The following is a 141,403-nucleotide window of genomic DNA, read 5'->3' on the forward strand; positions in this document are numbered from 1 at the left end:
AAAGCAACCTCCTGGACAGGGCAGCTTGTTTAAATCTCTGTCCCATGAAGATGCCAGGCTTGGTCTAGGACCCAAATTTGTGCTGGTGCTGATAGACCCCCTTGCTTTGGGGTGGTGTGGGGAAGGAACCAAAGGCTTTGTGGGAGGGATGTGTCCTGAGAGGCAGAGTCCAGGACAGGGTCATGAGAAAGCATCACGGTTAAAAAGCTGCCAAATATTTTAGGTGGCCTGCTGCACCAAATGGAGATAAAATTTAGATGGTTGGAGTGCAATATCAGGAAGGCAAAGATGTCCTGAAGGGCGAATCTCTATGCAGCTGTAACCAGGACACTGCGAGCAGCACCTTCACCAAAAAAAAAACCCCAAAACCAAAACAAAAAAGGAGAAAACCAGTCCCAATTTGCCACCCAGGCCTCGGTGTTTCCTTGCCCATTTTTCCATGCACACCAATCTGCCAAGCCAGATGTCCAAATGAGCTGTGTGGGCAAACAGGCGCTGGTGTGAGCAAACATTGCCTCGACGTGCATGCTCGGGTGGGCACGGAATCAGGCACTGCACTTGGCAGGAGCAGGAGCAGGGCTGGGGGGAGGCTGACCCCTCTCCTGGGACACAAGAGACCTTCCCTGACACCAGCAGGCCACGACAGCCAGGCTCAGCAAGGCTGGGGAAGGTTGGCACTGCTGCAGGAGCTCCTCCCAAGCCCTTTTCCCCAGCAGGCTGGGCTATTCCACCTTGCTGGCGTGGCTCTGGGCTTTGTCAGGCTTCCACCTGTGAAATACAAAGCTGTGTTTTGTGTCTGGCACAGAAATGCAATGTGTGTATTTGTGATTGCAATATGTGTGGACACTGACCATGGGACAGCTGTGAATTCTAATAATACCTGAGGAAAGTAAAGCATGGAAGAAGGCCTCTGAACCTAGCCTGTGTTTGCAATTAACCTGGATTGATTTAGGAGCATTTGAATCACAGCATTAAGGATGTTGCTCTTTGCTTGTAAGAGTGCTGCAATAATAACCTTTTAAAGTATAATTTTAAAATATTGTTTGTATCCTTGAAACTGTAGCTTTGGAATATATAGAAAGGAAATATGCTTATCTCACACCTTAACAAAACTGAGAAAAACAGCTTGAGAAAGGAAGATGGACATCATCTCAAGGATTTACAACTGCACCAAGGGGAGCTGGACATCACTGTTGTGAGATCTACAGTCATTGTAATAACAAGGGGGACCCACATCATGGGAGCTGGACTTCACCAGATGGGATTCGTCATTGTTCTTGAGGAAACTGGACCAACATCTCAGAGGCTGCCACCACCATCTGGGGATCCTCCTTTTTGGGATGCATCCTGAGAAAAACTAAATCACAATAGTGTATAGAATTGTGATGTAAACAAGTAGAAATAGAAACTGCTGAGAGAGCTCATGAGTACCCCTATAAATACCTGTAAGCCCAAATATCGGTGTGCAGTCGGAGGGAAAACTGCCTCCACTGTACCCAGCGCTGTTCTGCTCATACTTTACCATAATTAATTAATAAATTGATTGTTGCTAGAATATTGGCCTAGTCAAGCTTCTCATTTATAACACATGTCCCAGGGGATGTGATCACAGTCACAAGCACATCAAGGTTCCTGCCTGTCTCACCTGTGATTCCCTGCCTTCCCCAAGCTGAGGAAGGACCCCAGGGAAGAGCTGCACCACCCTAATGTGACACGGAGCATTGCTTATCTTCTACTATCTGTGAACAAGCCATTAAAAGCAGAAGCAATGCATTTGCCACACTTCCACAAGCTATTCAGGAGCATTACAACAAATGAGCAGGTAATTAGCCAGCGTCTCAACCCCAGCAATCACATCTTGTACAAAGACTCTGTAATATTGACTCCTCTTGGAAGGAAGCAGAATTAACATTATAGCCTGGATCCCTGCTCTGAAAGCAAATTCTCCCAGAAACAGCAGTGGGAAGGGAATGTTTTCCAGCTCAGTGCCCTTGGAGCACCCTGACAATCCTCGAGCATCATTCCTGGCAGCTCCAGCTGGGCGGCCCCCTTGGGCAGAGCAGGTCTGGGAGTGGGTGAGAAGGGTTTCCCCTGGAGAAAGCCTCAGCTGCAGGGTGGCCACGTGTGGCTGGCTTGGGATGAGCCCAAAGAACCACTTGTAGAAAAGCAGGGGTGGGAGAGGGAGCTCTCAAAGCACATCCATCCTTCCTCTGTGGGCTGGGGAGCCCTGGGCCTGTGTGATGGGGGATTTGGCAGTGCTGGGGACTCAGCGACCTCAGGGGTCTTTTCCCACCCTAAAAGGACCAGCTCTCAGTGGGAAGAGGACACCAGTTCTCAGTCAGGGTTGAAGATCTTCATTCTGAACCCCGAGAGCCAGGTGCCACCAGGGATTTCTCTTTGTGCCAGAGGCCAATTACCTCTGCCTCAGGGCCTGGCTCACTCTGACTTGGTGGAAAGCAAAAAAAGCCCAGAACACTCTAAAACACACCCCAGGACCTGGGTAGATTGTGCTGCAGGTTTCTCTGGGTTCAGCTGCCCCCAGAGCCCCTGGAAAGGCCCAGGGTGGCTGAATGCCACGGGTGACTCTGAGCAGAAGGAGCTGACACACGCAGCTCCCTCCTGCAGCTCCCAGCACACTCTGATGCAGAGGATGCCAATCTGGCATCGAATTCCTCCTTTAAAATATTCCTCTCTCAGCTCTTGAAACATCCCCCTCCCTCCCCAAAATAAACAAACAAGTGAGGAAGCTCACGAGCTGCAGGCAGGAAGCGCTGACGGAGCTGCAGCGTCCCACGGCGGGCGGGGGCACCTGAATCCTTCTGGCTCACCCTGCTCTGGTGCCTCAGGTTGGAGCTTTCGTGTTTTTCAGGTTCTGGGCTGCTTTAGTGTGTAGGTCTGGGCTTCACATGAGGGGATGGTGAGCTCTGTGCACAGAGCAGGGAGGCAAAACAATTCCTGCTCTAACTGGGGACCAGGGACAAATGATCCAAATCTCAGCCCAAGAGCACAAACACCGTGGGCTGGAGGGAGAAAAACAAGGATGGGACTGCAGGGGCTAAAGCTGGGATGGGACAATGAACTCCAGGATGCAAATGGAGCAGAACTGATCAAAGTGTCAGACCCTGTGACCTGTTGTGCATTTTGTGACCATTTTGGTCCATCCTGGGTGCAGCCCTGGCTGGGCTCTGGTGCTGCCCAAGGTGGATCCATGGAGGCCTTTTAATAAATCCCTGCTTTATTCTTCAGCTCTGTCCAACCTCTGCTCTGGCTCAGCCTTCTCAAGGCATCAATCCTGCTCAGATGGATTCCATTCCCTGTGCCTGCCTGTGCTTCACTCCGTGGGGAAGTGGTGTCTGGGCACAGCTGTGCTGCTCAGAAAGCTCCAAGATCTCTGCTCTGAGGAGCAGCAAAGCGTGCAGCTCTCATGGGATCCCTCTTGGTGGCTGATGCAAACTCTTCCTTTCATGGACTCCATTCCTCCTTGGTCGTGTGGAGAATCTCAGTCTGAAAGGCAGTGCCTGTTTTGTGCTGGGTTCCCCAAAATTCCCCCTGCCAGGAAGGATGGCTGGAAGATCGCTGTCTTGCTTCCTTTTTTGCACTGAATTCATGCATGAAAATTTTAGTCATCTCACCCTGTGCTGGTGCTCATCCAGCCCTGCCAAGGTGCTGCTTGTGGACCCCTGGGTGTTTCCTCTTGCTCACCCTGCTCATCATTCTCCAGAGTTCTTATCAACCATCTTTTGATGCTGCCCAAGGTGCAGCCATTGAGATCTCTCAATAAATCCCTGCTTTATTCTTTAGCTCTGTTCCAGGTCAGCCTTCTCAAGGCATCAGGTGCTTTCCACCCCCACAGCTCAGCTCCCTGGGGTGGTTGACAATGTCACATGTCACATGCAGTCCATGCAATGTCACAGCAGGTCCTGTCAGGGCACCAAGGCTTGGCTGGCCCTGGGTGACCTTCAGGAGAGCCAGGGAGAGGCTGTGGGGCTGGGGACGTGTCAGATGTGTGCTGTCAGCTCTGGACAGGAATGATGTACCCCCGTTCCACAGCACATCCAGCTGGGACAGGAACCCTGGCATGGTTTGGGTTGGAAAGGTCTTTGAAGATCAGTGAGGCCCCACCAAAATCGAGGCAGCCAGGAAAGGTCTGGATGATTTCAGCCTCCACCTCCCGTCAGCGAGGACAGGATGAAGGGATGCTGAGGCTGCTCCCATCTGTGCCAAGGGCTGAGGCAGCTGAATCATCTCTCCTCTCCCTACCTAAACCTCATCTGCCCTTTATAGGTCTCTGCCCCCTCCTTCCTCGACAGCAACAAAGCAAAGTGAAAAACAGAGGCTTTATTACAAACAGCACCTGTTTCCATAGAGACTTGCTAAGAAAATTACACGAGACAAAGATGGAAATGAGAGAGGAAAACACAAGGGCTCGTCCTTGTGCATCAAGTGATGCCTCAGCTACCTGCAGAGCCAGCAGGAGGGGGGTGATGCTGCTGACAGGACCCCCAGCCTGTCCTGACTGGCCACAGGAGCTGGTGTCCCCCAGCACAGCAGATCCCCCATGGAAATGTTCCCAGCCAGCCCCCTCCAGAGCTCAGCAGTAAACAGGAGCCCGACTGGGAAATGGCAATGAAAAAGGCAGGAACAACATCTCCTGAAGGGAGAGGATGGAAGGACAAGCTGGAAAACTCTGAGGGGTGCAGGCAGGGCAGGCTCAGAGTGCCACCCCACCACTGCAGGTGCTGGAAGGAGCAATCCTGCTGGTGCCACACATTTGGGAAAGCACACCAGGGGATGCAAACGGGGAATTCCATGGATAAGGCACTTTCAGAGCATGGTGTTTTCTTCAGGAAAGGCAAGCAAAGCCCAGGAGAGCAATACCAGGCAGGGCTTGGGGATGCTGGCACTCCATGACAGCCCTGGGCCACCTCTCTGTGACAGCCCTGGGCCACCTCTGTGTGACAGCCCTGGCCACCTCTCTGTGACATTCCTGGGCCACCTCTGTGACATTCCGGGCCATCTCTGTGACATTCCTGGGCCACCTCTGTGTGACACTCCTGGGTCACCTCTGTGACACTCCTGGGCCATCTCTCTGTGACATTCCTGGGCCACCTCTGTGACACTCCTGGGGCATCTCTCTGTGACACTCCTGGGCCACCTCTCTGTGACATCCCTGTGCCACGTCTGTGACATTCCCAGGGCACCTCTGTGACACTCTTGGGCCACCTCTGTGTGACACTCCTGGGCCATCTCTGTGTGACATTCCTGGGCCACCTCTGTGACACTCCTGGGCCATCTCTGTGACATTCCTGGACCATCTCTCTGTGACATTCCTGGGCCATCTCTGTGTGACATTCCTGGGCCATCTCTGTGACACTCCTGGGCCACCTCTCTGTGACACTCCTGGGTCACCTCTCTGTGACATTCCTGGGCCATCTCTGTGACACTCCTGGGCCACCTCTTTGTGACATTCCTTGGCCACCTCTCTGTGACAGCCCTTGTCCCTCTCTGTGACACTCCTGGGCCACCTCTTTGTGACATTCCTGAGCCACCTCTGTGTGACATTCCTGGGCCACCTCTGTGACATTCCTGAGCCATCTCTGTGACACTCCTGGGCCACCTCTGTGTGACAGCCCTGGCACGCAGCAGGCCCCGGGGCCAGCTGGAAGCTCAGCAGAGCAAGGGCAGCAGGAGGAGGAGGAGGAGCAGGTTTCCTTTGGAAAGCAGAGGTTGTGTTCACTGGAACGCTTCAGCTGCAGTGCCCAAAGGCAGCAGGAGCCCAGCTGGGTGAGCAGGCTCTCAGCAGCCTCTCTGACTCACCCACAGAGCTCCTGACTCAGCCCTGGAGGATCCACAGGGAGAGGCTCTTGGGACACACTGCTGTGCTTGTGGCTGCTGCTGGAGAGCTTCCAAAATGCCAGAACACCAAAATGCCAGAGCACCTTTGCACGGGGCATCCTTGCTCTGCTGCTCTGGGAAGCTCATCCAGCTGCTGGAGCCTGGTGGAGCACACCAAAGCAGCTTTTCCAGCCTCAGAGGCATTGCCATGCAGCCTCTTTTGTGGACAAACTTCCACCCTTCCCCTCATCTTCCAGCGCCCAGACCACTGTGACAGCCCAGATGTGACGGAGCCACCGAGCCCAGGCTGGCTGCTGGGTGCGCCTGGATTGTCTGGGAAGAGATTTTTCCATTCCATGACAATCCCTGCAGCCATGGGAAGTGTCTCCCTGGCCAGCACGAGGCCCCAGCAGCCAGGCAGGCGTGCAAAGTGATGCCTTGTGCAGGCTGAGCCAGAGCAGAGGCTGGACAGAGCTAAAGAATAAAGCAGGGATTTATTGAAATGCCTTCATGGATCCACCTTGGGCAGCACCAGAGCCCAGCCAGGGCTGCACCCGAGATGGACCAAAATGGTCACAAAATGCACAACAGGTCACAGGGTCTGACACTTTGATCAGTTCTGCTCCATTTGCATCTTGGAGTTCATTGTCCCATTCCAGCTTTAGCCCCTGCAGTCCCACCCTTGTTTTTCTCTCTCCAGCCCACGGGGTTTGTGCTCTTGGGCTGAGATTTGGATCATTTGTCCCTGGTCCCCAGCTGGAGCAGGAATTGTTTTGTCTCCCTGCTCTGTGCACAGAGCTCACCATCCCCTCATGTGCAGCCCAGACCCACACACTAAAGCAGCCCAGAACCTGAAAAACACAAAAGCTCCAACCTGAGGCGTCAGAAGAGCCCCATGGCAGGAGAGCTCAATGTGCACTGGGCAGGCAAGGCAGGAGCCACTGCCTGCATGGTGAGAGAGCTGCCTGCAACCATCCAAAAGCATGTTCTGCTGCCTGCACTGCTCAGAGCTCACATGAGCAGGGAACTCGTGCTCAGAGCCAAGGCTGGGATGCTCAGGACTCGCTATCACCTCCAGGACAGTCTCCTTCTCCCATCACTGGAGCTGCTTGTGCCTCCATCAAACAGGATTTGCTTCTCCCCCCTGAGCTGACACGTTTCAGGGAGCAAAGGCTGTCTCCTCCTGTGCATGCAGATGGCCTCGCCCCCAGGATCCCTGTCCCCACCGAGAGGCAGGCTGTCACTGCAGCACCAAGCACCAGCCAGCCTGGCCCTCCATCAGCCTCAGAGCAGCACCGAGAGAGCTCTTGGTGCAAAAGGGGCAGCACCTTGCAGATCCCTTGCATCCCATCCCTGCAAGGGCTCCAGGCCAGCTTGGACAAGGCAGCCTGGGCTGGTGGAGGGTGTCCCTGCTCCTGGCACAACATGAGCTGTAAGGTCCCTTCCAACCCAAAGCATTCTGTGATCTGTCACCGTGGCCACATGAGCACCACAGCTCTATTAATGAAAAGCTGTTGGCTTGCAGCTCCTCCCTTTCATCCTCATGCTCCCAGGGGCTGGTTTTGCTTAGGATGGGTCTTCATGGGTCACCACCAGCCCTGCTGCTCCCTCTCCCCTCCCTTTTGATTATGCCCTCCCTCCCTTCTTACCCCCATCACCCATTTGGTGGCACGGTGACATTTAATCCTGTGTCAGAGCCAATTCCACCAGACCAGCCAAGGTGAGGTTTGGACTCACAACCCAAAAATCCCCCCCCAGCTGGTTCACCCCCCAGTTCCCAAGCCACCCATCACTGCTGGGATAACACCAGGAGAGTTACTGAGTCTGGCAGCTGCCCAAATTGCCCCCAAAAAATACAGCAGCTCATGGCCATTTAGTGCTGAGCACACCACAGGACCCAGCCTTCTGCCAGAGCCCTGGAAATGCAAATTAAAACATGGCTGTTCCAAGAAGGGAGGTTTTGCTATTCCTGTGCATTTCACAGAGCCACATTTCCCGTCTGCCCTCACCCGCCGCGGCGTCAGGAGCGGACGGGAGACAAAACTCCAGCTGCATCCCCACAGAAATCCAAGTGCAGTTTCCCTGCTCGCCTCTCAGCTGTCCCCTCGCTCCTCCCTGCCTCATTTCTCCCTCTGCCAAGGGGGTGATGGGCACAGCCAGGGTGTGACCCTGCTCAGAGGAAACCCTTTCTCCGGGGGCACAGGAGAAAGTGGTGGGGGCTGAGCAGGAAGGGGATGCCCACGAGGGTCCCTGGCAAAAAGGAGCTCTCTCTCCTCTCTGCAGCACATCTTGGCACTGACACCGGGCTGGGACAGCATTATTACATGGATTTATGGCAGCTCCAGGTCCATCCAGCCCAGGTCCCTCAGGGAACACCTCTGCCATCCTCTGCACCCCATGGCTGGGCTCAGCCTCCTGCCCTGCAGGACCCAGCCTGGGGCTCTGCATTCCTGCGCAGGAGCTTTGCTCTGGCCTCCTGGAGGTCCCAGGGACCCACAGGAAACAGGAATTGCAAGCACCAAAGAAGCTCCCTCTGCCTCAGCCCCTGCTTTCTGTTCAAGCTGTCCTGACAGGCGTTTGTCAGGAACACAGGATGCAGTGTTCTCTGTCTGCAGCGTGTCTCCGTATGGCAGCGCTGCCAAAATCAACCATTTCTACTCAGGGCTGTGAAATTCAGCCTGGGAGGTCTGTCTAACCCTCCTGACCTCCCATTTCCCAGCTAAAATAAGTTTTTGTTGTTGGGAGAAGAGCCAGACTCCCTCCTGGCGCTGCTGGAGCCTCTCCCCAGGCTGTGGGACAGCATTCTCCCTTCTCCCCCACGCCTGCAGTGCTGCAGAGCCATCCCCCTCCACTGTGAGCCCAGAAATGGGGCAGAATACGGGGGGGAAAAGCCTATTTGACAGCCTGATTTCATCCAGGAGATGATTGTAGAACAGCACTTATCTGCTTTTCCTTCCCAGCCTGAAACCTGACCTGTCCTCATAGCCTGTAATAACATCTCTGAGTTAATTCACTGGAGCTGCAGTCACCTGTGTGCCAAAATAGGGCTGAAACTCTGTCCCTTGGTGCAGAGGGGCAGCAGCTCAGCCCCACCAAGAGCAGCCCTGAACTCCCACCAGCAGGGCAAACCCAGGATTTCTGCAGGGGGAAGCTCTGTGAAGCACAGCTCAAACGTTCAGGCAGCAAATCCACCAAATCTCCTTCTCCAGCAGTTTCCTGCAGCCCTCTTGCTTTGGCTGACCATTCCAGAGGATGGTTCTGAGGGAGCTGGGGGTGCTCAGCCTGGAGAAAAGGAGACTCTGGGCTGCCCTCATCACTGCACAGCTCCTGAAAGGTGCCTGTGCTCAGCTGGGCTGGGCTCTTTCTGCAGCAGCACTGACACAGCCAGAGCACACAGCCTGAGCTGCACCAAGGGAAATTCAGGCTGGATATCAGGAAAAAGTTTTTTACAGAAAGAGTGATAAAGTTCTAAACAACTTGTTACAAATACCAGGTGCAGCTTGTTTTGAATTCTTTCTCTCCAGCTCCCTAAAATTTCCCAGATTGATTTGTGGGGAAGCTTGTCTAGCTTTCTCTCTCTCTGACCAGACTATTGCATCCACAAAACTAGCCCTGGGAAAAGCAGGGATTTGCCAACATTCACCCTGTGAAAAACGCCAGTCATTTGTTGTTTAAAATTTTAAAAGTTTAATAGTAATAAAATGGTTATGAAAATAGTAATATAATTAGAGTAATAAAAATTTGGACAATTTGGATTAGGGCAATATGAGACAACAGAAACAAAGAGTTACAGACAGTCCAGGTACCTCTTTCTGGGAAAAATAAGCCCAAAAAAAGGACCCATGTTAACAGAGGATTAACCCTTAAAAGCAACAGCCTGTTGCATATTCATACACCTCAAACATGATGCATAAATTCCATTCAGACACAGGATTCTGGCTGGGCAGTGTCAGCTTCTCCCTCTGAATCCTGACAGCATCCTCAGGGCTGAGTGAGGCAGGAAGAAGTTCATTTCTTCTGATAATGGAGCAATAAATTCTCTTTCTCTGAAAGACTGAGGTGTCCTGTGGCTGCTATCTCACTGTGAGTGCCTCATTCCTTTCTTAAAAAAATATCTCACATACATAGTTTCTATTTTAACCTCATGTTATAACCTAAAACTATATTTAACACACTGCTTAAGAAAATGAATCCAGCATCACTTTCTAACATGACACATATAATATTCATTTGAATATTTGCAAAAAGCCAATGATAAAATACACATTTTTCACAATCCCAAAAACGCCCTCAAGCAGCAAAGAGCAGCGTGTGAGCTTTTCCTGCCTTTTTTTTTTTTGCACCTCTCCTGGTTCTCTGATCCAGTGGAGCATCTCCCACCGCTGAGGGATGCTGGGGATGAGGATGTCTGTCCTGGCAGAGGGGATGTCCATCCACCACAGGGACATGTGGGGACCTCAGAGCCCCTGTTCCCAGGGCTGTGGGTGGCACAGTGGCCGTGCTCTGTGTCCTGGGGAGTGTAAGAGCCTGAATGAGGGGTGCAGGACTCCAGGCAGCTCTCCAAAATGCAGTTTATTCCATCCAAGACCTTACAGCAGCCCAGGGTGGTGGGTGACAGAGCTGTGCCCACAGCTGTCAGCTCCAGCTGCAGGCAGGCCTGGAGACCCTTTGGTTTTGTTACAATGCATTATAGACTTTTCTTTGCTGAGCATCTTCATACAGTAGAACCAATCCATGCCTTAACTATTGTCTATAGCCCATCATAACTGCTCTCATTGCCATATTCATGTCACTGCTCCCCAATCACTAACAGTCAGTACATCACAGTTTAAGCCAGAAGTTGTTTTTCAGTTTTCTTGCAGTGGAAAATTCTGAGACCTTTTTTCTACTTGCCACAGTTGCTGACTTGTTTGCCTGTGCCATCTTCCTGCTTGGTAAAAACATCTTCTTGTTTGGGGTGGGTTTATCCTTTGCTCTAAGTCATAAAATCCCCTTCTAACTAACACACCCTTTGCCTCCTTGGTTATCCAGCAAGACTGGCTCAGCAATTCTTCTCTTCTATATCAAAACTTGCTTCCATCTCTATTCCTTCTTCAGGTTGTGAAAAATGTGTATTTTGTGACTGGCTTTTTGCAAATATTAAGATGAATATGATATGTGTCATGCTAGAAAGTGATGCTGTGTTCATTTTCTTAAGTAGTGTGTTAAATATAGTTTTAGGTTATAACAAAATGTTAAAATAGAAACTATGCTATGGAAGATTTTTTTTTTAAAGAGAGGACTCACAGTGAGATATCAGCCACAGGACACCTCAATCTTTCAGAGAAAGAGAATTTATTGCCCATTATCAGAAGAAATGAACTTCTTCCTGCCTCACTCAGCCCTGAGGATGCTGTCAGGATTCAGAGGAAGAAGCTGACACTGCCAGCCAGAATCCTGTGTGTGAATGGAATTGCTGCATCATGGATGAGGTGTATGAATATGCAACAGGCTGTTGCTTTTAAGGGTTAATGCTCTGTTCACGTGGGTCCTTTTTTTGGGTTTATTTTTCCCAGAAAGAGGTACCTGGCCTGTCTGTAACTCTTTGTTTCTACTGTCTCATATTGCCCTGATCCAAATCGCCCAAATTATTATTACTCTAATTATATTACTATTTTCATAACCATTTTATTACTACTAAACTTTTAAAATTTTAAACAACAATTGACTGGCGTTTTTCACAAGGCTCCACATCCAAAAATCTTTCTGCCAACCACCCATATCTGTGAGACCTTCTTGTCCAACTTCCATCCTTCCCAACGGGGGGGATGCAGGGATCCCTGCTCGGTGCCACTCTGGCTCCTGCTGCAGGACGCAGCTGCAGCTATTCCTGCAGGGAGGTGGCAGAGGAGCCTTCCCCAGGGCCAGGGGAGGCTCTGCTCCTTCACAGCTCCTTCAGCAGCTCACACTGGGTTCCTAACGAGCTCCTGGCTCTAAAGGAGGTGAGACTTGCTGATCCAGCACAATGTCACATGCTGGGGGAAGAGGGGATCGAGCTGGGACAAGTGCTAGAAAAACTATGGCTGTGGAAATGGGGGCCACCCTTCGATCAGTGAGGGGAAAAAAAAGCTAAAATAAAAATTACAAATGAAAACAAACGGGCAAAACTAAAAAAACCCAAATAAAACCACCTAAAACCTCCCACAAAAGAACTCTAAACCCACCCCCCCAAAATAAAAAAAACCACTTTTTTTATTTTTGCACTTTTTTATTTTGATTGCACTTCCCCACCTCGAAGTGAATTATTATAAAGGATATTTGCAGGCTCCTGTCAACACTTCAGAGGCCAAGGGAATGGGCAGGGACCCCAGGCTCTGTCTGATGGTGCTGCACCCTGCATCCCTCAGAGATGTACAAACCCCCCCTTATCTGCCCTGATACCACAGGATGAAACTTTACTGGGAAATATAACCTTGGATTTATTTTCTCCTCCGCTCTTCCTCTTTTGGAAAGGAAAAAAATACCAAAAATCCAACTCCTCACATCCTTCACGACGGCCATGATTCTGTAGATCTGTGAAAACCAATCTGAGGCTCACATCATCTGTGGTAGAGCGCTCCATAAATTCACTGAGTCCCTGGGGAGGGCGTGTGGGAGGCAGACAGAGTCTGGCCTAGGCCTGGCTTTAAAAAATAACCCATCCTTGTCCCTGGTCCCTCTGCCTCGAGCCCCAAGCATCGCTGGTACCTCTGCTGAGCTCTGGAGCCGCCCACTGCGGGTGTCACACCCGTGCCAGGGTCCCTGTGGCAGCTCATCCATGCACTGGGACGCTGCAGGGACAGCCAGCTCAGCCCTGCAGTGCCCCTGAGCTGAGCACAGAGCGTGGTTTGGGGTGATTTGGGCTGCAAAGCGCCCCTGCTGGGTTTGCACCCACTCAGCCAGCCCTCCCAGCATCCAGCCGCCCTGCTGTGGGGACAAGGAGGTGCCAGCTGGGGAACAGAGCAATTCATGCTTTTTGGCTTTCATTTAGAAGCCAGAATTGTGTTGGTTTGGGGTTATTTTTAATTATCTTGACAGAAATAGCAAAGTCAAATGAACGGTGGGCTCTTTCCTGCTCCAGCAGGAGATGGGATTGCAAGAGCAGGCAAGCTCAGCCCTGCCTCTCCCCTTGCTCCCTGCTGCCTAGAAAGCCAAAAGGTGACCCAAAAGAGCTCCCCAAAACCTCCTGGGAGTCAGCAAATGCCAGCTGGCTCTTCTGTGCTTGGGGAGGGGGCAGTTTGCAGGGAATTCCGTGGGATTTCACCTGCTCCCCGTGGTGCAGATGTGCAGAGCTGCACCCCTGAGCAAGGCAGATCAGTGCCAGGAGGCAGAAATAAACGAGAAGAACAAAAAATAGAGGTGCTGGGGCAGGCCAGGCTGTTCCAGCCCTTTGGGGAGGATGGGGAGCACAGGGAAAAAAGGTTGTGTGGGGTGGTTTGTCAGAGGTGGGGGGATGCTCACCCGTGGGGGTGAGAGGAATGAGGGATTTGTGTTTGCAAACAAACTCTGGGTCTGCTGGTAGATAAAACCAGCGCTGAGAGACAGAAGAAACAATGGGAAGGATTCCAGTGATTGGTGAACGGAACGAGGGAGATTTGTCTTTACAAACAAGCTGTGGGTCTGCTGATAGATGAAGTTAGGTGCAGAGGGGTGAAAGGGGCAATGGGCAGAACCATAAATTCCATGGGAATTCCACTGATAACCACAAGGAAAAGGGAAAGGGAAAGAGAAAGGGAAAGGGAAAGGGAAAGGGAAAGGGAAAGGGAAAGGGAAAGGGAAAGGGAAAGGAAAAGGAAAAGGAAAAGGAAAAGGAAAAGGAAAAGGAAAAGGAAAAGGGAAAGGGAAAGGGAAAGGGAAAGGGAAAGGGAAAGGGAAAGGAAAAGGAAAAGGAAAAGGAAAAGGAAAAGGAAAAGGAAAAGGAAAAGGAAAAGGAAAAGGAAAAGGAAAAGGAAAAGGAAAAGGAAAAGGAAAAGGAAAAGGAAAAGGAAAAGGAAAAGGAAAAGGAAAAGGAAAAGGAAAAGGAAAAGGGGGGGTAGGCATTAGAAGGAGGTCTTAGGCAGGTGGCATTTCGGGAAGTCTGTACCTCTCAAGTAGCTCAGCCAATGGGGAAAGGGAGAGGGAAATTAGGATAAAAAGGAGGCTGTGCTCTCTGAAAATTTGAGAGACTCCATGGGAAATGCCCATGACTTCTCCCTTTTTGTCCTATAGAGTTACAGGACTCCTCTGTCTCCTTTTTGGACATGAACCCCTGGCGTTAGCGGGGGGGTGCTCACCTGCGGGGGGATGCTCCTGCACGGGGGAAGGCTGTCCCAGGGAACTGCCGGTGCAGGCAGCCCACGAGCCGGCAGCTCCACGTGGCTGCCGCTGTGAGTAAGCACCAGCCCCTCTGCAGAGCCCACGCACATCCTCGGTGTGCTGGAAGTGCCACCAGAGGAAGGAAAGGAAAGGGAAGGGAAGGAGGCGGACGGGAGCCACCCCGATCCGCGATCCGAGCCATCAGCTGTGCCCCCAGCGGGAGCGAACCCTGCCCGCTCCTCCTTGAACCCGTGGATTTTAAACACCTCGCTAGGATGGGGAAAAGGAAGAGAAAAGGGTTCGTTCTTTCAAGTTCCTGCCCGCTCCTCTCGTCCTTTGCAGCCCCCGGGGGTTTGGGCTCGGCTGCAGCAGCCTCATGGCCGAGTTTCCCTTGTTTTGCGGGAGGAGGGAGGACCAAAGGACCAGAGCCAGGCTTCCCTTGCAGGGATGCACAGTTGCTGACATCCTGCCTGTAAAACAATCCGGGAAGCCTTTCGAGAAGTGCCCGTGCCCGCAGAGCTGCCGACACACCCCGCGCCGCGGGCTTTCATTCGGCTTCGCAGGAGGGAAACCGGGGCAGAGACAGAGAGAAAAAAAATCCAGCGTGATGAGGAATTCATCCTTCTCTTCCCAGCAAGGTCTTTTCCTTCCAGGAAGAAGACCCGGGGGTGATGACCTGCAGCTGTCCCAGTTCGTGTCCCCCAGGCCACGCACAGCAGTACCAGGGGCTGGGATGGCTCCCACGGGAGCCTGGGCTGCTCTGCCGGGACAGGGGCTTGGGAGGGTCCTGAAGCAGGCAGGACAGGCTGAAAGGAGCACTCACAGAGCAGGAGTTTGGGCTCTGGTGGCCCTGCCCCCCGTGGCTCCTCGAGGAGGAGCAGCCCCAGCACTTCTGGCAGCCGCATCTGTTTCTGGGGTACTTTTGTTCCCAATTTATCCCCTGTCTCCTGGAGCTATTATAAGCAGGTACAATCTGCATCGCCATTGTTATTCAGATGATGTACAGATAATTTTAACCTTTCTGTTCCATTTGTCAAGGGGCTTTTTTTAGCCTCTGTGCCTGCCAGGCAGAGCTCTGGCTCTCCGACAGCCAAGGCTCCCCCTTTTGCAGCACCAGTTTCTCTTGTGAGGGTGAAGCTCTGCCTCTGCATTGCCCTGGGTGTCTCCTCCATGGCCCCAGATATTTTGGGGGATTTGGAGAAATGTGCTAGAGGTGGTCATGGGATGTCCATCAGAGACCTGCACGCTCCAAAGGCTTTCAGAGCTTTTGGAGCAGCTCATCCTTAAAACAGTCACTTCAGGGAATGTTACTGCAGCACTTCAGGCCCACACAGGAGGACATCCTCTCCTCAAACTGCTTCCAACAGCGCTGCAAAGGCCTCAGAGCTGAAGGTGGCATCACCACCCTGCAGAGCTTCCCCACAGTCAGGACTGCAGATCACTTTTTTGGCTATAAAACGGGAACTCACTTCCCAGCCTGGAAAAAATGCTGGGCTGTCACTGCATTCATCGCCTCAGGAAGTGCTCTCAAAGCTGGGCCATCTCCTGGAACTCCACACTTCCCACTGAAAACTTCTTCTCACTTCATGAGCCAGGGAAGTGAAAAGCAGATCTGTCAGCATTTGGGAAATAAAGGGAAATTCGCCCAAAGTGAAGGGCAGGATAAAAGCAGTCCCTACTACAGGTCATGTGGGCTTAGTCCTTGGTGGTTGTGAAACACACAGAGTAAAGCTCAGCTCAGGGGGTCCAGAGAAGGCAACTGCCTTCATCCTCCCCTGAGGAAAGGAGGAGAGTGTTCCTGAAAAGCCACAAACCATCCCTGTCACCCCAGCTCAGCCTGGAGGCTGCCACAGGCTGCTGCCTCACCCCTGGCTGCCGGAGAACTTTTCATGCTTCAAACACGCCCGCAAAAAAAGGAAGATGTGACTTCAGCATCTTTGCTTGACAACTCCCCCACAAGCTTTGGACCAGGCAGCAGCATCTGCAGCCCCCTGACACCTCTGGAGCGCAGGCACGGAGGGGTGGCCAAGCTCCCTGGATGCCCCCAAGGCACGGATCCCGGCGGGGTTTCCAAGCCTCGAATTCCCGCAGTGTCACCGTGATGCTCTTGGCTTCCCCTGGCCAGTTTGCTGCAGTGTCACCATCAACAGCTCCTCAGGCTCCTGGCCCTGGCTCTCCCAGCTCCCCCCAGAGCCCAGGACCCCTCAGCCCCCGTGTCTGGAAGCAGCCAGGTCCAAGCCACGGCTAGTCCAGGATATCTCAAATTTCCTCCCTGCCCCTCTCCTCCACAGCCCCCGCCCTACCTGGGGTTGCAGAACACCCCATCCCATGTGTGCCTCCCCCTCCCTGCCATGGGGACATTTTCAGGGGTCCATGACAATACCCAGAGTCCCCAGAGCCCCCCCAGCACGGTGCCAACGAGACCAAGCCTGCAGAGGTTCTTTACAACAAGGTTTTATTTTTCTTTCCTTTTGACAAAAAACATTGAGGAGTTGTACATTGTCGGTGGTCAGCTCGGTTCCCCTTTTGGGTCCAAACGAGCAGCTTATGTTACAACATCCCACCCCAGAGCCTGGGGGATGAAGGCAGAGCATCTCCCACCCACCCTCCCCGGGACAGACACCCGCCCCACGCCTGGGGGGCTCTGCCATCCAAGGTCTCCTGGGGGGACAGGAGGATGGTGCTGGGACAGCCAGCCTGGAGGGGACAGCAGGGCTCTGTGTGCCAGGGCTGCCACACCTCCTCACACACCCACCACAGCCCCCCCAGGAGATGTGCAGGGCTTCCAATCCAGTCCCAGCACCCAACTGGGAACCAGTTGCGTGCCACTGGTGAACTCCTGCCTGCCCGGGGCATGTCCTATATGCAGGCAGAGGTTGGAATGCATCCCCCCCTGCCCATCCTGCCTCCCGTGGCCCAGCACGGCCAGCGGCAGCACAGTCCTGGCATCCGGGAGGCTGCGGAAATGTCCAGAATTCCACAGAGGACAGATTGCACAGCAGCAGAGCCGAGTCCAGCGCCTTGAAAAGCAAGGCACAGGCTGCAGGGGTGCCGCTTTGGCTCCCCCCTGGGCACAGTCCTTCCCGTGCTTCTCCCGGGGGGTGTTTTTGGTTTCAGAGACGCGCTGTGGAGGTGCCACCGTGTCCCCGCAGGTCCCTGCCTGTCCCCAGCGCTGCGGCGGCTTCGGGAGAGGCAGAAGCGGGGCGTTTTCGGACCCTTTCCGGGTGAAAAGGGGCTGTGTTTTGTCCCACACAGTTTCTGTATGTTAGTTAAACACAGGGCTGACATGCCAAAGAGCCCGGGCTGGCAGCGCGGGTGCGCCCCGGGGGCTGTGCCCCATCCTGTGCACCACCAACACCGCTCGCCGGCCCCATGCCCGGGGCTGGAGGAAAGAAAAGCGCCCAAAAAGCTCGAAATCCGCATGAAACGTGCCCCCGCTCGGAGAGCATCGCTGCCTCCCTCCCACCCGCCAGGCACAGACACAAAAAGCCGCCTCCTCCCCCCCTCCGCGGGCTCTTACTCAGAGCCCGGCGCATTGTCAGACACCTTTCCGCATTTAGAAGGAGACGATACCGACACCTATATTTAGAGCAGGTACGGCATCGCCTTCCCCTGCCCCCGGCAGCACCGCGTCCCCTGTCCCCGGTCCCACGCGATCCCGGCCAGACCCGGCTCTCCCAAATTCCAGAGCTCCGGAAGCTTCAGGGCGAAGCCACGGAGCGCTCCGGGACGGCCTGGAGGGAGCAGGCGACGCTCGTGTCCCCGGCCACCAGCAGGGACCTTCCCCACGGCTGTGCATGGAGACAGAGGGGGGGTATGCGGGATCTGAGCCAAAGTGCTGTGGAATTTTGGGAGCCCTGGGCCGGTGGAAGTGTCCGTTTGGGAAGCAGCAGGGACGGCAGAGGTGCCCCCCGCCATCAGGGACGGCTGGAGGCAGGAGGAGCTTTGGGCCCTGTGAGGGGGGCACAGGGGGCACTTTGGCCGCGGGGAGGAGGGGGTTTGGTCCATGCACCAGCCCTGGAGCAGGAAGCCTTCAGAGCCGCTGGGATTTGCTTCTCAGCTCACAAAGCGATGGGGACACGACCTGCACATGCGGGAGCAGGGCAGTTTGTGCATCTCTCCATCAGGAGAGGACGTGAGCCACCCAGGACCAAAGCAAAGCCCGGCCAGAGCTGCTGCTCAGCTGCACAGCAGCCCCAAAGCCGCAGACCACAACAACCTGCAGCAAAGCAAAGCCGTGGGCAGGAGGAAGGGCAGGGTGAGGGCTGCGCTGCCTTCACCTGCCCATCCCCACGTCCCATCTCCACTCAGGGCCACCACGCCCGGCCCAAACACACAGAGCATCCCCCAGCCCTCAGAGCAAACCCTTCCCCGAGGCTCCAAAGGCACAGCACCCTCCAGCTCCCCAGGACCCCGCCGAGGCTGACAGCAGGCACAGCTCGTAGCAGAAACACAGCACCGGTCACCAGGGTGAGCCACCCAGCACCACGGGCCACCAGCAGCACCTCCCTGGGCAGGGCACTGCACCCACTCTATGGATCCTTGAGAGCTGACAGCACGTAATTAGCAGATGAATTAATTGACTGGTGCTGGGAGGTGGCCCCGTTCTGCATTCTCAGCGTTTGCAGGAGGGCTGAGCCACCTTGCTCAGGACAGTGCTCCTTCCCCAAGTCTGCCCAGCTCCCCACACCGGGGCCGTGGGGTTTGCACAGCCAGCCCTTCTCCAAAGGGGAGAGGGCACAGGCCATGGCTGCAGGGGAAACTGAGGCAGGGCTGGTGCCAACCCAGATGCCTGTGCCCGGAGGAAAGATCTTAAGATACATCATGCACTCACAACATCGTCACTCCCCTGCAGACATGGATTTCTTCTTTTCCTGGGAAAACAAGCAAAGAGGCCTCTGAGAGGGAGGTTTGCCATCGCCCCCTTGGCACTGCCTTCTCCCTGGGACAGCTCTGTCCCCATCCCTTGGGCATCCCCCTCCTGCAGGCACCGAGCTGCCCAAGGAGCCCTTGCCACAGCCATCTCTAAGAGAGAAAATGCAATTCCCAGCGCTGGAAACACCTGGGAGAGGGAGCAAGGTGACATTCCCAATGCTCTGTACAGCAGCCCCCCGGGGAGGCTCAGTCCTGCCCCCACCAAAGCAGGGTGCAGGCAGCAGGAGCCCCAAAGGGCTGGCCAGCATTTTCAGGTGATTAAAACAAATCTATGCATGTGTATATCTTTATATATACAGCATATAAATATATATACACACACACACCCCGTATATACACACACAGGCACACCTAGAGTTCTCCGTATATAAATAAATATATGTCGGTGGGACACAGGGTACATTCGGCAGCACTGAGCCCCCCACCCCCAGTACAAACCAGTTCTGCCCCCTCTGCTGCTCTGGTCTGTCTGGGGGCATCCCAACCCCTCATCCCCTGCCCCCCACGGTCACATCCTGCCCCTTTTCCAGGCAGGATGAGACCCTCGGGGAGGGAAGTTCAAAGCCACAGCAGCACAAGCGACAGAGCAAAGGGGGTGGCTCCCTTGCATCCCTTTGCTGGGACTCTCCGGCCACGGGGAGCGGAAAATCCCTCGGGATGAGCTTTCCCGGGGATCCTTCTCGGGGCAGGGAGCGGGGCTGCGGCCGGGGGGGGCTCTCCCTTGTCCCCCCACACGCCAACCCGGCCGGGCCGCTCTGCTGCCCATCAAATGCTTCTCTGTGCAGAAAAAAAAAAGTGATAATAATAAATGAAAGTCGACAGATTTTAATTTTTTTTTTTTTTTTTGCACAAAGACTTTTTTTTTCCCCGTTCCTTTTCTTTTTCGTTGGTTGTTTTTTTTTTTTTGGGTTTTTTTTTTTTTTTCCTCTCCTTTTCCATTCTGGTCGGTTTGGGGTGGGGGCTTTTTTGTGTCGTTTGGTCGGTTCTTTTGTTTCGTTCCCTTTTCTTTTGTTTCCTTTTGTTTCGTTTCCCCCCCGCGTTTGGTTTTGTTTTGGTTTTTTTTTTTTTTTGAGTTTTCATTCCCAGGCGCGGCGAAGAGCATGCATCGGAGAAGGGCAGGGCGGGATGGATGGGCGGCAGCCGAGGCGGGGTCGGGGCGCGGGGAGGGGGCACATGGGGGCAGCTTCTAGCACTTGTCATCTTCCTCGGTGTCGCTGAGCACGTCGATGCTGGCCCCGCACATGACGCCCTGCGCCGCCCCTCGCCGCCGCCGCCGGTAGTGCCCGTTGGGCATCTGCCAGCCGTGCCGCAGCGGCGGCGCCGAGCCGATGGTGTTGGAGCGGCCCAGGCTGGTGGCCACGGCCGCCTCGAAGGTGAGCGTCTCCTCCTCACCGCAGTCTGAGGCGTGCGAGTCGTCGTGCAGCGCCAGGTAGGGCTCCGAGATGTAGCGCTGCGGCGTGGACTGCCGGCTCTGCTTGCCCGCCGGGGAGCTGGAAGACTCTGCCGGGCCGGCCGTGCCGGGATCCAGGCTGGAGGAGAGCAGCGGAGAGCCGCCCTCGCTCTCGTCGGCCGGAGGAGAGGTGTCCCCATGTCGCAGCATGGAGGCGTAGGACAGGAGGGGACGCGGCTTGGGGGGCACCGGCGGCAGCTGGCGGCGGCCTCGCCGGGGCGTGCTGGTGTCCGAGATGGAGGGGATGGAGCTTTCGCTCAGGGAGCCCATGCCCTGCAAGGCACCGGGACACGCTGGGCAATGCGGGCAGCACCGCGCACCGCACACCGCGCCCTCGCACGTCACCGACATACACCGCACACCACACCCTCGGCATGTCACCGACATACACCGCACACCGCACCCTCGCATGTCACCGACATACTTTATGAAAATATCTTTTCCTTAGCATCTTTTCTCCCGAGAAGCTGAGAGGCCTCAGGAAGGAAATGTAACCAATGATTCTCTGCTGCTGTGGAGCGCAACAGGTGGATCTGTGATTGGTCTCATGTTATTGTTTCTAATTAATTAATTAATGGCCAATCACAGTTTGACCCTCTCAGACTCTCCAGTCAGTCACAAGATTTTATCATCATTCCTTTCCTTTCTATTCCTTGCTAGCCTTCTGATGAAATCCTTTCTTCTATTCTTTTAGTATAGTTTTATTATATCATTTTCTTTTAATGTAATACATATCATAAAATAATAAATCAGCCTTCTGAAACATGGAGTCAAGATTCTCATCTCTTCCCTCCTCCTGAGACCCCTGAGAACACCACCACACTCTCCCCACATCCTGAGCTTCTTTTCCCTTTATTTTGTGAAAAATCCCTTCGCCAGGATTTCTTCTCCTGGCAAGGATGAGAAGCTGCAGCTTCTCCATGTTTTGCTGCTTTGGAATGTGATTGGGAGAATTGTTTACCCAGCATGTGAATTGTTTTAACTTAATGACCAGTCCCAGTCCAGCTGTGTTGGACTCTCTGGTCTGTCACAGGTTTTTATTATGCGTTCTTGTTTTAGCCTTCTGATGTATCGTTTCTCTTTATTTATTATAGTTTTAGCCTATAATTTATTTTGATATAATATAATATCATAATATAATAAATCAGCCCTCTAAGAATATGGAGTCAGACTCATCTCTCACCTCGTCCTGGGGACCTCAACACCACAACACCCATGGAAGCTGCCTCTGTCTCCAAAGGGCCCTTCTGCCCCATCCCTGCCCCACGAGCTCATCGTGGTCTGCAGCTTCCTCACAAAGAGAAGCACAGGGGCAGGCACTGATCTCCCTGGTGGCCAGTGACAGGACCCAAGGGGACAGCGTGACGCTCTGCCAGGGGAGGTTTAGGTTGGATATTTGGGAAAAAGTGCTTCACCCAGCCCTGGGTGGCCAGGCATTGGAAAAGGCTCCCCAAGGAAGTGGTCAGAGCACCAGGACTGACAGAGATTCTGAGTTGGACTCGATGACCCTTGTGCTCTCTTCCAGCTCAGGATACTCTATGATTCCATGCTCTTAGTGGTCAAAAGCAAGAAGCACTCCCAAACCTGCCCTAGGAAGAGCTGACGGGCGGGATCTCCGTGGGTGCCTTCAAGCTCACTCAAGCACTGGCACCTCCAGGCTGGGACACCTTGACCTCGGCAGGGAGTGGATGCCACAGCAGCAAGAGGATCAGCACGAGATCCACCCCTGTCCCCAAACACTCTGCAGGGTGCCCGAGCAGCCCCAGCCTGCTCAGCTCACGGGAGACACAGAAGATGCTACCACCGGGAGATGAAACGGCTCAGACCTCCCAGAATCGGGGCTTATCCTCCCGTTTTTCCTCTACCCTCAGGAAGGGATCCCTGCCACCCACCTGCCTGCTGGGTGTCTGTGACCTGCCCTCGCTGGGTGACCGGGACTCGCGCCGCCGCTCCGGCGACTCCTCCAGCGCCTGGGGACTCCTCTCCTCCGAGTTGCAGCGGGAGATGTCCGGGGACAGCAGGTGCTTGCGCTCTTTGGATCGGCCCCGCTCCCTGCCCGAGCGGTGCCCCTCGGACCGGTGGCCTGCAGGACACCCTCGTCAGCACCCTCGTGCAGCAGCTCAGCTCCGGAGGGTTTTTTTGGGGGGTTTTTTGGGCTCACCCGAGTCGGCGTTGAGGCGCCGGGCGGACAGCTGGAGCGAGGAGTGGTAGCTGCGCCGGCGGGACTTGTAGGTGTTGTCACTGCTGCGCTCCATGGAGAACTCATCCAGCCAGGAGCTGTTGGGCCGCTTGTCCCGGATGGTGGAGAACGATCTCCGCATGGAGCTGGTGTCTGTCACCACCTGCAAGCAACCCCGGCCAGCCGGGGCAGCGTTAGCGCCGGGCAGGGCTGGGGGTCGAGAGCGACCGCTTCACCCCCACCACGGGGGTGGCCACGCTGTGGGATGGGGAAATTTGGGGTGGGGGGCAGCCAGCCTGAGAACAGCCCCCCCAGATAACCTCTGCAGAAATCAGGGGTGGGAGGAAAGCGGGGTGTAGCCTCGGAGCTCGTGGGCTGCCCTTCCCCAGAGGGCTGGAGCTGTGCTCCACAGGCAGAGCCAAGCCCGGGGGCTGGGGGAGAGCAGCAGCACCTCCCACTGTGTGTGGGGACACGGAGGGCACCAGAGCATCGCCCCCCAGGCTGTCTCCCCAGCATCCCTCCCCACTGGGAGAGCAGGGTCAAGAGGAGCAATCCTTGAAAAGATTGTTGGCAGAGAGGGGTTCCCCAGCGCCCCTTGCTCTGTGTTCATTTTTCCAGCTGCCACCACTTTTCCGCACACCTCCCTACTCTTCCTTTATTCCCTCATCCCCAACCCTTTCCCCTGCACTCATTCTCTATCTCCTCGCTCATGCTGTTGTTTTATCTTCCCTTTCCTTCTCTCTCTCCCTCCCATGCTTCTTCTTCCTACCTTCTCCCCTCGTTACACCCTGTGTTTTCACATGTTATGGGGAAAACATCACCTCCTTCCATACTTCCTTTGCTTAGTTCTAGCAGCTCTCTGCCCCTGCAGCCTCAGGCTGCCCTCCATCTCCTCTCACCTTTCCTGCTCCCATCCCCTCCTTCTGGTCATCTCTTTTGCTGCTGAATGACCAAGAAAGCCCATGAGACAAAGCCTCCCTTTGTCCTCACACCCCCACAAAGTGCCACGCCAGGACTCGGTGCCTGCACCAAGGTGAGACAGCAGAGCCAGAGACTTCACAGGAAACACCAAACCCCAAAAGACATCTGTGTCTCGGGGGAGGCTGAGCACAGGACAGAACAACAGAGAAACCAGGCAGACAGATGAGGAGGTGAGACGTGGCCTGGGTTCCCCTGGACAGACAGAGCACGTGTGGGGACGATGGGAAAGGACGGAGAAGGCTTTTCATCACCTGTGGTCATCTGACAGCTGGGCTGGGGCTCCTCAAACCTCAGCCAGTGCCCAGGGCTGCAGGAAAGGAGGGGGAGAACATGATCCTGGACCTCCCCCACCAGCCTGGAGATGGATCCCCCAGGCTGCTCTCCGCTGCCAGCATCCCCTTTGGGAGGCAACAGCAGCTCTCCTGCTTGTGCAGCACCCAAAGAAGGGGAGAAGCTCTGGTACTGGGGTGCTGGGGATGCCATGGGGCTCAGCACAGAGAAGCCCCAGCGTTATCTGGCAGGCTTTGGTGACCTGTGGGGGCTTTGCTTGGTTTTACCTGGGGATCCACAGTGAGACGAGGCATGGAGGAGGCCCTCCCAGAGACAGCGTGGTCCTGAGTGTCCACGGGAAGGTAGCTGCCACGGTTAGAGGGCTGCACTCTTTGAAACTCCCTAACCTCTGGCTCCTGGAAATAAACACACAGCCAAGCTCTTGGGATGGGCTTGGAGCAGGGCAGCGCGCTGCTTTGGCCCTCTTGGCAGCGGACAGCCCTGCTTGCTCAGCCAGGGGCAGAGTTTAAGTTGGCCAAAAACAGGTGGTAAAACACTAGCACGGGTTGCCTGGAGAGGTGGTGGATTCTCCCTCCCTGGAAGTGTTCAAGGCCAGGTTGGATGGGGCTCTGAGCAACCTGCTCTGGTTGAAGATGTCCCTGCCCACGGCAGGAGGGTTGGAAATAGATGAGCTTTAAAAGGTCCCTTCCAACCCAAAGTATTTGATGATTCTATGAAAAAACAGAGTCTAAGCCAGTAGAATTCATCACATTACCACTGCAAAATACCCTCCAGTTCACAGTCTCCAGGTGAGCCCTGATGTGGTGCTTCAGGCCTGCCTGATGGCCAGCTGCCCTTGCACCTACAGTGACAGTGGAAACCCTGCCTGGGTCTGACTGCTCAGGATTTAACTCTGAGGGGACAAATGGATTTTCAAAAAATTCAAATCTTCCTGGCCACACCCCTGTAAAAAAAGCACATGCTGCCCACAGCACCTAAATGCTTTGGGTAATTCCCAGTTTTTAGGGGACTCTGTGGATGTTCACGTTCACTCACGGTGTCGAGGAGACGGGCACAGAGCGACCCTGGAGGTCACTGGAAGGTGACTTTATGGGGGCAGGGGGGGTCTGAGCTGCCCCCTCCCCACGTGGCCGAGGCAGGGGACGCCTGCCTGTGTCATACACAGGTGACACAGAGCTACAGACCCTGGGGACACAGGGCGGGGACGCACGGCGGTGCCACACTGCGCCGGGTGGTGCAGGAACGCAGACATATAGAGATGTGTGATATATATAAATATGTGATATATATAAATAGGTGAGATTATATATATATATATATACACACACAGACAGACAGGAGGCCAGGGAGGGCTGCTCCTGCTGGAGACAGCTTGACAGCTTGGCTGGGGACTGGGGACACCACCACTGACAACAAAATGGACACGAATCCGAAAACATCAGATACCATCACTCAGCACGGGGTAACCCACTGACATGAGTGCTCAGTGGAAAAAATAGCCTGTGGAGAGAAGGATATTTTACTGCAGGACATTGGTCATGGCTCTCACCCCAAAAGCACTCGTGCTGCCTGGCCCCACGGATCAGGGCAGGTCCAGGGATGGCTGTGTCCCCAGTGCCAGGACATCCAGGGATATTTGTCCCATTTTGGATCTGTGCACGACCCAGCAGCTGCCATCCCTGAGCTGTGCTCGCTCCCCACACCTCCCCGTGCCCGCCAGCATCCGTGCTGGGGCTGCAGAGGAGCACTGCATGACTTTACCAGAGACTGGTGCTCCTGGAACTGCTCCTGGGCCGGATCCATGCACGCCAGCTGGAAGATCTCCTGCGGCGAGAGCGGGCTCAGCGAGGGGAACCCACCTCGGCTGCTCCTGCAAACACAGCCCGGCTTCAGGGAGGCCACGAGTCTCTGGGATCACCTCTTCTGCAGTTCAGAGCTGAGGAGCCCCATGCCTGCTCCCCCAGGCTCTGAGACCCCATCTTTGAGCAAACACCAAGTTCCCTGGGGAGCTGAAGTGGTGCCCCAAGGCAGGAGAGGACACCCCAGGAGCAGTGACAGAAACCCTTATCACCTCATTCCCACCAGCCAGGGGGCTGGAATCCCCCAGTGACCCTGCACTTCTCAACAGCTCCTGGGGTCCAGCTTCACCCTGGGTGAACAGTGCCAGGATGATCCTGCAGGAAGAGCATCCACAGACCCCTGGCCATCCCCCTTTCCCACCTCGGCTGCTGCTGGCCATGCTGACACACACCAGCTACCTGGAATCCTGCAAAAGCTTTGTGCCGGGAGATTTCTCCCTGCTCCCAGCAGCAATTTAACCCTTTCTGCAGCCCAGTGCCAGCTCCAAGAAGGAAAGAAGGGCTGCAGGAAGAGGAAAGTGACAAGGCAGCACTCACAGGCCTGAGAGGGTGTCCTGCTGGAGGTATGGCAGAGCCTTGGCGTTGGAGATGATCTCCTGCGGCAGAGAGGACGGCTCCATGCGCTGGAACATGGGGGCATTTTTCTGCATTGGGGAAAGGAAAGAACTGAGCCTGTAGGAACGTGGATGAACATCCAGTGCTTCCCCAGCCAAGCTCCCACCACGCAGAGAAAGAGGACACCATGCTCACGCTCCCTGTCAGGGACTGAGGATGACCACAGTCTCCAAACCCTGGCCTGTGCTGTTGTTTTCATCCCAGCTGGCTGCATGTTTGGGCTGGAAGGTGGTGGGAAGCAGAGAGGGTGATCTGAACATCCCTGTCCTGCCCTGGCTGAGCCTCACCTGCTCCTCCAGCTGCTGCCGCTGCTTCTTCGCCTTGCTCTGCTTGTAGTAATCCATGATCATCATGGCTGCATATATTTTCCCAACAGTCAGGTCAGAGGCTGGGAGCACGGGAGGGAACAAAATGGGGTCACTTGTGTTGTAAGAGAAGGCACCAAGGTGGATCTTGGGAAGAGCCCTGCTCTGGGATACCCTGGTGACCCTCAAGCTCTTGTCACCACTCCAAAAGAGAGAGTGCTGAGCACCCAGACACTCCCCGTGGGGATAAAATAGATGGAGATGGCTGGAAATCATCGTCACCCTAAGCCACCAAGGCACACATCCTCATCCTCTCATCAGCTGTGCTCAGCCTCCCTCCCTGCTACGCTCCAGAGAGGATTCCCAGGAGACTGTGGCTGTGGCAGGAGTGGATCCCTGCACACTGGGTGCTTTTGCAGAGAGTTCCCAAGCAGCCAAGCAGAAAAAGGCAGAACAAACCCTTCCCCCCACTTCTCCTTGATCTGGGGATGGGTCCGGCCAGTCCCCACCTCCCTTTGGGAAGAAGTTGTTGTGGGGATGAGGGGAGTTTGAAAGCAATGCCAGCCCCCCCCAGAGACTCACTTTTTGGCATGGGTACCAACAGGTCAAGCATCTTCTGGGAGAGGTGAGGCCAAATGGTCAGGATCTCCTTTTGAAGCTCGGAGTCCAACTGCTGCCAATCTGCACCACCTTCAACAGCAGGGAGCAAAACCGGCCCAAACACATCAAACCTCGGCACCAGGGTCCAGCCAACCCCCCCTTTCCCATCCTGAAGTGAGGTTCCACCTCAGCATCCGTCTCTCTGGGCTGGGAGGGCCACCTTGCATCAGCCAGCCTGCTCTCCTGCTCCCCCAGTGAAACCTTCCTCCCATCCCTTCCATATGTGCCTCCACCTCCCCATCCCCTGCCCTCCCACTCAAAGCTGCCACCTTCAAGCTTGCCTTGGGTCCGTCTCTGCAGCTCCCATCCTACTCCAGCCCACACACACCTGCTGCTGCCCCACTTTTTTTTTTGCTGGTGAGCAGATCATGTGCTGGTGGGAGAGCAGCTCTGCTTGGTAAACCCTGAAATGCTCGGGGAGGCTGTGCACGGAGAGCAGAGCTCTCTGGCCAGGGCTTTGCTGAGCTTAGGGAGCCCCAGGACCATCAGAAGCTGTCAAGGTGCCCCAGCAGAGCCACCCAAGCACAGGGTGCAGCTGTAGGACAGCCAGGTTCAAATCTCTGCTTTGTCTGGAGGGGTTTGAACCCATCCTTGCTGCCTGAGCACTGGGCTTTGGATGACATCTTACCCCGGGCTGGGTTTTCTCCCAAGAGCTGAGCTGTTCCTGGGGGATGTTTTATTGAAAATGCCACGTTTCTGCAGGAAGTTTTTGATCTGATGAATCACAGCCTTTCCAGTAACAACAACAAAGGAGGTTTTCCTGCTCTTGAACATTTTATCTTCCCCGAGAGGCAGAGAGGTTTCTTTTCCCCACAGCCTGAGGAAGCCAGGCACGCCTTTTCCATCCTTGGTTTGGCTTTTTACATGGGCAGGAAGGGGAATTCTGCGTCTCCTCCATCACACAGTGGGCATGGAGCTGTTTCTTTTCTCTAGAAACATCCTTGGTTTGGCTTTTTACATGGGCAGGAAGGGGAATTCTGCCTCTCCTCCATTACACAGTGGACCCGGAGCTGTTTCTTTTCTCTAGAAACAGTTTCTGATGAAGAATTCTCTTCCCTAAAGAGATTTTTAATTTTTTTTTTTTAACAGCAAGTGGCAGAAATGTGCCTGTTCAATGTACCTGCTCCCATCTGTGTGCATCCAGGCTCTGGATCCCAAATTAACTGGGAGGTCCTCAGCCAGGCCAAAGAGAAAGGGACTTTTTTGCCAGGTTATAAGACAAGGAAGAAGGAAGCTGAGTGAGGGTAGATTGAGCTTGGATATTAGGAAGAAATTCAGAAGGTGGTCAGGCTCTGGAAGAGATTGCCCAGAGAAGCTGTGGCTGCCCCATCCCTGGAAGTGTCCAGGGCCAGGCTGGGTGGGTGGTGGGAGATGTCCACCTGGGGTGGGGGACACAGGATGATCTTTGAGGCTCTTTCCAACACAAACCCGTGCTGGGATTCTACAGAAGGACCCCGGGCAGCCTGCAGGTGGTTGCAGAGTGCCCCTCCACGGCACGGGCTTTACCTTTGGCAATTTTGATGTCCAAGGCCGTGCGGATCAGGGCCATGAGGGTGGAGGTGAAGTGGACTGTCATGTCCTCGGCCACGGGCATGTTCATCAGCACCAGTCTCTGCGCAAGAGAGAGAAGAAAACAGCGGACGGAAAACAATATCGAAAAACACATCGACCAGGCTGGAGGAAAAGAAATTAAACATTAAACGAAAGGGGGGTGGGGGAAAAAAAAAGAAAAAAGAATCGAAATTAAAAAAAAAAATAAAGAAATAAAGAAAAAAATAAAAAGCAACAAGGAGTGTCAAAACAGCACAGCCAAAAAAGAAGGGCGAGGATCACCCCACCGCCTCCCCCCCACCACCTCCCCGGCTCCTTCCACCCCAGGACACCGGCTCACTGCCTTCCAGGGCTCCTCCTGCGCCCCGGGAACGGCCCCTGAGCCCCCCTCCCCACGGCACCGGGGGCAGCCCCTGGCACTTTTGGGAAGACACACGCCATCCTTCAGGGATGCGCGGGATGTGCGGGAGGGGAGGCGGGCTCAGGTTTCCGTTCCGGGGGTTTGGCTTTCCAGCTCTCAACCCTTCCCAGCTGGGGCAGGGGAGAGGAGGGTCCCTAACCTTCAGGGACTTCGGATGGGCTGGGTTCCTCTAGCATGCTACATCCTGGCACTCCCTTTTTGCGTCTTTCAGAGATGAAGTTTGCCAGCACATGCAGGGGGTTCCAAATTATCCATGGGTGGGGAAGGGAAAGGAAGGGAAAGGGAGGGTGGCAAAAGTGCAGAAGGAAAGAGAAAAGGGCAACCAAGGCAGGTTAGACACGCCATGCTCCTTCCCCACCCTGGCAAGGCGGGGTGCAAACTGAAGTGACCAGATCCACTTTCCAGAGAGTATATTTTGCTTTGTGAATACCTTGGGTCAGCCCTTCCCTGCCCGTTCCTTTTCACCCAGCTTCTCACATCCCTTTCCTGCTTTCAAGCCTCCCTTTTTCCCCCTGGAAAAGTGTGATGGTGGATGTATGCTTCTGTGAACAGACACGTGAGAGCCTGAGAGGGTGGAAGCGTGTTTGGAAGCGTGCAGGAACCCCTTTGTGCTAACCCTGCTAAAAGGCCAAGAAAAACCCTGATTTCCTCCTCAACAGCAGATCCTCCTGCAGCTCTGGGTCTTGTCCTGGCAGCTGCTGCCCTCAGAAAGCTCCCACTGCACATCCTCCGTGGCTTCCCACGCCCCTGATCCGTGATCCTGATCCACAGCTGGGACCTGACTGACGGCCTTGCACAAGCCAGGGAAAGGGCTTGGACAGCCCCTGCTGATGGTCCTGGCTCCTCACGCACAGCAGCCTGCTCCTATGGGATTTGGGATTTGGGATTTGGGATTTGGGCTTTGTGCCCACCTGCTTCCCCTCTCCATGGGCTTCTGCACCGGCTGGGATGAGGACGGTTCTCAGCCCCTGGGTATGAGCTCCTGAGGACACCTCACTGCCCTAACTGCGCTACAGGGCTGTTCTCAGCTCAGCTCTCCTCCTGCAGCCCTCCCACCCGCACACCCCTGCTGATCCTGCCCCTCCTTTCCCCACGGCAGCGTCACACACCTGGGGACCAGCCGGCGTGGCCAGGGCTCCTGCGGGCACACCAGGCTCCCCAGGAGCGAGCCAAGCACGGGTTGGACACCCCGACAAGCCCCAGCTCCCCACCTCCCGCAGGTGGCCCGGCTCCTGCTGGGCTCTAACCCCCAGAGAAGGAAGGGTTGATCTACCTTATAGGCCACTTTGGAAGGACATCTCTTGCCGAGGCCTAGCGGTGGTGACATAAGAGTCAGCATTTCATACATCTCAGTGTAATGGATTCGGCCACTGCTCATGGAGGGGGAAGGGGAGGGAGGGAGATGCAGAGAGAGGAGGCATTCCCAGAGAGCGGAAAAAAAAAAAAACAGAAAAACAAACGTACGAACGGAAAATAGTACAGGAAAAAACAGGAGAGAAAAAAACAAAACAAACAAACAGAAAAAAAAAAAAAAAAGAAGAAACAAACGGACAAACAGGAAAAGAACAGGAAACCTGTTAATCAAGGCAAATCATACATGAGAGACTGTCCTGATGTGGATTTATAGCACTGCTCACACAGACCCAGGAATGCTGGCAGAAAGCGACTCACCCCTCTCCTCTCTGCTGCTGGCCTCAAGCGCCTGTCTCGCTACCAGCCTGGGACGACTCCTGTGCTCTGAGCCCCTCTCCTAAAGCCCTCCATGAGCCCCCACCTCGTCCCACAGGTTCCAGGGCTGTGTGCGAGTGGTATAAATCAGATACACGGCACTCGAGCCATGGGTTATTTCAGATCAGGGTGCTTTGCACCACGGCGCTCCGTGGCCTCCGGAGCCTCTTCCCTCCCGGGGGGGTGCCTGGCATTTGCTTGGCATGGCCACCTAACCCATAGCCAAAGGCTGTGTATCCCCAGCTGGTGGGGTCTATGCAATTGGGAGGCAGCATCTTGCATAGAAGGCAGTGGGCCAGGGTCACTTGTCAAAGGAAGATGCCCAGTTGCTTCCGTCTGGCTCTGCGGATGGAGCACTTTCCCACCATGCACCAGTGCAAAAAAAGGCATGCTGAATCGGCTGGAAAAAAAAAACAAAAAACAAAAAACAAAAAAAAACCAAAAAAAAACGGGAGGAAAAGTTGGGCATGCCATGCTCCCGCCCTGGCTCTCTCCCGCATGCGGCTGCAAGTTCCACCAGGTTGGAGTTTAAAGAGTCTCAGCAGAGGCAGCTGTTTGGGCCTTCCAACATTGGGGTTGGTTTGGGTTCCCCACGGGAGCAGTTAGGGTGGGACGCCCTCCCTCCTCCCTGCCTTGCACTCCTCTGCTCCGTAAGGACCTGCCTGGGATGGCTGAGCAAGGAATGCCACCGAAAATTGGCCAGCCCAGGCTGCCCTCTGCCAGGCTGGGGGAGCTGGGCTGTGCCTCCCTCTCCCTGCACATCCACATCTCCCAGGGGTCCTGGGCTGGGTCACCTCTTCTTCCCCAGCCTGGCACTGCGAGGTTTGGGATGGTGAAATCACCTCGTGGCACCAAAGGCATCGACCCTCACTGCCAGACAGGAGCCCCTCTCAGCTGGGGTGCCCTGTGAGAGAGGGCACTGCCAAAAAAATTAAGCATCCCCACGGGATCTTGGCTTCTTCCCTAGAATGTGCTGAGAGCGGTGTGGAAAGGAGAGATGAGGTCTCCTCTTCTCAGGGTTTGGAAGCAGCTCGAAAAGGTGGTCAAAAAGGCCCCTAGCAAGGTAAGTCCTGACATTTCAGGTGTGAACAGAACTGGTGACAGGAGCTGTTTGGGGTGCAGTCACACCCAAAAGATGGTTGATAAGAACTCTGGAGAATGATGAGCAGGGTGATCAAGAGGAAATACCCAGGAGTCCACAAGCAGCACCTTGGCAGGGCTGGATGAGCACCAGCACAGGGTGAGATGACTAAAATTTTCATGCATGAATTCAGTGCAAAAAAGGAAGCAAGACAGCGATCTTCCAGCCATCCTTCCTGGCAGGGGGAATTTTGGGGAACCCAGCACAAAACAGGCACTGCCTTTCAGACTGAGATTCTCCACACGACCAAGGAGGAATGGAGTCCATGAAAGGAAGAGTTTGCATCAGCCACCAAGAGGGATCCCCTGAGAGCTGCACGCTTTGCTGCTCCTCAGAGCAGAGATCTTGGAGCTTTCTGAGCAGCACAGCTGTGCCCAGACACCACTTCCCCACGGAGTGAAGCACAGGCAGGCACAGGGAATGGAATCCATCTGAGCAGGATTGATGCCTTGAGAAGGCTGAGCCAGAGCAGAGGCTGGGCAGAGCTAAAGAATAAAGCAGGGATTTATTAAAAGGCCTCCATGGATCCACCTTGGGCAGCACCAGAGCCCAGCCAGGGCTGCACCCAGGATGGACCAAAATGGTCACAAAATGCACAACCGGTCACAGGGTCTGACACTTTGATCAGTTCTGCTCCATTTGCATCTTGCAGTTCATTGTCCCATCCCAGCTTTAGCCCCTGCAGTCCCATCCTTGTTTTTCTCTCTCCAGCCCACGGGGTTTGTGCTCTTGGGCTGAGATTTGGATCATTTGTCCCTGGTGCCCAGCTGGAGCAGGAATTGTTTTGTCTCCCTGCTCTGTGCACAGAGCTCACCATCCCCTCATGTGAAGCCCAGACCCACACACTAAAGCAGCCCAGAACCTGAAAAACACAAAAGCTCCAACCTGAGGCACCAGGATGACTCCCAAGAGCTGGTCCAAGCACGGGCACACCCAGGATGGGGGATCTGACCCATCCATCCGTGTCTGGACAGAGATGTGACCCACAGCTACAGCACAAAGTGGCCACCAGGGATTAAATTATTCATTATTCTGTGATTCTGTATACCCTGTAAAACCACCAGGCATCAATGGCTGGGCCCTGAGAGGAGCCTGTGAGTGGCAGAGGAAGAAATGTGGGAGACAGCACATCTGTCCTCCTGTGGTTAGGAAATAACTGCTGTGCCACACAGGCTGTTAGGAAGGGAGCAGCAGGAGTGAGAGTAGATTCAGGAAGAGGTGAAGCCCACAGGGACATGATCTGTGGAGCATTCACCTGGCAGGCAGGGCAGGCTCACTGAACTGAAAGGTGTCTGCAAGCTGACTCGGCATTTTGGGATCTGGCAAGATGCAACATCCACATGGAATTTTTTCTTTTTTTTTTTCCCATCTTTTGGGAATTGTTCCAGGGCAATAGGAACTCCTGAAAAATCTCCTGTTCTTGAAATATCTCCTGCACAGGGAGGAGGCAACTGAGGTAACACAAGGTAGAGATGGGGATGGGGATGGGGATGGGGATGGGGATGGGGATGGGGATGGGGATGGGGATGGGGATGGGGATGGGGATGTCTCTCCCACATGACAACAGAAGCTGTTCTCAGCACTCTTTGCTTCTGCCTCTCCCTGAGTTTATCCACCTTCACTGCCCATCCAGCAGAAATCCAATTGCTCTGAGACTCCCTCTTCCAAGGAAGCGTTGCAGGTGCCCCTGTGAGCCCCAGGTGATCCAGCTGGGGAGAGCAGCATCTGAGAGTTATTGAGAGGGGCTCAGCACTCCTCCCAGAGGTGTCTCCTGCCTGCAGGGACCCGAGCAAGTGTCCTCAGCCAAGCTGCCATCTTCTGCCAGGGGTGCAGCAGCAGAGAAGAGTGGAAAGACTCCAAGAAGCCCTTCCTGGAACAGGTGACCCCATCTGAGATTCTTGCAAGAAATCTCCTGTTCCTGAATCCATCTTCCTAAATGAGGTGGCCAGTCTTCGGGGCCTCGTGTTCTTTGTGCTGCTTTGCCTCTGGCAAAACCATCCCCACGTCCAGCTGTGGAGGGTGACAGAGCTGTTCCAGGGGTGGCATCTGGAAGGAAAGCCTTTCTGGTGTTTCCAGAAGGATGTGGTGACTACACCACGCTGCAGCAAGGAACCCTCCTCCTCTGCAGAGGCAGGAGCAAGGGCTGGGGTTGTCTGAGCTCCCTCGTGCACCTCAGAAGCTGTGAGGGATGCAGAAGGAAGAGCAAGCTCTGTGATTCATCCTTGTGTGCCATAGGCACAGACAAAGGTGTCATGGCACTTCAGAGAATGCAGCAGATGCAGGATTTTGCTCAAAATAAAATTTTTTAAAAACCCCTTCGAGTCAGAGAGACACGAGGAGACCAAAAGGCTGCCCTGGACTCAGGGCCAGCAGCCAGGAGCTGAGCTCAAGGCAGAGGAGCTGCCCAGCTCCAGAGGTGTGCCCTGGTGTCACCATCTCCCAGGCAGATCCAGCGAGCTACGTGCAAGACTAGCAAGAGTCCTGCTCCTCAGAGACGTGACTGTTTGTCCTCCCACGCGCCACCCACCCTCCAGGACAGGGCTGTTGGGTACAGCACAGCATCCCCCAGGGACAGAGGCCACCCTGGCCTCCTTGTCCTCCCCCAACAGCAAAATCCCCAATGTCCTCCAGCCTTCCCAGCTGAGGAGCAAACCCTCCCAAAAACCTCGTTGTCCCCCGTGAGGTGCCTGGAGGAGCCGAGCAGGGACGGTGGCACTTGGCCCGGCGCCCCTCGGGGCTCTCTGCACCGCTGGAGCTGGGGCAGGGGGCTTGGCTGGGGGGCACAATTTGTCACAACCCACCCCAGGAGGCTCTGAGCCCCCTGGCCCCACTGATGCCTCCCCTGGAGGGGAACAGCTGCTGGCTCTGGGAGGCAGTGGACCTCTTTAAACTCGGAGGAAAGCAACGTCAGGGTTCCCTGGGGAGGCGCGGTGGCAGTGGAGCGGGGAGCAGGGGTGGATGGTGTGTCCCGTGGCCAGGCTGTGGCGGAGGACTGGGAGGCAAACCTTGCACGCCACCCTGTAGGGGCAGTTCTCTCCTAGGCCCAGAGGAGGCGAGATCACCCGTACTAATTTGTACATATCCTTATACGAGATCCTGCCGCTGCAAAGGAAGCACAGGTGGGTTAATAGGACACTGAGAGGGTGGAGGGGAGGGTGGAGAGCTTAACGGGGGGATGCTGGGGCCGTCTGTGGGGCAAGAGCCCCAGCAGAGCACAGCTCTTCTCCTGCTCTGTCAGAGCCAGAGAGGAGAAAAAGCTGTGAGCATCAGCTACTGCCTTTTCCACCATGAGAGCTGGCCCTTATCTCCTCACACTGTCCCATCCTCACCCTGGAGAAGGACAGTTTTGGTGGTGGACACCATCCCGTGGCCCTTCCTCGCCGTGCCCCTGACCCCTGCGCCTGGTGGGATTTTACACTGGGTGAGCCTGCAGCTTGGTGGGGTTCTAACCCATGGAGTTGTGCCCCATCACATCACCAGAGCCCCTGTCCTCACACAGCCAACCTTCTGAGAGCCACGAGGTCCCAGTGGGGTTGGCAGCTGAGCCACTCGTGCCTCCAAGATCTGGGGAACCTGAGACAGGGAGGGATAATGTGACCAGCTGGTGGCTGTGGCACCTGGCGCTCTCTGGCCCAGTCCTGCGCTCTGACCACCAGCCCAGCTCTGCCAAGGGTGCACATTATGAGAAGCAAACCTCCCCAGACACACAGACCCCCCCTTTCCTCCCACGGAAGCACATCTGCCCAGATGCAGCCATCCCAGGGTACGGCCGCATCCTCCGGCACCGCGGGAACCAGGAAGCAGCCGAGGCAAAGACCTGGCAGGAGTGGGTGCAGGATGCTGAGCTCCCCACTCTGCTCCAGCCCAGAGCCCTTGGGGAAGCGTGGGGTGGAAGTGCTGAGGTGCAGCTGCTGCAGCCTCCCGGGCATCCTCGGACAAGCTTGGAGGGAAACCGCGCGGGGAGGCAAAGAGCGGCGTCACCGTCCCACCCCCAGGCGCCTTTGCCTCTGGTTTCTCTCTCCTCGCTCCTCTCCCGTCCCCTCTCCATTGCTGGCCAGAGGTGAAGAACCAAGCAGACCCCAACCATGTGGACAAAAGCCATCCCTGCTCCCCCCGGTGCTGGATGTTGTCCCCGGGAGAGCTCCGCGTGCTGGCGCCGCTGTCGGGACGCGCTGGGAGCTGTCGGGATGTACTCACCCGTTCCTGGCCTGGCACCAGGGCCAGGGCTGCCAAAACTGTCTCCTGTGTCCCCTAACCACTGGCTGCAAGCGTGGCTTGCTCAGGAATCAGAGGGGCACGGACAGGATGGCTCAGGCTTGTTTTACAGAGGCTCCTGGACACTATCATGGGCCATCATAAAAAGTGCCCAGTGTGAAGAAACCCATCCCAAGAGCCACCCCACAGCTGGCAGCCGGGTGTTTCACTGCTCCACCTCCTCTCCTTCCTCTGGTTGGAGCTGATATTGGGCTTAAAAAAATTCCTTGGCTGGGGCTGGTCTCCTGAGGGCAGGACATGGAGGCAAAGAGTCTCCAAAAGGAGCGTGTGGGGGTGCCAAGGCCAAGAGTTAAGATGGCACAGGCTCCCTGGCAGTGGTGGATCACAGCCCCAAGGTGTCCCTGGGCTCTGGAAGGGGCCACATGAGGCACCCTGGTGGGGCTGGGGCTGAGTGAAGGGCAAATACATTCCCAGAGCTGCCACAGGTCCCCCATCACTCTAGGGATGCTTGGGACCATCCCAGGAGGAGGAGCAGTGGAGGAGCATCAGGACCAGAGCCAAAATCTGGCCACTCAGGGTGTGTATGGGCCCTGTGAGCCCCCAGCACTGCTGGGAACAGGCTGCTGCCTCCAAACAGGAGCCCTGTTCTCCAAGGTCCCCATCAGCAAGGGCAGGAGTGCAGCAGCCAAAGCTCTCCCACCTCCAGAGGGGTGAGTGGGCTGGCCAGCACAGAACACAGCCCCCCAGACATGCCCCACTCGTGCAGGTGGTTTGACAGGAGCCCAGCAGATCCCCACGGGTGGGAACCAGCCCTGCTCAGCCCTGCTCTTATCGGGGGCTGTGGGTGGTGGTGAGGAAGGGATGGAGCCAGTCTCAGGGCAAAGGCTCCCAGCTGGTGCAAGGGGACAGGAAAGGAGGCTGAGAGGGATCTGCCTGCTGGGCAGGGAGGAGAGGAAGAGCAGGAACGTCCAGCACTGAGGATGAATGCCCCACGGCAAACTGAACATCACCCAAGACGCCTGTGCCACCAACCAGCACAAGAACCAGCTGCTGCCCTTGAAATGACCACAGGTGACAGCAGCACGTCCCTGACTGTCCCAGACATCACTGAGAGCTACAGTTCCAGCAGGAGAACACAGAGAGCCTGGTCTAAAACCAGCTCTGAGAGGCTGGTTGGGAGAGAAGGAGCTGGCTACATACCACGCTGCTCGGTCATACTCTGCCCAGATCCGGACAAACTCATCCAGATGGTGAGGGCCCAGGATGGAGGAATCCCGTGTCAGGTACTCAAAGTTGTCCATGATGACTGCCACAAACAGGTTGAGCATCTAAATCAAAGGGGGAAAAGGCAGAGAGAAAGGAAGGTGAGGGGAGAGAGAGCAGAGAAAAGGGAGAGAGTGGGGGGAAAGTGGGGGAGAGGGAGCAGAGAAGGGAAGAGGAGAAAGAGTGGCTGTGAGAAGGTGATGGAAGATGACCTGACGGCTGGGGTGCTGACAAGGGGGATGCCCAGAGCCCTCAGAGGAGGCAGACTCACCAGGAAGGAGCAGAAGAAGATGAAGGACACGAAGTAAACGTAGGCCAGGTCGGTGCCGCAGCGCTCGTTCTCGTTCTGCCCGGACGTGGCCGTGGTGTCCGGCTCGCAGCCCTTGCCCTCCAGGCAGGACAGCATGATCTCCTGCCACGCCTCTCCTGTGGCACTCCTGTCCCCAACACAGCCCTGTCAGCAGCTCCTGGTGGCATGGGACTGAGCCAGGATGCCCCCAGGAGAAACCTCAGCACCCCCTGCCTAAATTGCACCCATCTCCATGCAGGGGAGAGTTTTCCACGGCTGCTCACCTGAAGAGGAGCATGAGGGAGCCCAGGAAGCTGCGGAAGTTGTTGTGCCTGTTGATGTGGCTTTCCTCATCGAGTTTGATATTGCCAAAAACCTGCAGGAGGGAGAAAAAGGGCTCAGCTCTCCAGGCAAGAGCTCACCAGCCAGGGAAGAAGCAGCAGCAGCACGTTGGCGTTGCCGTCCTTGAGAACATTCCAGGCTGGGTTGGACAAGCAACCTAATCTAGCTGGAGATGTCCCCTCCGTGGGGCTGGACAAGGGGGCCTTTCAAGCCCCTTCCAAGCCAAAGCATTCTCTGACTCTGTGGTTGCACGAAGAGTGCCCCAGCAAACACGGGCTGGTGCACAGCCGGCGCGCCAAGGAGCTGGTGCCAGGCAGCCATGGGGAAGGAGACGCTGCTCTCCTTGGCAGGGATTTGCTGTGGGTGGCAAAGGCTGCGAGAGGCTGAGCTACCATGGAAACAGGAGCACGGAGGGCCTGGGATCAGCTGAGTCCAACCATTCCACATCCATCCCTCGATGCCATCTGAGCCCCACACGGCACACCCAGCGACCCCAGCCAGGCTGGAGGGGCAGGGACAAAGTCCCACCGCCTTGGGTGGGTGCTGGGTCACACTCCTGGACTCTCCCAGGAGCTTTTCCCTTGCTGGAGAAATGGTCTGGGATGCTGGAGCCACTGAAAACAGGGTGGGGAAGGGCTCAGGGAGGGAGGGACAGGCCCCACCATCCCCAGAGCCAGGAGAGGCAACAAAGATCAAACTTTGGGCAATATTCTAACAACAACCCTCAGCCAAGGCTGTGGTAAGACATTCGTAAAGTGCCTCAAATTGGAAATATGTGCTGTTATTACTGTTAAATATTTATTCCCCTTTCCCTGAACCTAAAAATACACCAACTGCAGAGTATTTTTTCCCTGTACAGGTTTTTTGGAATGTGTAATTGTAGAATATTTTCTGCCTCCAGCTATTTTGCTCAAATAACGCCCACAGACTTTACTGCTTGGGGATTTGTTCACAATGGTGTTAAAAAAAAAAAAAAAAAAAAAATCTAATACTACCACCCGGCAGGGAGGGGGGCTGAGTCAGATGGTGGCTGTTTAGGAGAACACCTGGAGCCCATGCTGAGGTGAGTAGGACATGGTGGCAAAAATCAGCCACAGGAAGATCCTAAAGAGCAGAGCTGCCAAGCAGCACAAGCCAGGGGCCTCTGTCACCCCAAAATGAGGCATTGGGTACTGTGGCAGCTCACAGGGCAGCTCCACATCCCCAGAGGATGATTTGTCACATCTCCAGCGTGGGATTTAGTCACAGCAGAGGCGAGCAGCACGTGTGGAGCTGAAGGGTTTGGCTCACGTGTCTCTTATTCACCAGCTGACGCCTCCCCTTGCTCTGCAGACCCCCCCCCAGCAGCTGGGAGATCAGGGCAGGGCCCCAAATGTGAGCACCCAAACAGACTGACAGCAGCACAGCTACAGGGACAAGCTGGATGGCAGACACCCAGCTGAGCCCCCAGGGCCACTCTCCAAAGGATCCAGGTGGGAAGGCAGCTGTGCAGCTGGACTGAGCATGGCCATGGCAGTTTCCCCAGGGCTCTGCAGCTCCCAGAAAAGCTGTTCCACCCTCAGCACCCTCCTGGCACTGCAGCTGGGTGCAGCAGTGACAGGCAGGCACAAGGCTGGCTCCTGTGTGCAACAGTGGGGACATGCCAGCGTCACTGCCTGTGCCAGGGGGACACACACGGACACGCCTGGCTCACCTGCATCCCAATGATGGCATAGATGAAGAAGAGCATGGCAATCAGCAGGCAGACATAGGGGAGTGCCTGCAAGAGAAGCAGATGAGTCATCTCATCTATCACAGGTCCAGCCCCAGAGGAGTACAGAACACACAGGTGGAGCCTTGGGAACAGCCTGTATTTGGGAGCAGCACCACATCCTTGTGGCCTGGTGTCCTAGGGTGATGTTATGATGCCTGTATCCCCATCATGTGTTCTGTCTGTGCTGGATATTCTGTTCTGTGCCTTCAAGACTGGCTCTGAAGAGTGAAGTTTTGTTTTGGTTTTGTTATCAGCCTGCTCCCCCACAGCTGGGGGGACACAGAGACAGGGCAGTACCTAGTGCAGCTTCTGCTTTTTGCTTGGCTTTTGGCTTTGCTCTTGCTCCTGCTTTGCTCTTGCTTTTGCTCCTGCTCATTAGTTAGTTTAGCTAAGCAGTCTGAATTTTTCCTGGACTGTTTTTCCTTCCCCTTTCTTGGAAACACTCGAACCTGCTCTGGACTGGGACCCGGGAACACCAAGAGTTTGTGCTTTGTGGCTGCAGCAGCTGCTCCAGCACTGGAGGGACTGATAACAGAGCAACCACCACAGGAGAGACTTTCTGAATTTGTCAACTTTTTCAGAGCAGTGAAAGAGTGTTGTCATTGGTATTGTTCATTTTGTGTGCTGGGGGGTGTTTTACCTGTTAAATAAACAGGTTCTTCCCACTTCTCTCTGAGGAATCCTTCCCAAACCGGTTGTGGGGAAGGGCTGTGTGGGTTTGCTTTCTGGAGGGGCCTCCTTTGGAGGTTTCCTCCCAAATTTGCCCTAAACCAGGACACCTGGGAAGAGGTCAGGACACACAAGACTGACCTTGAAGGACTGCACAAAGGTCCAGAGCAGGATGCGGATGGTGTAACCCTGGCGGAGCAGCTTGATGAGCCGAGCAGCCCGGAAAAGCTTCAGGAAGCTCATGTTGAAGCTGCTGGTGTTCACCAGCTGGGAGGAGATGAGAGGGTCAGAGGGAGCTGGGAGCTCCCAGCACCACCCCACAGCCCCCTGCTGCCAGCCCCTGCTTCACCTTGGTGTCCGTCAGGATGATCTCCGTAATGCTGCCGATGACCGTGATGAAGTCAAAGATGTTCCAGGTGTCCCGGAAATAATTCTGCAAAAGAAAGAGGGAGAGAGGGAGCGTGGATTTGAGCTCAGGGATGGCAGGTCTGAAGGGTGCTGGGCCACGGGCCAAAGCTGCTCATGGAGGGTGGTGGAGACCGGGCAGCCCATTTGTATGCAGCCGCAGTCCGGAACACCATCCTGTCTCTGAGACTGGCAGAGCTGAGCATGCCTGCAGCAAGCAGCTTTTCCTGGGAGATGATTCCTGCCTCCAACAGACCACCCTGGCAAATGGGAGCAGGAAAAGTAGCCACAGCTCTGGGCCAGGCTGCAACAGCTCAGCACCTTGACCCTCACTGCCAGGAGGCTGCTTTGCCCTGCTCTTCACAGACACCTGGACACATCTCAGCCCCTGCTGTTTGTGCAGCAGTGTGGGGAAGAGCAAAGGTAAGAAGATTTTCAGAAAGTTGTAAAAGCGGGCCTTGGAAACAGAAGGAGCAGAGAAATTAGAACTAGCTCCAGCTGCAAAGTCTGAAAGTAGAAAAAGTTATAATAGCACAGCAAGCAAGGACATGAAACAATAGCTTGAGTTTTAGGCTTGGCTAAGATGGACCTCAATACTGCAGGAAAGTATACTTAGCATGATAGTAGAAGGTTTTAAGCTTAATAATGAAGTATTGTGTATTGTTAATAGAGAGCAGGCAAGCAAGCATTGTGTGAACCAGGTGTATGTGTGCTTTTAGTGACTGGCTAGAGCAATTATCTTTAGCTTTAGCAATGTGCTATTAGCTAGAAAGTTTTTAAAATGCTCTGTAACAAAGAAATTTTCTTTGGCTGTTGGCAAGATGTGAGCTTTTGCCGTCTTTCTATTGTCTCAGCCCTGTAATGAGGCTGATGCTGCAATAAACCTCAAGGAACATATCCCAGCAGCCCTGTCCCATTTGTGAAAAACTCCAAACACATAGCAGCTGGCACAACACCAAACATGACCATGACTGGGAGCAAGGAGGGTGGCTAGAAACCCTCCTGACAGCGAGCTTTGTCTCCTGTAAGCAGCAAAGAATAGCTGAAGAAACAGCAATCCGTGGTTTCAGATCCCAAATGAGCAGCTGGGAGCTTGAGGACTGTGGGTCAGTCAGGGAGGTCTCACTGCTGCTCAGGTACAGCACAAGGACAGAAGTGCAGCAGCACCTCCTGACCCGTGGGGACAAGGGAGCACAGCCCCCAGCCTGTGCAGCAGCACTGGGCTCTGACAGAGCAGCAGCACAGAGCATGCACAGTCCAGGCACAGAGCACAAGACAAGAAGTTAAAGCAGCAGTGTGGCTTTCCCCAGCAGCATCCAGCACTGGGAAGTGCAATGAGAACCAAAGGGCTCCAGCCCAAAAGCAGCTCTCAGGCCAGGATCCAAAATAAGCAGCAGCAAGCTCACATTATTAACACCTTCCCTCTGTGATCTGTTATTAACTTCATCCCTCTCTGCACTGCCAAAGTGCAAATTAACACCCTCCTAGAGAACAGGAGCAGGCACTCACCAGGAAGCCAAAGGCAATGATCTTGAGGACGCACTCCAGGGAGAACACCATGGTGAAGGCAATGTTCAGGTACTTCAGGGCCAGCTCATAGGTGTATGGAGCAGAATAGTACTGATGGAAACAGAGACAGCACTAGCCAGGAGGGATCAGCTTGTGGCTGATGACTGCCCCAGCACAGACCTGGCACAGTCTATGTTTGCTGCCCTGGCTGCCTCCAGAATTCCATCCTTTCCTCACCCCTCCCTCAGGACAGGCCTGTGGTACCCCGTGTTCCTTGCCTTGGGGGCATCAAGAACATCTCTTCCTTACTCTCTCCACCCCTCTCCCAGGACAGATGCCCCTTCTTTTAGAAGGGAGCACAAAGGAAATCCAGATCTTCCTGCGGTAGTTAAGAGGTTTAAATAATTTGGTAATTTCCTTTAGAAAAGGTGCCACCTCCAGTTCGGGTCCTGTGTTGTTTCACGGGGATGTGCCCAGGGAATTCACACCCTGTCTCAAAGCATCTCCACAACCAAAATTCCCTCTGCTCCCATCCTGACTGATCCTACTGCTCCAGATGAAGGGGACAGCCTCCCTCAGAGCCTCACCTTCATCATGAGCACCACGGTGTTGAGGGCTATCATGGCCATGATGGTGTACTCGAAGGACGGGGACACCACGAAGTGCCACACGCGGTACTGGAAGGTGTGTCTGTTCTGGGGCATGTACCGCGTCAGGGGCTTGGCGCTGATGGCAAAGTCAATGCAGGCCCTCTGCAACAAAATAACACACATCAGACCCCCATGGACACCTGGGAGTGCCGCCATCCAATTTTCTGAGAAATCCCTTCGCCAGGATTTCGTCTCCTGGGAAGCCGAGAAGCCTCAGACAAAAAGGGAAACAATAACTATCTGATTTGCTTCTCCTGCGTTGCGCTGCTTTGGAATGTGAAATGTGAAATGTTTGGATGCTTTGGAATGTTTGTGCTGCTTTGGAGATGGTTTATCCGACATGTGAATTGTTTTGACTTAATGACCAGCCACGGTCAGGCGGTGTCGGACTCTGAGGAGAGAGTCACGAATTTTCGATTAGTACCTTGTTAAGCCTTCTGGAAGTATCCTTTATTTTTTATTATAGTTTTAGTATAGCATCATATCATATCATATCATATCATATCATATCATATCTCAATAATATATCATATCATATCATATCATATCATATCATATCATATCATATCATAGAAATCATATCATATATCATATCATAGAAATCATATCATATATCATATCATATCATATATCATATCATACCATACCATTATAAATTAGCCTTCTAAGAACATGAAGTCAGATTTATCATTCCTTCCTGCCATGGGGGACCCCAGAAAATACCACAGGGAGGTGCTGGTGGAGGCCACAATTCCCTCCTTCATCACCTGGGAAGGCAGCTGGCTCATGGCTTTCTCACCTTTTCCATAGCAAGGGAGTTCCAAGCTCCCAAATTGCAGAAAACCCCATGGAAATGTCCCCGTTCCCCCTTCCCAGACCATACCTCGTTCTTCTCCAGGCTGCACTCCTCCATCATTTTGTCTCCTTGCTCTTGGAAGGTGATGATGATGAGAGCCACGAAGATGTTGACGAAGAAGAAGGGGAAGACCACGAAGTAGACGACATAAAAAATGGACATCTCCATGCGGTTGCTGCGGCTGGGCCCGCGGTCCTCCTCTGTCACATCCACCGAGTGCTGCAGCACCCTGTGGGCAGAGAGGTGAAGAAAAGCAACCAGGGGTACATCCATCACTTCCAACGGGACCCAGCTCTGCCTGTCCACGCTTGTGTAATGACAGGGTAAAGCTCTGTCCTAATCTCCTTTCAAGGATGACCATTTTAAATGGCCACAGTTTCTTTTATGGTGCTTTGCCGCGTCCCGGATGGAAAATGGATTTGCCTGTGCTCTGCACACAGAGAAAAAAGTATTGCCCAAGCTCACGTGAGCATTTAGAGAGGTCCAGCCCTACTGCTATCCCTAATATTGACTTCAAATATATCTCCAGGCCACACAGAAAAGGCATTATCCATCATTCACTCCCTAAGGAAGAAGCCAACCTCAGCCACGACCCCGCCCTCACAGCAGGGCTAAACCCTCTTTTGTGCTGGTATAATTTGTTCTTTTCTCCCCCTCCCAGCCCAGCAGCTCCTCTCTCGGTCTCACTGGGTCTAGCCTGACCACCCCAACGGGGTGACCACCCCAATTCAAGGGGACAGAGGGAGCAGAATACTCACTGGGGCCACCCCTCTCCGGTGGACACCGTGAACAGGGTGAGCAGAGCCCAGATGATGTTGTCGTAGTGAAACTCGTGCCGCTTCCACTCCCTGCATTTCACCTCCATCTTGTTCTTCTCGTGGTCCACGTAGTTCCCTCTGCAAGGTGGACAGGGAGCAGTGACCTTGGGTTTTTGGGCTGCCTGCCAGAGTATGGGATGGTGGGTTTGACCCCTGGGGGCAGCGCAGGTGTGTGCGGGGGTCACCTCTCCTCCCACAGGGAGAAGCTGGAGGACAACCATGAGGAAGGGCAAGGAGAAGGGGAAAATAAAACAGAAGAGAGAAGAAGGAAAGAACAGGAGCAAATTAAGGGCTCTGCTCCCCACAGAAGGATGGGCCACAGCACGGGGAGCAGGGCTCAGCCCATGCTGTTCCCAGGAGCAAGTCATGGCCAAGGACTTAACAGGGACTCACAGCAGACATGACCCAGTGCCCTGCCCTTGCCAGAGGGGTCAGGAGCACCAGAGGTGCTCCACAGGGCACCTACATGCAGTCCTTCTGCGTGTCCTTGGAGCTGTCAGTGCAGTAGAAGAACTTCCCCTTGAAGAGCTGCACGGCGATGACGGCGAAGATGAACATGAAGAGCTTGTAGACAATGAGGATGTTGAAGACGTTCTTGAGAGATGTCACTACACAGTCAAAAACAGCCTGGAAGAGAGGGCAGAGCTCACCCTGGGGAACCCATAGCCCTGCACCAAGACTAGGTTACTTGCTGGGAAAAGAGGGAAAGAGCTGGGCCTTCTCCAAGGCCAAAAGTTATTCTGTGAATGAGGTTAACACCCAGAGCAGCCACAGCACGTGTGTAGCCACCATGCAGCCCCTGAGACAGCACCAGGGATGGATATCTGTGTCCTCAGTGTTCTCTGCAGCCAGGGAAGCAGATGGGGGACCATCCTAATGATGCAATTAGCAGCACTCCAGACTATTTAGCGAGCACTTCATCGTTTTGCATCACCCCAATAATGAGGCAGAGCAAATACCTCTGCCTGCCACAGCAGCACGTTCCTTAGTGCTCTCACAGCACTTCAAGTGGGGATTATCCCTGTTTCATGATGGAGACAGGCACTTCCAGAAAGGAACTGACTCCATCCACTGATCAGGAAGAAAAGCTGGGGTCAAACCCATGTCTCTGGGGTGCCACCCTGGGTCTCATCAATCAGCCAAACCACTTACAAGTTAAAAAAAAAGAGCTTCCTCAGTCTCACACTCTTTTTTGGCTCTGTACCCCATCAGCTAAGGTAGGGAAATTCATAATCCTACCTGTGATGCAGAAATAATCCCATTATTGAGATGGGAAATCCCTCTCAACACCGTGACAGCACACCACACAAAACCCCGAGCTGTTTGCAACCTGCTCTGGTGGGAAAGATGAAAAACTTTCCAAAGACATTTGAGCTCTCCAAAACCAGGGCACCCTATTTTTCAGGGAAAACATCTGGGCTTTGCTCCATTTTGTCTACTCAAGCCCCACTTTCCCTGGCAGAGAAACTACTTCTGGACACCTTGCAGTGCTCCAGGCTTGCTTTCAAAAACTCCCTGCACCTCCAGACACGAAGCAGCCTGAAGGGTGTGGTGATTGCAGACAGGGCTCCTAGAACACCCCCAAAAGCTTTGAAAACAACTTGTTTATGGCTCACAAACAAGACTCTGTGGTGGTCCCTGCTTGTCACCGACATGTTTTATGAGAAATCTTCTCTTTAGGATTTTTCCTCCTGAGAAGCTGAGATGAACAAAATGTAAACAATGATTATCTGCTGCTGTGGAATGCAACAGGTGGATCTGGGATTGGTGTCATGTGGTTGTTTTTAATTAATGGCCAATCCCAGTCCAGCTGTCCAGACTGTCTCGGTCAGAGACAAACCTTTGTTATTAATTCTTTTTCTATCCTTAGCAAGCCTTCTGATGAAATCCTTTCTTCTTTTAGTACAGTTTTTAATATAATATATATCATAAAATAATAAATCAAGCCTTCTGAAACATGGAGTCAACTTTCTCATCCCTTCCCTCGTCCTGAGGTCCCTGAGATCACTGTCACACCTGCTCCCAGGGAAGATGAGAAGAGGATGTGAGGCAGGAGATGGAGCTCGTTACCTTCAGCTTGGGCAGTCTCTTGATGGTTTTCAGGGGCCTCAAGACCCGCAGCACACGGAGAGACTTGATGGTCTTGATATCCCGGCCCTTGTTGGTCCTGCCAGGTCGGAGGGAGGCACACGCACCCAAAAATGGAACAGAGAGACAATAACCTTGTAGACCCGGGTGCCCTGGGGAGCTGACCTGCTGCCAACACCCCCCAGCACGTGTGGAGACGAGAACAGGAGGGGCACAAACCCTGCTGAGCGCTCAGCCCACCTCCACGCGGCTCCTGCGACAGAGACGGAAAACACGGCAATCCTCTTTTTCCTGGCATTAGCACCCTTCCCCTGACCTCAACAAACCCTTTGCTGTGGGAGGCAGTGCCAGGGCTGGGGCAGGCAGTGCCAGGAGGTTTGCAGGGCACAGCTTTGCTTCCCCCCTTCAGGCTGTTTGCAAGCGGGGCTTGCGCAGGGTCACCACCGTTGCAAATTGTCTCCTTCCCCTTGCAAGGAATGCAGAATAAAATGAGGGAGGTTTGCTCAGTGGGTGCCTCATCCCTGGAAGTGTTCCAGGGAAAGTGAGATGGGGTCCTGCACAGCCTGGTCTAGTGGAAGGTGTCCCTGAGCAAGGCACAGGGGTTGGACCCCTGGGAGGGTCTCTGGGGTCTCTCCAGATCAGGGTTACTCTTGTTTTCACCCCAAGTCAGCTGAGGGAGGCAGAGCTCACCAGGAGAATTCTTCAGAAAAGCCCCCTCATGACCCTCATTTCTTACATAAGGTGATTATTCCCCTAATCACAACAGCAGGTGTGGGTTTTTTATTCTTTTTAATTAAAGACTGGATCTCGAGTTGTGGTGAAGGCACCAGGTGTGGTTTTTTATTCTTTTTTAACTAAAGACTGGATCTCCAGGTCCTGGTGAAGGTACCAGGTGTGGTTTTTTATTCTTTTTTAACTAAAGACTGGATCTCCAGGTCCTGGTGAAGGTACCAGGTGTGGTTTTTTATTCTTTTTAATTAAAGACTGGATCTCCAGGTCCTGGTGAAGGCACCAGGTGTGGTTTTTTATTCTTTTTTAACTAAAGACTGATTCTCCAGGTCCTGGTGAAGGCACCAGGTGTGGTTTTTTATTCTTTTTAATTAAAGACTGGATCTCGAGTTGTGGTGAAGGTACCAGGTGTGGTTTTATTCTTTTTTAACTAAAAACTGGATCTCGAGGTCCTGGTGAAGGTGGCACAGCTTGGATCCACCAGGCACCCTCGAAAAACGTCAAGGAAATTACTTGCAACAACAGATGCTCCCAATTACACAGCTCCTTGGCGAGGGTTAATGCAACAGGGAGTACAATAATGGGCTTAATCATTACGAGATGTAAACAAAACCACTAATTAATAGCCCTCCCTAGGAGCACAGCCCTCACATGCATGGGAAACAACTGGACCCACTTTGCTCCTGTTTTGCTCAGAAAAAGGGCCTGGATAAAGGCCTGGGACATCTGACTGAGGGCTGGGGTGAGGGTTGGAGGGCAGCACTCAGCTGGTGCAAGCTGTCACCCAAGACACCCCAACTGCAGTGTCTGACCCCTGCCGAGGGGGGATCCCTCAGGAGTGCCTGCAGAGCAGCTGAAAGCGCAGCTGAGGGTCAGCCCAGGTGTGGGACAGACTGACCTCCACCTGCAGCCACCCCCCTGCACCCCCAGGAGCAGCACCCCACAAGACCTCGAGCACCATAGTTACCCCAAAGCATTCCTGTCGGCGATCCAGCCCAGCAGCCACCGAGCAGCACCAGCAGAGAGATGGGAAAAGAAAGAAAGAAAGAGAGGAGCAAGGTAAGAAAAGGGCCAGGGGAGCTGCGTGGGGACCCTGCAGCAGCTGCCCACCACCCCAGGAGAGAAAGGCATGGTGTGTAGACCGTGTTGTTCCATTCAGGATAGGGCACATCTCCAGGGAGGAACTCCTCCAGAAGCCCCTCCTGCCCTCCCTGCTGGAGGTTTTGGGTGGGGGGCACGTGGTGGAAGCTCTGCTGCCAGAGGAACCTGCATGGAGTGGGGCAGCAGGAGGGCACAGTCCTCCTCAGCCACGAGCTGTGGGGTCAGAGAGCCAAAGGCAGGTGCCTCCAAGGGAACCTAGCTACGAGCCACAACAGTCCCCATCCAAATTCTGCTAAATCACCTCCACTGAGAGCTCCACTGCAGTGCAGGATGCTCAGCTGCTCGAGCCAAGGTGGGCTCCAGGGTCCCTGGCTGTAACCAAGCCTCTGTCCCCATTTGAGCCAAGTCCCTGCCACGTGCACACAGAGTGCTCAGCACTGGGGACAAAGCCTGTGAGTAAAACATTTCCTAAAGCACGTAAAACTCACCCCAGCCCCTGGCTGAGTGTCAGTCCAGCACGTGGGAGGTGTGCTGAAAAGGTGACAGTTTACCTTTGCAGCACTTCTGTGGGGGCACCTCTGCCCTGACCTGCCTCACACCAGGTTGTTTTGCAGTACCTGGGGGTCCTTCTTTCTTCCAGGCCCTGGTGCCAATGGGCACAAGGAGATGCTGCAGGGAAAGAAGCCCCTCTGCTGGGTAATCAGCCCCTCCACACTGGCCACTCAACCTCTGCCCCAACCCTTCCACCAGCCCTGGTCAGCTCTGCAAAACTGCTGCGAGCTGCAGCCTCAGAGGGAGGCCAAGGCAAGCAGGGTCTTTAGTTGTGGCTCTGGTTATTTCAGCTAATTTAATTTAAACTCTTTGGAGATTTATTTACAGCTTTTTATTTGGGCTGCGTATGGATTGATGGATTGATTTTTCACGTGGAGAGCCAGAGATGAATGGAGGCAGCCTGTCTGAGGATTTGTGGCTCCTGAGGGAGCAGTGGACAAGCCACAATGGCTCACAGAGAGATGGCTTTGTGGGTGGACACTCGGTGAGCAGACAGCCTGTGGGTGAGGGTGGCACTCCTGCTGTGCCCACGGGAAAACCAGAGTGCAGAGGGGAGGCAAGAGGGGCAGGGAACCTGCATGGCACAGCCCAGCATTCCTACTGGGATGTGCTGGGCTCAGGCAGCAGCTGCTCTCAGCCAGGTAATCACCACACTCCACAGGCACTGCTGCTCCCACCCAGCTCCATGGAGGAGAGGAGGAGGAGGAGAAGAAGAAGAAGAAGGAAAGCAGGAGGAGAAGGAGGAAGGAGAAGGAGGAAGGAGAAGGAGAAAGGAAGAGGAGAAAGGAGAAGGAGAAGGAGGAAGGAGGAAGGAGAATGGAGAAGAGAAGGAGAAAGAAGGAGAAGAAGGAGAGGAGGAGAAGGAGAAAGAAGGAGAGGAGGAGAAGGTGAAGGAAGAAGGAGAAAGCAGAAGGAGAAGGGAGAAGAGCATGAGGAGGAAAAGGAGAAAGAAGTAGAAGGAGAAAGGAGAAGGGAGAAGAGAAGGAGAAGGAGAAAGGAGGATAAAGGAGGAAAGAGAAGAAGGAGAGGAGGAGGAGGAGAAGGAGAAAGAAGGTGAAGGAGGAAGGAGAAGGTGAAGGAGGAAGGGGAAGGGAGAAGAGAAGGAAAAGGAGAAAGAAGGAAGGAGAAGAAAGGGAGGAGGAAGGAGAAGGACAAGGACAAGGAGAAGGGAGAAGAGAAGGAGAAGGAGAAAGAAGGATAAAGGAGGAAGGAGAAGAAGGAGAGGAGGAGGAGGAGAAGGAGAAAGAAGGTGAAGGAGGAAGGAGAAGGGAGAAGGAGAAGGGAGAAGAGAAGGAAAAGGAGAAAGAAGGAGAGGAGAAGAAGGAAGGAGAAAGAGGAGAAGGAGGACAAGGACGAGGAGAAGGGAGAAGAGAAGGAGGAGAAAGAAGGATAAAGAAGGAAGGAGAAGAAGGAGAGGAGGAGGAGAAGGAGAAAGAAGGTGAAGGAGGAAGGAGAAGGGAGAAGAGAAGGAAAAGAAGAAAGAAGGAGAGGAGAAGAAGGAAGGAGAAGGAGGAGAAGGAGAAGGAGAGGAGAAGAAGGAAGGAGAAGAAGGAGAAGGAGAGGAGGAGGAGAAGGACAGGAGGAGAAGGAGGAAGGAGAAGAAGGAGAAAGAAGAAGGAGGAGAACATTCCCCCTGCCCTGGCCCCACAAATCAAGCGCTCACAGAGGGAGAAGAAAAGGAGACTGACTGGAACATCACCAGCAGAGTTCCCCCCGGAGATCAGGAGGGAGGCTGGGAGGGAGGGTGGCAGGCTGGGACCGGGAGAGCTGGTGAATATCCTGCAGCTCCCGCGGCTGGGCTGCTGAGGGGAGAGGCAGGTGTTCTCACAAATGCTTCATAATGCATGAACCCATCGGAAATCACCGTGGTGCCTTTGTTCCCTTCACCGCCGAAGCCATGAGCTCATCTCCTCCAGCAGGAGCCAGGCTGGAGGCGGGGCAGACAGACGGACAATCCTGCAGGTTTACATGACAAAAACCCCCGTCCGTGGCACAAGCGGCTCAGCATCCGCCCAGCTACAGCTGCAGGGGAGAGCAGGAGACACCAGCGCTCGCTGCTAACATATGTGGAGATGCCAAGGCTTTCTCCACGGCCCGTGGGGGTGCTCACCCTCGAGAATTCAGCTGCCCCATGCCCAGAGGGAACATCCATCCCTCGGGGGAAGGCAGGGCTGGAAGGTGCCAGGCAGCTCCCCCATATCCCCTGCCAGCAGCAGGGCCACCACAGGAATTGTGCCACCCTTGTGGGGCGAGGGCAAGGGGACAGTAAGCAATCCCTGTGCAGTGGTGAGTGGCACCGTGATATTTTCTGAAAAATCCTCTTTGCCCAGGATTTTCTCCTGGGAAACTGAGAAGTCTCAGAGAGGAATGAAAACAATAAATATCCGGTTGCTGTCTCCGTGTTTGGCTGCTTTGGGATGCGGCTTGGACAACGTTTACCAACAGGTGAATGTTTGGTTGGTTCCATGGGAATCGTTTTTAATTAATGACCAGTCGTGGTCCAGCTGTGTCAGACTCTCTGAGTCAGGCACGAGATTTCATTATCATTCTTCTTGTGAAGCCTTCTGATGCCTCCTTTCTCTTTCTTTAGTATAGTTTGAGTACAGCACTCTTTAATATAACATAACCTCATAAAATAATAAATCAGCCTTCTGAGAACATGGAGTCAAATCCTCATATCTCACCTCGTCCTGGGCACCCTCACAAACACCACAGGTGAGGATACCCCTCCACCCAGGAGCAGGCTGAGCCAACAACCTGTGCTCCTTCAGCCATCAAAATTCTTGATGGAATTCGACTGGGAAGGAAAAGGCTCCCTTGCCCTCCTCCTCAAACCATCTCAGGCTGCTGCTGCCCTTGGGCCCTGCCAGACACGACCCTGGAGATGCTCCATCCACCCTCATGGTGGCCTGTGTGGCCTCCCAGAGGCTCAAAGCGTTGTCCCCCAGGCAGCAAACCTGCCCCAAGCCCCTTGCCCATGGTCTGTGGTCTGCCCCCACCCTGCCCAGGGGCTGCTGGGTGTGCTGAATTCTCCCGTGCTCTTCCCAAGGAGAGAGCAGGGGCTGGAAGCAGCGGGCAAGGAACGGGGTGAGGAGGGTGAGGGAGGCACAAGCAACGAGCCAGAGGGGCACAAGTGGGTGAGAACCAGGAGAAGGAGCCGCTGGCCAGCGTGGGGTGAGGTGGGAGGGATGCATTATGGGCTGTAATCCATCCAGGGACCTCGTGGGCACCCCGAGAGCCCCGCACGGTACCTGAGCTGTGGGCAAGGCTCCTGTCTGCCAGGCCCTCCCCTGTCAGCAGCCACTGCTGCCAGTGTCACAGGCACAAAGAGAGAACAACAGCGTGACAAAGGAGCCCGAGCCTCTCCTCTCTGCTCCTCTCCCTCCAGTGAGGCAGCACAGCCCTGGGGATGGAGCAGGGGATGCCCCTTCCCTGCCAGCACCACCTTGGCACCACGCATCCCGCCCCGAGCTCACTGCACCCCCTGCCCCAGCCAGCAGCACAGGGCACATCAGAGCAGCAGGAAACTCATCCCTGCCTGCTCCTGCCCTCCATGGCAAGGACACCATGGCACATCCTGGTACCCACAGGTGCCACGAGCTCAGTGCCTGGGCCCAATCTCCAAGCAATGCTCAGTGGACAAGCACACAGCCCTCTCTGTGATACCTCAAAGGATGCTGGCACAAACCCCACCAGCCTCACCCCCATTCCTGCAGGGCTCCAGAGCAATGTCCCCCTCAGACCAGAAGAAAAGTCACCAGCCAGGGCTACCATTTCCACCAAACACGTGTTCAGAGGGCAGCTCCACCTGGCAGGCTGCTGCTTTTGCTGTCTCTGTGCACCCCAAAATGCATAGCAGGTGTATAACTCCAGCTCTGGCACATTTAGGCAATTCCCCCCCTCTCTAACAGCCCCTTCTGCTCCGTTTCAAATCCACTTGCACCACCAACTTCTTCCTAGCGTCTCCAGCTTGCCCTGCCTTGCTCCCTGCCTGCTTTCTCACCAGCTTCTGCCAAACAAGGAGAAACATCTCCGGAGCAGCCACACGGCACTGCCAGGAGCCATACCAGAAAGGTGCAGAGAAATAAAATACAAAACAAAATCAGAGTCTAGTAGCCATAGCACACAGTTTCACCCTTCTCCCAGCCCAGGGAAGGCAGGGAGCTGACAAGGACAAGGGCCACTTACGCCAAGGCAAAGGCCACCAGCGCTCCCACCACCACGATGAAATCCAGGATGTTCCAGAGGTCTCGGAAGTAGGAGCCATCCTGCAGGATCAAGCCCTGATCAATCATCTGGAGGGGAGAGACAGAGAGAAAAACAGGCAGGGAATGAGCAGCTCAGACACCAAGCTGGGGGGCAGGGACACTGCAGGCACTTCCCAGTGTTCCAGATGTAGGACTTGGGATTTTGTGGAAGCCTCGAGGCTGATAAAGGAGGTGCTGAGCACTCTGGACCAGCACTGCTGAGAACCAGACTTTAAGGTCTCCACCCTCTAAACTGAGGACCAGAACTGCAGAACTGAGCTATTTCCCAGGGATGCTGCATCCTGTCAGGGCTCTTACCTTGATCACCATCTCGAAGGTGAAGACACCGGTGAAGACGTAGTCGAAATACCTCAGCACCTGCAGAGAGAGGGCACAGGTGCTCTGCAGCTGCTGCCAAGCAAACTGTGCCCACCCAGACACCCAGCTACAGCAGCTTGCCTGGCTCAGGGGCAAAATGGGGTTGGTTTGCTTGTCCCAAACACAACCTTGTCCCTAAGAGTTCAGGAGACAGCCCCAAATCCAGCCTGTGCAGGCAGGAGGAAATCATTCCCCATGCAAATGGCTTGGAAATGACACTGCTAGGCAGGATCACCTGCCCCACACCAGTGCCTGCACCAGCATCTCCCCAGTCCAAGCCCCTTTACAGCTGACCAGGCATCCTGGCCTCTCCCCAGGCTCCAAACCCCACGTGTGGGAAGCTGGGAGTGACTCCCATGGTTCACAACGGAAGGTGATGGGGGAGAAATCAGATTCCACAGCCCAGTGCAAGTGCCACCACCAGCTGCCCTGACCCTACAGAGCTCAGATCCTGCAGGAGCTCTGCCTGCACTGGAGGGGGAGCGGGAGGGGGTTGCATTCACTTTGTTGCGGTCGGAGTTGGTGAGGACGGGATCCTCGGCGGCGAGGGCGATGCTGCTGGCAGCGATCACCAGCAGGATGCACATCTCGAAGTAGCGCAGGTTCACGATGTAGTGGCAGGCCCTCCTCACCCTGCAGGGACACAGCCCACAGCCCACCTGTGAGCCCCTGGCAGGCCTCAGCCACAGCCCTCGTGCAAAGCCCACCCCATAGCGCCGTCTTCCAGGGTGGGGAGAGGGGCAGCAAAGCCTGAGGAGCAGAAGAAGGGAGCCCAAGGGGTGTTTGGGATTGTTGATCCTTCTTCTCAGCCCCACAGCCAGGCAGGGAGAGTCCCTAAGAAATTGGGGTGCTTATTCTTCCAGGCTGCTGGGTCTGGGGAAGTGCTACAGAGCAGCAGAAAACTGCAGGTAAATACAACAAACTAGGAATAAAAATCCCAGTTTAGAAATCAGCAGTGGGGAGAGAGCCATGAGCCATGCCACAGAGGGAGAGCAATGTGGGGCTTGAGGAACTCTGTGGCTGCTTATCAAGCCTGTTTGGGAGACACTCAGCTCCCTTCTCACGGGGATTCCCTGGTTTTGGGGATGTCTGGGGTCCTTCCCCTTGCAGCCCTCCCCAGCCCCAGAGTGAAAAACGGCTCACGGGTTGGTGGTGCTGAAGATGAACATGGAGCTGTGCGGCACCATGGCTTTGCCCGTCTCGCTCTTTTCCTTCTTCCTCTTCTTCTTCTCCATTTCTTCCTCATCCTCTTTGGTCTCAGCCTCCTTTAAGGGGCTGGCTTCGCCGTCTGTCTTGTTGCTAACTGCAGGAAAGCGAGAGCCTTTGCCCGACCTTGCACCCAGACAACACCCTGGGGTGTCCCTGCCACCCGGACAGCTCCCCTCTGAATTCCTGCTCTGAATCCCTGTGCAGCCACAGGGAGAGGGACTAGGCAGGAAGAAAAGACACCAGCTGCTGGGATGGAGCAGATGAAATGGGTTTAACAAGGCCCGTTTTCACCTTGCTGGTTAATTAATAACGCTGTTCAAAGCAGCTCACCTTGACAGCCTGGATGCCGCTAAGGGGTTTGAGTGACAGTGAGCTGCCGGAGGCTACAGATGTTCCAGGAAAAACAGGGAATGCCAGAGTTTTGCCCAGGCAGAGAGGAAGGGAAACGATGGATGGGATGAAGGGGTGGTGGGAAACGATGGATCAGATGATGGGGTGGATGGGAAGAGATAAGAAAGGGACAGGGGCCCCAGGGGATGCTGGCACATCAGCGTTTGGGCTCCCCTGTAAAACTGAGGTGAGGTGCTGCAAGGAGCAGCACGGAGATCCCCCCGGCTGATGGATGCAGACAGGAAAAGCCACGCAAGCAGCTTTCCATCCCCACAGGGTCCCCGAGGGCTGGGAGAGGGGCTCAGGAAAGAGAGACGGGTCCTCACTCTGTACCACAGCGGAGTCGTGCACATCGATCATGATGGCCGTGCTCTCGGTGGCCTTCTCGGTGTTGGGGGTGATGGAGGACAGGTCGGGCTCGCTGCGGCTCACGCTGCGCCTGGGCTCCAGCAGCGCCTGCTCGCTCGTGTCCGGGCTGCTGCACTCCTGCTCCATCAGGGTGCCCGCCTTCCCCTGGGAGAGCTCGGCCGCCCCGTGTGCGGGGCTGCCCTTCTTGGTGGTGCCCATCAGATCGGCGTCGCCGGCGGGGACGCCGTTTGTCCTGCGGTAGGGACGGGGGAGGAAAGGAGGTGTGAGAAGATATGGGGACAGGAGAAGAAGAGAATATGGGGAGCTGCGGGGATGGCCTCCGAGGAGCTGTGCAAGACGTCCTCTGCGGGTACCAACCTGATGGACTCCCCGCTCGCCTCCGGCTCGCCCGGAATCAGCGCCTCTGCCGCAGCCACGTCCCCACGCCGGTCGCCATCCTGTGTCCCCTCTGCAGTGCTGGCCTCCTCCAGCCCCATCTCCTGGCTGGCCGAGCGGCTCCCCAAGATGCCAGCCGAGTCCTTGCCCTCCGTGCGGGCTCTGCGGTGCCGGCTGCGCCGCTGGCTCTGCCTCATCCTCGCCCTATCCTCCATGCTGCCTCCTGCCCCGTCCTGTTCTCCTGGCTCACAGTTCCCATGGCAAGACTTCTGCTGCCACACGTCCCGCTTGGCCCGGGGCGATGTCCTCTCCTCCCCGCCGCCGGGGTTGGCCCCTGGCACCGCCTGCTCGGGTCCCTCGCGCTCTCCCTTGCCCTGCTCCTCGGCGCATTTCTCCAGGGCGACACCCTCCCCGGGTCTCTTCCTGCGGAAGATGCTGGCGTGGGGATTGATGAGGGGCGGCTCGTCCTTGTTGATGCCCTCCTGGCTGGACATCTGCATATGCCGGCGCAGCTGGCTGGTGCGCTGCTCCCACACCGACATGTGGTGCCGCCGCCGACGCTCCCGCCTGCAACGGGGGACGGCGAGGGGTCACCATCCCGGCTGCCCTCACCGTCCCCCCGGTGAAACGCCCACCCTGGATTTCAGCTGGGAATCCCAGGCAGAAGGAAGTGCCACCGCCAGGGCTACAGGCTGCGCTAAGGCTTCGTCCCTCTGGTGCTGGAAGTGGGGCTGGGAGCGTGCTTGTGTCCCTTCAGAAAGCATCAGGCTGATGGATGACCAGCCCCAGCAGCCTCGATGCTGCCCCGAAGCTTTCAGGCAGCACGTCCAGCTTCTGGGAGCAGCCAGCATCCTGGTTTGCCCTATCCCAGACAGGCAGAGACCACCTTCCCCTTGAGTGACTGCCTGGGGACACCTTAAATATGGGCCAAGCCCTCTCGCTGCACCCAGGGACCTCTCCTCGCCTCCCTCTCAGCACATCCCGGCTAGAGAGCCTGCCCTGAGGCTTGAGGAGCAGCGATTTTGCGGGGAAGGAGCTGCACTGGGCTTCTGGGCTACACCACTAAACGTTTGCAGCGTGGTAAAACAACACCCTGGAGAAGACAAGACGTGCCCTTCCCGACACCCCCGCGGCACAGGGAGCACACCCAGGAGCACACACGGGCACGGGCACTGCTCACACCCAGCGCACACCCACGGGCAGCGAGCGCCGGCACCGCGGCACCGCGCACGGCGGGGGGAGCACGGGGCACACGGATACAGCACACACACACACACACACACACACAATGAATTCCCACTCCCGAGGGGAGCGGGGTGTGCCCCGGCCCCGCGGACGGACGCACAGACAGCACAGGAGGCACAGACGGACACGCGCCCCCGCCGCCCACATACAGGTGGCTGCTGCGTGGCTCCCACATCGACATGTGGTGTCTCCTCCGCCTGTCTCTTCTGCGGAGGAAAAACAAACGGGTTCAATCCCCTCCTTCCACTCGTGTGGGCAGCGCACAGAGCTGTCCCCCCTCCCTGGGCAGGGCTCATCCTGGCCCTGTGCATCCACGGTGAGCCCCCACGGGCACGCTGGTCGCGGGCTGGCACACTCAAGCTGTTCCCTGGGAGCCTTCCCCACGCCGTGCACAGGGAGAGCAGTGCAGGCTCCCGTCCTTCAGAACCTCCGAGACGTCCTTGGATACTTAACCGCTGTCTCAAAGTGCTCCAAATTCACTTCTCCCAAGAAACAAGAGGCAATTGGAAAGAGGAAGCGACGCATCAGGCCGGCCCTGAGCTGCTCAGAGCCACCACCGTCAGCTGCTGCCGGCCTGGGAGCACAGAGGGGAACGTGAACTTCCCCAGCAAACACAAGGCACAAGGCCAGGTTGAGATGCCACAGAGCCGCTGTCACCTGAGCAGCCCCCACACAGAGCAAGTTAACAGGGCTGGCAGGGTGAGATTCCAGGCTTTAACCTTTGCCTCAGCACAGAAAAGATTCGGATACACACAGCTCCAAGAACACTGCCCTGAGAATGTGCAATCAGAGAAACACAGAACATCCCGGGTTCAAAGGCACCCACGAGGATCACCGAATCCAGCTCCCAGCCCTGCACAGGACAACCCCAAGGATCCCACCACGTGCCTGAGAGCACTGTCCAAACGCTTCTTGAGCTCTGGCAGGCTTGCTGTCGTGACCACTTCCCAACAGTTTGAAGGCATTCCCCCTTGTCCTATCATTTATAAAAAACCACCTTGTCAGAAGCCGCTCTTCAGCTCTCTCAAGGTGCTCCAAGGTCTCCTGCCTTAACAACCTCGATCCTCCCAGCTCACGGGAGCCAGTGCTTATGGTCTCCATGGATCTCCCTGCATGGGGAGGCCTCAGTGCCATGCTCGAGGCAGGGCAGGAGCTGCCAGCACCCACAGCATTCCCACAAGGAGCTGCAGAGCCTCCAGACACACCCACGCAGCACAGCCAGCACCGATGCATGCCGGTGCATTGTTCAACGCATGTCAGCACCCACCGAGCCAGCTGCACCCAGGTGTGCAAACACGGGGCACCCACAGCACCCTGGGCACACCTGTCCATGCCCACCCTGCCAGCAGGAACGCCCTCAGGCACCAGGCACCCGTGGGGAAATGGAGCCACCCAAGGCTCTGAGCTGCCTTCTGGGCCAGCTCTGCCCTGTGTTGTCCCTCCACAAGCTCAGCACCACCAAAAGCACACCACACCTGAGGCTGACTACATCACCAAGCCCAACCCGTGGAGTCTGCTGCCTGGGCCTGACCCCAATCCATCCTGGGCAGTGGGAGGAGCTGGAAAAAAGCCCCATGATATCCATACCTCCCTTTCAATGCCACCAGAACAGCAAGGGAAGGTTGAAATGATCTTTTTTTCCCAACCAGCTCTATCAGGCAATGACTAGAGAGCTCTATCAGGGATGTGCAGTGTGGGCAAATCCTTTACTGCCCTAATATATTCCATCTCCCCCTCTTCCTCCCTCCTATCTGTCCATTCCTCAGCCTCTCCCGCAGCCTAAAGCTCTCTATTCCCTCACTTTATCCAACACATTCCCACTGGTAGCCAGAAACAGAGCCAGCATACAGACCCCACCACCTCTCTCCTAACCCCCCCTAGCACTCAGCAGACAGATTTATTGCAAACACCCCATCAGCCCCAGTCCAGGGTCAAATCCAGGGCTGCTGGGGGCACCAGGCAGGCCTTACAAGCACACCCCATTCCTGCTGCCCCTAAAACCAGCATCCCACAGCATCCCACCACTGCCAAACCAGGGAGGGGGCCGTTCCCAAGGCTGCCTCTGACCCCCCCTCCTCCCAGATCAGCACTCTCCTGAAGACAGCAGCTTCTCTCAGCAAATCTGCAAGAGATTCTGCCATGTACAAGCTTGGCCGGGTTTCAAAGCATAACGAAACCTAAAATTCCCTGGGAAGGGATTCTAGTTAAAAAAAAAAAAAAAAAAAAAAAAAAAAGAGGGGAAAAAAAATATAATCCCTTCAGCTGTACTGAAATGTACTGTTTTGGGAAACAAATCAAAACGCCTCGTTCCAATGTTGACTTTGAAAGTTTTATGTGATTTAGACCATATGACACTGCAAAATAAAGAGAAAAAAGGCAGCTAGGAAGGAAAAAACAGAAATTTCTCCTGCTGAAAGGCAGAGACAAGCCTTCCTAACACCATGCTGGAGGTTTATGTGGTTTGGGGCTTTTTTTTTTTTCGCACCCAAATCAAATTTTTGAACAATCAAACATGGTTTCACAAACCCTCTCCATCTTTCCTAACTGCATTGGCTCCCAAGGAAGGAGCCCCAGGGAGATTTGTGACACCACTGCTCCCTTCTCCCCCAGCCCTGGCTGCTCTCCTGCAGCTCTGCCGTGCAGAAACACTCCCCAGGAACAAATATCACCCCTCCTCAAGAATAACTTGAGATACCTTCCTCCTCCCCCAGCCTCCTACCAGCAGCCCTGAGTGCTTGAGCTCTATATTTGGGGCAGAAAGCCTCTTTGAGCATATTTTTGCCATGCCCAAGCGCTAAGGCTGCAGCTTGGTGTAGAGGGTGGCAATTTCAGGAGCTCCCTGGAGAGCTGTCAGCTCTCCAAAAGCACTGCTGCTCATGGGGGAGCACACTCCTAAACCTCCATCCATCTCCAGAAAGATGCCCAGAGAGGGACTCACCCCACGTGGGGACCCCTTTGTTCTTGTTGGCAGCCCCCCCAAGCAGCCAGGCCAGGCTGTGCTGCAGCTCTGTGCCCTTCTGAGCCTGGCTGGGTTCGGGGGGGTCACCAGGGTGGTGTTGGGGAGTCACTCACTCGATAGCAGGCATGTTTGGGGCAGACATGGGGCTGACTTCTTTGGCTTTCTGAAGGGCGTGCTTCTGGTTAAAGGCCTCCTCTTCCTCCTGCTCGTCCTGCAGAGAAAAGGGGGGCATTGCTCAGTGGGGTGTTGGGGTTCTGAGGGGATGCTCAGCCACTGGGAGCAGTGAGGGACGTGCAGGGCAACCCTTGATGCCAAGGCTCGAGGGATTGAGGGGGATCTGTACTTCCCATGCCTTGGAGTGGCTGCCTAGAGCAGAGGTTAAGAGGATAAAGTGGGAATTTATTAAAGGCCTTCAACAGGCACAGCTTGGGCAGCCAAAGCCTCCCCAAGGGGCTACACCCAGGATGGACAATGGTTTTTCAGACAATTTTTATAAGTTTGGTCCATTCACATATCAGGGGTTAATCCTCCAATTACAGCTTCAGGTAACGAAGTCATATTCCCCCAGTTTGCTCCTCCCCATTTCACTTTTTGTTCATTCTTTTCAGGGCCTGAGGCTGTAGGGTGTCCTTGAGTTTCAGGCCCAGAGGGATTGTTTTGTCTGACCAAAATGTGAAGGCAGCAGCTAACACTCTGTATGGAGCTGTGCAGTAATGCAGTACAGGATTTGAAAAAATATAAAATGTTAAGGCATTGCTTCCAGATACTTCATTTCCCTTGTGCTGTGTGGATGCAGGTTCCCCACCACACCAGATCTCCCCCAAGGCATCAGTGCTGCTCAGAGAAGTGAACCCAGCCCACTCCAGGTACCAGCTGGGCTGAACACGGTGGGACAACCCCAGACAGCACAGACCAGCTCAGCCCTCCCTTCTTCACAGCCACAGGGGCCAGACAGGCATCCCCCAAACGGAGTGGGAGGTAAGGCATCCATGAATGACCCCGGATTGCTTTAATGAGTACGGTTGTGTCTCCTGAGCAAAGAATGTCATTAGGAGTCATTAGCGAGCATTCAGCCGTTTCAAAAACTCAGCGCTCTCTTAATTGATGCTGCTGATACCCGCGGGGCTCTCCCGTCCCTCGCAGCCCCTGGAGGTGCCATCTGCACCCTCCCACCGTGGGAGGACCCCTGCACACACCCCTCGGACAAACCGTGCCCCCTTTGGGGTCAGAGTCACACCCGCAGGGAGCCCCAGGGATGTGAGCAACAGCACGAGCTCCACAAAAATCTGGGCACCACAGGATCACTGGTCTGCTTCAAGGAGTGGACACAACCCTTGCAGCTCTCTCCTACTCGCCATTATCCAGATGGTGCCCCGACAATTTTGAGTTCCCCAAAAATTCCCCAGCGTGGTCTTAAAAGCACCAGCCTAAATCGCATCTTAAATCACATCTCTGGGCAAATGGGGAATAAATATTGGCACCACTGGAAAATGCTTCCCACTCCACATCTCCAGAGTGCTCGGGCAGGTGAGAGCCCCCACATCAGGTCCCACCCAGCAGATGAGGGCTATCTCCATCTGACTGACGGCAAACTGGGGAGTTTAAATGGAGAAATAAAGCCACACTTGAAGTGTGGGTGTTCCTGGAAAGACCAGCAGGTTTAAGCTTTTTCCTGAATCAAAGCCCAAATGGCTTTGCCCCTGCTCTCTCCACGGGAGCAGGAGCAGCAGGAACGCACCTTGGTGAGCTCCTGGGCGTTGGCCAGGTTGTCCACGGCGATGGCCAAGAAGACGTTCAGCAGAGTATCTGAGAGCAGCTAAGGATGCACAAGCCGTGTGTTAAGGACATGTGTATCTGCAGCTCCCAAGGAGCCCAGCCAAAGGCACCAACTCCTCACCCACCCCACCGCCCTCAGGGCGCCTCCCCACGGCTCCTGCGCTGCCTCTGGGACACCCACAGGGGTGTGGTGGGGGTCCCTCAGCTGGGAGGGGAAGGATGTTCCTATGAGGAATGTTTGAAGGAGCTGGGGGTGTTTAGCCTGGAGAAAAGCAGGCTCAGAGGTGCCCTTATTGCTCTCTACAGCTCCCTGAAGGGAGGCTGCAGACAGGTGGGGTCGGTCTCTCCCACCAGGCAGCACTGACAGAGCCAGAGGATACAGCCTCCAGCTACATCAGGGAAGGGACAGGTTGGATATTAGGAAAAAGTTTTTCACAGAAAGAATAATAAAGCACTGGAATGCTCTTCCCAGGGAGGTGGTGGAATCACCATCTCTGGATGTGTTAATAAAAGCCTGGACACGGCCCCTGGTGCTATGGTCTGGTTGAGGTGTCAGGGCATGGGTTGGACTCGATGATCTTGGAGGTCTCTTCCAACCTCATCATTCTGTGATTCTGTGAAGAAGGGGAGGGGGATGCCCCCAGAGAAGGTGAGGAGGTGGGGTTGTCAGCACGGAAAGCCCAGTGGATACAGTTTCCAAACAAGGTGAGGACGATGAAGTAGATGGAGGACCACATCCCTGAGCGCACGCCTCCCTGGGAGCGGATGCCGTTGTACATCACCTCGTTCCAGTCCTCGCCTGTCAGGATCTGTGGGGACACGAGGCAGCAGCTCTGCCACCTGCACACCTGTGCCACCAGCACGCAGGCACCTCGTACAGGGACCCCTGCAGCACCTGAGGGACATCCCACTGCACACTGAGGAGGATTTAAAGCCTCCTCAGAAGAGTTTTGAAACTCTTCATCTTCTGTAACAGAGCTGGAAGAGTTTCCACCCCCTTCCATCCAGTTTGTTGTGCGGGAGAGGGAGGAAGCAACAGCTGATAGAGGGGAACTTGTTTGGTGTAAGGACCCCCTCCCAGCTATGGGGATGAAACCAGGTGGTGCCAAGTCCCTTTGCTTGAGTCTCCTGGCAGCCCAGCTCCTACCTGAAACACTGTCATGATGGCTGCAGGGAAGGTGTCAAAGTTGGCCGAGGGAGTGCCATCCATGAAGTTAAACCTGCAAAGGGAACCAGGTGAGTGAAACACCAAGGTCACCAAACCCCTGACTGCTGCTGGGCTGTCAGGCCTCTTGTGTTGAGGAGGACCTTTCCCTGCTGTAGAAAAGGTCTCCAGGGCATTTGGTCTCCTGGCTAGAAGAACCCACACAGCCCAAAGGCAGCCCTTGAGCAGGGATTTTTGTGTGGGAGGAGACTGAGGGGGAAGGTACAGCCTTGCTGGCCCCCCGAAGAGGGTGTCATCACTTGGCTTTAGCACCAAGAAACTCCTGTTCTTCAGCCTTGAAATGACATACCTGCCTCCAAACAGCTGCATTCCCAGCAGGGCAAAGACCACAATGAAGAGGAAGAGGAGGAAGAGCAGACTGATAATAGATTTCATGGAGCTCATCAGCGAGACCACTAAATTCCTCAGGGATGCCCAGTACCTAGAAAACAGAGATATTGCTGGAGCACTGCCAGTGATGCTGGAGAGCAGGAGGGACTGGATCTGGGCTGCAGCCACAGTCTGAGGCGGAGGGTAGCAGGCACTGATGGTGGGTACGCACTTGGTTATTTTAAATATCCTCAGGAGACGAAGAGCTCGTAGGACACTGATCCCAAAAGAGGTTCCTGGTCTGAATATAGCCCAAACCACTTCGAAGATGCTCCCCACTGTGACCTGAGAAGCAGACACAGCCACAAGTCAAAGACAGGCTCAGGGAATTTTAACATCCCCAAAGACGAGGCACCCACCACCCCATCCAGGACATGGTGTCCTGGCAGGCTGTCCTGGCAGAAAGTGCTCCCTGCCCGCTGTGAGGGCCATCCTGATCTCCTCCTTGGCACCTTGCATTGCAGGGCCCTGCCAAGCATCCCCCCAACACCCACAGCATCCCTGGGGCCGCTCACCCCGCAGTCGAAGCAGTTGAAGGAAGAATGGAAGTAAAGGCGTGGCCCCATCCCGTACATCTTTAAGGACATCTCCAGAAGGAAGAGCCCAAGGAACAGGAACTCTGCATAGTCTGGAAGACAAAACCCAAGCGTGCTTGAGGCACTGAGCTGCGTGGAGCATGCTGCTTGCACCCATCAGCTGAGCATCCAGCACGCCACAGAGACGGGACAAGTCAAGGACCACGCTGCGTCTCCAAACTCTCAGGGTTTGGGATGAGGGAATCTGTTCTGTGAGGAGCTAAACCGTACGTAACAGAGCATCAGGCCCACGAGTTAATCATTCAGGGAAGAGGCACCAGTGTCCCAGGGGACTGACAGCACCAGACATGGCCAGCACGGAGCAGAGCAGCTCTTTGGCATTAAACCACAGCGGCTGAGGAGCCTACAAAGGCATCAACCACACTGTAGGGGAATATTATCAACCTGGATTAAAATCATTGCATGGCTGGAATTTGGCCAGGGAAACAGAGCCAAACAACCCAGAGCCAGCGAAAAGCCTTTCCAGCTATTTCATGAACATTTAGCAGGCAAGAGCCTAGCTCTTCACCTTTCCCAGAAGATGCTTCTCACCACGACCAGCTGCCACACCATGCTGCAGCATGCTGGGAGCTCGGCAGGCCTGAGCCTACTACTGCAGATTTGGGTAAAGCTGGGCCTTGACAGGGACATTTTCAAGGTGAGGAAGAGTAACATGTCTGAGAAAGCAGCACTGTCCCCACTGCAGCAGCTCAGGAGTGACACATGTGGGGCTGACCATGCTGCTCTGCCCTAGCCCACACGCTGCAGTGCTTCTGAGACCTGACCTTGTGCCCTGGCCCGTGCTGGGCTCAGGGAGGCTCCATAACCAAGAACCTCCAAGCCTGGGATTCCCTCACCATGCTCTGCACAAGGATTTTAACCAGGGTGTTCTACCATGACCAGTCCCAGCCCTGCCAATTTACACCTTTCCAGCAATGGCTTGTGCACATTCACAGGTGGTTCTCCAGCAAGCTTTCCATCACCAGTGCTCACAATTTTGGGATAAACTCTACTGAGACTGGCGGTGTTTCTCACTCATGGCAAACACGTCAGACCTGAAGGGGACAGAGCCAGCACAACTCCTCCGTGTTTGCTCACAAGGCTGAGACAGCCCTCAGTGGCCATGAGGCCAAGGGCAAAGCTGGAGTAAACATCTCTGCACGGCCGTTTGTTATCAACAGCGGATGGAGCTGAGGTTATTCCCCACCCAGCTCCACACCAGCACGACTGCCGCGGGACTCATCCCTCTGTCACTCGAGGCAAGCAGCGAGGGGGGGCTGCCCTCCCACCTACACCAAGCCCAGGCACTCACAGAGGAAGTGGGTGAGCCAGGCTGGCTGGTTGTGATGGACGATGGCCACGCAGGCAGTGTTGAGAGCCACCAGGCTCAGGACGATCCAGTAGAAGACCTGGGATTTGACCATGTGGCGGACGGAGATGCGCAGGAGCCGCTCCTTGTGCCGCAAGTAGGAGGCACCGTCCACCCTGGCCCCTTTGAGGCCAGAGTGACTCGAGGGGTTGCCTGAAGGGAAAAAAAAAATGGGAACAAGGAGCTGGATCCCCCAGCCTCTCCTGTGATATGAGACAGGACATTGCTCGCGGACGTTGCTCTTATGGGGCGCAACTCATCCGGAGAATTTTTATGTGGCAGCAGGAGGTTTGCTGCTAAACTAGCAGAGGTGTCTGCTCTGTGACGCTCTCCACCTGGTGGGTGTGACTCTGGGAACCCAAGCTCCCGACAGAGGTTTGGGGGAAGCAAGCTGCTGACTGCACTGACCCAAGGTTGGATGGAGACGTCTCCTCTGCGCCAGCCTCCGCTCACCCACGGAGGAGATGTCGACACAGTGCTCGTCACCCGACATGGCATCCGTGCGGTTCCGCTTGATGGTGGCTCGCCTGAGCACTGGGAAGGCAAGAGGAACAGCTGCTGGAGTCTCAGTGGCCCTACTCTGCCAGTAGCCAGCCCGTTGGATCAGGAGCTGGTGGTCAGTACTCAGGTCTGGCAGCAGGACGAAGAGACCCAGGTGATGCTAGCCCAGAGCTGTCCCTTGTGTGGGATCAGACACCTCCCAGCCTCCGTGCTCTCTCAGGAGTTACGGTGCCAATCCACCTCCCCTCACCCCTCTCTTGGGCTGCAGACCCCACTGAGGCCTCCCCATCGCAGCTGGAGGGTCTGAGCCTCCAGCTCCAGGCAGGCAGAAGGAAGGGCAGGCAGATTTTAAGGGCATTGCTGGTCTTACCTTCTAAGGCTGAGGTCCCCGAATTTTTGTTCTCTTCAGCCAGCATGACTTCCTCTACGCAAAACACACAGTTCAGCATCAGGAGACAGGGCACTGTCACACGTCACTGCCTGCTACTTAAGAACTTCCCCCAGCCCAGGGGCTGGCTCTACATTGCAAACTCTTACCAAGTGCTGGTTAAGGGCCCAAAAGCAAATTCTGGAGGGTGACAAGTGGCAGCTACCAAACACCGCATCAGAAAGAAGAATTATTTGTGATCAGCCCCTGTCCCTCCACTGCCATTAAGCTCATGAAAGAAGCTGAAAATTGTAGGCAGGTCTGGGGCTCAAGCAACCCAGCCCGGGGCTAAAACTAAGGTCTGGTGCTCAGGACTCATTTGAGGACACCCATCTTTTACAAGCCTGAATTCTGGATGAAAGTGTAAACCTTCCCTTCCCAGAGCTGAATGCACTGGCCTCATTCCTAGGAGGAGCAAGCAAGGACATGGGCTGTGGCAGTTTGGGAACCAACACCCACAGCCTGTCATGCCTGGTGTCAGGAGGAAGCCTGGAACTTCCACCACCCCCAGCCCAGGTCCAGGAGTCCCAAGGTAAGAACCAGCAAATTCATCCCCTCCAGATGGCTCCAGGAGGAGAATTAACTGGAAAACCCTTCTCCCTGCTGACTGCTGGTCTTTCCCACTGCCCACCACTGCAGGGGACTCCAGCAAAGGCCGGGAGAGAGGAAACCACGGCAGAGCACAGCTGACAGCCCTGTTGCTCACAGCCTCCCTGGAGAATCAGCCTGCTTCGTGCACGGAACGTGACAATTTCATGCCACAGAACACGAGGACTCGCCGGAGCTTGGTGACATCCATGCCTGCACCCATGCACTCAACATCACCACGTGAGCAGCTTGGACACTGCTCAGGGATTCCTTTGTGTCCCCACCACCCCACAGGAGCAGCAGCAGTGTGTTGTCCCCCCAGATGTCCCCTGGCCACCATCCTTTACCCGCTTTGTCTATCCACGCCCGGTAGCCGTTCAGCTCCCGCTCGATCTGCTGCTGCCGCCGCAGCTTCATGAAGGCTCGGCGGTTCTCCACGCGCTCTCTCTCTTTGGCAAACTCCCTGGGGAAGGGCAGAAGGAAGGGCTGAGAGCAGGCCCGAGGGGCAGCAGGATGCCCAGGGGGCTGGGGAAGCACGGCACAGAAAGCAGGGACCAGGGTGGTTGCTGGGGATGGGCACGGTGATCCCCGGCCAAAGCATGGCCAGAGGGTGGGTGAATGATCAGGGAGGAGAAAAGTAGCACTGGATGGGTGTGAGCAAACACCCTGCTTGGTTGCTCAGCCCTGCATGCTCCAGCTGGGAGCTGCTGCCACTCAGGGGGGATGATCCCAGTGCCACCCAACTCCAGAGCCAGCTCGGCTTCTGTGTGTCCCTTCAGAGAGTAAAAACTGGGCACTGTGAGGAGGCACGGAGGGGATGGAGGAGGGAAGGTCCTGTCCCTTGCCTCCACCTCCTCCTCTGAACCCCTTTCCAGCCTCTCTTTGGAGTGTTTTCCCAGGACTTGAGACATGGCTGTCCTCCTCTGGATGTCAGGGTCTCACAAGAGCTGTCCAGGTGTGAGGACCAGCACAGAGTCTCCCTGCACCTACAGAACTCCATCCCACGCCCTCAGCCCCTTGCCAGTCCCAGGATGCTCCGAGGGGAGCATGATTACAAAGAGGAAATGGCACTGTTCTCTCTCTGGGAGGAATATCTCTCTCCCCAGAGACCAGCAGCAATCTCAGGCCTCGGAAATATAAAAACTATTCCAAAGAACGGAAAGAGCTGGTCTGTCTGCTGCAGAGAGCGTTCAAGTGCATTACCCCAGCTGAGCTATTACACCCTGATGCTGTGTGGGCTTTGGCATGTGTGTGTGTGTATGTGTGTGTGAGTGTGTTTGTGTGGAAGGCCCGGAATGTTCCCTGCATCTCTTGTTTAAGATCCCCAGACAATTCAAGCGCTTTTCATTCCTCCCCAGGAAGGTGAAGTTTCCTGCCGCTCCGGCATTAAGTGTCAAACGACTCCCCCTCCAGCACTGCCTTTCAGACTGAAATGAGACTTTCTTCCTGGGGCAGGGAAGCGGGGCGGGGAAACAAAAGGCAAGGAAGAGAAAAGCAGCCTAAGTGAAGGGAAGGAGGGTGGGAGGAGATGGGGGAGAGGGAAGGACCTCCCCAGCCAACAGTGAAATGCCCTCGCAGTTTTGGGCATGCACCTCCTTGCTCTAGCTGGAGGAGAGGCAGGAGCGTTTTGGCTGTGCAATCACCCCCCACCGCCCTTTGTTTGGAAATTTGGGATGTCAAGGAATGAGAAAGTGCTGTTTGGAGTCAGAGTTGGAGGGGAAGTTTCCTGTCCTCTGGTCCTCCCAGCTCTGCCCATGATTCCACAGCAGCCGTGGCAGCACTTTTCCCAGACCCCACAGATACCAAATCCTAGAGTGATTTGGGTTGGAAGGGACCTTAAAGACCATCTCATTCCTTGGACAGGGAACACCTTCCACTACCCCAGGTTGCTGAGAGTCCCATCCAACCTGGCCTTGAACATTCCAAGGATGGGGAAGCCACAACTGCTCTGGGCACCCTGTGCCAGGGCCCCACCATCCTACAGGCAAGAATTTGTCCCCAATATCTAATCCAACCCTGCTCTCTGTCAGTGGGTAGCCATTCCCCCTTGTCTTATAACCCCATGGCCTTGCCCAGAGTCCCTCTCCAGCTCTCCTGAAGCCTCTTTAGGCCCTGGAAGGACCTCTAAGGTCTCCCCAGAGCCTTCTCCACTCCAGGCTGACCAACCCCAGCTTGTGGAAGAACTTGGGAAGCTCCTCCTGCTGTGTATCAGCTGGGAACCTGGCCACTCTCTGCTGCCTCCTGCTTGCCCATCCCTCTGTCCTCCAGCTCCTTTTGCTTGCATGGCAAAAGAAACCATCACCCTGTGCCCCCAGTGGAAGCCACCCAGAAGGACCAGCTCAGCCACAAGCCACCTCTTCCTGCAGAGGGGAATGGGGGCATTGGAAAAGGTGCTCATCGAGCAACACTTTCCCCCTTTTCCTGAGGCAGCCCTTTTTGCTCATGGAGCACTAATTTACAGGAGGCTGGTGCCACACACACTCAGGGACAGGGGCTGTGCAGCTGTGGCAGCGTCCCCGAGGGAGCCACTTCCCACTCACTTGATCCCTAATGGAGCTTAATTGCTTTTGTCCATTAGAAGGAGGAAAGGGTGGCAGAAAGGGGAGGGGGGGGATTGAAAAAAGTTAATCTCAACTTAATGAATTATTACATTTCAGAGAGACACGTTCCCGAGCAGGGCAGCAGCGGGGGCTGGTGACATCTGAGAGTGGGTAGGCGATGCTGACAGATCAAGGATTGCTCAGAGCCAATTTGCAGCAGCAAATGGGTAGAGATAATACTGTGTGTGAGTGAGAACAGGGCCAGCCATGGTGACTGACAACGCTTGGGAAGGCTCCAAGTCACAGGCAGGGCAGCCTGGCATCGCCCAGAGAGCGGGCGCTGGCTCCCATTGAAGGGCTCTGCTCCTGCTCTCTCGGGGTTACATCACCAGGCACAGCCAAATTCTGCCCTGCAAAGAGCCCAGGGCGGTGCTGCCCCGTGGGGGCCCTGCAAGGGGGCTCAGAGCCCCCCAGCAGACTGCACAGTCTCCACCAGCAGCACCTCTGCTTGTCCACCAGGGTCTTCTGGCCCCAAATCCTAATGGCTCCAGCTCAAAAACATCCACCCCTGGCAGCCAAGATGCGTGATGCCAGCCTTGTGTCGCTGCAGCCCCTCTCTGCCCTGAAGCCAAAGACCCTCAGAGAGCTCCAGAGGTGACTGCTGAAGGCCCTGGTGGGGTTTGGGATCAATGTGCCATCTCTCCTCCTGCTCCCAAGGGCACCATTCCCCCACAGCCCCTGCTCAGCCTGCTGGGGCAATGGGAGCACCGAGACTTTGCTCCTCCTCTGCCTCCAAATTCTCCTCCACGGCCTTGGCATTTCCCTCACATCTCTGCCCGCATCTCTGCTGCTGGCAGGAGACCCTTGGGCATACCACCATGCTCAGCCACCTTCCTCTCCAGGCCCCCCCAGCCACCCTCACACCAGGAAAGAGATGGTTTTAGCCCAGCTTTATCTGCTCTAAGGACTGGCAAGCCTAGGTCTGGTTTCAAGGAGAACCACTTGTGGAAGCATCCAGCTTGAAAAGGGGTCCCCTCTTGAAAAAACCAAACACAAAACACGAGGAAACAGGAAAAAAACCCCAAACAACAAATTACAAGAAAACCAAGAATGAAAATCAAAAGAAAAGAGTATCAGAGCCACTGCAATCCATTTTTTTCTACATTTTAGATGATTTTTGAGTTCAAAGCAGGTAAATAGAGCCGGTCACATCAATGTTGTGATCTCCATGCTTTGAAACAACAAACCATCTATCTTCAAACCCATCAATTCATCACCCCTTGCCTCTATTATAAAGATTATTCCAGCAAACCTGTTATCAAATCAGCCTTAAAACAGCTTGAGGCAGCAGAAAGGACAGGATGGAACTCGGAGAAATCCTGGATTACACACTGAGGGTGAGGCAGCAGCACCCCTCTGCTATGAAAAAAACCCAAACATAATGGGATGCATAACAAGAGAGGCCATCTGTAAGACATCAGGTAACACTGCTGCTCTCCTCAGCTCTCAGTTCACAGCTCCACTTCAGGTCTGAGCACCACAACCTGAGGAAAAACTGCCTCTGAGCCTGCAGGAGGGCGTCAGGGGTGGTTGTGGGACAGAGCTGCCAACAGACGGTGTGGCAAACACAGCTGAGGCAGCTGCAAGCAGGGGGGATCAGATGGTATTTACCCAAGAGGTGCACAGGAACTGAAGTGAGAGTGTTGAACTGACTGAGCAGTCTGTAACCTGAGCTTAAACAGACGGTGACAGCAGCACTGGCACTGCAGGCTGGGATTACTGCACTGAACCCACGGCAGAGGCAGCAGCAGGGTCTCCAAAAGGCACCAAAACCTCTGCAGGGGTTAGGTGCCTGCTTTGAAGGAGACCACAAGTTTTTTCAGTCAGGGTAATTGCTTGATTTAAGTTCACTTGAAGTGGCAGAGTCAGAGAAGATCGAAGGCCAGGCTGGATGGAGCTCTGAGCAACCTGGTCTGGTTGAAGCATCTGCCCCTGCTCATTGCAAGGGGTTGGACCAGATGGCCTTTAAAGGTCCCTTCTAACCCAAACCTTTCTGTGGTTCCATAACAAAGCTGTTAGCTTCTCAAGGAAGCCTTGTCTGAACTTGAAGGAGAAGGGACCCAAAAAGAAAGGCAAACAGCAGCACCCCATTTCTTGTCCTGCCTGTCCATCAGCTCTGTGCTGGGGCAGGAGCTGTGTGCCACCACGGTGTGACAGAGCTGCAGCGGGAGCACTGCTAAGGAGAGCACATTTATAGAGCACTGGCAGTCACACGAGCTGGGGAAGAGAAAGCTGACAAGCTGTTGGTGACATGGAAGGGTAAAATGGGAAGGAGCTGGGAGATGCCAGCCCTGAGATGACCCATTACATCACTGGCCCAGTTAAGAAGGGGCAGATGCTGACGGGGACCTTCTACCTTGCGGAAAGTGTGTGGTTTGTGAAATCCAGGTGGATTTCTCCAGGGCCAAGTGTGCTGATACCAAACTGAGTGGGGAAATGGAGAATTCAGAAGGGAGAACAATCCTGCAGGAAGACCTGAGCAGGCTGGAAGGGTGGGCTAACAAGAATTTTATGAAGAGAATCTGTGGCTGCCCCATCCCTGGAAGTGTTCAAGGCTGGATGGGGCTTGGAACAACCTGGTCTAGGGAAAGTGTCCCTCTCCATGGCAGGAGGGGTGGAATGAGATTATCTTTACAAGGTCTCTTCCAACCCAGGCCATTCTCTGATTCAAATGTAAGGTCTTGGACATGGGAAAACAAAATCCAGGAGGGCAGCACAGGCTGGGGAGCAGCTCTGTGGAAAGGGACCTGCAGTATGAGTGACAAGTCCAGTACGAGTGAGCAGTGTGCTGCTGCAGCAAAGAAAGCCAGCAGGGTTCTGGGCTGCATCAACCAGGGCAGAGAAGAGATCCATAAACATCCTAGCTGCAGACTCTCAATTTCATCATTTTTCCAAGGGTAACACCGCCAAGGTTTGCATCGCTGTCCCACTGCCCAGAGGGTTCTGTCTGCAATGCTGCACCAAAGGCAGCAACAGCATGCTCAGCCCACGCTGCAAAGGAGCTGCAGAAGGGTGGCAGAGGGTCTGGCAGCCCCAGCAGCCAGGAGCAGAGATGGGAGCTGGAGATTGTGCTTCACTCTTATCAGGCAGGGCTGGCATAAGCAGCGCAGATTCAGTGCTTCAAGAGCCCCGGGCTTTGTTCACAATCACTCCCACTGGCTCATGCAGTGCTGGGAAAATGTCACTCCTCCCTTTCCCTCCTATGCTCCAGTTTTTATCCCCTCTGAAAGCAGAGAACATCTTTATAGTCTCCTTTTGCATGTGACAGCCATCCCCAGATGAAAGGTGTGTGGTCAGTACTGCAAGTGAGATGTAGTACGGAGAGAAAACCCCACTTCGATTTTCAACCTTTCATCACATTAACTTCCCAGGAGCTTCCAGCACTCCAGCCGACACCTTCTTCACCCAACAGCAGTGCCCAGCACCCCCTTGCCACTGTGGAGCTGCTTCTGGAGGAACTAGGCATCTCCAAAGCCATCCACCGGCTCAAATCTCCAGAGCCAAGCGACTGCTGCCATCAACCAGGAGGACAGAAATTACCATAATCTGGAACAAACAACTCCGAAAGCAATCTGCAAGCAAGCACTATCTGCTGAGTGCCTTGTTGAGAGGATCAAAACAGAGCCTTTTCACCCACAGCCCGCAGACCACAGGCAGTCCACGGAGCAGATTTGCGAGGAGGCAGGAATAAGAGCAATTTTGAAGCAGCGGAGACATGCTGGCAAATAATTTGCCAGGAGAAATCAAAGGGGAAAGTCAGCGAGTCATCTTTTTGTTGTGGATTTTTTTTATTTTTTTTTCTCCCTTCTCACCCAGCTGGCTGTAAGAGGAGTCATTATTCCCTCTAAGAGCAGAGGATCCAGCACGGCAGCCACGCACGCCTCTTGTCAGGCAGCTCGTTTGCACGGGGCTTGGAGCCCTTGGCAGAAAGGTGGCCCAGCAGAGCACGGCAGAGAGACATGAATATGGATGCCCACCTGCCTGCTGAATAGAGATGAAGGTCCCCCAAGACTCCTCTGTGCTCAAAGACCATGGTGATGACAAGGAGCTTCCCCATAACCAAGGGACGAGCGTGGCCGTCGCTCATAGTGGTGCTGGGGGGCCTGGGAGGGGCATCACTGTCCCCCCACTCCTCCCTTCAAGAGGGGCCTCAGCCACTGAGTTGCCAAGCACATCTCACAACTCATCCCAGCCACGTCCTGAGATCCCACAACCATTCCAGGAAAGAGCCAACGTGATGCTTCCAGGCTTTGGCGCTCCCGACTCTGTATTTCTCAGGCGCAGAATCACAGAGTCATGCACGGTGGAAAAGCTGAGGATCCTCAAATCCACCGTGTTCACCAGAGTAGAATGTCCCTAAATGTCACATCCAGATGTTTCTTGAACACTTCCAGGGATGGTGACCCCACTACCTCCCTGGGCAGCCTGGTCCAATGGCTGACCATTCTTATGGCAATGAATTTTGTTTCTTGATGTCTTGCTGGGAATTTATGCTCTCTCCACAAGATTTCCTGTGCTTCCTGCATGTCCCCCACTTCTCCTTCCAGGAATCTTTGAGACATTAATCCTCTTCTCAATGTTTTTGGCTTCAAAGCACCAGATCCTGCTGAACTGTGTGGGGTCCAGGTTTTTGTGCGCAGCTGGCAAAAAGAACTCTCTCTCCACTGAAAATGTACACTTGTTCCCTCAACACCCTTATTATTAATTGCTACAAAACTTAATTTTATTCATCGTTTGTTATGCATCCAAATTGGATGGGGAAAAAAATTCAAATTAACTCAAGTGAAAAGATTTCAGAAGATGGTACAGAAGGCTCCTGAAGGAACTGAAGAAAACTCTCTGGAGACTGCGAACGCAGTGCTAACCCAACCTGAAAGAAAGATCTTAAGACAAAGAAATCTTGCCAATTTGATCCTTTAATTATAACATTAGTCGTTTCTTTCAAAGGCTTAGTGTAAGAGCTGGGGGTGGGGGGCAGAAAAGACTTAAAGGGAGAAAAGACTTAACATCACCAGGATGAGTGGAAGCAATTAGGAGGATTTAAATTACTCTCTTGTTTGGTACGAGGCAGATAGATTTCATTTTTCTTGCCATCGTGCTCGACTTCTTGCTCTGCTGTTCGCTTCCAGAGGTCTTCTCCTTGGCTGGCCTGAGGGCCCAGGTCTTCCCAGGCCAGGCAGCATCTCCTTTCACTCTGCACCCACTCTGCTATTTCTGCAGATCAGTGACTATAACAGCTCTGACACCCTGGAAAGGGGCTGGATGCACAGGACTGGGGATGGGGATGGAGTCTCCCAGCTCTCAGCAGAAGGATGATGCTGCAATGAATGGAGGAGGCTGATTGCAAACCAAATTTTTTGCTGCAGAGGCTGTGGAAAGGGAGGTGGGAAACAGTCAAAATGCAGTCTGTTTGGTCCTGAAGCTCTGCAAGAGTCCTCAGGCTGTGGCCACTCCTGCGCATGACACCAGCAGCACAGACAGGGCATTGTGGCTCTTGTCAGATCCAAAGAGCCACACACGCTCAAATTGTTTTGTGTGAGAAACAGCTGAGGGGAAAGACACCCCAAAACTCAACAATTTCACAAAAAAAGGGAGAGCAGGTCTTTGCAAATCTCCAGCACACGCAACGCCTCAGGCCACAAGGCAGCCTCAGGTAGAAAATGGCATTTCAGTGGGTGTTCCATCCTCACTGGCTCCCACTGACTCTCCTCTGCCAGGATTATCTCAGCAGCTCGTGTTGCTTTAAAAGCTGAGCAGTCACATCTCCTTGGGCTCCAGACCTGCTCCCAAAGAGGAACGGGGCCAATTTTTTTATCTTTTCCTGCTTTCAGTCAGAATTAATTGATCCGTAATTGCATCCATAGAGGGGGGAAGTTAATAGACACGGCAGTAAGTGCCAAAGCCACAGCAGAACTGGCTCTCCACAGCAGAACTGGCTCTCCAAGACCCTGCCTGGAGGATCTCCATCTCCCCTTAATAGAGTCTGCACGCAACTCCAGCGCGTGTGCGCCTGTTCGTATTTAGGGAGACAAACTGAGGAGCCTGCCTATGATGAAAATCATTTCTTTTCCTCTCCCACATACTTTGTGCTTAAGGAGCAGATGGATCCAGGCTGTTTACATCACAGAGGTCATGCCTCAGCTTAACAGTTGGGGAACTGACTGTTGGGAGAGATGCTCATCGCAACCAGGAGGCTGCTAAATCTGGGCTCCGGCAAACTTCTGCTGGTGGCAAGTGAAACACACAAATGTCCTCCTTCCCGTTGGGGGCCCACCCCGGCTGTTGGGCTGTTTCCCCAGAGGGAGCCTCTGCTGAGACGAGGCGAGGGCTCAGCAGCAGCTCCTGAGGAGAACCTTGAGGAGAATGCTGGAAATCCCGAGTGGACCTTGTTATCCAGCGATGCAGATGGTGCAGTTTGCAAGAGACGTGGGGCCAGCTTTCTGCAAGGAGGCTCCCAATGGCCATGATTTCAGCTGAGCACGGCCTGGCTTCCCCCAAAGCACTGGTGTAACTGCCAGGGAAAGAATTCCTTTGGTAGAGGTGTTTCTGTGGAGCTCCTTCCCAGAGTGACCAGCTCTTCTCAGTTCAGCGCATCCACAAGTGGGGGTGTCTGGCCAAGCCCTGCCTGTTCATCCAGCTGAGAGCTGGGCAATGGAAAGGTCACACCTCCCATCCCCCAGCAGAGCCAAGTACTCTCTTCCAGCACAAGAGGATTGTGGTGAGCGCTAAGAACAAGAAGAGCTCAGCAAACAGAGCAAGGAGCAGGGCCCTTCCTGCTGCACTCAAGGACACACAGCACTTGTGTGCACAAGCACCTTCTCCTGCCCTCAGGTCCTGCTCCTCCACAGCTCCAGCAGCACCTTTGGATGATTCATCGTGCTGCATCCACTGAGCCACAGAGGCTGTGGCCGTGCCCAGGCAGGGGGACAACCACAGCGGCCGTGCCGTGGAGTGGCAGAGCCCAGCTGGCCACCTGAGCTCACCTCCCTCAGCCCTGCGGGGAGCTGAGCAGTCCTGCTCTACCCTGGCTATCTGCCACGCCACAAGAGCCTCTCTGTTGCCAATTAGGCCACCCACCCACTTGCATCTTTCCCCAGTACAAACCCTACCAGCAGTAAACAAACAGTGGAGATGCCAGCCGCTGCCTGGGAAGAGTCCTAGACCAGTGCATGGGAACGGCTGCCTCGGGCAGCCCCGGTGCAGGGAAGCACCAAGGTGGCCAGGGCATGGCCAGCCGTCCCACCAGCCCCGCTGTGGCCCTCTGGGCAGTGTCTGCTTAGTGTCCCCAAGCTGCTTTCAGCATCACCCCAGCAGCAAAAGCCTGACACAACTTTACGTTGCAATAACGCCGTTCCCATCTTCCTAACTTTCCTTCTGCAGGTTCTTGTAGGAAAGCTTCTGCTTGACATCAAGACCCAGCTGGACTTTGCCCAAATGCCCAAGCTGGATGAGGCGTAAGAAGTACAAATTCCACCCAAGGCTGCTCGGATATCTTCATCACCCCTGAGAATTCCCTCTCTGCAAGGCAAGGTGAGGCCCTTCCTGCAGCCTGTCCCCAGAGCCCCTGGAGGCAGTCAGACCCCAGAGGGAGAGCTGGGAAAATTCAGCCCAGCAACAGATCCCAACCTTCCACTCTAGAAACTCCTGAAACCACCACCATCACACTTCCAGGGACACACAGGAAAGAGACAGAAACGACCAAGGCCATTCTCCACCCGACCCTCGCACCTGAGAGCTTTCCATCTGGCCAAACCAGTGCTACAATGACTTTTGCATTTTGCCATGATGCATAATTAGCTAAAAAATGACCTGCTTCAGTCAGAACAGAGGAGCCCTCATCTTCCCCCAGTGCAGGAGAGGGCACACTCTCACCATTCACCAGCCCCTGCCAGCAGCTGGGGATGTGCTGGTGCAACCACAGTTCATTGAGACAAGAAGAGCTTTTTGTCTCCAAACCCAGCTTAATGGCTTGGATTAAAACTGCCTTTCCCTTGGGAAGTGCAGGACATGGACAGTTGCTTTGTCCCTACTTCCTTATATCCTTATATCCTTTATTCTGGGCTTATCCACGCACACCCCAAGCATCCCTGTCCTCCCCAGCTTGCACCCCACCAGTGCAGGGCACATCCTCCTGGTCACAGCACAGAGGTGCTCTGTATCACTCCCCAAACCCATCCCAGCCTGGACTCAAACACATTTTCACAGACACCCGCCCATGTCTCTCCCCTCTTGCAGCCACAAGATCCCCAGTCACCATTTCTCACAAGGAGCCAAAGGCAGAAGATCTTCAGCAAGGTGAAACGCCAGTAATAATAAATATCTTCAAGGCTGTCCCTTTCCCAACTCCCCAGGCTGAGGAAGAACCAAGCACAGGCAGGGAGCAATCCCCTGCTGTGGGGCAGGCAGGTATGGAGGGGATGGAGGGACACGGGGACCAGCCTGAGGTGCCAGAAATGTGCGACAGGCACAGCTTGAAGGGAATGATCACTCTGCTTACCCTGACAGCACTCCCAGGACAAGGTTGAGGACAAAGAAGGATCCAATGATGATGAGGGGGATGAAGTACAGCCAGTTCCAGGTGGCTCCTAAGGCATCATTGGTCTGGAGGAGAAAGAAAAAAAACACGTGTGACATCACCTCCAACGCCAGCGACGGGGCAAAGGGAGGGCGTGTTAACTTCAGTGCTCCAGGCTGACCACACCAGGCTCCTCAGGGTGACCTGGCCATGCCTGCCAAGCCTTGGTGGGCATCCTTCCCCGCCACAAGAGCCCTGGCACCCCTCAGCACCCTGCCCCAGCCATACTCCCCAGTCTCCAGCCTTCATCAGGCAGGACTGCTCTCCTCTACCCCCTCCAAGCATCCCTGCAGAGACTGTAAGAGATGGGTATAGCTGGAGGTGCAGGGTTCTGGGGTGCTGAGGGTGAGGGGTCACCCTGAGCACGTTTTCCCCAGCAGTTTGGTTCAGGGCTCCCATGCACATCCACCAGGATGGGACAAAGCAGCCCCACGGCAGCAGGACCTGCTGAGCACAGATTTATAGGTGGCATCTAAAGGAGAGGCACCCAATGTTTCTCCGTTTATGCATGGTGGGAAACCTCCAAACAGGCATTTTGCTGCTGGCATCATCACTAACACCCTGCAGACACCCTCCCACCACAGGCACATCCCCCAAAGCCGCGGAGCTGAGACCAGACGGGAGCTCTGAGCGCAGGGCACAGCCCGACAGCTGCAAAGGCTCCCGAGGAGCCCTGCTCAATCCCTCCAGACATTAATTCACCAGAGGTTTTAATAAAGCAGTGCCCCTCTGTCCCTCCCAGGCCCCATTTGTCCTCCGGTGTCAGGCACGGTGCGCATGACGCCGGGCTGAGGGTGATGCGGCAGAACGTGACTGTCTGGGGGAGGTGGTATCAATCTTCTTGCAATGAAAGACTCTTTCTCTTTTCTCTCTCTTCCCCCCTCTCCCCGTGCTAATTAAGCCCTCATCTTCATCTGAGTCATTGGCACCACATCTCCTGGTCGGCCAGTGCAGGAGCTGAGGAAGGCTCTGCGGAGGGAGAAGCGCGGCTCCGAGGAGCAGAGAAAGTGAGCGCTGGAGCCTTCCTCCAGTGGGAACTTCAGCTGGCTGTCCCCATCACCCTGACACCCAAGGCAGGGAGGGTGACACCAGCACAGCCCAGCACAGCTATTGACCAGAGCACTGGGACAGGGGATGGGGGCAGCGATCTCAAGGCACGCAGCAGGCGTAAGGGCTCTGCAAGCAGCTGGAAGGGCTCACTGCTCTCCCCCTGTGGCACTAGGGAAACCACACATATCCTCTCAAGTTCCTGCTCTTTCAAGAGCCCCAGCTCACCTCCAGCCCCTTTCTTTAGGGCTTTCTTTAGAAGCAGGCACAGGGAGGAAAGAATAATGCACGGGAATTCCAGACAGCCCTCCAGAGACACCCAGGGCACCGCGCTCCGCTCTGGCAGCACCATCTCCCATGGCATCAGCCTTCAAGGCATCCTGCAACCCTCAGCCCAAGCTTGGCAGGGCTTCAGCTCCCTGCCAAGATGCCACTGGGTACCTGCCACTCATGTCAGGATTGCTTGCCTTCGAAACTGGCTCCTGCCCAAAAAACACAGGCTTTCCCCGAGGTCTTTGTCACGGGGAATACAAAACACAGGAGCTCCTTTCCTACAGAAGAACAAGGCATCTTCCCCCAGAACTGGGCTATCACCATCCCTTCTTTAGCCATCCCAGCAGGAGAGGGGGAGAAATAGGCATTTTTCCCAGAGTTATCAGTGCCCAGACCTCTTCCCTCTCCATTTTTCAGGCACTGGAGACCTGCAGCAGGGACAGCTGAGGCAGGGGCTTGGCAGGACTCTGGTGGTGTGGGCTGACTGTGATGCCAACCTCTGTGCATTTGAGTGCCTGGCTCCCCTGGGGGTGGAGACAAAGGGGGTTGGAGAGATTTTTAAGGGGATTTGGGAGGTCACAGCATCACTTGCACCCAGCAGCTGCAGGAAGGGCACTGCTAGGGGAGAGGAGGAGATGAGGAGCTGTGGCCATGGACCCCCATGCTCAAGGACACAGCACTGGCCACAGTGAGCTCAGGGATGGTCCCAACCACCCAGGCTGCCACCAGCAGCCCCAGGAGCATCACTGCCACCTCATGGGTGCCCTGGCTGGTGCCAGCTTTGCTGGCACCCCTCAGCCCCAACATGAAATCTCCCAGGGGACATCCCAGTGCTCCCTACAAACCCAGGAACTGGTGATGCCCAGTGGGGGTGCAGTGGCTCCACACCATCATCTGGTACTTGCTCAGCCACTCAGGCTGCCAAAAACTCACTATCCCCACTGGAAGCCTCCTCAAGCAGATGCTCCAATGGCTACTGTAATTTCCAGCCTACATTTATTTGTGGTCATTTTCTATACCACTCCATTCTTTTGCCAGCTCTGGCCTTTGGCTGAAATAGCTCTTTTCCTTCCTCTTTGCATCCTGATCTATTTCTAGACAGCAATCACAGCCACTTCTTGCTGGCCAAAGCAAGGTCCTTCCAGTTCTCTCTTGCCCAACTGGCTCTCCTGCCCTATTTTATCCAGGAGCCCCTTCCCTGCTCCAGCCCAGGCTCAGTTCATCCTTCCTGGACACAGGAGACCTGAGTGAGCAATTTGATGGGTCACACTCCATCCCTGCGTGATGCCACAGAGATTTCACCACCTCACCTGCATCCCACCATCCTCCCTCCTCCTTTATGCCACCCCTCCCTTGCAGCCACCTCGTGGCCACCCCGATGTCACCCGTTCACCCTCTCCTCCTCCACACCGCTGCTTCTCAGCCAACAAGAGCTGAGGTCCAAGGAGAGGTAGTTGCTGCTCCTCAACAAGTGCTTGGATTTCCATTTCTCACTGCATCCAACACCTCAAAGGCCTCCCAGCCCGGGATGGCAGCCTCTGTCCCTCCAGCTCTGGGATGCTGGAGGCAGGAAAGCCCAGGACACATCCCCAAGGACCCCATGGGTTGGTGACATCCCCTTTGTCCCCTCAACACCATCCCAGCACTGCTCACAGAGCCCCTCGTGGAGTGGTGTGTCTTGTTCAGACTCAGGTGTTTATTAGTTCTTATCCATGTCACAGTCTCACAAACCCTGAGGTCTACAGCACTTCACTCTCACAAACTAAAAATGGAGCCCTGTCTCTCTCTCTACAAGGCTTTTTAAGGATAAACTGTCCACTCTACAAGGCTTTTTAAGGATAAACTGTCCAATTAAGAAATGACACCTAAGTTATTTTTACTTTTCACCCCACAACCAACCACTGTGGCCCACAATGCGGACTTTTTTATCTAATTACACAAAACCACCCAAACCCATGGAGAAGAAGGTAAAGAAGAAGGACCAGCCTCCACCCTGAAACCTCCATCTTGCTTCATGTATATTACTATATTCTGTAACCTTAAACTCTGAGTTTTCCACCCTGTGGTATTACACACTTTTGTTCAAACTCCACATCTATCATTGCAGTTCTATCACTCAATTTTGGAAGCCTTCTCCACGGCCTCAGTGTTCTCTTGGGGGTCAGTGCCTATCAGCACAGAAAGTCTCAAATTCTCAGCAACCAGGGCACCAACACCTCCCCTTCCCCTCTTCCCCTCCCCATTCCCCCTCTCCCACAACAAACCCTTCCCTACAAGGAGCAGCCCTGGGACGTCTCCAGGCCCGAGATGCCAGGTTAGCCTGGCGTGACCTACCTTTGACAAACCCATGATTCACTCTCCTCCCTTGCCTCCCCAACCTGTTCTGAAATGGCATGAGATCGAGGTCATCCTCACAGTCCTATTCCTGCCTGCCTTACTTTTCCTCCCCTCCTCCCCCCGATTTTAAATATAGGCACCGCATTCGCTGTTCTCCAGTCAGATGGTGCCTCCCCCAACTCGATGGAGCTGTTAAAAATACTTGTTACCAGACCTGCCATTTCATGTGCCAGCTCCCTCTGAGCTCAGGGGGGAAGCCATCCCAAGCAGCCAGGCTGGTGGGCACGGTGCTCTGGCTGCTGGGCTCCCATGGTTTCCACGTTGGCCGTGCCCTCGTTGCTGGCATCCCGCCTTTTGCTGCTTTGTGTTGACCAAAAGCGGGGCTGAAACGTCCATCCGTGCCCAAATCTCTCCAGATGTCATTTCACTGGGCCTTGCTCCCACCTGCAGAGGTGGGGAACTGCTCATTGCTCCTCCAGGAGGTCTGGGTCAGCACAACTTCCCAGCTTTTTTGGCACCAAGGTGTCGTTGTCTGGATGGAGCAGCCTCTCTTCCCATTCCTCTGGGGCATCATTTGTACTTGATATCCCTCTGTGGTTCATCATCTTGGTTCCACTGTGCCTTCCCATAGGTTCTTTTTCCTCTTTGCTGAAGCTACCAGGAGGTGGTTGTTTGCAGAATTCAGGGTAGACACGGGAATTTTAATCCCTAAATTACGCCAACTCCTTTAATGTAGAAATTCCAGGTTCCTGCCTTGCTCCCTGCACAGCTGAGCAGGTCCCATCACTCACCCAAGCACTTTGGGACAGGCTTTTTATATTCCTTTGGGAAACAGAGGAGCTGCTTGGTGCCAAATCTTTGCTGCTTCTTCCCTTCCCTTTCAGAGGCCTCCTTCTCATTATGCCCCCCACCATCCCCCAAACCCTTCTGTGGCCACCAGACCAAGAACCACCACGCTCACATCTTGGCACGACCCCTCCTGCTGCCAGGAAAACCCTCTGAGCCTACAAATGACACCACCAAGGTGTGGGAGCAGGACCCTCCCGAGGGAAAGAGCCCCCAGCAGCTCCTGCTTCTCAACCCCTGAGCACAAGGTTATTTTTTTAGGCAGTTCTTGTGGTGTTTGTTTGGTTTTTTGGTGGGTTTTTTTTGGTTTTTCTCTATTTTCCCCCCCAAAGGGCAGGAAAAGGCGCGGGAAGCTGCAAAAGCAGGTCTCACTCGGGGGGCCAGAAATCTAAAGAAATCTAAATATATCCTCAAGTTGAATGCACAGCACAAGCTCACAGCCCACACGTCCCCTCCCTCGGGCTGTGGCGCATGGGAACCTTCAGGATTTCTTTGCTATAGGGGAAGGGAGGGGGGAAAACCTCAATAAACCCCTCAAACTCAGTCTCTCCTGGCTAAAAATAAACAGAGAGCAGGTTCAGTCTGTGCAGGGAGCCTTCATGGCCACTCCAGTGCTCACTAGGGAGCAGTTCCCTCGCTGGGGAGGGGAACTGTGGGCACCCAAAGCTTTCAGGGAGCAGGATTTCATTCACACAGAGGTTTGGGATGATGGCAAAAGCCATGGATCTCAAGGGCCTTTGCCCTGGGAGCTGTGTCTGCCTTCCCCAGCACTTCTTGGCTGCCTGCAGAACAGGATGGCAGGTGCAAAACCACCACCACAGCTGCCATGGTTTGTGCTCCAGATGGTTGGCTTGGCAAGTTCCAGTGGTCTTTGCCTGGTGGTGTCCCCCAGCATCACCCCCCCAGCCCCTGCCCTGCTCCTCCCTGCAAACCACAGCTGCATCCAGCTGAGAATCACACACAGGCCAGCAGCCCAGCAAGAGGGGGAGAAAATTAATTATAAAAATTACCTCTCAGCAGATTCCCTGGCCGAAGCAGCTCCCTGCAGACCCTGACACCCGCTGCTGCTCTCCCCAGCACAGTAACAGATCTCCTTGTTCCCTTTAATGGCAGTAATTGAATCTCCTGCATGCAGGGCCATGCTTCACTCCCTGCCTGGGATCCATCAGCGACCCTGGCGCTGGACAAGATCTGAATGGAAATGCTTTGCTCTCCCAAATCGGGTTAATGAGGAAATGGGGGCATTTCCTCTACATCCTGCCACAGCCAGGTGTCAGGGCGAGCAGCTCCTGTCCCACTGCCTCCCTCCAGCACTCGGCCCTGGGAAGCTCTGGGGTGCCAGGGACAGGCAGGAATCATGCCAGAGGAGGACACAAAGCTCAGCACAATCTTCTCTCTGAGTGTGTGCAGGGAGGGAGGGAGTGGGGAAACAGGGAAAGGACACGATGCGTTTCGTTCTTCTGTTTCCTAAATGGAATGCAAAAAAACGTGTTGCTAGAGGCATTACTAAAAATCAAGCGTTTTCAAAATATTTGATGAAGGCACCGAGACCAATTTTGGTGCTGTTCTCCTCCAGCCCACCAAGAAATTGCAGCCAGATGCCCCAGCATCGATGCACAAACCCAGCCCTCATGTGTGCCTCCTGCTCTGCCTCTCCCCACAGCCATCCCTCACTGTGATCCCTCCACTTTTGCTCCCAAACTTTCCCTTCCCCCCGTGCCCAGACCCCTCCTGCACCTTCCAGCACCCCCCTGACCACTGCTCAGGCTTTTTGGGCACCAAGGTGTCGTTGTCTTGATGGAGCAGCCTGTTTTCCCATTCCTCTGGGGCATCATTTGTTCTTGATATCCCTCTGTAGTTCATCATCTTGGCCCACTGTGCCTTCCCATAGGTTCTTTTTCCTCTTTGCTGAAGGCACCAGGAGGTGGTTGTTTGCAGAATTCAGGGTAGACACGGGAATTTTAATCCCCAAATTACGCCAACTCCTTTAATGTAGAAATTCCAGGTTCCTGCCTTGCTCCCTGCACAGCTGAGCAGGTCCCATCACTCACCCAAGCACTTTGGGACAGGCTTTTTATATTCCTTTGGGAAACGGAGGATGAACTTTTCCTGACAGAGCATTTGCAAAGCTCCACAGTTCTCTCCAGTGCAGACTGATCCAGCAGGGCCTGGCTTCCACAGCATCACCTCTGGGGCTGTTTCCTCATGGGCCCTGAATCCCTGCTTTGTTTTGGGCATGCTGTAAGCCCAGAGGGGCAGCTTGGGCCCCACAATATGATTTTTTCGTTGTTTTATGACATTCCTACCTGGAGGAACATCCCCAGCTTCAGCTATGCTGCTGAACCCTGCACAACCTCACTCACAGACCCCAACAGCCCCACAACCCAACCCTGGGGCACGGAAGCACATCCACCAAGAGGTCTGGAACCATCTTTTCAACACCTCACTGTCACATTCGTATTTTCTGAATAATCCCTCCGCCCAGGATTTGCTCCTGGGAAGCTGAGAAGCCTCAGAGAAAAAGGAAAACAATAATTATCTCATTGGCTTCTCCTGTGTTGTGCTCGTGTGGAATGTGGTTTGGAGATTGTTTATCCACAGGTCATTGTTTTATTGGTTTCATGTGAGTTGTTTTCACTCTTTGGCCAATCAGGGCCAAGCTGTGTCGGGACTCTGGAGAGAGTCACGAGTTTTCATTATTATCTTTTTAGCCTTCTGGAACTATCCTTTCTGTGTTCTTTAGTACAGTTTAGTACAGCATTCTTTAATATAATACAGTATAATAAAATAATAAATTAGCCTCCTGAGAACACGGAGTCAGATTCATCATCCCTCCCTGCCACAAATACAACACCTCACCAACACCAGCACCAAGCCTGCTAATGGAATTACTGGGCTTAACAGAGATGAGACCCCCTGCCACCCTTGATGATGTTCACTTGATGATCACTGCTGGGTGATGCCAGAGAGCCCTGGTACCCCCAGGAGCCCCCCTGAGCTCCCCCAGGGCGGGCAGGGAGCTTGTGATGGAACATGCCTGGAAGATGGGATCCAGCAGACACAGTTTGCTTCTTGCTGTGTCATTTCATTGCATACACACACACACACACACAGAGGGAACGAGGGGGAGAAAGGGAAAAGAAAAAAAAAGGCAGGAACATTTGGCAAGCTGGTGAGGGTCTGGCTTTGCTGAGTGTGGAGAAAGGAAGCGCTCTGTTTTCCCAAAGGGAGGAGAGGGGGCAGCAGGCTGGCTGCCACACACGGAGCCATTTGGGGCAGGACAGCTCATTTTGTGAGTTCGGAAGGGCTTGAACCTTTGGGGTGGGACCTGCACCCTCCTTTCTGAATCTGCTCCAGCCGCGCTTAAAGCAGCATTTCGGCGGAGGGAGGAGGGCAGGGCTGTGTCCCGCGGTGTCACCAGCACTGGGGACTCTGGGGCTGCCTCCGTCCCCGCAGCCCAGCGCATCCCTCCCGGCCGGGAATCGCTGCAGAGGCGCCGCGGGCTCTGCTCGCTGCCGAGCTGCTCCCAGCTCCGCCTGCTCATTCCATCTCCATCCCTCCCCGCCAGCATCTTCTGTGCGCGCCGCGTTTTAATGGCAAACACATAAGAAGGGACTCCTGTTCTCCTCGCAGGCTGGAGACCCTGGTGCCGTCCCAGAGCACAGAGGGCTAAAGAGCCAAGCGGTTTGCCTCTTTTTGCCACCCCTCCCTCCTCTCTCTCCTCCTTCTCCTCTTCCCAGCTCCTTGCTGGGAGCCACCGTTATGCATCACACTCCCAGCTTCCTGCTGTACCGAGCTCCTCCAGCTCATCCCTGCGGGGCCAGGGCTGGTTCTGGGACCCTTGCACCACCAGCAGAGCTCCCACAACCTTTGGGGCACGGCTGGCACTGCTGCAGCTCTTGCCCTGGTGTTGGGAAGGATGAAAGTTTGGCAGGAAAGTCTCACAGATATGTGTGCTTAGCAGAAAGATTTTTGAATATAAAATCTGAAGAAGGAATGGAGATGGAAGCAAGTTTTGATATAGAAGAAAAGAATTGCTGAGCCAGTCTTACTGGATAACCAAGGAGGCAAAGGGTGTGTTAGTTAGAAGGGGATTTTATGGCTTAGAGCAAAGGATAAACCCACCCCAAACAAGAAGATGTTTTAACCAAGCAGAAAGATGGCACAGGCAAACAAGTCAGCAAATGTTGCAAATGCTGCAGCAAAAAGGTCTCAGAAATTTCCACTGCAAGAAAACTGAAAAACAACTTCTGGCTTAAGCTGTAATGTACTGACTGTTAGTGATTGGAGAGCAGTGACATGAATATGGTAATGAGAGCAGTTATGATGGGCTATAGACAATAGTCAAGGCATAGATTGGTTCTACTGTATGAAGATGCTCAGCAAAGAAAAGTCTATAATGCATTGTAACAAAACCAAAGGGTCTCCAGGCCTGCCTGCAGCTGGAGCTGACAGCTGTGGGCACAGCTCTGTCACCCACCACCCTGGGCTGCTGTAAGGTCTTGGATGGAACAAACTGCATTTTGGAGAGCTGCCTGCAGTCCAGCATCCCTCATTTCAGCTCTTACACCCTGGGACCCCAAGAGACAGACAGCAGTGTCCAGAGGATCTGCAGCATGCTGCTCCTGGAAGTCCTGGGGCTCAGGGAGGTTTCCAAGCTCATCTCAGGTCTGAGCAAACCCACCAAAAAAAGGAAAATCCTCTCTGGTCAAGTCATTAATTTTGTTGCCTCTATGGAAAGCCAGGCACTGTCCTCACTCTCCAAAAGGTTGAGGAGGAACCCCCCAGAGCTGCACCATGCTCAGGTCTCACTCACACTGCTCACACAAAGGTGTTCCAGGGAGGGCAGGTGAGTGCTGAGCATCCCAAGGGACACCTGTGAAACCCCAGGAATCGATGCCAACATGCAATGAGCAATTTTGTACACACACACACACATGGGAAAACAACAGTTCTGCAGCAGATTCCTCCTCTGACCCCCTCCAAGGGTGACTGGGGCAAATGGGGATGGGGCAGGAAGCAGAGGAGCCAAGCCCTGCTCACCTCTCTGACCCATGTGCTCTGGCATGACCAGTGATATCAACACGCCTCCCTTCCCCAACATCCCAAATCAGGCTGGCTTGAGCAGCCCCTGTTTCGAAAAGGATGGATGTGCCTCTGCATTCCAAAGGCAGCCTCCAGCAGGAGCCCTTCAGTACTTTAATTGCAAGGAAAAACAGAGGACAAACATTTCAGCAGGGCCTCTTGACACAGGACAAGGGGTAGAGGTTTCAATCTGAAAAGGATTGATTTAAATTAGATATAAGGAAGAATTTAAATTCAGGGGTGGTGGAGTCCCCATCCCTGGGGGTGTTTAACAAAGCCTGGATGTGGCACTGGGTGCAGGGTTCAGTTGAGGTGTTGGTGCTGGGTTGAACTCGATGATCCTTAAGGTCTCTTCCAACCCAGTGATTCTGTGATTCTGTGAATTTCTTTTCAAGGAGGGTGATCACACACTGGCACAGGTTGCCCAGAGAGATGGTGGATGCCCCATCCCTGGAAGTGTTCCAGGCCAGGTGGGATGGAGTTCTGAGAAACCTGGACTAGGGGAAGGTGTCCCTGCCCATGGCAGAGGAGTTGGACTGGCTGATCTTTAAAAGGCCCCTTCCAACCCAAACCATTCTGTGATCCTGTGACCTCGAGTTTGGTGCTTCAACACAAAACCAGTCCGAGCCACCTGGTGCAAACCCAGCACGAAATGACTTCTACCCATTCTGAGATTCACCAAAACCCTGCTGCACCCCAGGCCTAGAGGAGATCCCAGACCCTGAGGGGGTCCTCCCCTCCTGGCCCCAGCACCTCCAGCATGCTGGGAGCCCGTGGGGGCTGAGTCACACATGCTGCAAGCCCCCGTCCCTGCAGCAGCTCCCGTTCCCCAGCGCGCTGCACGCGCAGCTCACGCTGGCACCCAACCCACGGCCCTGCAGCCTCCCGGCTCTCTGCTGCAGCTGCCCAGCTCTGCATGGGGCTGCAAGACCCAGACACACCTCTCCTGAGGCCGTGGGCACAGCTCTGCCCGCCACCGCTGCATTTTGGGAGGTGTTTTTGGAAGCCACTTGGAGTTTTTTCCCCCGGCAAACGCTCCCCTCCTGCTGCAGAGGCACCCAGAAGGCTCTCAGCACTCAGCCCTGGCATCTCCTAAGGCTTCCCATGCTGTTTGGTGAAATATGATTTTCTTCAAGCCTCTTGGAGATCTATTTGACACCCAAGATGGCTCAGCTACCTTAGAAGGCATAAAATCAGCAGGATGGTTTCTGTGGCATTGCTGGGAACAAAAAGGTTTTTATAAAAGGCAAAATAACAAAACTCTTCACAGAGCAAAACCAATCTACTGGGCCCCCTCCTGCTTCCCTGTGGTCCCAACCCCTCATGTGAGGAGAGGATGAGGAGTTCAGCCTGACAGGCAGATCCACACAGGGAAGGATTCAGAGCCTGTGAGCACTGCCAGCAGGGTTTGGGCTGGGAAAGCCTCTGAGAGCATCCAGCCCAACCATCAACCCAGCAGCAATCCCAGCAGGGTTTGGGCTGGGAAAGCCTCTGAGGTCATCCAGTCCAACCATCAATGCCAGCAGCAATCCCAGCAGGGTTTGGGCTGGGAAAGCCTCTGAGAGCATCTAGTCCAACCATCAACCCAGCAGAGCCAAGGCCACCACTCAACCATGAAATTGGAGCTGCCTTGAGACAGGTCCCAAAAGCTCTTGGAGGTCTATTTGACACCCAAGATGGCTCAGCTACCTTAGAAAGCATAAAATCAGCAGGATGGCTTCTGTGGGAGTGCTGGAAACAAAAATATTTTAATAAAAGGCAAAATAACAAACTCCTTACAGAGGAAAAGCGATTTAGGTGCAAGAGGGCTTTGCTGGTAGTAAAACACCTCACAGAAGCCATTAGTTTCTTTGTGCTCTTCTTTTTCTAATAAATTGCCTAGGTGGGACTTTTTGGGTTTTGTCCAATTTGCTATCCTTAAATTTGAAGTCCCCCAAGCTTAGAAGATGCTTTTTTCATTTAATTAAAAAGAGAAACTTCTAAATTTCTTCCCTTTTTAAAAGAGCAAAAGAGAGTTTTGTCACTCTGTCACAACCACGTCCCCAAATCTGCACATCCTTTAAATCCTCCAGCAGTGGTGACTCCAGCACTTCCCTGTGCCAGGGATTTACAGCCCTTTTTGGAGAAGTTTGTCCTAATGTCCAATGTGGACCTCACCTGGTGCAACTTGAGGGCAATTCTTCTCCCCCTGTTGCCTGGGAGAAGAGACCAAACCCCATCTGGCCACAGGGAGTTGTAGATGTGGTGGTTTTAGTGTGAAATCAGGTGGAAATACTAATTTTATGTAGTGGTTTTGGGGTTGTTAATTTTAGATTTTTTTTTTAAATTTTGAGATTTTTTTTAATTAATGATGAGGTATAGTGTTGGTTGATTATTAGTGTATTTAATTTTTGTTGTGAGATAGGATTAGAAAAAGGTAAAGTAGGTTTAAAATTTTTAAAGGGGATAAAGAAAACTTTATAAATAGTAACTAAAAGGGGAAAAGTAGTAAGAATCAAAATAAACTCTTCAGATTACTCCTTTTTTCTTATATTTTTTTCTTTTCTATTGATAATGTAAGGAAATAAACCTTAAAATTTTTAGTTAGTTTATATTTAAAATGGGGTGTTTTTTTAGTTTAGTTAGGGAGAGAAACTTTAAGAAAAAAAAGTTATGGAGACTTTTTTTTATAAGAGGAAAAAAATAGTTCCCTAGCATGACAGTAGGGCCTTTTGTCCAAGGTGAGCCCTCCCAGCTCCCTCAGCAAATATAAATTTCAAACCCCTCTCCCCTTTGCTTCCTGGGATGGTGGAGCTGGAGCATCCAAAGCCACCAGTGCCACCTGTGCCAGCCCAGGGAAGGAGCAAGAAGAAAACCAAAATACTCCTTAGCCCCTCTCTCAGACCACAGAGCCAGTCCCAAAGCCAAACTCCCCTCCAAGAGAAATCCAAGTCCTCCAGGCTCCCAGGCACAAAAAAAGCAACAACACCCCACAATTCTTCTATTTCAACCCCTGCTGTGATTTCTGCTTCACAAAGGCAAAGCTGACACGGGGAAAGCAAAAAGCAAGCCCAGGGATGAAATAACCCATGTGGAAATCAGCTTGTTGTAATGCTGCCTGCAAATTCCAGGGGCCACACTTGCAGACCTGGTAGAAGGGTGGAAAAGCAGATCTTAAAATGGTGATAACAGCCACACAGGGGGATTCCAGAGTAAGCAATTTCTTTCAGAGATTGCTAAAGTGGTTTTCCTGCCGTCTCCCTCTCCCCTGAAGCGTTAATCCACAAGGACACAGCCCCCCACCACTTTATCCCAGTGGGAAAGCAGAGTTTCCCCAAACCTGGGGCATGGTTAGCAGCAGGAGCCTGCCCTGCCTTGCTGCCCCAGGGGATGAAGGTGATGGCAGAGCACCCCTGTGGTTTCCCAGCACTCCTCCTGCATCCCCCAGGAACTGCATCCCTCATCTTCTTTTTTTAAAAAAAAAAAAGCCAAAAAATCCATTTTTCTGTCTCCAAGTAGGAAAAGGAGTGAGCACCCACAACCTGTGCACCACAAGACCCCAGGGAGAACAGGAGGGCCCAGCAGTGCTGGGAACTCCAGCTCTGGCCACCACCCTCCTCCTGCATCCCCCAGGAACTGCATCCCTCATCTTCTTATTTTAAAAAAGACTAAAATCCATTTTTGGGGCTCCAAGTAGGAAAAGGACTGAGCACCCACAACCTGTGCACCACGAGGCTCCTAAGAGTCCCTGGAGAGGGCAGGAGGTGCAGCCCAGCAGTGCTGGGAACTCTGGCCACCACCTTCCTCCTGCATCCCCCAGGAACTGCATCCCTCATCTTATTAAAAAGAAAAAAAGACAGAAATCCATTTTTGGGGCTCCAAGGAGGAAAAGGACTGAGCACCCACAACCTGTGCACCAGGGAGAACAGGGGGTGCAGCCCAGCAGTGCTGGGAACACCAGCTCTGGCCACCCCCCAGGTGAAATCAGCAGCATTTAATGCTACCAAGGCCACAAACTCTCATTCAATTAAAAGCCAAGGAAGGTCCCTGCTCCTTTCCACAGCTGGGCACTAACAGCTGGTTCTTTGCAGAGGAACAGGAGGCACCTTATTTATGGTCCAGGCTGTTGGGAAGGAGGTGACAGAGCACGACAGTGACATCAGTGACAGGGCACCTCTGCCCAGCTGTGCTGATGGGGCTGGGGAGATGATTGGGATGCCCACAGGAGTCCTAGAGAGCCCCCAGTTTAGCAGCCAGGGCAGTAAAGAGGGGTTCCTGCAGGGAAGGCACAGCTTTCAGAGCTCACAGCTCCCAGGTTTTCAGACCCAGGTGATGAATCAGCAAATCCCAGACAGCGAAGGGATCAGCTCCAGCCTTCCCAGCAAGGACACCCCGAGCAGCAGCAGAGCAGACTCACTCAAACAATCCCCTGAGCTCCATCAGAGCATCAATTGCCCATCTGTTCCCCATGGCCTCACACCCCTCCAGCAGGACTCCAGCACGGGCAGTGCTGCTGCTGATTGCTCCAAAGGCTGGGAAGGGGACACAAAACAGACACCAAACTGAAGTTTTTTTGGTCTGAACTCTCAGGTGGTTCAATCCTGCTTAATTCCCCCACTGACACAGCAAGATCCTGACACTGCCTTCTCCTCCAGGAAGAGGAAAATCAAACTGCTTCTCCCTGATATTTACAGGGATCTTTTACCCTTGCTGGCACTTTCCCTTTCCCCAGAGCCTTTTCCACACCCAGTCTCTGTGCCCCAGCCCATGCCCAGCCCCTGCTGCCCACAGCACTGACAGGAGAGCAGAAAAGGGACTAAATTAAGCAGGAAGCAGGTTTTGCAGGGAGACAGCCATTAACACAAGAGCAAGGCTCAGGGCAGGTGGCTGGCACCAGCCCCAGGCATGCACAGGCTACACATGATACACTGGCAAACCACTCAATATACTCAATTAAATATAAATATAAATATAAATATAAATATAAATATAAATATAAATATAAATATAAATATAAATATAAATATAAATATGTAATAGATAATAGATAAATATATTTTATATTATATTTATATATTATATATTTCTATATTTTATATAGAAAGAGACATAAAATATATATTATATAATATTAAATATAAATATAAATAGATAAATAGATAATAGATAGATATATATTTTTCTATTATATTTATATATTACATTTCTATATTTACATTATATATTATATATAAATAGACATAATATATTTATTATATGATATATAAATATGTAGTTTCTCTATTATATTTATATATATTTTTATATATAATATATAAATATACATTAAATGTATATATTATATAAGAAACATAAATATAAATAAATATATATATAACTATAAATATAACTATAAATATAAATATAAATATAAATATAAATATAAATATAAATACTTAATTATACCTGGGCAACAGGTGCTGTGGGTGAGTCTCTAATCCCACTGACGCACCAGAAACAGACATAAAATTGAAGTTTTTTGGTCTGAACTCTCAGGTGGTTCATTCTTGCTTAATTCCCCCACTGACACAGCAAGATCCTGACACTGCCTTCTCCTCCAGGAAGAGGAAAACCAAACCCTGGTGGAAAGATCAAGCCTTTGCAATGAACTCTCCCCATTCTACTCCAGTCTAGGTTTCACAATCCATCTGTCCACACCCACGGAGGGACCCTGGGACAGACTCAGCGAGGAAGGGACCCCAATGCTGACAGCCTGGGGTTTAAAACCAGCCTTTCCCCCCATGCCAGAGTCCCTCCTGCAGCACTTTATCCCATCCAGTCTGCCTCCAGCCACTCTGCAAATCCCCGGGCGTTATGGGAACCAGGGTACAAAAACATTCCCGCTGCAGTGACGCCAAAATTGCTGCTGAAATTAGGCTGGGAACAGAACAGGCACGGTTCCTTCTAGCCCACAAACTCCAACGTGCGATATGGCACTCTGGGATCTCCTGGAGCTTTTTATCCAGCTTTGCCCTCAAGCTGCTCTCTGGGCGCCCCAAGGGCTTGGGCATCAGCAGCTTCCAACCACAAGAGCTCAGCCCAGCCACTCCCTGCTCCATCAGCACAAAGATCTCAGCTCCCTGCTGGGCGCTGAAATGCTGGCACTGCCCCAGAGAAGGGGTCTGAGCCCAGCTCTGAGGCTTTCCCAGGCCACCAGACATCCTCTGCCTGCTCTGCAATGCCCAGGAAACGTGTCCACTCTCACAGAGCAGCCCTGGCGAGCACAGGAGGAGCAGGCAAGGGAGGAAGCCTGCCCAGGCACAGCCTCCAGGCAGTGGGATCACTGCAGGACATGACCAAGAGGTTTTGCTCTCTGCAATGAGTCAGAGATGGGGAGCATGCCCTTAGAGCTGCCTTTGCCTGGAGGCAAGGAACACACCCAAATTCTGGAAAGATTAACCCCATTTCCATGTCAGAGATGGGGACCATGCCCTTAGAGCTCCCTTTGCCTGGAGGCAAGGAACACACCCAAATTCTGGAAAGATTAACCCCATTTCCATGTCAGAGTTGGGGACCATGCCCTTAGAGCTCCCTTTGCCTGGAGGCAAGGAACACACCGAAATTCTGGAAAGATTAACCCCATTTCCATGTCAGAGTTGGGGACCATGCCCTTAGAGCTCCCTTTGCCTGGAGGCAAGGAACACACCCAAACTCTGGAAAGATTAACCCCACTTCCACCGCGAAGGAAACTCTGGATCTTCTGAGCTTCCAGCACACAGAAAGAACCTCCATCCAGCTCAGCCTCCAAGCAGGACAATCACTGCAGGACATACCCATGAAGTTTTGCTCTTTGAAATTAGTCAGAGATGGGGACCATGCCCTTAGAGCTGCCTTTGCCTGGAGGCAAGGAACACACCCAAATTCTGCAAAGATTAACCCCATTTCCATGTCAGAGTTGGGGACCATGCCCTTAGAGCTCCCTTTGCCTGGAGGCAAGGAATACACCCAAACTCTGGAAAGATTAACCCCACTTCCACCACAAAGGAAACTCTGGACCTTCTGAGCTTCCAGCACACAGAAACAGCCTCCAGCTCACCCTTTAAGCAGTGGGATCACTACAGGACATACCCATGAAGTTTTGCTCTCTGCAATGAGTCAGAGATGGGGACAATGTCCTTAGAGCTGCCTTTGCCTGGAGGCAAGGAACACACCCAAATTCTGGAAAGATTAACCCCATTTCCACCACGAAGGAAACTCTGGACCTTCTGAGCTTCCAGCACACAGAAAGAGCCTCCAGCTCAGCCTCCAAGCAGGAGGATCACTGCAGGACATACCCATGAAGTTTTGCTCTTTGAAATGAGTCAGATATGGGGACCATGCCCTTAGAGCTCCCTTTGCCTGGAAGCAAGGAACACACCCAAATTCTGGAAAGATTAACCCCATTTCCATGTCAGAGATGGGGACCATGCCCTTAGAGCTCCCTTTGCCTGGAGGCAAGGAACACACCCAAATTCTGGAAAGATTAACCCCATTTCCATGTCAGAGTTGGGGACCATGCCCTTAGAGCTGCCTTTGCCTGGAAGCAAAGAACACACCCAAATTCTGCAAAGATTAACCCTACTTCCACCACAAAGGAAACCCTGGATCTTCTGAGCTTCCAGCCCACAGAGAGAGCCTCCAGCTGCCCAGCCAGAGCAGCACTACTCACGTTGTACAGGACTGTGGTCCACCCTTCCATGGTGATGCACTGGAAGACAGTCAGCACAGCAAAGAGGATGTTGTCGAACTGCGTGATCCCGTCGTTGGGACCGATCCACTCCCGGCACTCGTAGCCCGGGGGGCAACCCTGCACCCCGCAGGGATGGGGAGGGTCCAGCTCCTCTAGTTCACCTGCAGCACACAGCAGAGAGCCAAAGGAGGCAGAGGTGAGGGACAGCTCATCCCAGCTCTTTTCCACTCGTGGGATGTGGAGAGGGTGCCTGTCACATTTGTATTTTCTGGGAAAATCCCTTCGCCCAGGATGCTTCTCCTGGGAAGCTGAGAAGCCTCAAAGAAAAGGAAAACAATATTATCTCATTTGCTTCTCCTGTGTTTTGCTGCTTTGGGATGTGGTTGGAGATTGTTTATCCAACAGGTGATTGTTTCATTGGTTTAATGTGAATTGTTTTGACCCATTGGCCAATCAGGGCCAAGCTGCGTCAGGGCTCTGGAGAGAGCAATGAGTTTTGTCATGAGTTTTCATCATTATCTTTTAGCCTTCTGTAAGTATCCTTTCTGTATTTTTCAGTATTCTTTAGTTTAGTTTAGTATTCTTTAGTATAGTTTAGTATTCTTTAATATAATATAGTATCTTAAATATTATAATATACTTAAATATTATAATACTTAAATATTATAATACTTAAATATTATAATACTTCAATATTATAATATAATACAGTATCTTTAATATAATATAGTATCCTAAATAAATATATATAATAGTATCTTAATATAAATCAGCCTTCTGAGGACATGGAGTCAGATCCATCATTCCCTCCCGCCATGAGGGCACCCCACAAATACAGCAGGTGCCCAGCCCTTGTCCCCACCTGAATTGTTTGTGTAGCAGGCTCGGTGCAGCTTCCCGCTGTAGAACTCCAGGCCAATGATGGCAAACATGAGGATAGCAAAAAAGAGCAGCAGGCCGATCTGCAGGAGAGGCACCATGGCCTTCATGATGGATTTCAGGACAATCTGCAAGCCTGGCAGTGGAGAGGAGAGGAGAGAAAGGGCACAGCTCAGAGCAGCAATGCTAACCCCCTTCCAGGAACACATCCATCCCAAATTGGTTTTTTATGTTTTTTAGGTTCTGGGCTGCTTTCGTGTGTGGGTCTGGGCTTCACATGAGGGGATGGTGAGCTCTGTGCACAGAGCAGGGAGACAAAACAATTCCTGCTCCAGCTGGGGACCAAGGACAAATGATCCAAATCTCAGCCCAGGAGCACAAACCCCGTGGGCTGGAGAGAGAAAAACAAGGATGGGACTGCAGGGGCTAAAGCTGGGATGGGACAATGAACTGCAATGTGCAAATGGAGCAGAACTGATCAAAGTGTCAGACCCTGTGACCTGTTGTGCATTTTGTGACCATTTTGGTCCATCTTGGGTGCAGCCCTGGCTGGGCTCTGGTGCTGCCCAAGGTGGATCCATGGAGGCCTTTTAATAAATCCCTGCTTTATTCTTCAGCTCTGTCCAACCTCTGCTCTGGCTCAGCTCTCACGAGGCATCAGGACAAGGTGGCACAAGGACCTCTCTCCCCCCAGGGACATCAGGGATGGATGCAGACACCCAGGGAGGAAGATCAGGAGCATCCAGGACAAGGTGGCACAAGGACCTCTCTCCCCCCAGGGACATCAGGGATGGATGCAGACACCCAGGGAGGAAGATCAGGAGCATCCAACTTACTGGGAATGCCCGAGACGAGCTTCAGCGGCCTGAGCACGCGCACGGCCCGCAGCGTCCGCAGGTCCACGTGGGTGTTGAAGTGTGTCCCGGCCGTGGCGAGGATGCTGTGGGCACACAGGGACAGAGCAGGGTCAGGCCAGGGAAAGCCCTTGGCCACCTCATGGTGTCAAAGCAGGCCGGGGGGAAGCCACGAGCCTGAGATGGAGAGTGCCATGCTCTCCCGGCTGAGCTCGCCCACCGAGGGGACTTTCTGGGTTTGTCATCTCCTGGGAGCAGCCAGAGGTTTTATTGTTTGATATTGTTTATTTTTTTGTGCTTGTGCTTGTTAGATAAACAGGTTTTTTCCCACTTTTCTCCGAGGAAATCTTTTCCTGAGCCAGCTGGGGAAGCCGTGAAGCTTCTCAAGCCATGCCCCTGGGCAGGGACAAAGATTAACTCCTCCCAAAGGTCAACGAGCTTCCTTTGATGCTCACACCCCAGTTCATGGGCAGCTATGACCAGACAAAGCCACACAGGGACCCAGCAGCCCCCCCATCAATGCCCCCCACAGCCCAGGATGGCTGGGGACAGCCCCACATCACCCCCAGATCCCATCTGGGGTCTCAAGGATCATGCAGGATCCCTCTCAGGAGCGTGGCACGCTGGCCAGGAGCAGCACATCAGGGCTCTGAGTCCCTCCCCTCTGTGCTCCTGTGGCAGCACCTCCAGCCATCAGCTGCCCTGGCTTTTTCCACACACGGAGCTTCTTCCACAGAGTCCCACCTCTGGGATTGCTGAGAAGGAGCCCAGAACCTCGCACACATTCCAAAATCTATAGTAATGAAAGTTTGATGACCTTGGAAGGCAACCAGCAGGCGCAGGAAGGACTCAAGAGGTTTTCTTTTAAAACACAAAGATATTTTTTTCTTTTTTTTTTTTTTCCCAAGCCCATCTCTGAAAAACAAATTGGGGCAAGGAGGGAAGCTGGTGCACACTGAGTGCAGCAGTGGAAACACTCGGGGCCCCTGCACCTGCTCTGGGATGCTGAGGGATGCTGCACCTCAGGGATGCTGGCAGAATCCTCTCCCATCCAGGCTTGGTCCCCAAGTGCTGGGTGAGGAGCAGAGAAGTTGCAGTAGAGCAGCAGGGGGTGGGAGAGGAGGGGATGGGGAGGAGAACGGGACACAGGGAGGCAGCAACCTCAGGGTTGTTTGCAGCAATCCAAAAACCGAGGGAAATTGGGTCATTGTTCCACTAATTCATCTAATTACAGGCCAGAGCAGCTCTCTGGCGTGCTGAGCAATTAGCACTCTTTCTCTCACCCTCTCCCTGAGGTACAGCAGGTACCAGCCTGTCCCTCCAGAAAGGCGGCTGGGTTTCCTAGGATACCCTGGCAGCTCTCACATCTGCAAACTGGGTTGTTTCAGCTCCTTTCCCCAGCCTCCTCTTCCTCCCTGCCCCACTGCAAGGACCCAGCAGCAGTGGGATGCATCACCCACAACCCCCTGTGTATCACACTGCTTATCCCTGGTATTTACAGGGATCTTTTATCCTTGCTGGCACTTTCCCTTTGCACACCCAGTCTCTGTGCCCCAGCCCGTGCTCAGCCCCTGCTGCCCCCAGGAGTGACAGGAGAGCAGAAAACGGACTTAATTAAGTCAGGAGCAGCCAGAGGCTGGGGAGAGCTGTGCTGTTAAATTGGTTGTAAGATCAAAATCAATAAGTTTGATAAAGCATGGCCACTCAGCAGCATGAGGGGGGGAAAAAATCCCGTCACTTCCCACCCCTTCATCCACCCTGCCAGCAAGAGCAGGGTACCCCAGCACTCCCCAAAACACCAGCACAGGGGACACGCTTTGCCAACACCGTGCTGGAAACCCTCCTTCAGCTTTTGCTCCTCATGTCCCAGCCCCTGGAGTGGCACCAGCCTCCCAAAGGGGCAGAAGCAGCCCCAGCGCTGACTCCAGCCAGGACAGAATCAGAGAATCCCAGAATCCCAGAATCACAGACTCACAGACTCACAGAATCAGAGAATAACAGAATCACAGAATCACAGACTCACAGAATCACAGACTCACAGAATCCCAGAATCCCAGAATCACAGAATAATGAGGTTGGAAGAGACCTCCAAGATCATCGAGTCCAACCCATGCCCTGACACCTCAACCAGACCATAGCACCAGGGGCCATGTCCAGGCTTTTATTAACACATCCAGAGATGGTGATTCCACCACCTCCCTGGGAAGAGCATCCCAGCATTTTATTATTCTTTCTGTGAAAAACCTTCTCCTAATATCCAACCTGTCCCTTCCCCGACACAGCTTGGGGCTGTGTCCTCTGGCTCTGTCAGTGCTGCCTGGTGGGAGAGACTGACCCCACCTGTCTGCAGCCTCCCTTCAGGAAGGTGTGGAGAGCAACAAGGGCACCTCTGACCTCCCCTCCTGTACCTGGCTGGTGGCTCCCTGCCCCTTCCCTGCCCTCTCCCAGGGTTAAAGGAGCAGCACCCACGGGGTCAGGAGTTCTGCTGGAGCTGCTGTGGGTTCAGAGGCTGTGGGCCAGAATAAAGCTCTGGATCCAAACCCTCCATCAGAACCCACTCCTTTCCTTCCCCATTGCCCTAAAGCTTCTCCACAGAGGGAAACCTGAGGAGCAGCCCCTGTTATGGGGGGAGGCTCCATCCCAGCACCACCAGAGCTCCTGCACGCCTGGACTTGTCCCCACGTGCCCAGGGCAGCACCCAGCCAGCCCAAAGTGTCTGTGGGGTGAAACACCACCCAGCCATGGCCAAAAGTGTCTGTGGGGTGAAACACCACACACCCATGGCCAAAAGTGTCCCTGGGGTGAAACACCACACAGCCATGGCCAAAAGTGTCCCTGGGGTGAAACACCACACAGCCATGGCCAAAAGTGTCTGTGGGGTGAAACACCACACAGCCATGGCCAAAAGTGTCTGTGGGGTGAAACACCACACAGCCATGGCCAAAAGTGTCTGTGGGGTGAAACACCACACACCCAGCCAGCCAAAGGTGTTTGTGGGGTGAAACACCACACAGCCATGGCCAAAAGTGTTTGTGGGGTGAAACACCACACAGCCATGGCCAAAGGTGTCTGTGGGGTGAAACACCACACACCCATGGCCAAAGGTGTCTGTGGGGTGAAACACCACACACCCAGCCAGCCAAAAGTGTCTGTGGGGTGAAACACCACACACCCATGGCCAAAAGTGTTTGTGGGGTGAAACACCACACACCCAGGGCCAAAAGTGTTTGTGGGGTGAAACACCACACAGCCATGGCCAAAAGTGTCTCTGGGTGAAACACCACAGTGCCGCTGTTTGATTCATCACCAAGGGCCAGACAAGCCGAGGCACGTCCCATTCTCAATATTGGTGACACCAACAGAGGTGGAGCCCTCACAGCCTCACCCCTCCTCGGGCCCCCGGGGCAGGAGCAGCACCTGGCTGCAAAGTCCTCGGCTAACCCAGATTTGTTTGAAGGGCTACGGCGCTGAGCCTCCAGGCAAGGCTTGGGCGATTCCAGGGCACTCCTTCCCCGCGCTCTAAATTAGCTGCTAAGAATGGGACTCCTCTGTGACATGCAAGGTGACATGCTCCTTGTCCTCTCCGGGGGACAGGGGACATCACGAGCTCTGTGGGAAGGAGGTTTGGACAGATCACCAGACCGAGGCGGTGGCACTCAGAGCTGTCACCCGAGCTGTGACAAAAAGCTGACCCGCTGCTTTGGCACAGGTGCCTGCACATCCTCCTGCAGGCAGCGAGGGCAGAGACACCAGGACACACAGAAGCTGCTCCCAGCCAGCCCAGAGCCTCTGGGCATGGGCTGAGCAGCCCTACATCACCCTTACACCTAATAAAGCGGCTGGGAAAAGCAAAGCAAGCTCCCAGGCACGCCAGCCTGGCTGCTGGCTGCTTTTCCCAAGCCCTTCTGTGGCTGGAAGTTACACACATCCCCTCTCCTGGATAGCCAGGCTTTGCTGGTAGGCACAGACATCACTGCTGATTATAAATCCAATGCTCCAAACACACCTTGCTGCTTCGGGATCCAGCATATCTCACCTGGCAATTGTTTATTAACCTTCTAACCGTGCTTTTTATTAATTTTATTTTTTTAATAAACCCTATCAGCCAGAACTTTCTGAATTAAGGTTTCTCACAGCTCCTGAGATGGGACTTGAGCTGTGACAGACCTTTGTGCTGCCACAGGGCAGCAGCTCTGGTATCTGTAGAACAATTTAAACCCTTTTCGATCACTTACAATATCCACGTCTGATGTGCTAATAATTATTCTTTATTTTTAGGCAAGGACCCAAACTAAAATTACATCTCACCATCCAAGTTATTTGAAAAAAGCTGCCAGATTTAGGCTATAAAAATCCCAATGATCTCATGCTTTTCATCATATGTACTGGAGGAAAAAAAGAAGGGGGGAAAAAAAAAAGTGAAGGCGTTTTTATAGGTCACCCAGGCAAAGGGGTTAGTTTTACTTCTGAGGAAAGGGGGAAGAGAGACTTCAGGTGGAGAAAAGAGCAGAGAGGAGCTTTTGGAAGGATGCAAATGAGAGAGGAGGCAGGATGGGAAATATATGCTAATCCCCTGAAGTATAATTGAATAGTGAGCAATCACCAGCAGACAAAAACACTCTTTCAGGAGAGGAAAAAAAATAATAATCCATTGCTTTGTGTTTGCAACCAGGATGATGATTTGATTTTATTTATTTGGAGGCTCTAGGGAGGAGGGTGAGCTCCCACTGGGGCCACCACACCTTCGGGCTTTGGGGCTGGGCAGAGCTGGGCTCAGCCCCCAGCTCACAGCAGCTGAGCAGAGAACACGCCCTCACCTCCAGCTGAGGACCTGCACCTTTAGATGTCTTATCCCAGGGGTCAAAAGAAGGAAAAAATCCCCAAGAATAATCTCATTTTAAAGGATTCCCTGCTCTTTGGGACCGCGAAGAATAAAGCACGAGTGATGCTCGACGACACTGCCCATGCAAAGCCAACACTGAATTGGGGCACTATCCCACTCTGCAGCAGCCATCATGGCCCCTGTGCCTGTGCCTGTGCATTGCTGGCTCCCATCCCCATCATCATCCCATCTCATCCCCATCATCCCATCCCATCATCATCCCATCCCCATCATCATCCCATCCCACCTCATGCCCATCATCATCCCATCCCCATCATCATCCCATCCCCATCATCATCCTCATCATCATCCCATCCCATTCCCATCATCATCCCATCCTCATCATCATCCTCATCATCATCCCATCCCCTTCATCATCCCATCCCTATCATCATCCTCATCATCATCCCATCCCATCCCCATCATCATCCCATCCGCATCATCATCCTCATCATCATCCCATCCCCTTCATCATCCCATCCCCATCATCATCCTCATCATCATCCCATCCCCATCATCATCCCATCCCACCTCATCCCCATCATCATCCCATCCCATCTCATCTCCATCATCCCATCCCATCCCCATCATCATCCCATCCATCCCATCCCCAACATCATCCCATCCCCTTCATCATCCCATCCCCATCATCATCCCATCCATCCCATCCCCATCATCATCCCATCTCATCCCCATCATCCCATCCCCATCATCATCCCATCCCCATCATCATCCTCATCATCATCCCATCCCATCCCCATCATCATCCCATCCGCATCATCATCCTCATCATCATCCCATCCCCTTCATCATCCCATCCCCTTCATCATCCTCATCATCATCCCATCCCCATCATCATCCCATCCCACCTCATCCCCATCATCATCCCATCCCATCTCATCCCCATCATCCCATCCCATCCCATCCCATCCCATCCCCATCATCATCCCATCCATCCCATCCCCAACATCATCCCATCCCCTTCATCATCCCATCCCCTTCATCATCCCATCCCCTTCATCATCCCATCCATCCCATCCCCATCATCATCCCATCCCCTTCATCATCCCATCCCCTTCATCATCCCATCCCCATCCCATCCCTATCATCATCCCTATCCCATCCCATCCCACCCACAGCTCTCAGCCCTAAGGGACAGCACACACAGCTCAGGCCACGCTGCAAAGAGCTTCACATCAGAGACTCCAAGCAAAGGCTGAACCCCAAATCATCAGATTTGCCCTCGATTCATGCCCCCCCTGACCCCAAGCTGAGCCCCCCTCAAGTATTCCCCTCAGGGAGCACTGCTGAAACTCACACAAACCGTCCCAGCCAAGGGTGTGCTGGGTGGAGAGAGGCATAGACTGAGACAGACTAATCTCAGCCCAAAATCTGGGGCAGGCAGGGTGCTGGCTGGCATGCAAATTAATATTTATAATTAAGTGGAAAGGCCCCTGAAGGCTTGCACTGCCACCTGACTCTGCAAGGGAGACTACTTCATAATTAATACACTGGTCAAACAGCTCACAGAAAGTGAGTTACCTGATGAGCTCACCCCATTCCTGCCCTGCTTGGGGGTGAATCAATGGGGTGAATCCATCCCTGCCCTCTCTGCAGGCAGCATCATGTGCAGCAGGACATCCTCAGAGTGCTTGAGTGCCAACCTGGCTCGAGGCAGGGCCAGCGGGGTCAGGTCACCCTCTCTGAGGATGCCACAGCAGAGCACAGCCTTGGGGACAACAAGGGACAGGGACACCAGGGCCAAGTCCCGCCCTTGGCACAGTTCAGAGCAACGTCAAAGCCTCCACCACCTTCTCTTGCTCTTTCTAGGTTTCGGGGCTGTGACCCAGGTGGATTGAGCTGCTGCACAGCTCCTGCTCCTGCCCCTCCCAGCAGCTTGGAGAGGTCTGGATGGGCACAAACGACTCCCTGAGCAGTGTGATGAGGCTGGAGGACAAAATCTGCCTTTACCAGCCTTTGATCCGGGCGGTGAGATGATCCCCCTTCCTGGAGAAGCCCCCAGGATTTGGGGCATGAGGGAACATCCCCTGTCCCGGATGCTGTGGGTTGGCCAAACCCCACGTCTCCCTCCTTCCTCCATCCCCACACTGCCTCTCAGCAGAGAGAGGACTTGGCAGGGCGAGAGGATGCTGATAAAACTGCATTTGCACACACAGGACCCGGTGAAAAGCTAAAGCCACTGACAGCAGACAGGGAGCTGGCCTGAGAGAGAAGCACAGAGAGACAGAGAGCAGCAAGGGCTGATCACAGCTCGTGCCAAAGGAGGGGGAGGAGGTCTGAGAGCACCCACCTGTGTGAGCCCACCTTCCCACCGAGGATGAGGAGGGAACAGCCCCCTTTCCTCAGGCCATGCCCCCCACTCCATCTCCCAGAGCAGCGCTCATGACGGTGCCAAGAAGGCTCTGCCCCACAGGACAACGAGGGCATCCCCCAGAGCAGGAGTCCTGCCAAGGTGTCGGGGAGCAGCAGGAGCCCCTGGGGACCACAGGGGTGCCTGGCAGGGGAGGCAGTGCCCCCGGGACCAGCAGCCACGTGGGAGGGACTGACTCACTCTGCAGCTCCAGGGAAGCAGCGGGGTGGGGAGGATGGAGCCGGGATCGCGTGAGCGGCACGCGGGACGGATCCTGTGCTGGGAGGAGGGGGTGCCTGGCTCCCCCAAAGCCAGAGCCACAGCTCTGCCTGCCCAGGTGATCCCTCAGGTTGGAGCTTTTGTGTTTTCCAGATTCTGTGCTGCTTTAGTGTGTGGGTCGGGGCTTCACATGAGGGGATGGTGAGCTCTGTGCACAGAGCAGGGAGACAAAACAATTCCTGCTCCAGCTGGGCACCAGGGACAAATGATCCAAATCTCAGCCCAAGAGCACAAACAGCATGGGCTGGAGAGAGAAAAACAAGGATGGGACTGCAGGGGCTAAAGCTGGAATGGGACAATGAACTCCAATATGCTAATAGACCAAAACTTATAAAAGTATAGCACCTCATGACCTGTTGTGCATTTTGTGGCCATGTTGGGTTGTGCTGCCCAAGGTGGATCCATTGAAGCCCCTTAATAAATCCTTACTTTATTCTTTAACTCTGCCTAGTCTCTGTTCTAGGCCAGCCTGCACAAGGCATCACAGGGATCTCCACCCCCCATCCACAATAACAGGAAACCTTTTCCTTCCTCACCAGCCTGTCCCCTGGCCCAGCCAGGGAAGCTGTGCTGCCCTTTGTGTGAGGTGCTGGTCCCAGGGCCATGGCATATGGCACATGAATCATTCACCGAGCTGGGAAATTAATTATTCATCCAAACAAAGACCAAACATTTTACTAATTGTCCTGAAAGGAAAGAGCTGGGAAAGGGGGCCGGCATCAGGTTGGATACTGCCAACATTCATGAAATAAAAAGAAGGAAAGAGGGGGAGGAAAGTCTTGTCTGGAGTGATCAAAGTATTGCTGGGCTTTTGGGGTTGTCTCTTTGCTGGTTTATCCCTGTAGCACAGCACTCCTTGTAGGGGCCCAAGCTCCAGCAGGATAACCATGTCAGCATGCTGCACTTGTGCTCTGATTCCACACTTGTTCCATCTCTGGAGCTCCAAGACTGAAAAGAGCATCCAAACACACAGACCTGGGCTTGTGTGAGGTGCACTAAACACCTGAGGGCAAAATATCCCTGCCTCTCCCACGGGGGAGCTCAGGGGGAACTGTGAAAAGTGAACTTCCCAGGACAGTCATCTCAAAATCCAGGCAGCACCAAAACCAGCAAAAAAGCCAAGCTGCCCTGCTCCTCATCCCTGGGCTCACCTTGCAGCTCTGCAGGGAACACTTTCCTTGGAATGATTCCATCCTGCTTCCCACCAGCCACAGCAGGAATCAGGGCACAAGCACACACAGGATTTCCCTGGGAGGTCAGAGAGAAACACCAGGCTCCCAGCTGCTGTTTGGGCTTTGGGACAGGACTTGGAGAGCCAGGCTTTCCTGCTCAGGCTTTGCTGAGGGCATGGCAGGCAGTGCCAGCAATCCTTCACTGCTGCTTTCCCTTGGCCACGCTCCACCCCACAAAACCCTTTAATGAAAACCACCGTGCCCAAGGGCTTCACAAAAGGCACCCAGGTGTAGAGGGTTGTTAAACCCTCCCAAAAACCCTGACAGCAGAGCTGCCTTTTAGTGACCCTGGAGTTTTTATCCAGTTTTTACAGCGGCTGCTTGCCCAGCTCCTGAGCAGAACAACTTCACAAGGGCCTTTTGATTCACGTTTGGATTTTTTTCACCCATTGTGAGCAGTGTTCCCCCACCCCTTCACCTCTCACGTGTTATTGTATTGCTGCTATTAAAAAAAAAAAAGCCAATGGTGCTTTGATAATGCTCAGGCACCGGAGTGTGTGAAGCACACACCCACCTGGATATTTGCAGAGGGAGTTTAACCCTTCCTCTTCCATCTGGAAGGGTGTAGGACACAGCAGGCAGCTGTAGGGTCCTTGTGCTCTATTCCCAATGGCATCCAGGGAGCTCCTGCTCCAGCTGCTGAACTGGAGCTCTTTCAGCCTCACTTTCTCAGAACCATCAATTAAGAGGTCACCAACCTTCCCTTGCCCTTTCTGACCATTCCTGAGCCATTTTCCCTTTTGGTCCAGGTCACACAGCATCAAGCAGGTCCCAAATCCAGCCTCAGCACCCAGCTGGCTCTGGTTCTCACAGAGACAAGGTGAGCATCCCCAAACCCCAGGGGAAATGGAGATGTTCCCCTCGCTGGTTCTGCCTCAGAACAAGTAAAGGTATTTTATGCACACTTTCACATAAAATTATTTTTAGCTGGGGGAGAACAGGCTGTTTTTTCAAGCAGCAATGATGATTTGGAAACTACAGGTTACAAAGAGAGCAGGTTTACAAATGTGACTATTAGTTCCCCAGTGGAAGCTTTAGCATCAGGGAGTTTTAGGTGGGTGTTGATTTCCACTGAGATGGAAAAAAAAAAATTGATTTATTGACAGAAGAAGCAAACACCAGTTGAACTCTAGTCAGTGCCATCCACTCCTGTACAAGGTCCCAGGAGGCCACTCATGGGAGAAATCCCTCATTAGGCTCATTTCCAGCAGGGAGAAGGGGAAGAAAATCCCACTGCTCACAGAAATCCCAGCATGGTGTCTGTGACCATGATGCCACCTGCACCAAGGACCTCTCCCATCAGATACACAGCAAAAAAGGATTCCACCTGCACTGAGGACCTCTCCCATCAGATACACAGCAAAAAACGATTCCGCCTGCACTGAGGACCTCTCCCATCAGATACACAGCAAAAAATGATTCCACCTGCACTGAGGACCTCTCCCATCAGATACAGAGCAAAAAAACAGTCCAGAAAGGAGCAGCAACAACCTGTGTCACAACTGGAGGGACGAGGGCCAGTGAGTGTGGCGCTGGCTCCCTCTGGGTCGGATGCTGGGATGGGTCCTGCTCACATGGATGTTTTCTCTGGGATGCACCATCATCACACCCTGAGGCAAGCACCACCCTGCGCTTCCAATCACAGCACCCCCTCCACCACAGCCACAACCTTTCAGGAAGCCACAACAAGATCCCCAGGGCCACCAGATCTCCCCAGTCTCCATCCAGACACTTTCACATTCGCCAAGCAGAAAGTTTGAGCCGCAGAGGCAATCCCCCGCCCGCCTTGCGACACGGAACGAGCCGCCAAGCGCAAACCTTCTCCCACAAGCTGTTTGCAAGTCATTTGCCAGCCAAGGATTATTTGCTGCAGGAATTTGCCAATAATTCAGCGGATTAAACAGGCTGAGAGTTTCCTGCATGGGAGGCGCAGCCGTGGCGCCGAGGAGCAGCTTTGGCAGCACCAAGGGCAGAGGCAGGAGATGAACAGTGAGAAGGAGCCCCTGACCAGCTGGTCCCAGTGACCCCAAAGCCAGCCCAGGGTGAAAATCCATGGGTCACCTCCTCTGTCACCACATCACAGAATTTGCCTCAACAGGTCGGTGAGGCAGGCAGTGCTGGGGCAAAGCCAGCAGGTGAAGGGGCATTCCCTGGGCAGGGTTCCACCAGGGGTACAATGGTGGGGAAGCAGACACTGGAGAGCTGCACCCCGTGACTGGCAGTCCCTCCTGTTGGGGTGGGCAGCACGCTGCTGGCAGCCCTTCATGGGCAGTTGATTCCCTGGCTCGGGGCCCGGCTCAGCCCAGCACCGAGGGGAGCTGGAGAGGCTCTGCCAGTGAGTGATGGCTGAAGGCTGACTCAGCGCCTGCTGGGGCACAGCAGCCAGCCCAGAGCCGTGGGCAGGGCAGGAAGAGGGCCCTGGTGAAGCTCTCCTCCCAGCCCAGTGCTGCCCCTTGGCCCACGCCCCAGAGGATGCCCAGGTCAGGATGCAGGTGATGGGCATTTCCCAGCCCCCTGGCTGCTTCCTACACACTCAGCCCAGCGAGGCCAAAAGCCCTTCTTGTTGCTACCAACGTGTGTCCCATGCTGTCCCCAGAGGTGTGAGCGCCTGTCCCCAGGGATGTGAGCACCAGGAGCCACAGAACCTGAACCATGAGTCACTCTGCAGATGTGGGAGAGCAGCAGCCTCCCGTGCAAGGGCTGCACCTCCCACAGGCCGCCTGCTTGCTGTCCATCAGACACCCACCAGCACACCCTCCACTCCCAGGTGACGTGGTGCCACTCCCCAGCAAGGCCATCCAGGTCCCCACTGGACCAAGGGAGTCAAAATGTCCCCAGCCATGCTCTCCTCAAGCCTCCTCTGGTGCACAGTCCCACCCTGCACCTCTCCACCACGGGCAAGCAGCACCCACCACCACACCCTCCTCCTCCAAACACCCAAGCAGGTGTCACATCCCCCATGGTGCCACCAGTCTGCAAGCCAAGAGTCAGGACTGTGCAGCAGGAAGCTCCATAGAGACCCCCTGGTCGCCATGCCTCAGTTTCCCAGCTGCTCTGTGCCCAGAAAAGCTCATGGAGTGCACAGAACCCCCCGGCTCCATCTGTTTGTACACATCAAACCAGCTCCTCTGAGTGTGGTGTTTCCATCAGCAGGCAAAAAGAAACACCCACAATCCAGGCACCACACAGAGGGGGGCCCAGGGGGGTCACCCTGGGTGGGCTTCTGCTCAAGCTGACTTCCAGTGCTGGCTAACACAAGCCCAAATGCCCCTGCCTGTTTCTGTGTCACCAGGACAGCCCAGCACACGGCAAGCAGGACTCAAATCTGGGCCATGTCCCTGGCAGGTGGCACCACCAGTGACACGAGCAGCACACGTGAAGCTCTGTGTGCTACCACCCCCAGCACCCCTTCTGCGTGCTGGGATGATGAGCAGCACCACCTGGGAATGTGACCCTACCCAGACCTCATTCCCAAACCTCCAGCAGCAGGACAAGCCTGGACAGTGCTTGGGAAGGCGAGAGGGGAAGAGATTTCCCCCCTCCACATGTAGGATTTGACCAGACTCCCTCCCAGATCACACCCAGTTGCTTATCAGCTCATGCCACCAGCTTGCCTTGTGTTCAGGTGGGTGACAGGCCACCACCAAGTGAGGAAAGCCAGACATGGTGGCCTCAGAGCCAGCCCTGCTGCCCCTACAGGGAACCTCGTCTCGCAGCAAAGCCAACACAGCCCCTCCAGCACCGGCAACCATCCTCCCCTCCCTCATCAGGACAACAAAACACCACTGACAAGGGCAAACCAGGGGCTCTCCCCACGTCCTGGGGCTGGTGTCCTCACCAGGACGAGCCCCCCAGCCCAGGCCAGCCCAGCAGTGGCCCCCAGCAGGCACTCACCCGCTGAGGACCACGATGAAGTCCATGACGTTCCAGCCGTTGCGCAGGTACGAGCCCTTGTGGAAAACGAACCCCAGGGCCACGATCTTAATCCCAGCCTCGAAGCAGAAAATCCCAATGAAGTAGGGCTCTGTCTTCTCCTGCCAGAGTGAAATCAGTGATCCAGTGAGAGGGGGAGACAATTTCACATTGACCCGACTCGTGTCCCATCCCACCTCCCCCAGACCCAGCTGGGAGCTTTCCCAGCCCTTTCTCAGCCAGCAGCAACCTCAGAAATAAACAGAGGGTGGCTATGACATGCTCAGGTTGCCCAGTCCTCCCCTACCCCTTTTTAAGGGGCTTAAACCTTCCTGAACCCTTTCCATGGAGAAGGAATATGCCACAGCAGCCCCAGGAAGGATGGAGGAGCTAGTCCCGGAGGAAACCTCCTGTCTGGCCACCCCAAAATCAGAAGATATTGCCTGGTAGGACTGCATGGCTGCCCTTGGCTCAGCCCCCAGCCCAGCAGAGAGGGAAGGACACGGGGTACTCACTAATCTCCGTGACATGGGCGTCTTGTCATCCTCGGGGAGGTGCTGCTCCAGGGCCAGCACGATGCAGTTGGCAATGATGGTCGCCAGGATCATGTACTCGAAGGGAGTGGAGGGGAGTTAAGGAGCAGAGGAGAGCTGGGTGACACCCCCCACCCCTCCAGCACTCCCTTGGCTTCACCTGCTCAGCCACTGGTGCTGCTTTCCCCACAAGAACATTCCCCAGGGCAGGAGGGGGGAGCTCACCTCGGTGTTGTTTGGAAATGAGAGGGATGAGAGCCCCCCAGGACCTTCCTCCCTGCAGACCTGCCAGGCCTCATCACCTCCTCCCCAAGCTCATGAGACGTCTTTGTTGGGATGAAAACTCCCATGGGAGAGATGCTACTCATGCAAGGAGCCCAGAAGGTGGACACAGGGTTTGAAGAGGGACAACCAGGCTGGGCTTTGCCTGGAAGAAGGTTTGGCATGGTCCTTGGCAGGGTCAGGGAGGCTCTCCCTGGCATGGCACACTCTCCCTGGCATGCCAGGACTGGCATGTCCCTGTTTTCCTGCTCTTTTCCACCACCCATCAGGCAGGAGATGGGGCTCAGAAAGGGGAGGTGTCACAGGGCATGGGCAGCCCTTGTCCTAAAACACCCCCATGGGATGCAGCACCTGCACAGCATGAGGAGCATGGAGCATCCCTTGGAAGTCCTGAGGATCAATCCACCTTGTGCCCTTGCCAAGCGCCCTGTGGGCAGCAGGATGAGCCCAGGTGGCCCTGGGAGCTGCAGAGCACTTGGCACCTGATGGCACCCGGGTCTGAGCTTCAGCCAGGCAGGGTGGAAACTCCCTGTGGAGACATCCCAGCTCAGCCACACCCCAGCAAGACCCCAAGGGGCAGCAGCACCTTGTCAAAAGGACCTGGCTGGACCCATAGGAGCAATCCTAAATCCTACATCCACATCTAGGTCCTACACAGCCCTTCTCCAGGAGCTGCCCTGAGAAGTGGCAGCAGGAGCTGGTGTCTGAGGAGCTGAAGAAGGAAAGGGCAGGTTGATGCCCAGGAAAGCCCCCCAAACTCAGCTTCCTCCTGCCTTTTGATTCATGGGAGATCGAGGCAGGGACACGGAGCTCTCTCCTGCCTGGCCCAGGGCCGAGCTCTGAAAACAAAGCACTTCCAAATGACAGGGTGACCATATCTTTCCAGCTTCCCATCCATCTTTCCCAATTCCTCACAATAAAAGCCCTGCTGTCCTCAATAACTGAATGTGGAGCGATACAGCAGCGGGCAGCACACCCCTCATTCTGCTCCCTCCTTGCCAAAACAGCTCTATTACTGTCACCAGTGCCACCAGCAGCCACCCAGAGAGAGGACTGCCACTTCCCTTGTGCAAAGGGGATGTGATCCCACCTGGGATGGAATCACCCACACTCCCACCATCCCAAGCTGGCTAACCCACCACACCAGGCTTCTCCACACACAACACCCTCAGGCTGACATGTTTCAGGCAAGGAGGTGTCCAACAGCTCTGGGAAAAGGGGTGATTTTCTCTTCCAACCTCATCTTTTGGCCACTGACTACAGTGAAATGATTTCCACCAGTGGTCCTGAGCCCACGAGCAAGAGAAGACGCCTCAGTGCCAACCATGAGCACGGGAAAAGGGGAAGCATGGAGAGACCCCAGCCCTTGCACGCTGGCAAGGCAGGAGCAGGGATGGGCACAGAAACATCCCCAGAGAGATGGCCAGGAGAGGCAGCCAGGGAGAGCCCGTGGGAGCTGGGATGTATTTAACCCAGGCAGGAAGAAGAGCCAGGAGAGATACATCCAAGGCGTTTAAAAAGCCACTCAGTGAAATTAATGGTTGCTGCGTTCGAGGCAAACCCAAAGAGGGAGGCAGCAGAGCCAGCCAGGCACGGAGCAGGAGCGGCTCCCTGTGCCTGGGGAGGGGGGCCAGACTCCAAAAGTTTTCCTCTGAGGCTCCACACGAGTGAGTATTTCCCTGCACGGCTCCAGCAGAATCCTCTCCCTCCATCCCACCTCTGGCCCCCCGCTCCAGCCGGCCGCGGCGCTCGGCCCGGCGCCGCCAGCCCGTTCGGGATCTTTTTGTATCATTTTCCTGAAAGTCTGCGAGCAATTAGCACCGGCTTAAGAGACAAACAGCGTGTTAGTGGGGCGGGGCAGCAGCTCCCCAGGCACCAGGCACATTTGCCTAGATGAGGAGAAGTGTGGGAACGGCGCAGGAGCGTCCGTCTGTCCGCCCCAGCATCCCGCACTGCCACAGCCGCTGCTCCCAGAGGGGGAAAAACCCAACTGCAGCAGCGTGGGAGCCCTGCTCAGAAGGGCTGGGGGGGCTCAGGATCACCTGGCCACAACATCTGGTTGAAGGCACGAGGACAGTGCACATCTGTCCCACCCCTGCACAGGACCACGCTCCTGCTGCACCTCCAGCAAGTGAGGGAGCAGGTATCAGCAAGTCAAGGGATGGTTTGAGCTGGAAGGGACCTTCAGGATAGTCTCATTCCCACCTGCCATGGGCAGGGATGCCCCCCACTAGGCCAGGATGCTCAGAGCCCTGTCCAGCATGGCCGAGCCTAAAAGGGCAATTGCTCCCCAAAGCACTGACCTCAGCACGAGATCACTGCCAAAAGTCACTCCCCAAACCCCACTGGCCCAGTTTCTGCAGGAGCTGAGCCTGGGTCATCACATCCAGAGCTGTGTGAGACATCAGCCCCATGGAAACCAGCCCCCACAGCTCCAGCTGTGCCAGGTTTTGAGTTCCAAGAGGAAAAGAAGCTCCCAAGGGACAGCAGGAACATCTGGCTGAACTGAGGCATATTTTATCTTTACTTCTGCCAAGCAAGCCGCTGGACAACCCTCTACCAGTGCTTTGTTTTCTCCCACACCAGATGAAAAATTACAAAACCTCTCAGCCACCCAAAATGCAGAGTAGCCCTCGCCTCCCTCCAGGCCAAGTAATGAGAGCCCATCTCCCTCCAGCCTTCTCCTCCTCCTCCTCTTCCGTCTGGCTGCTCCTGGAGGATCATTAGGGAGCCGATAAAAATAGGTTTTCTTATTGATTTATCTCCTTTACCCAATGCTCTCTCCCCTGCACCGTTGACTTGTTTCCTTAGCAACTGGGCTGATCCCTGTGCACGCCACACCTGCAGCTCCACGCTTCCCTCAGGATGCCTTCGAGGCAGGGACGGTGACCCCAGGCCATGGGGCACCCCCCAGGCTGCTGCTGGAGCTCCTTGGTGGGTCTGGCAGGAAGATCTTCCAGCTGTGACCTTCCTCTTCACCTTCCTCGCCAGCCAGAAGCTCCAACCAGCCCACCCAGAGCACCCACCTGGGTAAGGCAGGGAGTGAGCCCAGCTCCAGCCCTGGAGGGGTTTAAGGTGCTGGCTTTGTGGGTTGATGGTGCTGATGGGACATTGACAAATCTCCACAGGAGGCTGGGTGCAAAATAAAACCCACCCTGTGTGCAGGCAAGGACAGGAGCTATGGAAAGATCCCCTCCATCCCACTCCTGGGCAGGCAGGTGGGGAAGGAGCAGGGGAGCCAGAGGAGAATTCTACCTTCCAGTGCCACCAAAAGAGCAGGAGCAACTTAAACCCTGCCCATGCCTGCGTCATCCAGGTTCCAACATGTCCCAGAAAGTCGTGTCTCTATTTCCCACCTCCCCCCACACCTCCCTGGGGACCTGCTGCTCCGAGGGGCTTTCCCTGCTCAGAGAAAAAGTTCCTGCACCTGTGGAGTTCATCTTGCTGGTCCCAGTCCCAGCACTGCTGCCTGTCCCACACAGACGTGGCACGACAGGATCAAAGATCCACATCTTCAGCACCCACCCTTAGGATCCCCCAATCCTCTCAGCTCCACACCCCAGCAGGAAAGAGAGCACCTTCTCTCCAAGGCTGTTTTCACAGAATCATGGAATGGTTTGGGTTGGAAGGGACATTGAAGGTCATCTGCTTCCAACCCCCTGACACGGACAGGGACACCTTCCACTAGACCAGGCTGCTGAGAGCCCCATCCCATCAGACTTTCCACAATTCCAGGGAGTCCACAACCTCTCTGGGCAAGGGAGGTTTTTGGTTTCCAAGAAAAAACCTGCAAGTGCCAAGTAGAGCAAAGTCTGTGAGTGGCCCTAATTCAACTCTGGGATTCCCCATCCCCACAGTACCTCCCTGGCTTGTCCCTGAGGACACAAGGGATTCCCCTCCACTGACAAGACTGTCCACAGGGTTGTTGCCCCTCCTGGCTCTGTGCATCCCTGTGTCCTGCCACCCAGTGCTCCCAGCCCATCCCTGCTGGGGGGGATTGACAGAAAGCAACACCCAGACCCCAAATCCTCCCACTTGGAACACGAGTCAGCTGCCGTGTGCCTGCTACTCAGAGGCTCAGGAGAGTGAACACGGGCTGTGCTTGTGTCCTGGAGCACCCAGCCTGCCTCAATCCCACTGCAGAGACACGGGAGACCCCCCTCCCTCTCTGCAGTCCCAGCTTTTACAGCTCCAAAAGGCGGTGCTGTGGTTTCCACCAAGGGTTAAGCCCAAGGCAGTGACAGCCAGGAGTCCAACGGGGCAGAGCTGCCCACACTGCTGCCGCTCCCTCCCTCCCTCCCTCCCGTAGGGATGCAGGATGCAGGATGTGGGATGCCTGCCTGCCACGTGCAAACAGCTCCATGGAGAAGCGTCTCCTTCTCCCCCACCTCACCCTGGAAATCAAATCTCTCTCCTCTCCTCCTCCTTTTTTTTTTTTTTTTTTTTAAACAAAAAAGGACCGCATCATGTGATTTTCCTGCCTTAACATCAGTTTTTTAACTTTGGTTGCCACAGCAACAGGATGCAACTTGGCATCACCATGACAACAGCTGCCTCTGTTTAAATTCACCATCTGACAGGCAGCCTCGCTCTCCCCGGCTGTCAAAAAGATGGACCTGCCATTACACCTACTCGCCCCTCCCAAAAAAAAACCTTCTAAAATCTGATGAATGGAGGGCACAGAAAACAGGCTGGGAGCAGGGGGAGGGGGGAAATGTTCTTGGGGAGGGCAAGGACGGAGCTGCCCGAGGATGGCACGACGTGGCGCAGGTTCTTCCCTTGGGAAGGCGAGACCTGCTGGAATTTTGGCCGGGGAAAAGCCAAGGTGCAGGAGGTGCTTGGCCAGGGGGGTGTGACATTCCCAGGGTCCCTGAAGGGCCCTGCCCACGCAGTGTCAGGTCCCAGGGACAGTCATGGTGAGCAAAACAGCTCAGCCACTCAGGGGTGTGCTTCCCACAGAGCAAAATCCTCCTGATTGTTGGGATGGAGCTCTGAGGGCGCTCCAGGCTGCTCCAGGCCAGCCCAACACCAGTCCAGCCCCCCAAAGGGGATGAGATAGGTGAAATCCCTCGGCACAGGGAACGTGGACATCCTCTTTCCCCTGCCACACTGGGGGTAGGTGCAGCGGACAGCCTGCAGCCAGATGCTGTCCTTGGGGACACAGCCAGAGCCACACAATGTCATCTGGCCTTCCTGGGGCGGGAGAGGGATCTTATCCAGGTCAAATGTGATTAAGCGGATGAGGAAGGGAGCAGATATAGATGAGCTGCAGCCCATCTCGTATCCTAACTGAATTGGAGCCTTCCAGGCAGCCAAACAAATGAAATCAGGGTGAAAGGCCTGGCCATCAGCAGGAGGAGAGCAGGCAAGAGGACAAGGCTGCGTTTCCCAAGGAGAAGAGAAGGAGATGTTCCCTAGAGCCAAAACAGCAGCTGCCCCGTGGTTTGGGCAGGACCAGCTTTAAAAGAGCAACTCCAGTGGAGGTTTCCAGTGAGCTTTCCAGCGAGGAACTCGGCAAAGGCTTGCCTCCCATGGAGCTGCATCCCAATCCCAGTTGCTCGTATTTCTCCTCCTTCTCCTCCATGCATCATCCCTATTTACACTGGGAAGCCAAACTGCAGAGGCTGCTGGTTATAATTACACAGTTACCCAGCAGATATCCAGGCCTGAATCACCAGATATTTTTAGCCCTATTACCTAGTCAACGAGAGCTGGATGAAGAAGAGCCTCCACTCCACCCCGAGCTCCTCTCCAGCCCCTTTGGCTTTCCTCGGTGCTGTGCCCACCCTGACCCACGGCACCAGGACTGGCCCATCGCCCTCCCAGGGCCAGCAGCTCCTGCTGACCATGGCCAAGATCCAGTGCTCTCCTCCCCAAAATTCCCTCGCCCAGGAGCGATGCCACGGGCTCCAGGCCAGGCAGCTGAGGTGCTCACATGGTTTTCCTGGCCCTACCAAAAGGCACCGGCTGCCCGTGCCAGGCTACAACTGCGAGGATGGGAACCACTGGCCAGGCCAGCCTCACCAAACTCATCACCAAATGGCCCTGCTCTTTCCCAAGCCCTCAAAACTCCACTGGTGCAGAGAAACACCCAGGGTGGATGCGTCTTTCTGGGAAAGAGATGGCAGCGGGGCGGGGGATAGGCAGGAACACTGAGCTCCCGCGCCTGGAGCTCGCCTGTTCCCAGCACTCACATGGGAATATGTCACTTACTTCTGGAAAAAAAAAAAAACACAAAATGAGCCCATCTCCCTCATGCATTGCAAATTCCAGGGGAGAATAATGCTGGGGAGTTCTGCTCATGTGGTGGTGGTGGTGGAGCTCCAGTCTCTAGGAGACAGCGGCTGCCTGGAGATGAGACATCACGCCGGCACGGGACCCCAGCCCACGCCGGGAGTGCCGGGCCAGTGGCAGCACCCCAGCTCCTTCTGGCTCCCAACAAAAGCTGGAGGGGCGAGAGCCCTCCCACACCGTGCTGGAAAAGCACATGAATAATTTGGCATATTCTGGAAAAGCAGGCAGCCGGCCTGGCCGCTGCCCTGCAGGGCTCTGCGCTGAGCCGCCACGGCCCCGCGCTCCTGCAGCCACCCGCCCCCTGGGCACTGCCAGGAGGGGCAGATTTGGGCAATTCGGCCCCTCCAAGCCGGCCCTTCACACCCAGGTCACCCCCTCGAGCCTGGAGATGTCACAGCTCCCCAGGCAGGAGCGGTTCCTGCCTGGCAGAGGCTTGACCTGACGTGTCGGAGCTGCAAAGGGACGATTCCCCTGCCACGCTCTGCAGGGCTGGTGGCCTGTCACCAGAGGCTTTCCCCCGAGCTACCTGTTGCACCAAACCGAGGCATCGCTGCCTGGCACCAGGGAAAGCTCTCCCATGCCCACCAGAGGAGCCAGGAACTCCACCAACAAGTTGGAGGGAGAGAAAGCGGCGGCAGCAGGAGCTGCATGGAATCCCTGCTGCAGAACACGGCGCGGGGAGGCTCCTACAGCCACAGCCTGGCCACGCTGAAGTTTTCAGGCTCAGATCCTCCGTGGGGGCAAAGCCCTGGAGGCGTCTCAGGGGGCAGCAGGCACTGAGCCCAGGCTGCTGTGGGGCTGAGGGCCGTGGGGCTGGGCAGCAGCCAAGGCGCCCAGGGGCACCCACAGGGAGGGTGGGAGGAGAGAGAGGTGCGTGGGGAGGTTTGAAAGGATGGAGGAGCAGGGGAAGGAGTGGAAGAGATCTGCACCCTCCACCCTGCTCCTGGGATAAAATCGTGGCTCCCCGTGCCAGCCTCTCCAAAAAAAAGGCCACGGGGGCCCAGCCAGAGGCTTCCAACATCCTTCCCTCTGCCGCAGGGAGGGGGCAGCCAGTTCCCAGAGCCACCATGGGGGGCCGGGGGCTGCAGGGCGAGGACGGCTGTGCCCCTGCCAGGCACGATCTGCAGCGCAGAGGGCACGCACAGGAGGGACAGAGCCACCACCCAGCAGGGACTGGAGATCCGCGGGGCTCCCAGGCGGCTCAGGGTGCGGTGGGGAGACAAAACTCCGCGAGACACCGAGGCACAGAGAAAAGGCCACTACCTCCCACCTCCCCAGGCACGCACACAGAGCATCCCAAAGCACGCAGGGATCAGAGCACCCGTCCCTATCAGCACGGGGAGCGAAGAAATCCAAGCCTCGGGAGAGGCTGGGGGACACCCGGGGGTGGGGGAGAAAGGGCTCAGCTCCCGTCAGGAGCAGGCAAGGAGCCGAGGACGGGAGGGGGAGCAGCAACAGGGCGAGGAGAGCATCCCCGGGGGCCGGGGCACCCCTCTCGGCACACCTTACCTGCCCGATAGTGCCGCACACGCGTGTCCTGGGCAGCCCCCGAGGCAAATCCGGGCAGCACGGCTGGGGGCTCACGGGGGCTGCAGAAAGGATATGGCCAGTCGATGAGCTTCTTGGCGTATTTCCTGACTATGTTCTCTTCCCCAAAGAGGAAGAGCGATCTGTTGACGGTGAAGCAGTTCTGCCGGACGGGGATGGGGTTGTACAGAGCCATAGTCCGGGCTCTCTGCGCTTTGGTTTGCTTGAAGGCTCCCGGGCTCCCTCCCGCAGGGGCAGGAGCTCCTTGCCGGCTCCGGTTCTGGTCGGAGCCCCCATCTCCGGAGCCCAGCCTGCCGGCCACTGCCTCCCCAAAGCGAGCCATCCTGGAAGAAAACACACAGGTGAGCCAAAGCAGCAGCACCGAGGCGGCGGGGGGGGGGGAGGGTGGGAAAGAAGAGGGAGGGGGTTGCGGGGCGCAGTCCCAACCACAGCCCCCTCCTCCTCTCCGGGTGATGCTCAGCTCCGTCTCTCCTCCATCCCTCCGGGGGAGCGGGGACCCGCGTGGAGGAGAGGCGGCACCGGCTGGGCACGGGGGGCAGCCGAGCCTCGGGCCCCCCCAGAACGGCCACCCGGGCAGCGGGGCGGGCAGCGAGCCCTCCTCCTCCTCCTCCTCCTCCGTGCCCAGCGGAGGCCGCAGCCGCTCAGTCCCTAAGCACCTTCCCCCACGAAGCAAGGGGTTAACCCCAGCCACATCCTCCCCACCGCCGCGGCCGAGAGCCCGGAGCAGCCCCTCGGAAGCCGCCAGCCCCGCCGCAAGGCGAGCCGAGAGCTCGGCAAGGGCAGGGAGCCGGGTCCCTGCAGCCACCCCGCGGCAGAGGAAGAAGGCACAATTCGGAACAGCACCCAGCGCAGCAGCCGCGCCCGGGGGAACAGGTTGCAGCGTGGTCCAGCCTAGTTGGAGCCAAGTGTCCAACTCCTTCCTCCCGACTCCATCTTCAGCATCCTGCGGGAGCCCGGCCGCCCATGGCAGGGGCAGCGGGCAGGGGCGGAGGGCCGAGCCGCCGGGCGGGCACCTGCGGTGGGCAGGGATGCCCGGCCCTTCGCTGCCAGGGCAGGAGCGCGCAAGGCGGCGCCGGGCTTCCCGTAGGAGCCGGGCCACAAAAATTAAAGGCTGCCGCGCCTCTGCAGCTCGGGGACAGCTCGCTTTAATGAAGTCAGTGGCAAGACAGGCGCACAGCGGCGCGCACACACGCGCAGCACGCCCGGCTCGCTCCCTCGCTCCATCCAGCGCGTTCTTTTGGCAAGCACGGGAGCTGCCGCAAAGGAAAATCAGAGGCGAGGGGTGGGTCTGAAGGGAACAAAGGCAATGGGGGAGCCCCCACCCTGCCAGAAGCGCGCACACATCCCCCCCCGCCCTGGCTGCAGAGGGCTTTCCAGCACACGGGTGCTCCTAGGTGAGTGGCTAAATTGGGGAGCAGGGGGGGCTGCCCTCTCTGCATCTCGCCCAGCCCACCTCAGCCCGCACCGAGCATCTCTCTGTGGCCACACGCATCATCCTCCCCCATCCCTGGGACACTTCGGGGCTGCCGGAGCCGCCTGACGCCAGCGGGTGCCCGGGGAGTGCCCTCCTGCTCACTCGCATACAGATGAGCCTCCACACCTCGGTGTCTTCCTCCTTTTGACACGCGAGGTTGGCTGGGAAAAGCGGCTCATCCCGGAGGTGTAAACGAGCCCGGCTGGATGTGCCCCTGCAGGAGCATCCGTGGGGGTGGGGGTGACCCTGCTCCCCCCTCCAGGCACCCCAGCGAGGGCAGGGGAGTGGGGACACTGCTGGTGCCAAGGTCACCCAGGGTCCCCTGGGGCTGTGCTGGGCTGTGCCCCGGTGTGGGGGCTGCCTGCCCACCCACCCTGCCCTCCTGGCACACACAGGGGACCCCCAGACCCCCGGGGACGTCCTCGAGTCCTCTTGGCGCAGCAGGGCATGGCCCACAACACCCCCTGAGAGCTGTTCACACGCAGGGCCCCCCGCCCCTCCTGCTGAACCCCGAGGCCACAGAGCTCCCCAGGCCCTGTGACACCCTCTCCCTGCATTTCCCACCCCCATGGCTCCACCAGCAGCACAAGACATCCAGGGTCCCCCTGGCATGCTCTCCCCTTGTCCACCCCACCAACAACCTGCTCTGCGAGCACAGTGCCTGTGGGGCAACCAGGACTGCTTGAGGCATCTCAATTGTTATAAATAAATTAATCAATCAGTCAAAATCCCAATCACATAAATCATTGACTCATTTGGGCCAGGGCTTCTCCCTCTGTGCAGCCTGGCACCACCTGACCAGGGAGTTCCCCTCTCTGCAGGCAGCACAGTGGCTGAAGGGCACAGGGTTTGTTTTTTGGGCCAGGCTCTCCTGGGTGCACTGCCAGGAGCCCTTGGGCTGGCTGAGTGAGGAAGAGGAAGGACCAGCTCCTCCTCAGCAGGAGAGCAGAGGAGTGTTTGCAAAAAGGGTTGTGGGATCACTGCCCCAGCCTCAGCCAGGCACCGAGCCCACCGGCTCCCCGTGACACCCAGCTCTCTCCTCCCAGTGATCCTCACAACCAGAGTGGGGTATCTGAGGGTTTGACAACCAGCCCCTGGTGACCTCACAACCACCCTGCAGCACAGAGCGCAGCAGAGGTGCCCAGATCCCTCCCAAAACACTTCCCAGGTCACCAGAGTGACCCTGGCTTTGCATTCTACTGACATCAGGCAAGGAGGTGGCCGCAGCAGCTCCCAGCTAATTACAGTCCCTTCCATCCAGCCCAGGCAAGGCACTGCCCTAAACGAATCAATTATCATTTGTGGCTCACCCCACCTCTTCCTCCACCTCCCCTCCTCCTCCTCCCCCCCACCAAGGCTGCTCTTGCCCCCTTTCAGCCCTTTAAGGTGCTGTTAGTTAAGCCAAGGCTGGGCCCATTGCCAGGAGCAGATCCTGGCCTTGCAGAGCTCCTGCTCCTGCTGCCCCAGCCCCCTCCCATCCCTGCCTGCACAGCAAGGCCTCCCCCAGCCCAAATTCAGGCTCTGGGGGGTACCCAGAGCCCCAGGAGGATGGGGAGGGCTGCACCCAGCACTGCCCCTGCATCCCCTGCCTGGCTCAGAGCAAGGGCTGAGGGGGAGGAAGGCAGCCTTCCTCCTCCCTTCCCTAAAAGCAGGGATGCAGCCCTTACCTGGACACTTCTGCTGGGGCTCTGGGCTGTCCCCTGAACCCAGGGCTGGCTCTCACCTCTGCTCCACACTCACTGCTGCAGAACAGAACCCAGGATGACCCCGCTGGGAGCCTCTCTCCTGCTCAGACAGTGCTAAGGGATGGGATATTTATGAGAAAGCAGCTCCTTAAGAGAAGATTGAGAGCCAAAAGGAAATAAAAAAAAAAAAAGTCTCTGGCTATGCCAAGAGATGCAGGCTCTGTTTCCCAGGATGTTTATTGCCATCCTCGTCTTGACCCTCACCCAGCACGCTGGGATTTGTGAGTCAGGGAGAAGTGTGGCTGATGCCCACATGATTCCACATGGCCCAGGGATTCAGAGCCAGCTCCGTGGGGCTGTTTGGGTTTTTTGTCAGGGCAGGAAATGCAAGGAGACGAGGAACAGCAGGTGCCAGGACAGGAAGGCGCTCAGGATGAGCTCAGCTTTACACAGACAGGCTAACACTCCAGCAAGCTCTGAGGAGGAGCAGCTGAGGGAGCTGAGGGGGGACTCAGCCAGGAGAAAAGGAGGCCCAGGGGATACCTTATTGCTCCTGAAAGAAGGCTGCAGCAAGGTGGGTCTCTTCTGTCAGGCAACAAGTGACAGGACAAGAGGAAACAGCTTCCAGTCACACCAGGGGATGTTCAGGCTGGATTTTAGGGAAGGTGCCTTGTCCAAAAGCGTTGTCTAGCCCTGGAAAAGGCAGCCCAGGGAAGTGCTGGAGTCACCAGCCCCAGAAGGGTTTGAAAGACGTTCACATGTGGCACTTGGGGACAGGGCTGAGTGGTGGCCTCGGCAGCGCTGGGTTAATGTGTTGGGAAGTGTGAAAGTTTGACAGGAAAGTCTCACAGATATGTGTGCTTAGCAGAAAGATTTTTGAATATAAAATCTGAAAGAAGGAATAGAGTTGGAAGGAAGTTTTGATACAGAAGATAAGAATTGCTGAGCCAGTCTCACTGGATAACCAAGGAGGCAAAGGGTGTGTTAGTTAGAAGAGGATTTTATGGCTTAGAGCAAAGGATAAACCCACCCCAAACAAGAAGATGTTTTTACCAAGCAGAAAGATGGCACAGGCAAACAAGTCAGCAAATGTGGCAAGTAGAAAAAAGGTCTCAGAAATTTCTACTGCAAGAAAACTGAAAAACAACTTCTGGCTTAAACTGTGATGTACTGACTGTTAGTGATTGGAGAGCAGTGACATGAATATGGTAATGAGAGCAGTTATGATGGGCTATAGACAATAGTCAAGGCATAGATTGGTTCTACTGTATGAAGATGCTCAGCAAAGAAAAGTGTATAATGCATTGTAACCAAACCAAAGGGTCTCCAGGCCTGCCTGCAGCTGGAGCTGACAGCTGTGGGCACAGCTCTGTCACCCACCACCCTGGGCTGCTGTAAGGTCTTGGGCGGAACAAACTGCATTTTGGAGAGCTGCCTGGAGTCCTGCACCCCTCATTAAGGGTTGGACTCGATGAGTTTAAAGCCCTTCCCAACCTAAACCATCCCACAGATCCGTGTTTCTCACACCAACCCTGCCCCTCCAGTCCCTCCTCGCTCTCCCCGCCGCCCCAGCAGGGCCGGGCGCTGCGGGGACACCGGGCTGTCCCTGCCGGGATCCCCAGTGTCACATTCCCCTCCCTGGAGCCGCTGCCGCTCCGGCATTGCCATCTAGTGGCAGCTGTCCCCTGCCCGGCCACCCCAGGCTCGGGTCCTTCCCCAGGGATGCTCTCAGGTGGGATGCGAACCCGCCCCGAGCAGTTCCCGCATCCCTTCGTGCGGCCGCCGGAGCGCCCCGGAATCTCCTGTCTGTGCATCGCTGGGTACAGGCACCAGGAAAACAACCAAAAAAAGCCGAAACAAAAAGAAAACAAAAAAAATCCCCAAACCACCAAAACAAAAAACAACAACAAAAAAACCCCCAACGCATAACCAACAAAAACCAGAACAAAACAATTAAAAAACCAAACCCACCAAAACAAACAACAACAAAACAAAAAAAAACACCAAAAGACAAAAAACAGCAAAAGCAAAAAACAAACAAAAAAACCCCAACAAAACTCCCAGCAAAACAAAAAAAAAAAAAAGAAAGAAAAACACCAAAAAAACCCAAACAAAAAACCTAGACCATTCTATAATTCTAATAAAGAGTCTGGAGAGGGAGGACAGGCTCCCCGTCCATGACTGATATTCCCAGGACTGCACTCATCTTAGAAAGTGCCTTTTGGCATCCTGATTTATTTTTTAAATATGACTATGCTGAGAGGAAAAAAAAAATAAATTTAAAATTAAAAAAAAAAAAATATCAAATGAGAACCATCTCTCCAGACTGCTCTGGCCAAATTTCAAATTGGGACTGAGTAGCTGTGACTCAGAAGTGTGTTTATAACCATGCAAGGTTTTTTCCAGGAACAGTTTCATTACCTGCTGGATTAGAAGGAGGATGAGGATGAAAAGTCCTGCTGAGCCCAGCACCTCTGCAGCAGCAGGGGCACAGAATCCCTGGCCTGGGGCACTCCAGCCTCTGCCTGGGCAGATGTTGGCAGCTGTGGCACAGCCAGGACAGCCCTGGTGGCATTTCTTGTGCCAGCAGAGCCCTGCAGAGGCTCTGCAGCACCTCAGAGCTCTCACCAGAGCAGGGAAAGTGGCTCCTCTCTGCCACCTGCTCCCACTTGTCTCCAACAACCTCCCAGCCACCAGGACACCAGCCCAGAGCTGGAATTCTCTGGGATTTATCCACTGAGGGGTCAGAGGGCTGGGAGAGGAGGCAGAACCAGCAAATGTCCCACCAGGCTGTGAATTCTGCACTGCCCTGGGCTGCAGCAGCCACTCCAGCAGCTGTGAGACAGAGCCTGGGTGTGTGGGGCTGGAAGTGGAATTATCATCCCTTCCCTCCTCTCCTGCATCCCAGAGATCTGTGGTGACATTTTCTGTGTGAGCAGAGGGGACACACATTAATGGTGTCTCTGATGCCATTATGAATTATTTTCCTTTATATTTTTAGTGGGTTTAACACGTAAATTTTAAAGTTTAATCAGCCTAGTTTTGCATTTTGTTAAACTAAAAAAAACCCCCAAACATCTCAAAAACTTTGCAGTTAGGAGCTGAAAAAAGCGTTACATTATGTTGACAAATTAAATTTCTCTTAAAACACATCTGATAAACGAAGATTAAACTCATTTAAGGGAAATGTGGCCCCACACTGCACAGCTGTGGGAGCAGGGCAGCTCATGCATCACAGCCACTGATAGAGCAGAACACTGCTGCATCTTGAATTAGAGGTGGATTTAGCAACCCAAAGGTGAGATCACAGCATGGAGTGGGGTGGGAGGGACCTTTAAAGGCCATTTAGCCCAACTCCCCATCTTCACCCAGACCTTTTAGTGAATGGCAGGCTGGCAGAGGACTGAAGGACAGCAAAGGAGCCTGCAGTGCTGGGCACTCATGGGGATGTGCACCCAGCCCCACACGCCCCCAGGAGCTGATTTTGGGGCTCACCCTGTCCCTGCAGAGCTCAGTGCCTGCCCCAGCCCAGCCCCAGAGGCTGCTCAGCGCTTTGTACCCCCCAAAAACACCCAACCCAAACCCAGAGCCGCCTGTGTGGGTGCCTGGCAGTACCCAAACAAGCTCAGGGGTGTTGCTGATGCCCTCAAACAGAGGCAGGTGAGACCCCACCACCCCAAAACTGCTGAGAAAAGGGACAGCACTGCAGGCATGCTTCCCCCAGCCTGCTCCCCCCTTTCCTCCCCAAACACCCCACTCTGAGAGCTCCTGGCAATGCAGAGCTAACCCTGCCTTAGCCCTGGAGGCTTTGTGGCTCAACTGAAGGGCCCTGGAATAATCAGCCATTAATAAATTGCCTGGAGTGCCCTGCTGATTTATTTAGCTTTGCCAGTCCGGGCTGTAATTAGCATTTGCAGTCACATCCTGGCTGCTCTGGGCAGGCATGCAGCAATCCCCCCTCTCAGGGAACAGCTGGCCACCCTCCCCTCTTTGCCACCACATTAAAGAGAATTTCCATGCCTGCTTCCAGCCCCCAAATCCCTCCCCACAAGCCATCCCCTCGGCCAAGAGCTGTGGAGCATCCCCGGCTCACGCAGGCAGGAGGTGAGATCACAGCTCCCCTCCCTCCTCCATCTCACACAGGTCCAGCTTTGGGCAAGGCTCTTCCAGAGAGGTCCACTTGGGAAGATCCAGTGGGGAAAAAACAGGGGTATGTCAGAATGGCCCTGCCCAAAATATTGGGACTGAGCAGTGTGGGAGCCCAGGAAATCCCTCTGGCTGCCCTGGAGGGCTCCAGCCCCTGCCCAGGGGGCTCAGAGACCTTGGCACACAGCCCAAGACCCCTGTGCCTTTGATTTAGCCCTTGGAAAAAACAATTACCAACCTTTATATGAAGGATTACAAGCCACGACAGTTTAAGTAGAATGATGGTGAATTTATCACAGGGTGAAAAATAGATTTTTGGGGTTTTTAGAGTGGGGGTTCAGGGGGCAAGATGGAGGAATCTGGGCATGGCCAGCCTTTCTCCTTCTTCTTCTTGGCCTCCACCTTCTGCTGTGATGGTGGCACTTTTGGATTGGTTTAGAGTAGAAGCTCACTGTCTAACACAGGTGATGGGCATTGGGAAGTGATTGTAAATATTGTACACGTAGTTTTTAGTATAAAGAGATAACAGTGCCCCAGGGGCAGGCAGAGTGCCTCTGTCTGTCCTGCTGAACAGACTCAGCTGGACAGGAGAAAGAATTTTATAGATAAGGAACAATGAACAACCTTGAGACCGAGAACTGAAGAGCTCTGACTCCTTCTTCAGTGCTGGGCTGGGAAAAGAGACTTTGTGACACATCTGGGGGTCACTGTGAGCAGCTGAGACCCCGAGAGAGCAGCACAGAGAAAGGAAGAGCAAAGAGGGGAGGAAGGGCTGGAGCACAGACCCAGGGGGACATTCCCCTTCTTGTCACCAAAAGCCAGACACCAAGCTGCCAAACTTTACATGTGTGAGGGAACAAGCTCAGAAAATACATCCCCAGAGCCATCCATGGACGGCCAACAGCAGAAAACTTATTTCTAGCCTGTCAAAAGGTTGGAGAGGGATTTCTAAAAGCACTTTTTTCAACTGCTGCACTACCCAGAGCAAAAGAAATCCCCCAGCATCTTCATGACCACCCCACCCCAGCACAGCCAAAGCCAGCAGGAGATTTTCTTCTCCCTCATCCCCTCCTCCTTCTCCTCTTCACCCCTCCAAGGGGCAGGTCCATGCCTGAGGAGCACCCAGTGCTTTTTCTGATCTCTCAAGCTGGATAAACACAGCAGAACTCCCCCTGCCAGGGGGTGGGATGGCACAGGAGCCTCCTTCCTGCCTTTGGGCTGCAAATACCCCCTGCAATAAAAAGAAAGCTGGACCAGAACTCCACCAATGCTCCAAACTCACAGGCTCAGCTTTCTCCAAAGCAGCCCTGCTAGCAAACAGGGGTGGCTTTGACAAAACCACGTTGTCAGGACAAGAGCCAGGAGAAGACAGAGCTGTTGAAAATTTTTTTTTTTTTCCCAGCAGGTCTGAACTTGCACTGAGCAGCTGATGCTCAAGACAGCCAGAGAAGCCCCATCCCTGGCACCCAGCCAGGAAGGAGATGCTGCTTCCCTCTCCCAAACCTGCGAAAGAGAAAAGGCCAAGGAGCAAAACCTCTCCCTGAGAGCTCCTCAGTGCTGGGAGGTGTGAAAAAGCTTCCCCCTTGCTGCAGTGACAGGCAGGCAGCTCAGCAGCCTCCCTGAAGGCAAACACGCTCAGCAGCCAAGGCTGAGCATGGCTCCCAGGATTCCTTAATGGGCAAAAAGCTCATTGAGGAACTTTTAGGCTTTAATTCCACCCGGGAAAATGCAAGGCAAAGTGTCACATTCGTGTTTCCTGAAAAATCACTTCGCCCAGGATTCTGCTCCTGGGAAGATGAGAAGCCTCAGAGAAAAAGGAAAGCAATAATTACCTTATTTGCTTCTCCTGTGTTTTGCTGCTTTGGAATGTGTTTGGAGATTGTTTCATTGATTTCTGGTGTGAATTATTTTGACTCATTGGCCAGTTGGTGCCAAGCTGTGTCGGGACTCTGGAGAGAGTCACGAGTTTTCATTATTATCTTTTCAGCATTCTGTCTGTATCCTTGCTGTATTCTTTAGTACAGTTTAGTATAGCATCATATCATATCATATCATATCATATATCTATCATATCATATCTCAATCATATCATACCTCAATCATATCATATCGTATCATATCATATCTCAATCATATCATATCATACCTCAATCATATATCATATCTCAATCATATCATACCTCAATCATATCATATCATATCTCAATCATATCATACCTCAATCATATCATATCATATCATATCATATCTCAATCATATCATATCATATCATACCTCAATCATATATCATATCATATCATATCATATCATATCATATCATATCATATCATATCATATCAATCATACTAAATTAGCCTTCTGAGAACATGGACTCAGATCCCTCATTCCTTCCTGCCACGGGGCACCCCGAAAATACAACAGGAAATGAAGTTACAGCACATCAGGTGCTGTCTATGAGTTGTGGAGGGGTGGGGGGAAAAGCAACCCCTGTGAGGCTCCTGTGGGGACAGATGAAGGGGTTGGGATTTGTAGCAGAGCTCGTGGAGAGGAGGCAGGTTCCATCACAGCATGGTGGGGATTTCTGAGCTTGCCAAACAAGCTGGTTGGCATCACCCAGGGAAGATGGGACCACACCAGCTGGGATTTCAGCTGGGTTGTGGGAAGGACAATGTCCCACTGACCTCCTTCCCCACGGCTGGGGTAAGCTCCAGAACATTTGAAAGCTGCTTTAGTACAACTCCAAGGACCTTCCTGAAGGCTTACACCATCATGGAATGGTTTGTGTTGCAAGGAACCTTAAAGATCATCTCATTCCAAGCCTTTCCACCAGACCATGCTGCTCCCAGCCCCACCCAGCCTGGCTTTGGACACTTGCAGGGATGGGACACCCACAACCTCTCTGAGCAGCCTGTGCCAGGGCCTCTCCACCCTCAGCTGAGAAAATGCCACTTTGGGAGTGCCCAGTGAACCATCCTCTGTATTTGAAAATGGAAAATGGTGAGGTAAATGAAAAATAAGTGATTGATCAAACTAGATACCTGCTGAGGTCCCTGAATTAACCCATGGCACTGTTATCCCTGAAATACAAACAGGGTGGGAGGGGCAAGGCAGGTACTGCACTGAAGAAATTGAGAGTAGTAAATAACATCAACCCTACAAACTGAGGAGGCTGGAAAACGCCTCTGTCACAAACAGCAGCCAGCCTCCCATCAGAATCACACAGGGACAGCTGGGGAATGCCTGGGAGAGGGGAAGAGGCTGAATTACCCCAGGGGAGGGAAAGGATGAGGATGCAAACGAGCAGGAAATATCAGAAGTTTGGGTGCTGCAGCGAATCACGCTCTGCCAGTGCAGGGAGATGCTGAAAAGCAGGCAGTGCTGAAGCAGAGGGCTGTGCTGCCATCCAGAGGGACTTCAGCAGCCTGGAGAAACAGCAAAGGAGCAGCACAGAGCTGGAAACACCAAACCCTGCGCTTGGGGGAGAACAAACCTGTCTGTGCTGGCTGGGAAGGGGCTGGGCAGGGAGAGCCCCACAGAATTCACAGAATCACTGGGTTGGAAGAGACCTCCAAGATCATCGAGTCCAGCCCAGCCCCAACACCTCAACTAAACCCTGGCACCCAGTGCCACATCCAGGCTTTGTTAAACACCCCCAGGGATGGGGACTCCACCACCTCCCTGGGCAGAACATTCCAGAACTTTATCACCCTTGCTGTGAAAAGATTCTTCCTAATATCCAACCTGTATTTCCCTTGGTGCAGCTCAGGCTGTGTGCTCTGGCTGTGTCAGTGCTGCTGCAGACAGAGCCCAGCCCAGCTGAGCACAGGCACCTTTCAGGAGCTGTGCAGAGTGATGAGGGCACCCCTGAGTCTCCTTTTCTCCAGGCTGGGCACCCCCAGCTCCCTCAGAGGTTCCTCACAGGGTTTGTGTTCCCAGCCCCTCTCCAGCCTCCTCTGGACGTGCTCAAACATCTCAACACCCTTCCCAAAGTGAGGGGCCAGAGCTGGACACAGCACTCAGGGTGTGCCCTCACCAGTGCCAAGGACAGGTCCCAAGGGACCTGGTGGCCACCAGCACTGTGCTCTTGGAAAAAATGGGCCAGCAGCCCCTGGGGTGTGTCAGGCAAAGCCAGGGGGCTGAGGAGGTGGCTTGTCCCCTGCATTTAGCCCTGGTGACAGATCCAGAGTGCTGTGCTGTAAGAGCCTGAATGAGGGGTGCTGGACTCCAGGCAGCTCTCCAAAATGCAGTTTGTTCCATCCAAGACCTTACAGCAGCCCAGGGTGGTGGGTGACAGAGCTGTGCCCACAGCTGTCAGCTCCAGCTGCAGGCAGGCCTGGAGACCCTTTGGTTTGGTTACAATGCATTATAGACTTTTCTTTGCTGAGCATCTTCATACAGTAGAACCAATCTATGCCTTGACTATTGTCTATAGCCCATCATAACTGCTCTCATTACCATATTCATGTTACTGCTCTCCAATCACTAACAGTCAGTACATTACAGTTTAAGCCAGAAGTTGTTTTTCAGTTTTCTTGCAGTGGAAAATTCTGAGACCTTTTTTCTACTTGCCACATTTGCTGACTTGTTTGCCTGTGCCATCTTCCTGCTTGGTAAAAACATCTTCTTGTTTGGGGTGGGTTTATCCTTTGCTCTAAGTCATAAAATCCCCTTCTAACTAACACACCCTTTGCCTCCTTGGTTACCCAGTAAGACTGGCTCAGCAATTCTTTTCTTCTGTATCAAAACTTGCTTCCAACTCTATTCCTTCTTCATATTCTACATTCAAAAATCTTTCTGCCAAGCACACATATCTGTGAGACTTTCCTGCCAAACTTTCACCCTTCCCAACACCGTGCCCCACAGGACAGGGGACATGGGCTACTGGAGCAGCTCCAGCCCAGGTGACAGAAGGACAGGAGGAGCTGGGAGAGGTGGGGCTGCTCACAGAGGATCTGATCCATGCACAGAGCACCTGACAGGGGGTGAAGAGGCAGAGCCCCTCTCTGCAGCACCCAGAGGGTGAACTTCAGGCAACAGGCACAAACTGCCATAAAACAAATTCACAGAGGAATAACTTTTTCAGTGTGAGGGCAGCTAAACATTTGGGACAAGCTGCCCAGAGAAGCTGTGGACTCTCCATGTTTGGAGACACTCAAAACCCACCTGGATGTTCTGCTGGGAGAAACCTGGAGGGCTGTGGAGCCTGCTCTGGGTGACCCTGCCTGAGGCTCTTTGCCCCACAATAATTCTGTGTTTCTGAGCTTCCCCAGGCCAAGGGGGAAGCTCCTTCCAAAGGCTGGTTCCTGGAAAGCACAGACCACAGTCTGAGGTGCTAACAAAGCTTCCCAACACCTGCAGCTGAGATTCCAGGGAGGGAAGCAGGGGCTGCCAGGATGCAGTGGCAAAACACAAGGCAGCAGGTCCTGAGTGGAGGCATCTCCTGGGAACCACCTGAGGAGCTCCCTGGAACCACTTCTAAGCCTGCTTTATTTCTGAATAAACTTAAGAACAATCAGCCTTAACAGAAATCCATCTTAACAGAAAAATGCTCTTAATTAACTTAATGGAATAATAAAACGTAACACTACAATGGAAATAACAGCATGAGAAATTTACTGGAGGAACTAAAAAGGGCATAAAAAGTGTATTATGGTTTTAGGAGATTCTGTTTTGCTTGCAACAACTTGTGGCTTCATCAAAAACGAAGCAATCCTTGTGTTCTCTTTTGTCCATATTGGTCCATATCAGTCTAAAACTTTTTTCCATTCCATATTTAAGGATTTTGTTCTGCTGGAGGGACTCCTGTCTCCCCCACTCTGTAGAAATATTAAATAATGCCTCCTGGGAGACATCTCCTGGGAACCACCTTGTCCTTCCATGCTCAGCTCCTGAAGAGCTCCCTGGAACCACTTCTGAGCCTGAACTTGTGGTGTTTGTGAGGGTCTCCAGGACGAGGTGAGAGATGAGGATTTGACTCCATGTTCTCAGAAGGCTGATTAATTATGTTATGATCTTATATGAAAAAATGCTATGCTAAAACTATACTAAAGAAAGAGAAAGGAGACATCAGAAGGCTTCACAAGAATGATGATGAAAACTCATGACTGACTCAGAGAGTCTGACACAGCTGATGGGGATTGTTCATTAATTAAAAACAATTCACATGTTTGGATAAACAATCTCCAGACCACATTCCAGAACAGCAAAACAGGGAGAAGTTGAAGCTTCCCAGGAGAAGAAATCCTGGTGAAGGGATTTTTCAGAAAATATCACGGTGACATGCACTGGCTCGGACCCTCCTCGAGTGCCCACCCGTCTGGCAGCCCTTGGGAGGCTCTGCAGTCACTGGAATTAACTCAGGGAATTCCTGCAGGGTGTGCCAGAAACCCAGGCTTTGAGGAAACTGGGTGAAGGATGCTGCTATTTCCATGCTGTTGCCAGGATATTCAGTGGAACTCGAGTTCATGCCAGGTCAGAAAAACAAACTCTGTCAGAACCCAGGACATCCCTCTGACTGCCCTGGATGATTCGAGACCCTGTCAGGGGGCTCAGAGACCTTGGCACAGAGTCAAAGACACCTGTGCCTTTGATTTTAGCCCATGGGAACAATTACCAACTCTGTGTGAAGAGTTACAAGCCACAAGGGTTTGAGTAGAATGATAGTGAATTTGTCACAGGGTGAAAAAGTAGAATTTTGGGGATTTAGAATGGGGGTTCAAGAGGCAAGATGAAGGAATCTGGGTGTGTCCTGTCCTTCTTCTCCTTCTTGCCCTCCATCTTTTGCTGTGATGGTGACACTTCTGGATTGGTTTAGAGTAGAGACAGACTGTCTAACATAGGTGAGAGGTATTGGAAAATTATTGTAAATAAAGTACACATAGCTCTTAGTATAAAAAGCCAACACCACCCCAAGGGCAGGGACTGTGCCACAACCCGACCTGCTGGACAGATCTCAGCAGGGCAGAGAAAGAATTTTATAGATAACAGGAAATAAACAACCTGGAAAACCAGAGCCGAGGCATCTCCACCTCTTCTTGGGCCGTGGGGCTGGGAAAAAAAGAGACTTTCTAATACCTGGGGGTCATCTCAACCACAGAAACCCCAAAAAACTCCTCCCCAGGATGCAAACCTTGACCTGCACTGCAGGGATCAGGGCAGGTAGCTTTTGGAGAGATGTTTCTCTGCTGCTCAAGGCAAGGTGCCATGACAAAAACCACATTTCAAGGCACCCGTTGCCAAGTTTAGCCCACCCAGAGTCCCTTTCACTGCCTGCACTGCTCCTCATGCAGGGAGAGCCACTTTAACAAAGAGACACTCGTTAGGCTCAGAGGTTAATTGCTTTGCAGGGGGTTGCAGAAGACTTGGAAGCATGGGTGGATCTATAGGAAGGATGCTCCCAGGTGTGGAATTCCCAGCATCAGCTGCTACAGAGATCTCAGGGCTTTGGCCCAAGGCTGTTTCCCAGCCCTCCCAAAGCCCTGGGGTGATGGCAACAGACATCTGGAGAGGAGCCCATGGTGGGCAAGGACAGACCCAGATGGTGCTGTGCTGGAGCTCTGGCTGCTGAGGGTTTGAGACTTTCTGTGCTGACAGGCTCTGACCCCCAGGAGAACACTGCTGTGGAGAAGGCTTCCAAAATGGAATGGTAGAACTGAGATTGTGGGGGTGGAGTTTGAACAAAAGTGTGTAATATCACAGGGTGGGAAACTCAGAGCTTAAGGTTACAGAATATAGTAATATACATAAAGCAAGATGGAGGTTTCAGGGTGGAGGCTGGTCCTTCTTCTCCCCTTCTTCTCCATGGGTTTGGGTGGTTTTGTGTAATTGGATAAAAAAGTCCACATTGCAGGCACAGGTGGTTGGTTATTGGGTTAAAAGTGAAAATAATTCAGGTGTCATTTCTTAATTGGACAGTTTGTCCTTAAAAGGCCTTGTAGAGAGAAAGAGATAGGGCTCCATTTTTACCTTGTTAAAGCACTGTAGAAGTCACAGTTTGTGAGACTGTAACATGGATAAGAACTAACAAACATCTGAGTCTGAACAAGAAATACCATCTCATGCATTTAATCCCAACCTTGGCAGAGGAAAAGAAGCAAAAGAATCAACAGTGCTGGGGAATATGCTGGGAGGTAGCAATGGAACTGGCAGCCCAGCACACACCAAAAAGGGCCCTTTGTCTCATTCAACACCAGTAAAAAGAATTTAAAAAATAAAAGGATGAAGGGCAAAAAAAAAAAAAAACCTCAGCTTCATTTGTAATCTGGGATGCAGAGCGTGCACATAACCAGACAGAGGCTGCCAAGTGATAAAAAGCCAGTGAGATCTGTGAGCAGCACCCTGTGTGTCTGCAGCCTGTTCTGCTCCCTCCTGCTCCCCATCCGACCGCACGGAGGCAGAGCTGCAGAACGCCCCAGCCCCACGGGAGCAGCACAAAGCTCCCTGGAGCAGGGATTTGCTGGGTCTCCTTCTCCTGGCAGCTGCCAAAAAAAAGAGATCTCACAAATTCACAGTGCCAGAGATGTAGGATGCTGCAAGACTGGACATCACTTTTATTTACATCGTCCTTCGGGGTCACTGTGATGAGGGCAGAGTGCTTTGCTTCCCACGGGACACCCAGACCCTGCACCCACCACCCAGGGCTGGGATACTGGCACACACAAGACACATGGTGGACTTTGGGCCTGCTGATAACAGGATGCCTTGGCAAGAGCAAACAGAACTTTGAGGATTAAATCAAGATTGCAAGGAGATTCAATCAGACGGGCTTACGGGAAAAAGAAAATTACATTCTGCAAGCAAGAGATGTTTAAAGTGTAGAAGTTTGTTTATGTGATCTTTAACCCAATCACTGTAGTAAAACATTACTAGCCTTCCTAGAATAACAGCAATTGTGCTCCACAGTAAAGCTGGATTCTTTGACTACCTCAAAGTCTTCCCCACCTCTCCTCATCTCTGATACCTAAGGTGCTCAAAGGCTGAATTACAGCATCCCACCTTCACTGTGCCACGGGTCTGCTGCTTCTCCCCAGCCTCCTCCATTCCCTGCCCAACACCTGCCTGGAATCAGGGTTTTCCACCCATCCTGGCTGTAAATATCATCCCCAAATGAGGGCACAGCTTGCATTCCCCAAGCTGCACGAGCCAAGCTTAACAAATCCCCATGCACATGTGGGTTTCTGCCATGCAAAGCAGGGTTGGGTTCTGTGTGCTTCAAATTCAGCCTGAAGCCTTTCTGGGATGTGTGGCTCTGCCTGTCCTTACCATCAGCTGAGGAAGCAGCTGCTCCTCCTGGAGAGGCCAAAGGAGGTTCCCTGTTTGCTTATTTGGATGAGGAGCTTTCCTTCTGAGCTGTCTCTAAGCCCAACACTATCCAAAGGATGCTGCCAGGCATCCAGAGCAAGCACAGCACTGATTCCACCTTGGAGCACTGCAGATCTCTCCAGGTACCTCCATCCCTGACCCCAGTGTGTGCTCACAGGGATGGAGGGCAGGCAGCAGGCTGGCACCCTGGAAAAATGGGGTTTAGTGTCTGCCCTGGGCTGAAGCCCCTCAGACATGAACAAGGTGGGCTGCTACACTCATTTTTCACCATAAAGGTAATCCTTCCCCAGAGCCACCGGCCCACAGAAAACACTTTGTGTTTTCTGTTTTCTGCCTTGATTCACTCTTGGAAAAAAAAAAAAAAAAAAAAAAAAAAAAAACAGGGAAAACAGCATTTCACCCTTCCTATTCTTATTTTACTTGTGGAATTGTTTCCCTGGCAAAAAGCAGAGGTGGAGGTTTAGTGAGGAACACTGGTGAGCACAAAGAAAGAGCCTTTCTTCACTATCCTCAGAGCAGCTCAACCACGCCCCAGCAATGCCACATCTGCAAGGACAGGGCAGCAGAGGGCTCATGCAGCAGAACAGAGGCACATGCAGCATCTTTGGCTGTGCCCAGCACCCTGCAGACCACCCAGCCACAGCCTGCAGCTGCTCAGACATTTTCCATGTTTCCCATGTCCCGTTTGATGCCTTCCACCATGCTGGAGCTATGGGAGAATAGCTCCCTGTTCCAGACTGCAGGGCAAGATGTGTTCTATTGCCATCTGTATGGCAGTGTCTGGTGTCAAGTGGGCAATGCTCCTTATCTCTCTTCCTGAGTGGTCATAATCAGGGTCCCTCAGCAGGGAACATCTGCTGATAAGGGGCTGTTGAATGTCACCTCATGACTGATAAGAACTGTAACATCCCATTGTGAGATGCTCCGCCCAGAGGGAGGAGCCAAGCATTCCTACCCAGATATAATCTGGAGATTCTCACACACCAGCACAGCTCTTCTGCACTGGACTGCCCAGAGGAACAGCAGCTGCTTCTACTTCCAGGGATCTGTGGAGGAAGAATTCACCCCTTTCCTACAGGACCCCCTGCTCCAACAGAACCACCCCTGACACTCCAGGAGGACTGCAGCCCCTTTTCCAACTGGACTGCTACCAGCACCCTGACCCACAGGGTGTCAGGATGAGTTCTGACTCTGTCAGTGTTGCTCTAGTGTACTGCATTGTTTTATTTTATAATTTTATTTTTTCCCTTCCCTATTAAAGAACTGTTATTTCCTGCTCCCATGTTTTTTGCCTGAGAGCCCCTTATTTAAAATTCACAGCAATTTGGAGGGGTGGGGAGGGTTTGCATTCTCCATTTCAGGGGAGGCTCCTGTCTCCTTTAGCAGGCACCTGTCTTTCCAAACCAAGACACTCCCATACCCCCCTTCCCTGGTAACCAGAGCCAGAGTGCCCCAGTGAAAGCCCCCAGGGTGATCCAGGGCAGGTGAGATGGGCCCTTTGGAAAATGAAATCACAGGGAAATTGCATTATTATTATTGAAATTACCCATAAGGAAATCAATTTGCTTTTTCTCACCCGTAGGGCACCCATCTATTTACATAAAACGTCTCTGGGGCTGGGCTTGCTGGTTCTGCACACCTGCCTGGGCTTTGGCAAAGCTTCTGGGGAGAACACTGATGGCTTGTTCCAGAAGGACAGAATGGTTGGGATTGGAAAGGACCTTCAGGATCATCTTGTTTCAGCCTCCCTGCCACAGCCAGGGCCACCTTCCACCTGACAAGGGTGCTCCAAACTCAGTCCAGCCTGGCCTTGGACACTTCCAGGGATCCAGGAGCAGCCACAGCTTCTCTGGGCACCTGTGCCAGGGCTCCCTCACCCTTAAAGTCAATTCTTAACCTTAAACCCACTCACTTCCAGTTTAAAGCCATTCTCCCCCATCCTGCCACTGCATTCCTTCACCAAAAGTCCCTCTCCTCCTGATGTTTGAGTCTGATGTTAAAGCAGGACACTCTGGCACGTGGTTTTTGTGGGTGGATGGGGTTGCAGGGCACAGAAGTCTGGGAAAGGAACAGAACAAGCCCCTTGGTGCCCACCAGCATCCCAGGAAGGGGCCTGGCAGAGGCAGGCAGTGAGGCTCTCTGCTCCTCAGTGGGACATGGTGTCTGCAAAGCCCAAGGGCCAGAGCCCACTGTCCTCCCCACCATCACAGACTTCCAAAAAACCATCACAAAGCAGGATGAAATGACTAACCCAATCACCCAGGAGCTGGGAAATGCAAAGCCAGGACCCTTCCAGCCTGGGGAAACATCTTCTTAAACCACATTGGAATGGCAGCACCCAGCACTTGTGCCTGAGCATTCCCACTGGGTTAAAAACAGAAATATTGGGCTTTTGGGCCTTTTTTTCTTTTAAATCTTGAGTTGCTGGATGGAGCAATTGAGGGCAGCCAAAGGTGGGCACATCCCACCAGCAGGAGCAGGAAGAGCTCCAGCTCCACGTCCCTGCCACCAAGCAGAGCTGTGGAGCTGCAGGCCGCTAATTAGCCGGCCGACAATTAACGAGGTCACCCCTCTGCTTCCTTCCCTGCCATGATTTATTCATCTGGCACCCCGGGGGGCTGCAAAAGATAACGAGGCACCGAGCACCTGCCGAGCCCAGATGGCAATTTATTATTTCCCCTGCAAAGCCAGGAGGTTCCCCGGGCACCAAGGGATGAGCAGGGCCCAGGAGAGCCCAGCCTCAGCCATGGGCTGCTCTCCAAAAAAACAGGAGCAGCCTCAGCCTTATCACAAGTGGTTTTATCATGGAAACCATCCCAGAGAAACCCTACCAGCCTCACACGAGTGGAGCGCTGACCTAGATCCTGCCAAAGAAACGTGCCACATCTAATTAATTCAGGGCCTCCCCTCTCCTTTGGGTGTTTTATTAAATATTATTCCCCAAATCAGGTTCTGGAGGCAGGGAGCTGCTCCAGACCAGGGATAGTGGAGTAGGATGTGCTGTAACAGCTTATCCCAGGCCATCTTGCTGATTGCTGGGCAGGCACAGGGAGGGGAAGCTGCTTCTTCTTCTTCCTCTTCTTCTTCTTCCTTTTCTTCTTTCTCTTCTTCTTCTTCTTTTTCTTCTTCTTTTTCTTCTTCTTTTTCTTCTTCTTTTTCTTCTTCTTTCTCTTCTTTCTATTCTTCTTTTTCTTCTTTTTCTTCTTTTTCTTCTTTTTTTACTTCTTCTTTTACTTCTTCTTTTTCTTCTTCTTTTACTTCTTTTTCTTCTTCTTTTTCTTCTTCTTTCTCTTCTTTTTCTTCTTCTTCTTCTTATCATTAATATTGTTGTTATTTCAATGTGGAGCTGAAGCACATGGCTGCAGCCTTGCCACACAGTGAGTGTGGGGTGAGAGAGGTTAATCCAGGACTTGGAGCTGGCCTTTTCTCACAGCACCAAGGCAAACCATGAGAATAAGCTAATGAAAGGGAAATAGTAAATAAAACCTGTGGCTCTAGCTCTTGTTTTCTCACATTTGTTAATGTCCCAGCTTGCTCTGATTCAGGAAGAATTGGGTGCTTTTTAGAATTCAACACAAATCATGGAGAAAACCTCTAAGATCAAGTCCAACTGTTAGCTCAGCACTTCCAACTCCCACCAAAAATGTCCCCAACCACCATGTCTACAGATAATCCCCTCTCAACTGGGTCAAGCCACAGCAAAAGCAGAAAGGCAACAGCCCCAAACATTATCTAAATTCCCAGATACAGCCAAGGGAAACTGCCTGGAGGAGATCCAAAACAGAGAGCTTCCAACTTTGGCCTGCCACCCCACAATTTGGGGACACACCATTCCCATGGGATGCCACCCTCCAGCTCAGAGCCAGGAGATGGAGCCCACCTGGCCCTGGCTGCTCCACAGAGAGCCAAGAGGACACCCCCACTCCCTCCCAGCAGCCCCAAACAGGACAGGGAATGCTCCCACTCCCCCCAGCTACCCACCTGGGCTGGGGGCTGTTGTGTTTGTAGGGATGTCCTGATGAAGGCAGGAATGATGCATCTGAATTAATGTTTTTAGAGGGTTAATTTAGTATTTTACGATATTATATTATATTAAAGAATACTATACTAACTGTACTAAAGAATACAGAAAGGATACTTACTGAAAGCTAAAAAGATAATAATGAAAACTTGTGACTGTTTTCAGTGACTTGACACAGCTTGGCCCTGGTTGGCCAAAGAGTGAAAACAACGCACAGCAGAATCCAATGAAACAATAACCTGTGGGTGAACAATCTCCAGACACCTTTCACATGAGCACAACACAGGAGAAGCAAATGAGACAAGAATTGTTTCCCTTTTCTCTGAGGCCTCTCTCGCTGCCTCTCAGCTTCCCAGGAGAAGAACCCTGTGCGCTTGGATCTTTTCCGAGAACGCGAACGCCGCGGGCGGCTCTCCGGTACTTACTCCCACTCCTTCCTCCGCGCCTGGGGCGTGCTCTGCATCTTGTGTGCCTCGTGTGCCTTGATGATGTCCCTCTGCTCGATGAGCCCTCCCCGCCGGCGCTTGATCACCTCGGGGCTCACGGCCACCAGCTGGGCCAGCCCCAGCTCCGCGTCCCCATCGCGGCACAGCGCGTCGAAGGAGGCGGCGCGGGACACCAGGGCCTGGGCCAGGCTCTGGGGCTCCAGCAGGTTGCAGGACTGGGTGTTCTGCATCAGGCCCAGGCGGTGCTGGCGCCACGTCTCCTCCTCGGGCAGGGCCAGGATGCAGCGGGACGAGGCGGCGTCCAGCTCAGCCGCCCTCGCCGGGGCGCCCATGGAGCACGTCCCGAATCCCAGCATGGCTGCTGCTGCTGCTGCTGCTGGGGCTCATCACTCTGGAAGGGAACAGCACAGAGGGAGGCTCAGAGTTTGCTGGTTTTGCCCCATAATTCCCCCCATTCCTCCCACAGCAACCAAAAGTCCCATTTCCCCTCGGTTTGTCAGGCTGGGGTTTGCTGGTTTTGCCCCACGATTCCCTCCCTTCTTCCCACATCAACCAAAAGTCCCATTTCCCCTCGGTTTGTCAGGCTGGGGTTTGCTGGTTTTGCCCCACGATTCCCTCCCTTCTTCCCACATCAACCAAAAGTCCCATTTCCCCTCGGTTTGTCAGGCTGGGGTTTGCTGGTTTTGCCCCATGATTCCCTCCCTTCTTCCCACATCAACCAAAAGTCCCATTTCTCCTTTGTTTGTCAGGCTGGGGTTTGCTGGTTTTGCCCCATGATTCCCTCCATTCCCCCCACAGCAACCAAAAGTCCCATTTTGTCACCCTGATTTTTTAAGATTTTCTAAGCCTTCTGATGTTTATGTTCTTGTAATGAAATTTCTCACACACTTTCTGTAAATAACTCATCGTTTTGCATTCTTTTACAGAGGAGGAGAAATTCGATGGACTGTTGGTTTGTCCAGTGTCATTGAAGAGGTGGCGCTGACACCCTCCAACCCACTGTCACTTTTGGAAATCTACAAATGTTGGAGTCAGAAAATAACCTCCCCTTTTTTGCCTTGAGAACCGTGGTGTGTGCGCGTTGTGTTATTTCGTGTCCTGTAGTGACACCGTTTCTCCTTGGTTTGTTGAGCTGGGGTTTGCTGGTTTTGCCCCACAATTCCCTCCAACCAAAATTCCCATTCTTTTTACCTTGAAGGTTCCAGTGTCTGCATTGTTTTATTTTGTCTCCTAGAGCAACAGGGCAGCACCTCCTGCCTCCCTCATCCTTCCCAACTGAACCTCTTGAA

At 54.0% G+C, this 141,403-nt stretch overlaps 1 protein-coding gene across 1 annotated transcript; it reads right to left on the reverse strand.

Annotated features, from left to right (window-relative positions):
- Window positions 1–19,696: 19,696 nt before the first annotated feature.
- CACNA1E (calcium voltage-gated channel subunit alpha1 E) lies at window positions 19,697–119,344 on the reverse strand. The gene is made up of 48 exons (XM_084210998.1): window positions 119,044–119,344; window positions 110,880–110,975; window positions 110,347–110,486; window positions 97,671–97,774; window positions 96,818–96,970; window positions 95,935–96,116; window positions 78,603–78,706; window positions 67,853–67,968; window positions 66,861–66,914; window positions 66,398–66,523; window positions 65,933–66,142; window positions 64,561–64,673; window positions 64,218–64,330; window positions 63,966–64,097; window positions 63,599–63,671; window positions 63,143–63,260; window positions 62,414–62,481; window positions 60,789–60,886; window positions 57,866–57,922; window positions 56,454–57,038; window positions 56,054–56,328; window positions 55,272–55,431; window positions 54,632–54,761; window positions 54,069–54,128; window positions 53,692–53,798; window positions 48,818–48,829; window positions 47,104–47,200; window positions 45,500–45,660; window positions 44,974–45,111; window positions 44,243–44,444; window positions 43,297–43,461; window positions 42,710–42,820; window positions 41,145–41,228; window positions 40,937–41,062; window positions 40,067–40,132; window positions 38,316–38,407; window positions 38,014–38,179; window positions 37,680–37,807; window positions 35,270–35,366; window positions 28,930–29,035; window positions 27,346–27,453; window positions 26,746–26,846; window positions 26,381–26,487; window positions 25,746–25,854; window positions 24,251–24,379; window positions 22,695–22,875; window positions 22,426–22,616; window positions 19,697–20,806 (listed from the first exon to the last, which is right to left on the reverse strand). The coding sequence occupies exons 1-48, from the start codon at window positions 119,341–119,343 to the stop codon at window positions 20,270–20,272; spliced, it is 6,888 nt and encodes a 2,295-aa protein (XP_084067124.1). The 5' UTR covers window position 119,344; the 3' UTR covers window positions 19,697–20,269.
- Between the last annotated feature and the right edge of the window lie 22,059 nt (window positions 119,345–141,403).

This window comes from Fringilla coelebs (genome assembly GCF_963513975.1).
Source record: "Fringilla coelebs genome assembly, chromosome: 9".
Classification (NCBI taxonomy): domain Eukaryota; kingdom Metazoa; phylum Chordata; class Aves; order Passeriformes; family Fringillidae; genus Fringilla; species Fringilla coelebs.

What these genes read in the sequence shown, in the direction of transcription:
- CACNA1E (XM_084210998.1), bottom strand. Translation starts at nt 119,343, where the DNA reads ATGGCTCGCTTTGGGGAGGCAGTGGCCGGCAGGCTGGGCTCCGGAGAT. An exon ending in GCTCGTCTCGGGCATTCCCA is followed by an intron (nt 96,971 to 97,670) that starts GTAAGTTGGATG and finishes CTCCACTGCCAG; the next exon opens with GCTTGCAGATTGTCCTGAAA. An exon ending in CCTTTGTGCAGTCCTTCAAG is followed by an intron (nt 40,133 to 40,936) that starts GTCAGTCTTGTG and finishes CTTCTCTTGCAG; the next exon opens with GCACTCCCCTATGTCTGCCT.